We start from the raw sequence: 144179 nt of genomic DNA, 5'->3' as shown, positions 1-144179 counted from the left end.
ATGGCATAGCCTTGGGCTTTAAATAATACCGCGTGTGTAAACACAGACTGTGTCAAAAGAGAGAACAAAAATCAACAGTAAGTGGTTCTGTCATTCATTCAACAAACACAGCGCCTGCTCTGTGCCAGTGCTAGGTGCGGGGGGTATAAAAGTGAACAAAACAGGCAAATCGCTGCCCTCGTGGAACTGACCTTCTGGTGGGTGGATACAGGCAATAAATGAATTTTAAAAGGGAAGAGCGTATCTGATGGTCATAAGTGCTGTACGTAAAACACGCGAGGAAGAGGGACTGGGGAGAGTCAGCTGTCAGAGGGAGGTATGTCAATGACAGTGATCAGGGGTGTCCTCCCTGATAAGATGCAGCAGATCTCTGATGCCAGGGTGGCCGGGGAGCAAGTCCTGAAGACAGCAGAGAGGAGAGCATCCAAGTTGAGGGAACAACGTGTGCCAAGGCTGAGTGCGGGCTTGCCAGGTTCAAGGACTAGCAACCAAGCTGCTCTGGACAAAGGGGCATAAGCAAGGGCCAGTGCGGGAGAGGAGGGGTGGGGCAGGAAGCAGCCTGCAGGTCAAGGAGGGCCTTGGGAGCCGTATGAACAGCTCTGAATTTAACTCTGGTGCGATTCACAATCATGTTGTGATGTGAGCAGAGGAGCGGCACGCTCCAACGTGTTTTAACCTGCTCATGCTGGCTACTGTGTTAAGCATGGAGTGGAGGGAGAGAAGCGGGGATACCAGTCAGAAAAGCATTCCAATGATACAGGAAATGATGGTGGTTTAGACCAGAGTGGGAATAGTAAAAATAGTGAGAATAGCAGTCAGATTCTAGATATATTTTGAAGGTAGAGCCAAGAGAACTCGCTGACAGATGGGACAGAGGGTAAGAAGGAAAGAGAAGTCAAGGTTAAGCCCAGGTTTGGAAGCTGGGCAGCTAGAATGACAGGGCGGCCGCTTCCTGAATTGAGAAGACTGCGGGAGAAGCAGATTTAGGGGAGGAGATCAGAAACTTGAGTTAAATTAAGTTTAACATCCAAATGGCGATGTTGAGAAGGCTGCTGAATATTTGTGAGTCTAAATTTCAGAGAAGGCATCACCATCATCGGGAATGAAAGGCACCCAACTGTATCAGAACCGCTGCCTTCAACTGCTCAGGTTTTGCACAGCGTAGTTTCAGTCACATTGTAGAGGGTTTTTTTTTTTTTAACATTTTTAATGAATTTATGTAATTTAAAATTCAGATCTTTAACCTTACAAGTAAAATAACCCAAAGTGAAAGTATATTCCACCTAGTAGTAATAAGCATAATAGCTTGCATTTCTTTGATTCCTAAAAAGCACGACAAGGTCTTTGCTAAGTAGCAAGTTAATTTTTAGTTGTCAGTGTTTGCCAGAGTCCTGTAAAGGAGACATTATTATTTTTTTATTGAAGTATAGTCAGTTTACAATGTGTCGATTTCTGGTGTACAGCATTGTATTTCAGTCACACATACATACATTCATTTTCATTATAGGTTACTACAAGATATTGAATATAGTTCCCTGTGCTGTACAGTAGAAACTTGTTTATCTATTTTATATACAGTACTTAATATTTGCAAATCTCGAACTCCCAATTTGTCCCTTTCCACCCCCTTTCCCCATGGTAACCATAAGTTTGTTTACTGTATCTGTGAGTCCATTTCTGTTTTGTAGATAAGTTTATTAGTTTCTTCCTTTTTCTTTTTTTTTTAGATTTCATGTTTGAGTGATATCATATGGTATTTTTCTTTCTCTTTCTGGCTTACTTCGCTTAGAATGACGATCTCCAGGTCCATCCACACATGGTGGTTTTTGTAAACAGCATCCCCTGGAATTAGATCGTGCACACCCTGGTGCACATACAATTAATCCACCCATGGTGGCCCTAGGTAAAATCAACTAGAAAGTAAATATTGATAGAAAAGAGAAGAGCAGGCTCTGGGGGTCTTCAATATTCAGAAGCCAGAGAAATGAGTTGAAATGATGACTTTGAATAAGCAAGGAAGATTGAAAAAAAGTGGCTAAAAATATGGAAGAACAACCAGGAGACCAGGATCCCAGAGGTCAAGTGAAGAAAAGGTTGCAAGAAAGAAGTAATCAACTGTGACAAATTCCTCTAAAAAGTCAAAGAAGATGAGGGCTGAGGGCTGGTCATTGCAGCCCTACATTAGACTCAGATAAGTAGATCTCCTGCCCCAGGCCCCACACCTGAGTGGTTCCCATGCTTTGGGGTGTTTTCCTCAAACTTTTCTAAGTCTCCTGCCTGTGCTCGGGTCCACCCACGGCCATTTGTGCATCTAGGCAAAATGTCCCAAAGTCTGACCCTCGTGCCCGAGTAATCACCAGAATTGTTACCTTTGGCATTTTCTGAGTCTGCCTTTAATGCCTGGGACATTGGCTGTGGTCAGTAGTGCCATCTGGGCAGAAAGCCCCAAGCCTGGACAGGGACCAGCATAGAGTCTGGTCTCCATTCCTCCCCTTTGGGGCACTCACCATCACTCTACCCCACACATGGAGTCAATCGGCTGCTCCGAGAAGCTCCAGGATCTTTGCCTATGGCAGAATTCTGGGGACCCACGGCAGGGCCTCAGTTCCAGGAGAACAGCCTAATGCATGGATCCCTCCCACTCACAAAAGCACTATTGCTTTTACAGAACCGTGCAAGATGAGGCTACTGGAAGGGTGCAGACGTGCTGATTTGGGATGGTTCATGTAGGGTACAGGATGAACTCGGGGCTCTGGGCTGCCAGTGGTCTCCCACAGCTCCTGTGTATGCATGGGCCTGTGTGGCAGCTCTTACTCATCTGTGCTCTGACCGCAATGCCACCTCCGGTCCACAGCACGAGGTAGTGACAGGCATCCTTGTCCCTGTAACTGGCACCCAGGATAGCCATCCACTCCCTCAGAGGCCTCACTCCATGTGTCAGGCAGTCCCCAGAGGGACATGCTTACTTCCTCCAGGGGGTTTTGAGATAGTTGCTCTCCAGCACAAGTGGGTGTTTCCAACTGGTGTCCCCTCTAGTTTCAATCCACGTGGCAAAGGCCTGTTCTCCCAAGTTGCTCCGAAGTCACTTGAAAGGGGGAGTAGGGCGTTTCTGGGGTAAATGAAACCACCTTCCTCATTCCTCCCTCTCCTGTCCTTCCTCCTGGGTGACAGTGTTCGCAAGGCAGGGGTTGAGTCAACACTGAAGGAGATCACATCCTAGGAATGCAGTGATTACAGCCTCAAGGGGAAGAGAAGACTGCGTCATTCTACTTTCATTCAGTCAACTTCTGAGTGGCAAATTTGACATGACCAGAAAAGAAAGTATCATTCACATTTCCCTGCACACTCTGGGTGAGACCTGCCTTTGAGGTGGTCAACGATGAAGCACAGTGATAAGCCCTGACAGAGTCACTAGAAGCCACCACTGTATTATTACAGTTAGAAGCTAGCGTTGTAGCATTAGGGTGGTTTAATGGATGCTGCAGCTTCATGAGTGGTAAGATAACAAGCATTAAACAAATGGTATTAGGGAAATGAAGAGGTGAGAAGATTGACAGTTATACAAACAAGTTCTGAAGAGTCTTGGCAAAATAATTACCGCCTTGCTACATTTTCATAGGATAGGAGATGTGAAATTAGCCAGAAGCATCACATCTGACAATAGAGGACACAAAGAGATGGTCTCTGGATCTGAACAGGAGGAGAAAAGGTCTCTGGACACTATGAAGACTCTTCATTTCCACTGATGGGATGATAAACAAATACATAAGAACTTCTCTGTCTGTTATCCTAAATCTTCATCAGTAAATCACTATATGTCACATGGGCTGATATGAATTTTGTAATGCATCTTTTAATCAAAAATTTTATATAGACAGAGGACCCACCAAAAAAAAAAAAAAACTGCTATGTCCTTGAGTAGATGAGAGGGGATGGGAACTTGTGCTAAAGTGGAAATGCTGTTCATAGATTGAGCAGAGACAGTTCATCCGTGGAGGAGGACAGATGGAGTTTACAGACACAGATGCAATTAGGGGGGTAGATGTGGTGATGGAAACATGTGGAAGTCCTCTTCTAATTGCTTCTATTTTCTTAGTGAGCTAGGCACCAAGCTGCGAGTAAGGATTATAGAAAAGGCTTGAGAAGAGAGAGAAAGATATGAAATAGCCCACCCAGGGAGCCAGGAGCATAAATGGACTAGGAAGATGTAATGAGCAGCCAGGCAGCAATAAAGGCCCACTCGAGGTCAGGGGCCATAAATTGGAAGAGGCTCCAGTCAGCATGATCACGAACTTCACTCCAGCCACTCTCGGTTGAACATTCACAGAATCAGTAGAGAGTTGGATTAAAACAAAGTTTTGCCAAGACAATATGATAAAGGGAGAAAAAGAAAGGAAGAGTATATATGAGTGGGTGATATAATTTGGACCACGGACTCTCAGTATGGTAAGGAGGAAGATGAGGACATGAAGAGGCTGTGGAAGACGGTGAAAGGTGGTAGGACTGATGGACTGTTTGTGCCAGTGATGCTAAAGAAGGTATGTGACTGGGATACTAGAGGAGGGAGTGCAAAGGGAGAACAGCAGAGGGGTATGCGTAAAAGTGAGATGGAGACGTGGCACCGTCACTGCTAATGGGGAGGTCTGGGGCATGACCAGGAAGTGGAGGCTGAGACCAAGTAGAGGACAGGATCATTGGAGGAGAGGAAGTTAAGGAACTGAGAGGTGAGGGTACTGGAATAGTTATTTATGCAGATATTGAAAACCTCCAAGATTTATGGCAAGTGGTTCTAGTCCTCACAGAAAGCATGACATTGAACATGCTTCAGGGAATGAGGAACTGGACAGGGAGCTAGTGTTGGAAGATGGCTCCCATGGGAAAAATAGGGGTTACAATCTGTTTGAAATTCAAAGCTAGTGTTTTCAGGGAGCAGACAAGGAGAATGATCTGGAAGCAGTAAGAAGAATCAGGAGGACATCGAACCCATCTCCAGGCCCCATGGTATGAAGGGTTTACAAAAGAAAGTGGCCACTTTGTGAAAGGGAGGCAGAGAGGCCAGAGTGCAGTTGTGAGAGCAGAACAGTAAAGGGGAATTTCAGACAAGAGGCTGGAGATAGAAGGTTGATGACTGACCTTGAGTTCCAGAGGATACAGTAAAGCAGATTTGAAAATTTGGGTTGTGGGCACAAGGAGATTAGGTCAGAGAAAGGGAGGCACAGAGCCTGACAGGCACAAGAGCCCCGGGGGATGAGAAATGAGAAGGGAGATTGAGATAACTAACTCCAGGATGATTCATTCCTTGGGTCTCAAGGCAGCAGAGACAACAACGCTGTAAGAGTTGCAGGGGAGGCAGTGGAGGGGGGTTGGGAGTTCTGGGGACCCTGCTTCCCTTCTGCCCATAGAAGTGGAGACCGCAGGGAGGGGAGGTCTCACCTGCCACATGTGGACTTCATCACTCACTGAGCAGGGAAAATATTGATGATTTAAATGTCCTTTTTTTTGCTCACCTGATTCTATCATAAAAGCATATCTCATTTGTGATGAGAACATTTTTTCCAATCCCAGAACCCTCTGATTCTTTCACCTTTGAAATTAGTCATTTTTAAATGTATGACTTTGAATTAGTCATTTTTAAAATGTAGGGATTGTCTCCACATGTTCACCATATGGTAAACCAACTTCAATTTTTAAAAAATGAGAACAGAAGATTAAAGTATTTCCTACATATGCAATTATAGGAGCATGTTCATCACTCACATAGCAAAGCTTTCCCACACGTGTAAACCTACACTCCAGAGTCATTACCAACCAGCCTAGAATCTAGTCTTTGCCTGCTGTTACTAAAATATTTAACCCCTAGGAATGACACTGTTCTACCTACTTCCTAAGTGTTCTGTTTCTTTGTATTAACCCATGAAAGTCTAGACGATTAATCCTGAGGGAGATCACAGAAAACCTGTTTTAATTAAATCAACCTTAGGAAGGAGGCTACGCCAAGACTCCCAGGTACCTATTTCCAGACACTGGACGGAATTCATTCATTAGAAACCAACAAAATCAATCCAAATTATTTTTAATACATCATGAGGTAGATCACTATTCATACCAGGAGAAGCTATTCGCACAGACCTAGCTCCTGTTAAAACTAAAGACAGAATATTTCCTTCTTAGATAATGACAAGAAGGTAACTTGAGTTGTCCTGGCCCCTTATGAATTCCTTCCCACCAAGAAATTCCCATCAACACTCGCACAAAATCCATTCCTGTATAACCAACAGACTGTTCGACTCTCCAAAATGCAAGAAAGACTTCTAAATGGGTCTTTTAGAGGAAAAAAAAAATGTGTTTCCTGGAGAAGAAATTGGGACAGTCATTTGGAGCATTGAAAGCCTGTATTTATCCAAGGAACAAGAACTTCTTTTGGCATTACTTTCCCCTGTAATGTTCAATCTTGCTATTACATTTAAAAAAAAAAAAAAAAAGAAGAAGAAGAAGAAGAAAGAAAGAAAACCCTCTCAGCCCAGTATTTACCAGCTTGTCCGAGCATTTAGCAATGGCAGCAATGAGGTCTCTGCCTGGATTGGCCATCAGTTGCTGGAACAACCATTCCAGGCAGTGTACCATGTTTTAAAAGACCAACCTGACTTTACTCCAGTTCCTTTCTGACCCAAAGCCCATTAACCCAGACTCCTTGTCAGGTCTGTTTGTGCCTGATGTCTAGTTTTAAAGGAGAGTGTTCTGGGTCAAGAGATTATTGCTAACGTTTCCTCTTTTCAGTTATCTAAACTTCACAGGCTGATGTAATCAGACAGCAGGAAGATCGCTGGGGACCAGAGAGCTGCCCATCTGTCTAGTGAGATTTGGATGCTCAGCTTTATAGAACTGTTGATTCTAGCCCCTGTCCAGTTGGCCAGAGGTTATTTCCACAATATGCTTCTATTTTCTTCTAAATTTAAAAGTATGAAAGTAAGGGGGCCCCTAATGCTTCCTCAGGAGCAAGAGTGATGCAGATCTTATCAGGAAGGCTTTCTGGTCCCAACTTATGTTTTTCTTGGCTCAGCATTGATCCATTTTTTCCTAGATGTTTCCTCTTGGAGCTCATTAAACTGTTTACCCCAGTCCTGATACTTGTACTTCAAATACTTGCAGGTAATGTATAGACCCCCTCCACATTCCTGTTTGGCTGCATTGTAACATATTCATTTCTTCATCTTGAACACACTTACCCTGTCCATGCACATACATGATAAATCAGTGCTCAACTAATTGTGGCTTTTTCTGAATTTCCTGTCATTTCTCAATAGTTTCCCAGAATTTGGTGAAGTGTAGTTGTATTGGCTTGCTATTGCTGTGTAACAAAATGCCATGATATCTTAGTGTTTACTATTAGCCACTTATTTAGCTTAAATGTCTGTGAGTTGTCTGGGTCCGGTGAGGCTGGTTTAACTGGGATGGTTCATCTGGCTCTGCTCCACATGTCTTTTGTCCTAGGACCAGAGGGCTAATTTAGACATTCTCTCCTCAAAGCAATGGCAGAACACAAAAAGGAAAGTGGAAACACACAAGGAGGAGGAATGGATGCACTATCACTTCTACCTTTTTCTACAGATCAAATCAAATCACATGGCCCAACTCAAAGTCAAGTGACAGGGAAATATACTCCATCCCTTCAGTAGGAGGACTACAAAGTCACATGTCAAATGGCATGGATAAAGGAAAGAGTGAAGAGCTAGGGCTAACAGTGGCCAGTACGTCTGAGCCACAACACAAGCTTCAGTTTATGATCTGGTACTTTTCATTGCTCCCTTTAAGTACCACCAAATACTTGCACAGCACTGTTGACATTCATCAGAGATTCTGGAGACTTCAAGGGCTTATGGAAGGGCTTTACAAAGTGCCTGGCAGAATGGAGATGATGAGACCCTGAATTTCAAGCTGATGCCATGTTGCGGTGAGACTTGGGGGTCTTGGAGAAGGGGATGAGTGTATTTTGCGTGTGGGAGGCATACGAACTATTACGGCCACAGGGCAAATTATGGCAGATTGCATTTTCCAATCCCACATGTTCTTATAATACAATTTTGACACCCCTCCCATTTAAAATGATGGTTATGTTCCCTCCCCTTAAATATGGGGTGGGAGTGGGGTTTATAAATGACACCATGTGACTTCCAGAGCTTGGTTATAAAAAGCCATCCAGCTGCATCCCGGTTCTCTTTAGGATGGTTGCTCTTGAAACCCAGACACATGCTGTGAGGAAATTAAAGCGGCCACTTGGAGAGGCCACATGTGGGTGTTTTGGCTAACAGCCCCATCTGAGGCCCCAGCAGACAGCTAGCCTTGACCACGGGACATGTGATGTAAGTTGGCCTCCCAGGCCCCAGCCGCTGAGTCCTCCCAGCCTTTCAGTCGGCCCGGTTGAGGCCCAGACACCATAGGGCAGAGGCAAGACATTGCTGCTGTGCCCTTTATGGGTTCATGACCCACAGAAATCCACAAGCAATGAGCATAATAAAAATGGTTGTTGTTTTATGTGACTAAGATTGGAGTGTAGGTTACACAGCAATAAAACCAGAACACCTGTGAAGTCACCGCCAAGTGCAGTAATCAAGTCTTCGACTCGGGAGATACACTTAGATTTCAGTACTGGGATCATCCTTGGCCAGCTGTGTGACTGTGGGCAAGTCCCCTAGAAAATTATTACTGCCTCATGGGTTGATTATAAGGATTTAATGAGATAACACATATGAAGTATGAAGCAAAGTAAATGACAGCTGGTAACATGCACTAAATGCCTGTCGGCTCTGATTATTCCTCATGCACTCTAAGTGCCTTTATCACTGCACTTACCATTGAAATGATCCAGGTTTTTGTCTTTCTCTCCAGCTAGGCCGTAAGCTCTGTGGCACCAGGAACTACATCTTGTTCATCACATAGTTTCATGCCTAGTTCAGTTTGCTAAGCAGACTATTTTAAATCTGAAATAATAGAATGCGTCCAAAAGCATCTTGTAAGTGGTGTCACAAAAGTGTACAGTGTAATTGCATCTAATTAGCTTCGGTCTCAATTCACACCCTCACAGCACTCAACGTGTGGCCAAGCATTTTGACACATACTGTCGAAAGGCATCTTCTTAGCGGTATTATGAAATTTTATTTTCATTTTACAAGTGAAGAAACTGAGACTCATGGAAGTTAAGGACTAGCACCACAGCTAATGCTGCTGAATTCTCACATCCTCCTTGCTCAGAATCCTGCCCTTCAAATTTCCCCATCATGGACAGATTTCCATCCTTTGAAATGGTCAAAAATTATTTAAAGATTATACAAGTAAATAAAGAGGATATCTTTTTTTTTCTTCCAAAATCAGACATGACAACATAGTAATAAGCCTGGCTTTCTTGCAAGCTCTAGAAACTCTTCCAAAATAAAAGAGCAATGTTTCTAACAATTTTGGATTAAATACCCAAAGGTGAAGAGACATTTATTTCAATGTATTGCTTTACAGTTGAAGCTCCTATTTTCATTCTTCTAAGAGTTCCCTGTAACTATTCTGCATGGCATAAAGGGAATATGAAACTTTGGAAAGATGCTTTACAATCTATCCAAGCAGCTTCGAAGGAGGGTGGAAGGCATTGAGGAAAATGTGAGGAAAGTAATTTCAACTTGTTGACTCATTTCATATTCAATGAATGGCCCTGCTATTCCCTTAAGTGGTGAATCCATCAGGAAAAGGATATTCAAAATACATTCTAAACGGCATTTTATGAAGAAGGGAGGAGAGGGAGACTTCAAACAATTTAAGCAAGGGTTTTTTTTTTCCACACTGTATCCATCCTGATAACTATTTATACAAAAGAAAGCCTAGATATTTTCTCAGCACTTTGAAGAAAAATATTATGACTAAGTCTGAAAAGCCTGGGTTTCCAGCTTCCAAAAAAGCAATCCCTCCTCTCAGATACAGTGAATTTAATGAGACAATTTCCGTTCTTAAAGCATTAGGCTCCTGACGACTCTGAAACGCTAGAAATGAAATGTTTCAATAGAATTTACTCATTACTCATTGGTTTATTAAACACATAGTTAGAGCGTGGGTGCTGATGGCAGGTACAACCCTCGTTGTGGGAATGCAACGGTGAGTCCTAGAAAGAGCACCTCTGCCCTCAGACAGCTCACAGTCAGAGAGAAGAGACAGACCCTGCAGCAGCTGCCGCACGTGGTGAGTGCCATGAAGGGACAGCAGGGGTGGTGATGGACCATAAGGCAGGCGGGTGCTGGCTAGGCTGTGGGAGGATAGGCATGGTGCTTTAGCGTCCTGCTGCCATAACAAGACTTCACAAGCTGGCTGGCTTAACACAACAGAAACGTATTCTTTCACGGTGCCGGATGCTAGAAGTCCACAACTCAGGTGTCAGCGGGGCCCTGTTCCCTCTGAGACTCTTCCTAGCTCCTGGAGGTGGCCGTTAATGCTTGGCACAGCTCGGCCTGCAGCTGCCTCCCTGCAGACTCTGCCTCGAGCATCACATGGTGTTCTCCCTGTGTGTCCCTCCAGGCCTTCCTGTATGGACACCAGTCATAGTGGACCAAGGGCCCACCCTGCTCCAAGATGACTTCATCTCTGCTTAACTAATGACATCTGCAATGATCCTATTTCCAAACAAGATCACATTCTGAGGTAGTGGAGATCAGAACTTCCACTTACCTATTTGGGGACACCATTCAACCCACAACAGACGGTTAGGAGCTAACTAGGAGATGACAAGTGAGGCAGAGGGAAGTGAGTCAAAGGTCCTGTGGCAGGAAGGAGGGTAGCACTGGAGGAATAGCAAGAAGGCAAGGTGACAGTACCCCATGGTCATGCTTCTCGGCTTATCCTTGTGTGCTTACTTTTTCTCCTAATAGCTCATCAAAACTATGATGATGGTTACCTTGATCAGAATCCAGAGAGTAAGATATAAACCTGATATTCCTCTGACTATGTTTCTGAGATCCTCGTGAGAAAAAAATCCCAAAGGATGAGCACAAAAGTTTCCTGGACAATATTTCTCTCAGTAGCATGGACTGAAACATGATTTAAAATAGTTTCTCTTCACTCCTTTAGGGAAATCCTAGCGGATTTCACATATAGCTCGAAGTCTCCGAATAAATCACTAAGCCAAGTCTCATTAAAACCAAAATGAAACAAAACAAAGCAGGAAAAAAAAAAAAACCTTGATGGTCTCTTTCACGGTACAAAACAAGCTAGTTCCCAGAAGGCTGTATCTGAATGAACATCCACCCTTGTTTTTAAGACCAACCCACATCCTGATTTTGTGGTCATTCACTTCTTTGAATCCAGATCAACTCCAAAACCAATTATAAGACCACAAATCAAGATGCAATGCCTGGGTAGGCAATTTCCGCAAGCCCATCATCTGCTCACAGCATTTAAAGTGGCAACAGATCCCCAAGAGTAGGGACATTAGACAGTTCACGCTGGACTAATGAGCAGGGCTGGAGTATCAAAGAAATAGAGGGCCACAGAGTACCTAAGAGCTGGATCCAGTTCTGGGTTATTGTCCCTGGGGGAGTGGGCAGGTTCGTATGTGTGTAAGCATTTTGCTGTTCTCCAGACCACAGCTGACTTTGGAACAGGTTCCTCTAAGAAGTTATATGGGACTCTGAGAACATCATGTATTCTCAGGTCAGCCGTTCCTGGAATATTCCACACAAGTAGCTTGAAATCCATCCTGTAACTTACTTGTCTCCCATTCACAAACTTCATTCAACTGCCAGGAGCTCAGGCACAAAAGTAGCACAAATGTTTGTTGTTGACCCAAAGTCCAAAAGTAAATTCCTCCAGACTGTGTTGACTGAGGTCACATGACCTGACTGCTTGTAACTCAATTCTCCTTTCTTTAATTGGGCATAACGTGTGCCCTGTGTACTTCACCAGGTTCCTGAAAGGCCTGAACAGGTTAATTATGGGAAAACACTTTGAAAATGGTAAAGGGCCACACATACTTAAGGTCTAGCCATTGGTTCATCTCCAAGCATCTCTGTGAAATCAGTTCCTCCCTCCATCTCAGTCACCTGCAGACACATACACACATACACACACAGGGGGCCGAGCATCCCTGTGGGTCCCCACAGTCTTCTTCCTGCTCCCACACCCACTCTCTCCTGTCATCAGGTGTTCTCACCCACAGCTGCATATTTCAGCCCACTGGTTGCCAACATTAGAATTACTGAGGTAATTTTTTGAATTATCGGTGCCTGGGCTCCAGCCCAAAAGCTTTGATTTAATTGGTCTGCACTATCAGTAATTTATAGTTTTTAAAGCGCTCGCAGTGATGCTAGCAGACAGCCACGATTTTTTTTAAATCACTGTTTTAGAGGCTCACAAACAAAAATCGCAATAATAATAAATATTTACTGGGCACTTACAAGGTGCCTGGCACTGTGATAGGTGTTTAACTGCATCATCTCAGTCAACCCTCACAAGCACCCGCTGGAGTAAGTGCCTTTACTCTCCCTCTTCACAAGGAGAGGCTGAAGCTTGTGCAGCTCACCTGCCTCACTCGCCGACACACAGCTACTAAATGAGGGGGCAGGACTCAGACTCCGCTCTGTCTGACCCCCGAACCCGGACTAGGCCTGTCCACCAGGACCCTGTACTGCCCTCCACTGATGCCACGTAACTGGTAAATGAGCTTGGGAAAAAATCTGACTTTTGGGGAGGGATATGTATGAACTCTCTGTATTTTCTGCTCAATTCTGCTGTGAACCTGAAACTGCTCTAAAAAAATAAAATTCATTAATAAAAAAAAATCTGGCTTTAACTGGGGAAAAGAAAAAGGTGAAGAAACTTGTCACGCCAAACAAATCTTAAAACTCAAAAGCTTTCTGACACAGCATTGTTAGAACGCTTTTCTTTCTCATATTTCAAATGCACAGTTGACCCTGGGATATATTAAAATGTGGGGTTTCATTTCATTTTATATTGCATTCCATAAACCAGTGTTATCTCACTCTAAGATTTCACAGTCCAAGGAAAAGCAGAAATGATGAAGTTTGAGAGAGGGAAAGGGCTGGGGACCCCCAAATCTTTCCCAGTTCAGGGAAATACCCCTTTCTCTCTCTCTCCCCTCCCTCCCCAAAGCCATAGTGATATGTAATGTGTAATAAGTTTAGACCAACCATGAGCTGTAGAATCTTTTTTTTTCTGTGGTTGATTAGAACAAAGCCCATTCTCAGGAAAACGCTGAGGCTCTGTGGTTTTCTAACTGTGCTCACAGAGCACTGGGGGTGCTGAGGGTCCTCCTGAGTAAGTGGGTGGAACCTGGAGAAAAAGTAGGGCTGAGCTGGGGCTCTGGGAGGCTCTTCGTTACCACTTTACCAGAGCAACTCAACTTTTCTTTCCTTGACCTCTTAAACTTCACATGAGCTTGGGTTTGAAGAATGGGCTGTTGCTCTGTTGAAAAGAAAGTTTGGAAACCACTGTTCCAGTTAATAAGTTGTGATTCAGACTCTACCTGAATTACCAGTCTTCAAAGAATTGAATTACAATAAGACGTACTTCGTCGGGAACCTGTTCTGAGCTGATGTGGATGATTCTGAAAGTACCACAAGGTCTTACGATGGAAATGATGGTTAGAAATATTCTGGTTCACAGAAGGATGATAACAGCATTTGTCCCTCTTGGGTCTCCCAATACTTCATACACATACATAGGAGACCCTCAAAATCACTTAAAATTTTTTAATATATTTTTATTGACATATAGTCAGTTACAATGTTGTGTCAATGTCTGGTGTACAGCATAATGCTTCAGTCATACATGAAAAATTTCTTATTGAAGTATAATTGATTTAAATATTGTGTTAATTTCAGGTGTACAGCAAAATGATTTGGTTATACATATATATGTATATATCTCTATTTTTTAAAATTATTTTCTATTATAGTTTATTACAAGATCAAAGTTCTTTTCTTATTGAAGTATAGTCAGTTTACAATGTTGTGTCAATTTCTGGTGTACAGAATAATGTTTCAGTCATACATATACATATTCCTTTTCATATTCTTTTTTATTATAGGTTACCATAAGATATTGAATATAGTTCCCTGTGCTATACAGTATAAACTTGTTGTTTATTTTATATGTAGTAGTTAGTATCTGCAAATCCTGAACTCCCATTTTATCCCTTTCCACCCCCATTCCCCTGGTAACCATGAGTATGTTTTTCTATGTCTGTGAGTTTGTTTCTGTTTTGTAAATAAGTTCATTTGTGTCTTTTTTTTTTTTTTTTTTAGATTCCACATATAAGTGATATCATATGGTATTTTTCTTTCTCTTTCTGGCTTACTTCACTTAGTATGACAATCCCCAGGTCCATCCATGTTGCTGCAAATGGCATTATTTTATTCTTTTTATGGCTGAGTAGTATTCCATTGTATCAATGTACCACAGCTTCTTTGTCCAGTCATCTGTCAATGGGCATTTAGGTTTCTTCCATGTCTTGGCTATTGTAAATAGTGCTGTTATGAATAGTAGGGAGCATGTATCTTTTCGAATTAGAGTACCCTCCAGATATATGCCCGAGAGTGGAATTGCTAGATCATAGGGTAAGTCTATTTTAAGTTTTTTGAGGACTCTCCATACTGTTTTCCATAATAGTTGCACCAAACTACATTCCCACCAACAGTGTAGGAGGGTTTCCTTTTTCCACACCCTCTTCAACATTTGTCATTCATGGACTTTTTAATGATGGCCATTCTGACTGGTGTAAGGTGATACCTTATGGTAGTTTTGGTTTGCATTTCTCTGATAATTAGCGATATAGAGCATTTTTTCATGTGCCTATTGGCCATTTGTATGTTTCAATGGAGAATTGCTTGTTTAGGTCTTCTGTCCATTTTTGGATTGGGTTGTTTGTTTTTTTGTTATTAAGTTGTATGAGCTGTTTATATATTCTGGAAACTAAGCTTTTGTCAGTCATATCATTTGCAAATATTTTCTCCCATTCTGTATATTGTCATTTTGTTTTGCTTATGGTTTCCTTTGCTATGCAAAAGCTTCTAAGTTTAATTAGGTCCCATCTGTTAATTTTTGCTTTTATTTCTATTGCCTGGGTAGACTGCCCTAGGAGAACATTGCTAAGATTTATGCCAGAGAATGTTTTGCCTACATTTTCTTCTAGGAGGTTTATCATGTCTTTTCTTATGTTTAAGTCTTTAAGCCATTTTGAGTTTATTTTTGTGCATGGTGTGAGGGAGGGTTCTAACTTCACTGATTTATGTGCAGCTGTCCAGCTTTCCCAATACCACTTGTTGAAAAGACTGTCTTTACTCCATTGTATATTCTTGCCTCCTTTGTTGAAGATTAGCTTGACCATAGTGTGTGGGTTTATTTCTGGGCTATTCTGTTCCATTGATCCATAGGTCTGTTTTTGTGCCAATACCATGCTGTTTGGATTACTGTAGCTCTGTAGTATTGTCTGAAGTCTGGGAGGGTTATTGCTCTAACTTCATCCTTTTTCTTCAGTAATGCTTTGGCAATTCTGAGTCTTTTGTGATTCCGTATAAAATTTAGGATTATTTGTTCTACAAAATTCATCTTAATAGAAGTTGCAGTGCTGCTCAGAGACCACTGTGAAAGAATGAAGAAGATTCGTCCTTTCTCCAAGGTTCAGAAGCAAACGTAGCAGCAGCAGCTGACCACGGCCACTCAGCAGCAGCGGCTGACGTGGGTACCCTGGAATGGGCTGCAGGCACCATCTTGCCAAATGACATTGCATAATTTTTCCCCTGATGTTTAAAGTGGGAATGTTAATAGTATTTTTTAATAACATTTATGCCATTTTCTGATTCAAAAAGTAATATTTTGAAAGGTAACTGACTTCAGACTGTTTCTGTTTGCTGTTCAGATCTCTGAGGCCAAGAATGACAAAATCTGCCTTCTTATTTAAAATGGGGAAACAGAAAAATTATAGGGAGAAAAACAAATTACTATTTCAATGAATTAACATGCAACCAAAAAAAATTTTTTGTTTATGTGGATGGGATTAAGCTGTATGGAGGTCACAGATAGTTCCACTTCAGCAAAAACTTCTGAAGAACATTATTTTCATGGCTGCGTGCTATAGAGCTAGTAAGATATAGGAACGCTGTACTTTGTTTAATCATTCCCCTATTATTGACCTTCAAGATGATTTCCACGTGTGAGTTATGATAAATAACATCGTGATGAACATCTGTGAGCATAAATCGTGGCCTGCACCGAAGATTATTTCCTCTGCATAAGGGACAGTAAGTAGCAAGAGCTGAGTTTTTCACACTCTATTTTAATGAGACGCCCCTTGCCGGTCTCCCCCTCCCTTTAGCTATTCCATGTTCTTTTATTCTTTGTGACCTTTGTTTACTTGGTGCCTTTAGCAATTTCTGGCTATGCCTCTGGGCTTCTGTCCTATTTTATTTTCAAAGATTCTTCTGGGGATTCTCTTTTCATTCAGCTGTTTCAGGTGTCCTGGCCGTTAGATCTGAGCTCTTAATCAGGGACAGTGCCCTCGGTTCTGGTGCAATTTCTTACCTTCCTACATCCTATTATACCTTACAAGCTATTCCCCAGGATCTTTCAGTACATAACTTAGATCTTACATTCTCCTCTCCTTCTAATACCCCTGCATTTTCAAAGCATATATTAAAATGGGTAGAAAACAGGCTTTATAACACAAACCTGCACTTTCCAAACTCCCTCTCTTTCCCTGGGAAATCCCTTATGCTTAGAAAGTATGGCTTTGTATACTTCTTTTAAATCAGAGTTTCACTGGGGAACACTGCAGAGTCGCTGAAATTTGCCTCATTAGCATCCAAGCTGTAGTTAAACACCTTTCTATATTCAGTGCTTGAGCAAAATAGGCCCACAGATCTATACTAGCCATCTCCCTATGGCTAAAGTAAATGAAGCCAAATTTTAAAGTCTTTGGAAACACAAAGAGGTTTCAAATATATCCAAGTGTCTTCATTTCTTAATGATTTCACACTTTACTTTCGCACTTTTGGGCCCCCCAAAAAATTAGTTTGAGGGTCAGTTTGTTTCAAAACTGATTTAAAGGTCAGCATCCTTTGGAAAGCTCCAGGAGGCACAGCAGCCCCCAGCATTGCATGGCTGCCAACACTCTCACCACAGATCCCCACCCCACCTGCCTTCTGTCAAAGCATGGGACTTACTAGCCCCAACATCAGGACGGCGGTCAGTGGGGACCCCAGTGAAGCCCCACAGCCTGGAATTCAGTGGAGGGAGTTCTGGACAGAATCGATGTTTTTCTGCTCTGCTGTGGAAACTGAATAAAGAGTCTTCCCCATGCATAAACTTATCTGATGAGATTACACAGAGCATCCCAGCAGGGGAAACCAGGGCAATTTAAAATGCAGCCTTCTCTTCCTGCTTCAAACCCCACAGCGTCCATTTTAATGAGAAAAGGAAACTGATCAGGGCTGGAATGTGGCCAAATGCACCTGGGTGACTATGACAGTTGTTAAAATATTAAAATACCTCAGTATCAATTGATAAACAAACACCGTTCCATTATGTCCTCGCCCCAACATCAGGCTCCTCCCTAGGGGCTCCCCACCTCCCGAGAATCCAGCAACTAAAAGGTTAACATCTGGCACAGCCAGGATGCCAGCACCACCGGGCCAGGGTCTATTCTATCTGAGGATCTAGTTCTGGAGTAATAAATGTTTTGAATATCATTCTTGAACCAGAATAATATGCCAGCTGACCTCAAAAATCATGGAACATATGTTTACTACAGTTTTAGTGAAATGTTACTTTATTCTTACCTTCAGTTATTCAACAGGCACTGTCCTGCAGTGAGCAGAGCACAATCCTGCCTCCAGGATGCTCACAATCTAGTGACAAAGACATATAACTGAATAATTTCAATACTGTGTAATAAATGCTGTGACACGGCAGGTACAGTGGGCTCTCTTAGCCACAGAGGAAAAGGTCTGAGCAGGTTTATAGAATAAGGTGTTGGTAAAGATGAAACTTCAGGGGCAAGTCCAGATAAGCCAGGTCAGTGGGGGTGGGGCAGGTATTACACTGGGAAGGATGGTACAAGCCAAAGAAACAGCCCACCAAAGGGGCTAGGAGCTGAAGGGAAGCAGGCAAGTTCAGGGAGCTACAGATAGTCCCCTGCAGGGTAGAGAGAGGGAAGTGCTGAGAAATGGAGCTGCAAAGTTAAGCTGAAGAATGATTTGCTTTTCATATCTCACACTTGCATTTAAGCTGAGGATGAACTGTAGTTGGCAATGTTCATTCCTGGGTATCTCAGAGTGTTCAGGGTCCCAAGCTGTATTCAGACTTGCCAAGGCTCTGCTGACTGTTTCATTCCCAAGACTGCTCTGGAAGCCCACCAAGACCCCCCTGCACAGTAAACCCATCATCTATGAACAGGGAGACGTGCAGGCAGGAGTTGACAGTCAGCTCCCAGTGGGGACAGTGTCCCGGCCAGGGCTCCTCCAGGTGCCTGGCACTCAGTGAATAGCTGTTGGATGAATAAATGAGTGAATGAATGGGGAACAAGTTACAAGGACAGATTTGGAGACGGAGCACTCACTAAGTGCTTCAGAAGTCCTTGACTAGGTGATTGTGACAATAGTCATTGCTTCCAGGCTAGAGAGGTACTTTCAATATACACGTTTTAATGGGTAATTGTCTCGTTAATTGTTAACTGTCTCCATCTCAAAACTGTTCTCATTTATTGTTTCTCAAACCCTGAACTACATGATGAATTTTGAAGCTTGAGGGAAAGGGGTTCATGAGAGCTTTGTCACCACCTCACCTTTCCCTCACCTGCTGCTCCTTGCCTCCCAACCCCTCATTGGCTCTCCTACCTCCTTATTCTTAAGTGTGCTAGGATTGCCAGATCATGCCAGTTTCCCTTCGTAGGGTTAGCACTGAAATTCCCATGTCTCCGGACTCTCTTCCTGCAACCCAGACCCTGGCGAATGGGGACAGTTGGTCATCCTCCTGATGAAGAGCTTCTTTTACATACTAATGGCCAATAGGCACATGAAAAAACGCTCAATATCGCTGATTATCAGAGAAATCTATACCAAAACTACAGAGGTATCACCCCACCCAGGTCAGAATGGCCACCATTAAAGAGTCCACAAACAACAAATGCTTGAGAGAGTGTGGAGAAAAGGAACCTTTCTACACTGCTGGTGGGAATGCAGTTTGGTGCAGCCACTTTGGAAAACGTATGGAGATTCCTAGAGAAACTAAAAATAGACTTACTATATAATCCAGCAATCCCATTCTTGGGGATATATCCAGAGGAAATTCTAATTTGAAAAGTTACATGCACCCCAATGTTCATAGCAGCACTGTTTACAATAGCCAAGACATGGAAGTAACCTAAATGTCCATCGACAAATGACTGGATAAAGAAGTTGTGGTATATACACACAATGGAATGTTACTCAGCCATAAAAAAAATAAAATAATGCCATTTGCCATGGGTGGACCTGAGAGTGTCATACTAAGTGAAGTAAGCCAGAAAGAAAAAGAAAAATACTATATGATACCACTTGTATGTAGATTCTTAAATTTAAAAAGAAGGACACAAATGAACTTATTTACAAAACAGAGACAGACTTACAGACATAGAAAACAAACTCACATTCATCAGGGCAGGAAGGGGATGGAGAGGGATAAATTGGGAGTTTTGGATTTGTAGATAACAACTACCATATATAAAACAGATAAAGAGCAGGGTCCTGCTGTATGGCACAGGGAACTATATTTCAATACCTTGTAATGGCCAATAGTGGAAAAGAATATGAATATATCTATATAAAAATATATAGATATATATAAACATATATCTCACTCTGCTGTACACCAGAAATCAACACAATATTATAAATCGACTATACTTAATAAAACACACACACACACACACACAATGAGATAGCACTTCACACCCATTAGGATGACTACAATAACAAAAACAAAAACAAAAGAAACAAACAAACAAAAAAGAACTTCTTTTTAAGCTGGAGACATTCTGAAGACAATAGAACCCTTTAGTCACTTCAATGGCAGGGAATCATTAGCCGGGGAGAATTTCCAGGGCCTTGATCTAATCTAGAAAGAGGCACAAGAATTTGCCAGGTGAACAAGACATGAAAGGGCATTCTAAGAAGGAACACCACTGTACAGAGGCAGGACGTTACTCCATCTAAGTGAAACAGATGTCCAAAGAGCAGCAGGAGGGCAGAAGAGGGGAAACGGAGAGACTTCTAATGCTGGAGACAGATTTTTTGGTAACAAAATAACAGGTAACACATATTCATATGCAAGTCATAGCTGCTGAAAAGAAACCCTTTTGACTGCCAGTGTAGATTAGCTGTGCTCTTGCTTTCACCCACTGCTGTGAATAATCAAGAATTTGCAGAATGTCCCACTCTTCCCAAGGGAGAGTGTGGTCTGGATCCGGTCCTACCTATTTTCACTCATCCTGTTAGTTCCTACTGTTAACGTGAATAAAGAAGAAATCCGATGTGACTGAACACCACCATGGGCTGCATGACGCAGCAAAAGGCTAGTTTATTTTTGACTTACTACTTATGTGTAAACATCTGACTCACAGCGTCTTGCCTTCTCTCCAGGGGCTCAAGCAGCCAAGTTGATGGAACACCTGAATATTATGCAGCAGAACTTGGATTCATTTCTTCCCTCTTCTAACTCTTTGCTCTAAACATCTGTTTTCCTCTGCAGAGGCCTGGATTCATCAGCAGAATATCAACATAGCAATCCTGTATAGACCCATATTCTTGACTGTGAAGTTTCAATGCCTATGTAGCGTTTGCCTGCTCACTATGGCTTTCTTAACTACCCTGATAATCAAGAAACTAGCACTCATGTTTCTTTGTGTTACCACAGTCCACCAAAATAACTGCCCATCACCTGCACTACATTGAATTGTGCTGGCTTTGTGGAGAAGGCACTGTTGGTTGCCTGCCTGATATCCATTCTCTTTTCTTTCTTCCTAACAGAACTATAATTTTGCTCAGGTGTAACACAGCTGAGTGCCTCAGGGGACGGTGACTCCCACTAAAGGCAATCCCACCAAGGGTAATGCCTCTTTTTTGGAGTGATTGGTTCAGGGATGGGCTAATGATCGAGTGATGGCTAATGAGATGCAAGAAAAAATCTGCCAAGGGCACTCCCTCCTTCTCAATAAGGAGCCACCGAAAGACTCTGTGCATTGTCCTGTGTGGAGGGCTGCTGGAAATTGCTGCCAACACTGGGGGGAAGGGTATAGCTCAGTGGTAGAGCACACGCTTAGCATGCATGGGGTCCTGGGTTCAATCCCCAGTACCTCCATAAAAAAAAAAAGTTAAATAAATAGCCTACTTACCTTCCCCTCTACAAAGAAAAAATTAAATAAATAAATAACAAAAAAAATTTTTAAAGGTGTAGTCAACATTGAAGATGGCAGAACAGAGCCACAAAGAATCAGACACCAGATCGCGCACTTCTGGCCAGTGCTCTGATCCTGAAACATACTACTCCTAGACACTGAAAGATGATGGTTTAGGTGTTGGAGCGCTGACGTAAAGATCCTAGACTTACTTCCACTCAGCTAATTCAGTACTAATCCAAAAATCATTTCCATTCATTCACAATAGCTAAAATCATGGTTGACGCTGACATTCTTAGGCAATATTCATCATTGGTGGCAATAGGATATTCAAAGTGAAAAATGTGAAAGGAAATAACATCATTGATAAAGACAAAAAGAGAATAGGAGCTTAAAGGGAAAAGGAAAATTGTAGCAGGTAAAGGCCTCTGAAACTCTTCTCTCCCACTGACAGGAGAATCCTGTCATTTGAAACATATACCACCACTTAAACACTCCTGGGGTGAAGGCAGAAGTTAACTTGCACAGGAAAGATGGAGAGCAGACAGGATCCAGATAGTGACACCTGGCCAAATGGCAGAATTGGAGAAATAAGGAAATTGGACCAAAATTATGATAAATTGACCACAGATATTAAAAGCCATGAGATATCCTTTGTGTGTGAGATGATACTGTTAGTTCACAATCAATAAGACAGTTCTTTCAGACACTTTTTCATTATAGTGAAGGATTAGCACTGGGCTGGATACAATGCCTCTTTGAAGACAGTTGGCCAAGGTGAGATGTGCAAGTTCCTGAATATCTCTGAGCCTCCGTTTCCTTGCTTGTAATTAGAGATAATGCATAATTCAAAGGTCTGTGAAGAGGATGAAATAAGATGTTATACGTGAAGCCCTGAGCAGATGTTTTGTACACTGTAAAGTCCCAGTTGTGAAGTTCCTTCTCCTTTCTCCTCCCATTCCTGACATGACTGAAAGGGTCACTGTTCCCTTGGAGTGGATGTGAGGTCTACTTTCTGATGGGTAATTACAGCCACAATTGTAGAGACCTCTTTGATCTGGGGCAGCCATTTCCCATGGCTGTAGATAGAACTGAAAGTCAGCTCAAATCCCATCAGCTGCTCAGAGTCAAATGCGCCCCCAGAGGACTCCCACTGTATGGCCAGAGAAAGTACTTAGCACTGAGAGTGTAATAATTTGTTTCTATGAATTTCTTTACCACTGGACTCAAAGTTGCTAGAAAGAACCCAGAGCCTAGAACAGAACCAGAACATAGGAGAGGCTCAGTAAGGGAGGGAGGCATGGAAGGAAAGGAAGAGGGAGGAAAGGAGAGAAGGAGGTGGAGGAAACAACCAGGTAAGTGATGTTTAACTTCTAGATCAGTGCTGTCTGCTGTAAATGTAACGCTAATGCTAATGCTAAAAGTGAGCCACATATGTAATTTGACATTTTCTACTAGCCACGTTTAAAATGTAAAAAGAAACTGATGAGGTAAAGGTTAATAATACATTTTACTTAGCACAATATATCCAGAATACTGTCATGTCAACATGGAACCAATATGAAAAATGATTATGGGATTTTTAATTTTTGTGTTGTCTTCAAAATCTATTGTGCAGTTCACACCTACTGAACATCTCAATTCAGACTAGACACATTTCAAGTGTTCAGTGGACACGTGTGGCTAGAGGCCACCACACTGGACAGCACAGCTCCAATCTCTTCCCACCTTCTCTCAGTGCCTTTCCCATTTCAGAAGCCCTGCCTCCCCTGCAGGGGGCTCACCTACTACAGGGTGCCCAGCTCCTCCCCACTACCTGCTATAAATATCACTCCAGGTCAAGAATATTCCATACTTATGAAATATATTCATCCCAAATCCCAGATTCTTGTGCTAAAATTTTTATTTAATCTGGAGTTGTTGAATAATAATTAAAGTAGACAACACTCCCAGGTAACAGCCTGAATGTTAATAGATGCAGGGAAGGGAGATGCTCTCTTCCCACTAAAGGATTTAGATGCAGTCTATACTGGGAAAAAAACAGAAATAGGAACTTTAGCTGTCCCTCGGTATGAAGGCACCTAATCCAGTCCCCTGGGACACCTGAAGATGTCGATGAGCTAGAGCATTTTGGTGCAGGACTCAGAACACAGACACTAGCAGCTCTCTTCACATCCCTATACACTGTGTCCGGCATACAAAGAGTGCAAGAAATACTGGCATTAAATGTGATTGAAATTAGTTGAGAATCACAAGTGAGAGCTCCATCAGAGCTACTTAGGGAATTCATGGGGTATGACTAACAGACTTCTTGGGGTTTTAAGTGAGTCAGTCTTTTATTAGAAAGTGGGAAAAACAAAATGACATAGTGGGAAAGAAATAAGATGGCAGAAATCCTTTCAGTTTTATGGGTCAGAGAGCAGAGGGTGTATGATTAATATTCAGGGGTTGTGGGAAAAGGATATTTATGCATTCGTTCAACAACTATTTCTTAAGCTCCAATGCTGTGCCAGGCTCTGTGCTCGGTATGGCCACATAAATGTGTGTAAGACACTGTTCCTCCTGCCGTAAGGGAATTCTAGACTAGAGAGGAGACAGACATGGAAACAAAATGCTTCCTACCCTGTGATTGATTAAAAATACATATGTGCTGTAATGGAGGTATTTACAAGGTAGAACGGGGTCAAAGAGGAAGGAGTGACGATTTCGGGAGTTCTGCGATGGCTTCACAAAGAAAGGGAAGTACGACCTTGAAGGATAAGTGGTTGTCTGCCAGGCAAATTTAACAACAAGTACAAAGGCACAGAGGCAAGAAAGTACATGGAATGTTGTAGAAATGAGAATAATTCAGTGTAATTAGAACAGGGCCTTGACTGAAAAGTAGTGAGTGCCTGGAGATGATGTCGAAAATGTAGACAGAGTCCAAATCACAAAGGACCTTGTGCACTCTGATTTAGCCTAAAAGCAATGTGGAACCAGTCAAAGTTTTGAGCAGGTACATGACAGGATAATTTCCCTACCCACATGAAGTTAGATGTGATCGTATGACTTGTTTTGGCGAATGAAGCATGAAGAGAAGTGATATGGATCCCTTCCGCATGGAAGTTTGAGCGTCATGTATACTCTGCCACTCCTCTTTCACCTCTAGCCAGGGACCAGCAATCCTAAGACACTGGCTTTTCTGTCAGCCTCAGTTCCTGAGTGACTGCAGTGAACAACAGTGGACTTGTAGCAGGAGTAAGAAATAAACCTTTATTGTCTTAGCCACTTTGATTTGGAGGTTGTTTATGACTGCAGCAAAACTTCAGGATATCTGACTGATATAGCAGTGGAATAATATGATCAGATTTATATTTTTAAAAGGTAGTGGTTACCAGTGGGGAGAGGGAATGGGGAGGGGCAAGATGGATGTGGAGCAGTATGAAGTGCAAACAATCAGGTATAAAATAAGTTACAAGGATATATTGTACCACATGGGGAAAACAGCCAATATTTTATAATAGCTATAAATGGAGTATAACCTTTAAAAATTGTGAATCACTATATTGTATACATGTAACGTATAATATTGTACATCAACTACACTTCAATTTTTAAAATATGATATTGTAAAATAAATACATAAATAAAGGTTTTTTGAAAAGGTAATTGATGGTAATACAGAGAATGAATTAGAGGTCGGGGAGGAGGTTAATTACAGGCAAGGTAACCAATAGGGAAATAATGCAATAGTCTAGGAAAGAGATGATAAAGACCTAAAATTAGATTAATGGTGGAGATGAAGATGAGATACACTTAAGAAATATTCAGAGAGCGGTATCCACAAGAATTCAGTGATTAATAAAGTGTGGTTCACAAGTACTTTAGTCATCTGTTCCTTTACAACAAATTACTCCAAAGTGCAACAGCTTAAAATGATGGTAAATGTACATTATCTCACAGTTTTCTGTGGGTCAAGAAATTCAAGGTCAGCTCAGCCGGTTGTTCTGGCCCAGGGTCTCTCCTGAGCTTGCAGTCAAGATGCCATCCAGGGCTGCATCACCTGAGGGTTTGACTGGGGCTAGAGGACCCACTGCCAAGATGGTTCGCTCGTAGGGCGGGCAAGTTGATGCTTACTGTTGCCAAGAGGCTCCAGGTGCTTCCCGTATGGACCTCCCCATAGGGCTGCTTGAGTGTCTCTAGGATGTGGCAGCTGGCTTCCCCCAGAGCACGTGACATAAAAGAGGATACAGTGATGTGGCACTTTCTCTCATGACCTAACCTGAGAAGTCACAGACCATCACTTCCAGTATAGTCTTTGGTCACACAAACCGACCATGATACATTGTTGAAGGGACCGTAAAAAGATTCAGATACAGGAGGGGAGGATAATTAGGGGCCATCTCGGAGCCTGATGACCACAATGAACAAGATGGAAGTAAAAAAGCTGACTCTGATTTGTGTCCCACCTGGGGTACCAAAAGAAACAAACAAACAAAAAGCTAATTCTGAGACTTCTAGTTTGAACGATGTAATAATGGGATTAAGCAAGATACAGAATACAAGAAAAAATGCTCCATTTGGTGGGGGGGGAGATCATTTGTTCAATTTTGGATCTGCCATGTGGAAGACATACAAACAGAAATGCCTAATTATCATTTGAAAATATGAAGCTTCTTAACAGATACACATTACTATATACAAAATAGATAAACAACAAGGACCTACTGTATAGCACAGGGAACTACATTCAATTTCTTACAATGAGCTGCACTGGAAGAGAAAGTGAAAAAAATCTATATATGTATGTATATGTATAACTGAATTGCTTTACTGTATACCTGAAACTAACATTGTAAATCAACTACGCTTCAATTTAAAAATTTTTAATAAAAATGAATTTTAAAATTAAAAAAAAAAGAAAATACGCAGCTCCTAAGAGAGGTCAGAGTTGAGGATTTAGGAATCGAGGTTATCTAAGTGATGGAGGAAGCCAAGGCAGAAAATAATATGGTCCAGGAAGGGCGTGCAGAAAGAAAAGGAAAGAAACACAAAACCAGAAATAGAACCTTATGAGAAGAGTCCTTTTTTCAAGGAATGGGGAGAAAGAGGAAAAGTCAGCAAACGACCGTGACAGAGGAGAGAAAGAATCAGGGAAGCAAGCAGAGGATGTGGGTTGTCTGGACACGGAAGGCAATGAAGGAAGCAGCTCAATGAGAGCGTCAGCATCAACACCAAGTGACATGCAGCCATCAAGTAATATGACACTGAGGCGAGCCCACTGGATTTCACAGCCAAGGTGGGCGGCCATGTAGTAAATGTGCCCAGTAGAGGTGGGATGTGGTGCTCGCCTAAATGCATGATTTCACCCTTGAAATTAAAACTTTTGTGCAATAAAGGTGACTTCCTTCATAACAGGTCCACAGGATGACATCTTAAGTACAACAACCACAACACACCCATCATATAAGAACTAGAATGTGCATTAATGGAAAACTCTCTTCATCATGGATACATCATACTCCATCTGTTAGTGATGGAGGGTGAATGAATGGGTCAAACAAAGCACTAACTCCTCTGCCCAAAAACCACAGCTTCAGGAAAAGCATAGGATATGGATACCTTTCTTAGGGCAACCAGGAAGCTACTATGTAAGGGCCTAGAGTTGTAGGGGAGAAACACCACAAACCAGAATCACAGGATTGAAAATAATACAAAGAGATCATCTTAATGAACTTTTTCATTTTAAAGATAAAATAAGACCTTAGAAGACTGTTACATGCATAAGGGCACATAGTTTTTTTTTCCCCCTACAGCAGGGTCCAGGCTTCTGGACATTCCGTCCAGTGCTCTTTTAACACAATCTCATTTCTTCATACTATTTTACATACACGCACGCACTCACACACATATCTATTACTCTGACCTCAGGAGAAAATGATGTTCAGAAGTCTAATAGGCATGCCCAATTTTATGTGGCTAAAATGATCTTGACTTTGTTCTTCAAAATGTGTCTCTCGCTGTATCCCCTATACTGCAGAGGGTACACCCACTCACACCCTGGAGCTGTGCCCTGACATCTCTCACACCTTCCCATCCCACACTCTATCCATTAGCAAGTCCCATTGGCTCTACCTTCAGAACGTGCCCAGGAAAAGACCACCCTGGTCCGAGCACCTACATTTTTTTCCTGAGTTGCTGCAATGGCCTCCTCGCTGAGCTCCCTGCTTCCAACCCCCTCAGTTACAGTCATAGCCTCCTGGGGGATTTTTATTTTTCAAAATATAAGCCAGATCATGCCATGCCTCTGCTCAAAACCCTCCAATACCCTCCTGATCACATTCAGAATAAAATCCAGACTCTCTGCTATGCTCCATAGGCCCCCGTGTTCGCTTCAACCTCATCTCCTTAAGCTCTCTGCCTGACTCCCTCCACTCTAGCCTCACTGGCCTTTCAGCTTCTCTTCAAACACTGTGAGTTCATTCCGAGCTCAAGGTCTTCACAGGTGCTGTTCCCTCTACCTAAATGTTCTTCCCAGAGATTTTCCCACAATTCACTCCCTCACTTCATTTAAGTCTCTGCTGAAATGTTACCTCTTCAGAGAAGCCATCCCTGCCACGTTGTCTAAAATAGAGACCCTGCCTCCCTGACATTCTCCATCCCCTTGTTCCGCGGTCCTCATTCATGGCATGACCAACACCTGACATCATTTTGCAACTTTATTATTACACTTTCCCTATTGGATGTTAGGCTCCATGGAGGCATTTTGTTCACTAAAAAATCTTCAATGCCTCAAAAGAACCCAGAACATCCCCAAAATATTTCTTGACAAAATCAAGGGTTTAGGATTGAATCCTAAGGTCAAGAAATACTCAAATGGCAATATTATTTGTAGCCAAATAGAAACTTAATCTAGGGACTTACAAGAAACCGGGAACAGAAATCTCAAGGTCGTTGCTTCATTCACCATAGTTGCCCTTGGTTCTGAAGACAGCGCTCCACAGCAGCCCTGAAATCTCTGTCCAGGATCAAATTCCAGCCCAGTAATATGCTCAGGAGCCAGTGACCCTGAAAAGACAGGAGGTGACATAGGAAAATCAAAACTCATTACTATTCAAAATTAACAGCTCTGGCCATGTACTATCAGTATTTTCCTGAGCCTCCCTCACTCCTAGACACCCTGGTGGGAAATTACAGAAATAAACTCAGTCAAAAAGCAATAAAGGGCACTGCTAGAGGGGATCCAATTCCTCTCATTCATTCATTCATTCATTCACTCATGTTTTTATTCATCCAGCAAACTTTCACTGAGTGGATACTGTGTGCCAGACACACGCTAGGCTAAAAGCCTTCCTGGAGGAAGCAGTGTGTGCTGTGGGTTTTGTTCCAAGGATGACAGTTATGGTTGTCCCTGTGACCACCGTCTTCATCATCATTCGAGCTGTGCTGGAGGCATGTGAAGGCCACCATGGAAACCCAAGGAGAGCCATCCCAGTGCCTGCTGGGGGGCCTCTCCTACCGCGGGGAGAGAGGATGGCATCTACCACCGGCCCCTCCGAGACCTCCCAGCAGGCATTTTGCTCTGAGAACTGATGTATCTACCTTGAACATAAAACTAAGTTACCCGAGTCATGGGGATGAGGGGGAACATTTGGGCTTATTTCAGAGAAAAAAATCCATTCCCCTACTTTGGCAATACTTTCCCAGCCATAATTTAATCCTCAGAATCCTGTAAGAACCTTAGTTAGGATGATCACAGATAAATGAATGGCTGCAGTACATTAAATTCTTATTTTCCTTCTAGGAGTTTGATCTAGGAGGGTACCAGTTTTTAGCTTTTCACATTATCTTTTCAAATGTATCGTGATACAGCAGAAACAACCTAGGAGATAATGAGATACCAACACTGGTGCGAGCATTAAGAAATAATTCGTGGATGACACAGAAGAAAGTTACTGTTCACTTTTGCAATGTTTTTCAAAGACCTTCAGCAAGGCCCAACATCTTCGAAAATAAATGAAGGGAAAAGAAGGATTTGCCTGTGCTAAAATTTCGGCGAAGAAACAACTGAACGCTATCTTTGAACCCATCAAACGACCCACTTCTGTCTGCTCCTCACCAAGAACTCCTTGTATCTCCTTGGAATTTTGACTTCCTTCCAAACCTCCCCTCCGCAGGACTTCCCTTCACTCCCAGGTGGGCCTGTGGTCACTAAGAGTCCCGAACACGATGCATCTGTTTCCTGGGGCTGCTGTAACAAACGACCTCGAATGGGGTGGCTCAAAACAGTGGAAACGTATTCTGTTCCAGCTTTAAAGGCTGGAAGTCTGAAATGAAGGTGTCAGCAGGGCCAGGCTCTCTTTGAAGTTTCCAGGGACGAATCCTTCCTTGCCTCTTCCAGATGCTGGTGGTAGCCGGCAACCTGTGGCACTACTTGGCTTGTAGCTGCACCCCTCCAATTTCTGCCTCGTCATCACAGGGCCATCCTCCCTCTGTGTGTGTCTCTGTGACCAAATATCCTTTTCCTTACAGTCACTGGGTTTAGGGCCCATTCTAATCCGTTATGACCTCATTAACTTGATTACATCTGCAAAGACCCTACTTCCAAATAAGGTCACATTTACAGACACCAGGACATTAGGACTTCAATGTATTATTTTGGAGGACACCATTCAGCCCACAAAAATGCCCAAACTCCAAGTCTTCTGCTCGGAGAAAACTCTACCAAATGGCATTATAAATGGCCCTCCCATTCTCCCTCCTCTTTCCTTCTTTTCTTCCTTTTTCTTTTTTTAAACAAATATTTATAAGTATTCACTACATGATAACCCAGTGTTGTGCTATGGAGAGAAGAAAGATGAAGGGAGATTCCCACATTTAGAGGACTTCGCCCTAGTAGGAAGATACAGCTGTACCTACAAATCATAGTATAAGGCAGAAGGTGGTAATGAGGCCATGAGAGTCACAAACATAGTGACATAAAAATACAGAGAAAATAAATCGACTCCTGCTGGGGAGAATCAAGCAAGACATTTGCGCTTGACCTTGAAGAATATCTTGGAATTGGATTTTCAGAGATTAGAAAGAGAGTCTGCAGTTGAGCTGGATGAGCAAAGGCACAGAGACAAGAACCACGGGGTGTTTACACATCTCTCAGTGTGTCAAGGACTCATCATGTGTCATCACTACAAACACATTTCAGCAGTGTTAATAGAAAAGAGATTAGAAGCACCAAAAAACGAGCTAACAGTGATCGTCTCTGGGAGGTGAAAATTCCCTTTCTGCTTTGTGTTTTTTCTAATCCTCTGCAATGCTTATGCATCGTTAATTAGGAAAAAAAATTTTTTTAATTTTTCAAGAAAGCTTTTCAAATCATCTCAAAAGAGTTTTCACAAAAAAAAAAGGTAGGAGGAGAAAGCAAGTCTTCCCTGATACAGAATCGTAACTGCGTGAGGTGACTTTAATCATGTCACTTATGACATGGAGGAAGAAAATGACTAGGAGAGGTGACTGATCCATCAGCCGGTTCCTGCAGGCACTGGCATTTCAGCCTGCACTGAATGCAGACGGAAAACTAGAATTCTCCTTTAGGTAGGCAATGCTTGCCCTCTGCTGGTGATTCAGAAGTTACCAACAGCAAGGGTTCTCCTTTCCCATCTTCCTAAAACAAACTGATGAAGAGAAAAGAAATAGAAACTCATCATTCTGATTGTAAAGCCATTTGTTTTGTTACTTTGACCGGGTTTTCAATTTCTTTAAGCACAGGAGAGAAAAGTCTGTTGATTCATTTTCCTTTTTTGGGCCAGAAGCACAGCCAATCCTCAGGCTGGAACTTCAAAACATCTCGTCCTCAAGTCAGAGGAATTCCTTCATTTGGCAGGAAGGAGGGCAGTTTGGTGAGTAAGGTGTCAGGGAGCAGGGGAGGGTGAGTTCCCACCTGGTGCCTGGGGGCGGGTAAAGGGTTTGCACAAAGAGGTGCGGAGAAGCCCTGATACCAACAAGAATGAGATGCTCTCCTAACTCAAGAGGTTTGAGTAGGGCTTTTTCTGAATTGAGCTTAATTGGGTGATACCTTTAGACCAGTTTCTCGACCTCAGCGCTATTAACTTTCAGGACTGGTTGATTTTTTTTTTTAATTAAAGTATAGGGTTTGTTTTTTGTTTTGTTTTGTATTTTAGTGAAAACCCTGAATTTAATGTGACATTGGGGGGAGCCCCATCGCTCCCTTTTTACCACCGACCCATCTGCCTGCTGTGAGTTGGGTGAGGGCTGCCCCCAGCCTCCACCCTGCAGCACTGGGTACCATCCTGCACTCAGTCCGCCTCCTGGGCCTGCCTCTCTGTGAATCCCCTGTAGGATGCAAGGAGAAGAACCTGAACGGGCTTTGCTCCCTGCATATTCATACAGCGCCCGCTCGCCCTCCTGTAGACTCTCCTGCCGGGCCCAGGAGGACTTGGCAAATGTTAGGGCTGTGGGCTGAGGGGTCACCAGGCCAGAGCTGGGGAGCATGGGGTGGAGGCTGTGGGAAGGGAGCAGGTCCCCTCAGTGATGTCTTCAGGCATGAAAACTATAGCTCCCTCAAGCAAAATCAGTGGTGGTCAAGTCTGCACAGCCAGCCCTGGCCAGGTCTCCCTGGATGATGCCCAGTGGCACATGGGGTAAAACCTCCTTCACTCTCTGAGCCACAGCTGCCAGCTGCACATCAGGAGAAGGGCCAGGGGCGGGAGGGAAAGAAGACCGGGCTGGCTGGGTGCAACCTGGGGTGTCTCTGCGGCTTCATGAGCTCTGCTGTGTCGGCTGGAGTGAGTCATGATCCTGGCTGGCCCAATTCTTTGGCCACCAGCTGTTGTACACGGAGGGCAAACTCCTCATCTCCCTCGCCCAGCGGGCGATGAACTAGACGGAGCCACCATACTTGACAAACTGTGAAAGGGACGAAAAGGGACCACAGCAGTTCTGAGACCCAGGAGGCACCTGACAGTGTCACAGAGACGAGGGGTCTCTGGACTCACAGGGCAAGAGGCTGTACCGCCCACTGGATAGAGAATGGCCAGGAAGGTCCTACACCTGGTAAGCAGGTTGACTTTGTTGTGGTCAAAAGGTGTCACACAGTTGGAAATGAGGACCCTGAGGCGGTGATCCCAGGCCCAGCGTCCTCCTGCTGGCCACAAGGCCACGATGTACCTGAGCAGGACCCTGGGGGGGCCTTCCAAGTTCAGACCCCTCTCCCACATCCTCTGTTGCAGCCCCTCTCTGAAGCAGCCAGATAATAGTATCTCATGCGTATTTCCTGAGTTTTTCAGATGCTAAAAACCACCACCAAAGGGAAGAAGTTATCTCCTTGCCCATGGAGAGCACTCAGCCCCCAGACTTTCTGGTGCCTGGGGGGGCAGTGCTGACCTCCCTGTTACGGCCACGTCAACCAATCAGGGCACTGCGCCCGAGCTGCTCGCACACCCTGGGACGCCCTCCCTCACCTGGCCTTTAGCTGTGCTCCGCTGAAACCCCTTGAGGAGCTCTGGGTCTTCTCGGGCCTAAGCCGCCCCGTCCTCCTTGCTCAGCTGGGCGATAAACCTTTCTCTGCTCCAGACTCCGACGTTTTGGTTTCTTTGGCCTCATGGTGCCTCCAGCTCGCGAGCTTACCTTTGGTAACGAGCCCCAGCACCGCGCGTGGGGTCCGCACCACAACCTGCGAAGGTCGCCGTGTGGTAGCGCCCAGTGACCAGGAAGACGTGGGCCCCAAGAAAGAGGCGCGGGACGAGGAGGTAAAACCCGACCGGCGGGGAGACCAGCAGGGCGGGGAGCAGGAAGCCGGCACTCAGGAGCCGGTGAGAACCGAAGAGCCGCTCCACCCGGCACCTGGAAAGGCTCCACAGCTGCTGCTTTAGGCTCCGGACCGCAGCCCTCGCCATCTTGGCGCCCCGCCGCAGGGCCTCCTGGGAAGGCGGAGTCTTTTAAAGTGTAGTCGGTTTACAATGCTGTGTTAGTTTCTGGTGTACAGCATAGTGATTCAGTTAGACGTACATAAATATTTCTTTCCATGGTTTTTTTCATTATAAGCCATTGCAAGGTATTGACTATAGTTCCAGTTCCCCGTGCTATACAGTAGGACCCTGTTGTTTATCTATTTTATATATAGTAGTATGTATCTGCAAATCCCTAACTCACAATTTCTCGCTCTTCACCCCCTTTCCCCCTCTGGTAATCATAAGTTTGTTTCCTATGTCTGTGAGTCTGTCCCTGTTTTTCTGTTTTATAAATAAGTTCATTTGTGTCCTTTTTTTTTTTTTTTTAAGATTTCACGTATGAGTGGTAGCATATGGTATTTTTCTTTCTCTTTCTGGCTTACTTCACTTAGAATGACATTCTCCAGGAACACCCATGTTGCTGCAAATGGTATTATTTCCTTCTTTATGGCTGAGTAGTATTCCATTGTATAAATAAACCACATCTTCTTTATCTATTTATCCGTTGATGGACACTTAGGTTGTTTCCATGTCTTGGCTATTGTAAGTAGTGCTGCTATGAACATTGGGGTGCATGTGTCTTATCAAATTACAGTTTTCTCCAGATATATGCCCAGGAGTGGGATTGCTGGATCATATGGTAACTATGTTTAGTTTTTTGAAGAATCTCCATACTGTTTTCCATAGTGGCTGCACCAAACTGCATTCCCACCAACAGTGTAGGAGGATTCCCTTTTCTCCACACCCTCTCCAGCATTTATCATTCGTGGACTTTTGAATGATGGTGAGGTAGTACCTCATTGTAGTTTTGATTTGCATTTCTCTGATAATTAGCGATATTGAGCATTTTTTCATGTGCCTATTGGCCATCTGTATCTCTTCATTGGAGAAATGTCTGCTTAGGTCTTCTGCCCACTTTTGAATTGGGTTGTTTGTTTTTTTGTTACTGAGTTGTATGAGCTGTTGGTATATTCTGGAAGGTAAGGCCTTGTCAAGGACTGGCTGATCCATGGACAGGGTGTCCTGTGCATTGTAGGATTCTGAGCTGTTCCCTCACCTCCACTCACTAGATGCCAAAATCTCTCCTAGCAAGTAGAGACAACCAAAAACACCTCCAGATATTGCTAAATCACTCTTCTCATAACTTTTAAATTGCAAAACTGTTGGTTGCTTAATTAACAAGAACTCAGTAAGCACCGATTATGTGTTATACTGTGTGGTGAGGACACGTCCACGGAACAAACGCGTCAGAACATGAAATTATCATGAAGAGCACAAAGCACCATGTGGATGTGCTTCTGTGGTGACATTAATACTGAGTCTTTGGAAGGTGGCAGTTTTAAGGCCCACAACCTTCTTCACATTTATGAAATCCAAAAACTCTGAAAATTTTCTTTTTTCCTTTTTTTTTTTTTTTCACACATTTGATATCAAAATCCCTTTGGTGACAAAACCTGACCTGACAATGAATGAGGCTTTATGCATTCTTTCCCGATCCTGCTGAGTGTGAATATTCATATTTTTTGGCAAATATTAATGTGTTTGGTCACAGGGTACTTCCCCAGACTGTGCTGAGGGCTTTGAATTATACATAACATGTGCACTGCATTACCTTTCTTGAACCCACAGTATTCTGAAGGCCAGTTTGCAGACAGCCCAAGGGTTTTGAATAAGGGACTCTGGACCTGGTCTTTGTAAATTATCAGGGAAATGAGCAACACAGAAGCTACACCCTCACCCCAGAATCAATGACCCCAAAGTCATTGATCCTCATCTGCACCTGGTACAGGCCAGGAAAACTGAGCTTATTGTAAGAGAGCAATGTGGAAAGACGGGTGTGTGAGTTTGCATGTGGGTCACGTGAACTGTGTCTCTGACTCAGCACACGTAGCCCCTGTCCAAAGACCACCAGTGACTGTTTGCACCCACCGCACTGGGAGAGGGGCAAACCTTTTCTCCAAAGGGCTTCTGGTCACAGCTGTGACCCAGTCTCTCTCTGCAGCCCCTGCAGAAAGTGGTGTTTCCCTCCAGCACCCCCAGCAGGGACCCGGCACCACTCACCAAGCTCACTGGCTCTATTCTCACACTTCCTTCATGCCCATCCAGCCCAGTACCTTGGATGGAGATGACCATCCATCCCCTCCATTGCTGGGTCTGGGTTCTCCCCTCAGTATGTGTGAGAAGCAGGGGAATTGAAAGAGGAGGGTTTTACCCTGTTGTTTAATGTGCAGAAGGTTTTATAGAAGACACGCATTCATCTGCTCAGAAAGTAAGAAGAGGTATTTGTGGTACATTCAGGTTTCACAACCACTCAAGCAGCTTTCGCTTAAAAGGATTTTCGTTTAAACCAGAGCTCTTCGCCGCCACAACCTCTCAGCCTTCAAAGGACTCATCACCTCCTTGACTTGGTTCTTTACTCTCATTTATTTATTTGAAAATATTTACTGAGCTCGTTATTATGTGCCAGATGCTGTGCTAGGTGAGGAGAATAAACACATGAATTAGACACGGTCCCTTCCTTGGAAATGTCATGGTCCAAGAGGGGAGACCCTTGAACAATAGGCTGACATTTTTTGTTGCTGTTGTTCACTTTGTGAACAAAAGCTATTTTTCCCTTCCCCGAGGTTTGTGGACTAAAGAAGGGTCTGCTAACAAGGGCCTGCAGGCCAGCTGCACATTCTTATAAATAAAGTTTTCCTGGAACACAGCTACACACATTGTTTTCATGATGTCACGACAGCTCTTGCACCAGACAGAGCTCAGTTCCATCTGTGTGCACAACAGATACCAGATTACTCGCAAAGCCTAAAATATTTCCTAAAGATCTGTAAAGAAAAAGTTCCCCAATTCCTGGGTTTTAGGATAGCTGGAAGGGCTGCAGCAAGGGAAGCTTCGAAAGGAGATAAAAGGCAGGAAATTACTGACTCAAGCCCCTGAGAAGAACAGCAAAATGGCTGTGTATAAATTAGCACTTGGTTCAGCTGCATATAACAGAAGACCCCATCTTAGGCTCAAACAAAATAAAGGTTTCATTTCTCCTACAGGAAAGAAAAGTCGAGAGGTTGACAGTCCAAGGTTGGTTTGGCAGCTCCATGATCACCAGGGACCTAGTTTCCTCTGTCTTTCTACATCCCATCATCCTTAGCATCCTTTTCTTCCTCCAGGTTGTCTCATGGCCCAGCATGGCTGCTGGAGCTCCAGTAATTATATATGTGTTCCAGACAAACAAAGAAAGGGTAGGGCAAAAGAATCTAAGTTCCACCTGAGTCAACTCCCTGTAAGAAAATGACCTGGAATCCCCACTCTACACTTCCATTTCCAACTCACTGGGCACTCCAAGCTATGAGGAAGATGGCACTGTGATCTGCCACAGCATCTGGCTCATGAACCTCAATTTTTTTCCCACTGAATCATAGAAGGGTGTATAGATATTAACATGTGCATAGCTAGGATACTCACATAAGAAATTGGTAAATCCCTTCCCCTATCTTGCTATTAATGTATTTGTTCATTTCTCAAATATTTATTGAGCCAGACACTGTTTTTGCCACTAAAACATTCAGTTTTTCTTCTGTTCTTTCTTCCTTCCTTTCTTTTTCTTTCATATGTCATCATTCTTTTTTGTTGTTGTTGTTATTTCAGAAAATGACAGGATAGAAGAAAATTTTAAGGTACCATCTAAACCAATGAGTCTTTCCATGATTGACAGATGTGAGTTTCTTTTCCTTTATATGGTATATATGTGTAATTGTTACCAAGTGGTATGTGTCTTTAGACAATATGTCCTAACTGCATGGGTTAAGCTGGTTTGTGTTATAGTTAATGTAAAAGGACTTGTCTTACAAAAGCACTCATCCACTGTGACTATTTCCAGAAGTTTCTCTCTCCCCACTAGACTGTCTACCCTTTAAGAATGTCTTTGTGTTTGCTAACTGCAGGTGCTTAATAAATGTTTGAAGAGGGAATGAAAGAAAGATCTTCCAACCTTCTGGCTGAGGATTCTCTGCCTTTATAACAGAGCTCAATGACTGTTTCCTGTTCTCTCGAGACAGATGACAGAGATGCAGATAAGACTTATATACGTGGAGAACTTTACAATTTTCCAAGTATTCTCCCGTACCTTAAAATATAATTTTAAAATTAATCCAAAAAATACACCTTGCCCACAGGAGCATTAGGAAGTTCACCTTTTACACTGACTGAGGTTAGGAGAAGCTGTCTCCTTCCTTCCAATTGGTCCACCAAATTGGGTCTTTAAATGCAGAATTTGAAAGTGTGCATTTCGGGTGCAAGGAAAAGCATCACTAACTGAAGAAATATCAAGTAAAGAACTTAAACAGTGAAGAGGAATGTGTTTAGGTACATGTATGACTGAAATATTATGCTGTGCAACAGAAATGGACGCAACATTGTAAACTGAGTATACTTCAATATAAAAAAAAAGAATTTAAGCAGCATCAAAGGTAATCCAGGTTGAGACGTAGTAAAATTTTGTTGAACATAAAATGTGTGAAGCAGTAGAATGCTTTCCTAAAAGAGGTACAGAAACGCCAGAAAAATGGTGGTTCCTAAATTACTCCACTCATACTGGGTTTTGTTTCGTTTTGTTTTCCTGCGGGAAAGCCTGCAGGAAAATATTTGGCCACCAGAGGGTGGTCTACCAAAATCCAAAGGAACTCCCTCAGTAAGGTCCCTATAAAACGCTCAGATACTGAAGACCTACCGGGGGCAGTCTCAAGGCTTTCATGGCTGTTTTTTCCAACCAATTCTCCATAAACTGAGCTCCATGGAAAAGCACTGTATCTTCAGCTCTGGATTTTCAGATCAGGACACCATTTCTTAGAGGCAGAGGGTCACACAGGCTCAGCGCTGCCCTAGGCTGGAGGGAGTTCTGTGTCAGTGACCCTTTTCCACTCGTGGGACCTGTCCTATTCTTGCATCTGCTCATGAATATAGAAACTTACATGTGGTTAGTTTATGTTTTCCACTTCTCTTCTGTACAGTGATGATGAGTAAATCAGAACAATATGAGAACATATGAGGCTGGCACATTTAATTTAGCAATTAATAATTAAGATAACTGTTTGTCATTTAGAAACACCAGGATTAATCCTTTTAATTACCATCTGGATTTCTTGTAAATTACTTGATTTGTTTAATTCTTGTTTACCTTCACTCAGAAGGCTTCAAATTTCACTAATTTGGCACACCAGACAGTCAGCTAATCGCCTTAGAAAACAAAACAAAAGATAAAGGAACTTATTATACTGGGACCACTTTGACGGTGGGAAAACCTGAGGGGTGGGAGAGACCCACCTTCCAGTCCCCATTAGCCATCAGTTACCTGTGGGATCCTGGGCAAGTCACTTCCTGTCCCTGAACCTCATCCTCTTCCCTCGTAAAATGAGAAAGGGCTGGGCTGGAGCAGAGGATTTTACTTTTAAGGGAACCCGTTCTTCTGCAATAGAAGGGGAATATTCTATCAATGTCCTGGCTCTAGGGAGATAGCAGATACGTTCCACTTGGATTCACCCCAGTACAGGAGGTTTTCCCTTCCACATTGCACCCTCTCTCCAGGTCTCCAGAACCACATCCCCCTTCAGTCATGGGGGTGAGGCTTATGCATGTAGGACAGGTGTTCCCACTGTAGTTGTCCGCATGAAGAGTCATGGGGCGCAAGAGTGCTCAGTTATGTGTTTCAGAAGCTAAGTAGCAGATTAAGGGAGGGGTTTATTTCTCTCACATAACAAGGAAACCAAGAGGCAGGGAGCCAGCCCTCATGTGGCCACTCCAGGACCAGGCTCCTACGTTTCTGCTCAGCCATCCTCAGCAAGTGGTCACAAGGTGTGGGCAGCATCTCTGGACATCCTGTCTCCATTTCAGGCAGGAACAGAAGGGACAGAAGGAACAGAATAGGGCCAGGAGCCCACACGAGCTGAGTCTGTCCATTCTTCTTAGGAAAGCAGTAACTTTCCTAGAATCCTCACCCAGTGGAAGATGGAAGACTTTCATTCACATCTCATTGGCCACAACCATCTGCATGACCTTGAGGGAAGCCTAGGAATTTCTTGATGGGCATGTTGCCCCCTGAACCAAACTGGAGAGAGAGAGGCAAGAGGTGAGTGGAGCGTGACAGGGCTGCTAGCTGCAGATGCCACAGGAATGAGAAGGTAATGGGGCACAGATGGAGGCCCTCACGCCAGTCATTGGATGACATGCAGATGTCTGTCTAAAAGGGAGTTCTTGCCAAACACCAAGAAATCCATTACCAGAGCTCCTCCTTGTAGTGGATATAGTGTTCACTCCACTGGAGACTTGGTTCTTTTGACACTCAACACAGGTGAGCCATTTCTCAATGGCTTATGCGCCAGGGAGGCCTGGCGGTCGCTAGGTGCTAACTCTGCCCCTATCAGAGTCTGGTCCCTCCCCTGGCCCCACGGACCTCCCTACTATGCACGTGCCCCGTCTTCCCCTCCCTCCCAGTAAAGTCCTTCCTAAGGCAGGAGTCTTTGCCCTTCCTCAGTTCCCAAGTCTCCGTTCCACACACAGGAATCTGCCCTTTTGGAAGTCCAGCTTTTGAAATTTGCAACCCAAGAATGCTTTCCTTCCTTCGTCCCTCTGTTTCCTCTGAGTTACCTTCTCCTAAGACAGTGAGCACAGAGAGCCATGCTCATGGAATGGGTCAGAGACCCCGGGGGATGAGGAAACACTGGGAACAAACAAAAAAGTTAGACTTTAAAATATCATCCCTCTGGGTGAAATCTTACCCACAAACCCAAAATGGAAGACATGAAAACCAAGCAATGCAGGGCCCTCCCTGTGAGGTCTGAGAGAAGTCGGCCAAGGAAAGTCGGAGAATTCACCAAACTGGACAGTCTGTACAGCGTCTTCCCGCCTGAAAGCTCTGTGGTTCAACATGAAAGAGCAGACTTGCAGTCTGTTTTCTCCAAACTTGGAAATAGCCCCACATAATAAGTGTGACCAATGAAAGAAAGGACGACTGATGTGGGCATGTTCCCAGCCTTTCCTTAATCCTGACCCTACTCTTTGGCCCGTTTCAGGTTTTTCCACTTCCCCACACTCGGCGTAGGCTTTTGTGCTGAGGGATCAGCATGGAAAATGAGAAACAAGAAGAAACACCAGGTCAAAAAGTTAAACATAGAAATAATACATGACACAGCAATGCCACTCCCAGGTCCGTAGCCAAAAGATGTGCAAACAGACACTCAGAGGAACCTTATCCATTGGTCTTCATAGCAGCACTAACCCCAATAGCCCAAGGTTAAAAACAGCCTAAATGTCCATCAGCAGCTGAATGGATTGAATACACTGTGGTACCAACTTGCAAGGGAGTGTTATTCAGCCATCAGAAAGATCCGGTGCTGGAGGTGCTGGGTGAACCTCAGAAGCAGCACGCTAGCCGAAAGAAATCAGACACAAACTGGTCACCTTGTAAGATTCCGTGTGTGTGGAACACCTAGAACAGGTGAGTCTATGGAGACAGAAAGCAGGCTGGTGAGGGCGGGGCTGGAGGAGGCGTGATCGGGGAGTGGCTGCCTCCCGGGGACCGGGTTTTTGGAGGAGAAACGTTCCAGAACTAGACAGAAGTAGTGGTGACACCGTATTACAAATTTATTAAATGCCACTGCATTCACTTTAAAATTAATTTTATGTTTTGTGAAATTCATCTCAATTAAAAAAAAAAAACAGTTGAAGAGTAAGAAAAGAAGAGGCACCATCAGGGGACGTTTGCAGGGAGAGTCTGAGGGCAGCAGCCGAGGAGGGAACATCCGTGGGTCTGAGGGAAGAGGACAGCAGAGGGCACTGCTGGTGGTTCTATGTCCCTTCCCCGTCCCCGAAGTCCAGGTAAAGGACTCCAGCACTGTCACAGTTACGAGCACGAGCTTTGGACCCAGGCTGCTGGGTTCTATATCCCAGTCTTGTTACTTAACCTCTCTGCACCTCAGTTTCCCCATCTGTAACACAGAGACAATGACGATACCTAACTCAGAGGAGTTGTTAACAGGGTAGATGAATTAATCCACATAAAGCACTTAGAGGAGTGTGGGCCATCACAAGCCTTCCGTGATGTCACCTCGTGTTCCTTATCATTTTATCTCACGGATCTTCTCTTTGACCAACTCTTTCTAGAAATGAGCTGTCAGTTGTGCTTCATAAGTCTTATATCAGTGTTTACCTATTCTGAGTTTTTAATGCAAACTTTGAGACAATTACAAATAACATCACCTCCAAAAAAAAAAAAAGCTGTTTAGCTTCCTAGGGCTGATGTAACAAGGTACCGCCATGTGGGTGGCTCAGAACAACAGAAACGTATCCTCTCACAATTTTGGAGGCTAGACATCTGAAATCAAAGTGTCAGCAGGACCACATTCCCTCCAAATCCTCCAGGGAAGGAGCCTTTCTGGCTTCCTGCACAAGCTGGTAGCCCGAGACGTTCCCTGGCCATGGCTGCATCACTCCGATCTCTGCCTCCATCTTCACATGACGTCTTCCCAAGTGTCTTCATGTCACCTTCCCTCTCTGCATGTCTGTATCTAAATTCTCCTCTTCTTATGAGGACACCAGTCATGTTGGATTAGGGGCCACCCTCCTGTGGATGACCTCATCTCAATGTAACTAATTACACCTGTAGTGACCTTATTTCCAAATGTCATTCTGAAGTTCTAGAGTGTTAGAGCTTCAACATACATTAAAAATTCATTATGTTCCTGTGTTACTTTTCTGGGATTTGTTATGGGCATTTGTGGTTTCTATTTGTGGAAGGATATTACCAGTCACCACGGCGAAGGGAGATTCGAAGCAGTATTAAGGGATGACCCTATAAAATGTCGGTAGGCTTCCTGAAACATGTCGCTAGTTAGGCAACACACTTACTGATTCATTCAAGGTGCTCTTCCTAGCAGTAGGGATAAAGTAATAAACAAAATACATTAAATGTCTTCTCATCTTGGAGTTTGTATGCTGGTGGGGAGAAACAGACATGAAAAAATGAAGAAGAAATTCACATAATAAGATGGATGGTGATGAGCACTGGAGAGAAAAGTACACGGGGATAGAAAGAGGAATTTCTAGATGGGGGCTGGGGGAGGGGCCTGTAATTTAAAATAGGACGGTCAAGATGGTCTCAGTAAAGACCTTAAGGACATGAGAAAGCAAAGAATATGGACATTTGGGGGAAGGGCATTCTGGGAAGAGGAAATAGCAGGGGCAACGTCCCGGGGCCAGGCGTGCCTGGCGCATTGGAGGGCCGGTAAGAAAGTCCGTGGGGGAGGTGGGAGGAGGGAGGGAATACAGTGGGGAGAGGAGGGAGTGGGAGGACAGATCAGGTAGGGATCTGGGTAAAGGACTGATACGATCCACTGATGTCTTACCAGGATCACCCCGGCTGCTAGACTGAGATCATCCTGGAGGAGTGTCAGGGCCAGAGCAGGAGGAGGAGTTAAGAGCTGTTGCCCCACTGAATGGAAGCCACCCTTCCCAACAGCCTGCCCCCCGCCGCCCGCAAAGGTCCGGCCACTGGGAAGTGTGCCCAGCCGTCATCTTGCAGTCATCAGACGTCATCCCTGCTCTGTAAGCAAATCAGAAAAGAAAAGAGAAAATGGGGCTGGACGTGAGGCTTACAGTTTCCCAGGAAATAAGAAACAAGAGATAAAATTGCAATTTGCGTTTTTGACAGTCAGGGAAATTGAGTGGACTCAAGTCTCCTTAGGAAGAAAAAAAAAGCTAATGTTAGTATGTTAAAAATAACAACGCAATACAGAGTGTGCAGAACAATTAGCCTGGAAAAGGGGTTGCCCCAGTGATCTCATTGCATTTCCTCCGATGACTTTCCCAAACAGTGGCAGGTGAGTAATGGGAAACCACTGGACAGCTAGGCACAATGGTCTAGTTTTAAAAACCTGTAATTTAATGTTGAAATAAATGGTGGTGCCCCAAACATCCAGATCAATTAGATGATAGTTAAAGAAAATGACATGCTCTGGTGTCCTATAAATAGCTCTCTTGGGGTGTGCTATGACCCTGTCCTCCACGACCAGTCAAGACCGTGAGCGGCTGGTACCCTTGGACCCCTGCCAACTGCATGTCGGCAGAGGCTCCTGCACATTTAAATTGTACAGCACACATCCAGCTTAGATGCAGGAGGTCTGTAGAGCTGTTTCCTGCACTGCACTCGGGAAAACCAAGACCTACTGCTTGGAAGGCTAATGGTTTGCTGCAGGTCAGCCCTTTTTTTCACCCTGCCTGCTGACTTGTGTGAACTGAAACAAAAAACAAGTACTCTCCAAGATCAAAATCTTCAGATGCCTCAAGAGCAGTTTTAATTTCATTTTAGAATCATGGGCTAGCTTTCTCCCTCACCTCTTGGTGTCGGATATAGCCAACTTAAAAACATTGCCAAGTAATGGAAAGTTACTTAAATCTTTCTCTTACGACTGTTTACAACATTACGATCATTTTCTGGCTGGCCACAGACACATTTCGTTTAAAATGGAATGCCCTTTGGCTTATTTTGAGCTATTTTTCTCACCCCTTCTTTTGACCTCTATCCCTTTATCTCATTCCCTTGGAAGCCTGAACCTCAATTCTATAAATACATTAAAAATAAAAACTGATCCCATTTGGAATGAGGTCTTACGGTTGAATTTATCCTCAGATCACATCATGATAAAAGACAATTCTTGTTTGCTCTATAATATGCTTAGAATCCAAGTGTGACCAGGTTCAACCTCTCGACATCCATGGTGGTCAAAGGGGAGCACTCAAGTCCTGCTATTCCTTCCCCACCCCAGCTGATCCCCGCTTTGGCCCTGGCTGTGCCCCAGGACTGACTGTCTTGCCATCTCTGGGACACCCAGTGGGTGCTGAATTCCACCCACTTAGTGGCTACAAGCAGTCACCAAATAGGACACTAATGTCCCCTGCCTGTAGCTTTAACTCAGCATCTCAGAAACCAGTCCCTGCAGAGTGGTGGTCTCCAACCTCAACCAACACCTCAATATAATCACCTTATAAGAGGGAGGCAGGAGGATCAGAGAGAGAGAATGGAAGATGCTACACTGCTCGCTTTGAAGGAGGAAGATGGAATCAAGCCAAAGGTAGAGATGGCCCCTGGAAGTTAGAAAAGGCAAAGAAATGGAGTCTCACCTGGAGCCTCCAGAAAGAATGCAGCTCTACCAACATCTTGATTTGGGGACTTCCTGACCTCCAGAGAATAGATATGTGTTGTTTAGGCTGCTGAAGTTGGTGGTCATTTGTTAACAGCAGCAGCAGGAAACTAACACGAGCAGTGTAAACAAGAAGAGCGTGAAAGACGAGGTCCCAGAGTTTGTTAACGGCTAGATTATGCTGGCCCTTGAGGTCACGATAGACTTCAGGTTTATTCTGGCTGCTGTGCGAAGCCATGGGGGGTATTAAATGGAGGAGTGGTATTTTCTAACTTACGTTTCAAAAAAATTACTCTGCTGTGTAGAGAGAATGGAGACCAGAAAAGCAGTTGGAAGTCTGCTGCAATAGTCCAGGTGTCTTGAACTAGGGTTACAACATTGGAAAGAGTGAAAAGTGGGCAGATTTAGGACCTATTTTAGAGGCAAAGATCAGAGTACTGAAGGATGGTTAGAAAGCAGAATTAAGGACTCCAGAGTTTTTAGCCAGAGCTACCAGACTAAAACTGGTGGATGGTACTTTTAACTCAAATGAGGAAGGCTCTGTGGAGGGAGAGCACGGGTAGGCGGCGAGGCAGAGATCAGTAGTTCTATAGTTGTCATGCTTCTAGGTAGCCTAGTGGAGAAATTAATTCAAAATATGGATATAGAAGTTTGGAGATGAAGGGAGAGGGTTAGGCTGGCAATCACAACTTGAATGCCATGAACAGAGAGATGGTACATAAAGCCATGAGCTGGAGGATGCCAGCCAGCAGGAGGTGCAGATGGACCAGAGGAATGAGGACTGACCCCGGGAAGCTCTCACCTTTAAACATCAGCTGGAGGAGGAGGCGTCAGCAAAAGAAACGAAGACCTACTGACCAGTGAAGAAGGAAGGCCATCAGGACAGTGGGTGTGTCGGACACCTAGAGCATAAAGTATTCCCGGGTGGAAATCGTCTATCAAGGAATTCTACATAACAAAGAACTCCTTTTCAGCCCCTGCCTCAGACTCATCATGTCTGATGCGTGAAAGAGGTCTGAGAGCTACCCAGTCTCACAAACTTAAAAAAAGGGAAAGGTACACAATTGTCTGTAACCGATCTTGGCCACTTTGAGGATTTAGTTCCGACAGTGTTGAGTATGAATAAAGGGTTTAGCTTTTTTATGGTCACTTGATTATGCTGCAAATTACATTAATACATGTCATGAAATGTACATTTACATTTATTGGGGAAATGCTGGCTCCCTCCTGTCAGGACTCGTTTTGATTTCTTACAAGTGAAAGCAATACTTTTGTCATTTGTCTCACTTTTGAAGAAAATAAATATCTGAACAGTTCTTTCATGAATGAGTTTTGGACTCAGCAAGTTTTTTAAAACAACAGTCTTCACAGGTAGTTATAATGGATATTTGGAACCTGATCCTTTCAAACCTTCTATAAGATTAGGTTCTAGAGTTGGAATGCTTTAATACATCAAAAGAATTCAGTGACAAAAACAAATTTCCCAAGGTGCGTATGAGATAGAAATAGAGAAAGATCAAGAGAGAGAGAATGTCAGTCTCGGATGCTTTCTGGTGATGAGATCTGGGTTTGACACCATTTGGCAGGAATGTCACAGACGTGATGCCGAGTTGTTGTCACTGCAGCCCATCAGGACCTATCGCTGGTGATAACTGCCTTTCATCACTAGGTTAAGGTGGTGTCTGCCAGGCTCGTCCACTGCGAGGCTACGCCCTTCCCCTTTGTAATGACTGCCTGTTTTGTAACACCTTGAGACTATGTAGAGATCTTGTTCCTCATTAATATTTCAATTTATTCACTTATTTATATGATATTGATTCATGGTTTTATTTTATTCAATGGACCTTAATCCATTATTATCAAGCTGGCGTTGAATTCTTTGGCACAAGAAGGCATTTGGGGCTCATCTTGTATTTTTCCTTCCTCTACTCTGGAATCAGCCTTTTCTCCAAGTGGTCCTGGATCCTTTTAGTGGAGATTACACTAAATATAATCAGTGTACTACACTCAGGCCCTCTCAGGTGACAGGGCCAGGGGATTATGTATGTACAAACACACACACACACATACACACACACATATACATACACATGCATGCACACACATATATACATACACACACATACACACACACATAGACATACACGTACACACACGCACACACGTACACACACAAATACACACATACACTCACACCTATATTTATTTCTATCCATCTATTTTTTTTTCCTTTTGTCAATGAAGTGTAGTCAGTTTACAATGTTGTGCTGATGTCTGGTGTACAGCACAATACGTCAGCCATACAGGAACACACATATATTCATTTTCCTATTCTTTCCCACCATAGGTTACTACAAGATATTGAATATAGTTCCCTGTGCTAGACAGTATGAACTTGTTGTTTATCGGATTTTGTGAGAATCCTCCTGTATTTTGAAACGAGAGACACTCTGCCAGTGTTCAGTAGGTGTTCTGTGTGGTTCAGTGGGTTTGTAGACGTAATTCTTGGTGTATTTGTGGGAGAGGGCGAGCTCTGGGTCTCTCTACTCCGCCATCTTGGCTCTGCCCCCCCAGAAATTCTCTATCCGTCTGTGTGTAATGAACACCATGAACTCACAGCGATATCTCTAATTCCAAACTAACAACAGAAGCTCAGCCGTTTTCTCCCTTTCCGTATTTGTAACCCCCTTCTCTGACAATGAGAAATTTTGCTCTCATGATCTTCAATGTATTTTACTTCTCCCCCTCTCAGGCCCTGGCTCCCCCACCAGGTCGCCTCACATGTGAATATCCCTCTTACCCAACTGGGATCCAGCACACAGTGCCAGGGTGGGTCTGCCTCACACAGATGCCCTGTTCATCTCATGCGGACTCTGATAGCAAGTACTGGGCTACATGGCCCCATTACACAGGATGTGTCCCACTTAGCTTGGGATCTTACACCCCATGTGGCCCCGCCCCCCATGTATGCCCGCCTCCTTCTGCTTGGGCTCCGACACCTCAGACTGGCCTGCCTCCCTGCCTGCACATCCACCTGGACTTGCTCAGGTGCTGAGGTCCTTCCAATGATTCTCCGCCCAGGACTCAGGGTCCCCTCGCCTTTTGCTGTGGCAGGCCCCAGGGCAACTCTCCTGGCTCTCGATTCAGCAGAAATGGGAAGATGGGGCCACAAAGGAAACAGGGGTGGCTTGTACTAGACCCTTGGCTTAAGGGACATAGCTCTTAGCCAGCAGTTCTTTCAAACTTGGCTGGTAGTTTTGTGATGGTAATTCACTACTTAGTAAAGCCCAATGTTCCCTTTCAGCCCAAAATATGTTCATCTCCTTTTCTGAATGGCATGGAGTTAGATATCCCCAGGTTTACTTACCAGGTGAGAGATTTAATATTCATGAAATTTTTGGCTTATTAGACCTGAAGAGATTTATACGGTTCAAAGTGATACTTTAGCCCCAATTTCTATCTGAGGAGTGTCCCAGGTGCTATTTATACACAGAATACAGACACAGAAGTGAGGATCACCGTGGGACCTCTGGGGACAAAGCCTTGAAGGGGTGGCAACAATAAAAACAATCAGATAAGCCCTCTGAGCCCACTTGGACTGTCCTCCCCAGCACTGGTTTTATGAGTCATGGGTTGTGGCACCCACTTCATCTCCTTCTCCACTTTCTCTGGCCTGGATCACATTCTTCCAGGCTTTTCAGCCCTCGAGGCATCCTTCATCCCCCACCTGGCCATTTTAGATTATTCTGAGCACCCTGACCTGGGGTGCTTACGGCAGATTTGTAGTGTATACCGTCTACATTCCTGTCGGCATTTATTCCCGAGCTAGCCTCGAAACAGCACATGTCCACAGCCATGGTTCCCAGGGATGTCGAGTGCTCGGTTACGTGACCGGGGATCTGCAGGACAAACTTCTGTCTGACCTCAGTCCTTTTCCTGATGCCCTGGGAGACTGTGGTTATACCATGGGGAGAGGGACCCCAGCAGAGGACCGAGCTGACAGTGGAGCAAAGGGCTGCCCCAACTTATGTCCTTCACCAGCAAATCCAACCTTTGGGCTACAGGGAGCAAAGATCGATTCCGGGTTTGAATATATGGGTGAGTGTGAGGAAAGGCTCAGGGTGCAAAGGAATTGGTAGATAATCATCATAAAATGGCCAGATGGGGGATGGAGGATGCCTCAAGGGCTGAAAAGACAGAAGAACGTGATCCAGGCCAGAGAAAGTGGAGAAGGTGGTGAAGTGCGAATGAGGCCATGGGAATGATGGTTGGGGTGACAGATGGCTGGGTGAAAGAACAGGAAAGAAGGTGAAACTTTAGTGGTTGTTCCCATTGACAGCACAACTGAAGATGCGGTCCAGGAAGCACGGGGTTGTAAAGAATTACAAGTGAAATGTCAGAGGACGTTCAAGAGCAGCAAGGCCAAGTTCTGGGCTGGGAGCTTCACAAGATACCAAAACACCTAGAGTGTGGGAGGCTTCTTCAGTGGGAAGAGGACCTCGATCTCAGGGTCTTCAGTGAACGAGGGGCATGAGCCTCGGTGGCCAGTGGGGACTCGGAGAAGGAGCAGGAGGTCCACCTAGACACCTGATCCTCAAAGGAAGATGTTCTTTTACGTGAAACTAGAGAATCACAACCAAGTCGTGGCTGCGGGGAGCCAGGAGGAAGCAGACATCTCTACCTACCCCTCCTCCACCGACGGTCCGTGGGTGGGAGACTGAGAACTGCAGAAGTAGTGTCTTTGAGGATTTAGCGAGACTTTCAATTTGGGTCAGGAGGGGGAAGAAAGGCATCTGAGAATACGGATGTCGTCCAGGTGTTTGCTAACAAGGGAATCAATGCTGCAATGTGCGCACTGTGCAGAGGACAAAAGTAGGAGGACCCAGGATGAGAAAATACAGAACAGGAAGACAGGAGAGGTGCAGAGAGCTCAGGAGAGCAGAGGCGAGGGGCGAGGGGAGAAGGTGGCCCTCGCTTTTTGGTGATGAAGGACCGCAGAGAGGAGAGACCCAGGTGGAAGTGACTGACAGGCTGGGATGAGGATGAAGCAAGTGAAGCTCTTGCCCAAGGCACAAACTTAAAGGCGATGCCCCTGCAAAGCTCATTATAAATCAACATAAATAACATTTTAATGCAAAATTTTAAAGACCAAAATTAATGCCCAAAACACCATGGTGAGCAAAATAGCAAACATGTTAATAAAGACAGGCTGTTTGCTTTATGACTTTGCATCACTGTGCAATGCGAACAGTCATTCCCCATCAGTCCTCTCTTCCCATGTCCCTCCTGTAGTGTCCCCTGCCGGGTGGGTTTATGAGAGTTGACAATGACACACCCACAGATGGAGCAACATGTATGCGTATGTATATCGTCATGTCTGGGGACTATTCCAAATATGGGAGGACATTTTGGTAAGTGTATGTGGGAACCCACATTTCTCCTTTGCCTCGGGCCCCAGTACAGCTCAGCAGGGCACTGGTGACTGACCTCAGATGCACTGGCTCTAGCCCAAGTTGCTCTGTGCCGGAGTGATGGAGGGTACAGGGAGACCTCACCTGCTCTCAGTCAGGTGGGGAGGATTTCTGAGACTGTGGGAGTCACAAAGTCCAGAGCCGTGGCAGAGCCATGGCAGAGCCATGGTTGGTGCCCAGGGTCCTTCACGCCTGGGGGGCAGATGTAAGGTATCCACAGATCCTGGAGAAGGGATCCTGAGCAGCTACACTCAAAGACAAGGCGTGAGAAACACAGGAAACATCAAAACCCAGCAGATCAATGTGTCAGGAGCAGAGACAGCCATGAAGGAGGTGGGTAGTTGACAAAAAAATGGACCCAACTGCTAAAAATCAGGGTCCCAAGACTGGGTTACCTAGGACCAAAACCTGCCCTCAAATACAGGGCCACCAGGGTCAGGGCAGAGCCACCAGCAGGTGACTTGATGCCGAGGCCAAGAACTCAGGGCTCAAGAGTGCCCGTCCTGCTCCCCATAGTGAGGAACTGGACTCACGCTCGGCAGAGAGGCCGAGACTCTGGGCACCAAGTGAGAACAGGTAAGAAGCTACAGCAGGAGGAGAAGAAGTGTGGGTCACACCTAATCTCAGGACGGTAGACCACCAAGTGCTTTGTAAGCCTTGTTTCAAGCAGGGTTGGAATTTCAGAATCCAAGTGTTGGTGTCCCATTTGCATAAAGCAGCTTCATGGTGGTGGCAGGGCCTCCCATTAGGATTCGGGAGACTCACTACTTTCTCGGAGGACGACCTGGAGTGAGTGATCGGGTTTCAACTGCCTCTGCTGTAAAATGGGGTTCGTGATGTCCACTGGGCCGCTCACTAAACAGGTGTCAGGATCACGGGGCGTAAGTCAGTGAAAGCACTTGGTAAAAAAGCACCTTGTTCTTAAAATGCACAGTGTAGTCAGGGAACTATATTCAATATCTTATAATAACCTATAATGGAAAAGAATCTGAAAAAGAATATATATATGTATGTGTGTAACTGAATCACTTTGCTGTACACCAGAAACTAACACAACACTGTAAATTAACTATACTTCTATTTTTTTTTTTAATTTTTAAGGCTTAAAATAATGTCATTATTTTTCTCTAACACAGATTTGTGTCTGTTCCTGCCTAAGTCAGCCCTTAGCCCTCCCCAACCCCATTCATTCATCCAGGAAGTAACTAAGAGCTGACCATAGGCAGAAAGGACTATGCCAGGTGCTTTGATATTTGTCAGCTGATCTTTTGGCTTGCAGAAGTAGGAAATGAGAACCCTTACAGCCCTGGGCCTCTGGTAACCTCAGTAGCTCTGTGAACAGAAAACCAGGCTCTGCTGTGATCACATTCGGGTGGACACAACTATGTCTTTCAAAGACGGTGATCAGTCAATCATCATACACTCTACTTAAACTAACATTTATAAAAATCCAGCTCCTCTTTGCCAAAGAAATCAATAGATAATTCCCTGCACTCTCAAATCCAGATGTCTGAACCCTTGGAAATAATACAGGCAAGGAGTTCTAAGCAGAACAGATGAAAGGGAGACCCTTATGGCATGAATTCTCTTTTAACTGATAATATAAATTGCATGTGCTGCTTATGGTTTTGTTCTAAATCTCATGAAAGTAAAACATGTCCCTATGATTTTTTCCAGCATCCTTCCACACCCCCCGTCTACTTGAACTGCGATAAAAATGTCAGTTCTCCTTTCAGAAGCTCCTCCTACTTTAGCTTATTGACTCCAGCAGCTAACAAGAGGCAAGAAATTACTGTTCAGCTGATAAAATTCCAACCAAGCGGTTATAATTCAGAAATACAGTTGCCCTTTAGGCATCAAATAAAATTTATGCCCAGAGATTGCTAAGGTGCAATGATGCTGCTCAGCGGCCAGCGTTTACTGAGCACTCACTATGTCCCAGGCGCTGTGCGAAGTGCTCTGCATGTCTTACTGCCTTTATTCAGCACAGCAGCCCATTATAGGCACTGTTACTGACATTTTACGGATGAGGATAAGAGACGTGGGAACATTCAGTAACTTGTCACGGTCGTCCAAGGAGTCACCCCCAAGCTTATGAGAGTGATGAGAGCTTCGGGTTTCTCTGCCTTTCCCCACTGGGCTGCAAGCTGCTCAGAGACAGGAACTGTGCTCCTTTCACTGTTGCCTCCCTGAGCTTTAACCCTTGCCTGACATAACGCAGACTCCCATCAAGTAACTCTCTCCGTCCTTTCTTCCTCTTTCACATCCCGCATCGCAGCCATTAGCAAATCCCATTAGCTCTACCTTTAAATAGATGCAGAATCTGACCACTTCTTATCCCTTCCTCCATCACGATCCTGGTCTGAGCCACCATCACCTCTCCTGAATTGTTGCAACAGCCTTCTTCTAGTCTCTGCGCTTTCAGACCTTGTCCCTCTACTGATCCTGCAAACACTTAAAGCAGATATTGTCATTTGCAGCACCAGAAAGCCCTCCAGGAACATCCCATCTTACTCAAAGTAAAAGCCCAATGCCCTAAAAGCCCTTCAGGAACTGACCCCTGTAACCAGTCTGTCATCCCTTACCTATCTCTACCTCACTCCTCTGTTCCAGCCACTGGCCTCCTTGGTGTTGCTTACATGCCAGGTCTGCTCCTGCCTCAGGGCCTTTGCACTGCTCCCTTTGCCTGGAATATCTGGCCTCAGATGTCTGCCCTGCTCACTCTCTCAACTTCACTCTAGTCTTTAATCAAACGTCACCTTCTCCATGAGGCCCTCCCTGGCCACCCTAGCCATTATTACAACCCATTCCCAACAGCTCTCCATGTACCCCTTTCCTACTTCCTTTGTTCCCCAAATTCACCATCACCATATGTTACATAATGTACTCTTTTACTTTGGTTGCTATCTATTCTTTCCCTCCTCTCTACTAGAACGTAAGCTTCATTAGAGTAAAACCTTCTGTCTTTTTTTTTTTCCTAAAGCATCCTGGCACATACATAAGCACTCAGGAAATATTTACTAAATGACTGAACAAATAATTGAACAAAGGACTGAACCGAATAGCTTCCCAGCTCTACCAAAGTCTGATACCACTGGGTGAATGATTCACACTCACCCGCTAACAGGGTTCACCCTGGGAGCGGCCCAGGGAAGAGATGCCTGCTGGAGTCTGGCTCCCTGGCCAGATTCTGGCACAGAGGTGAAGTGGTGGGCCCCTCCTGACAGCGACATTCACAGGAGGCTTTCAGGGAGGGCTCCTGCCTGTCCCGGGTGACCCTGAGCCTCCAAGGTCTTCCCGTTAATGATGTGCTGAAGGCAGGGCCAGTCCCTGCTGCGTATCCTACAGCACCGACAAAAGCTCTTTAAGTGGCGATCCCCAAAGGTAGGGGGAGCAGAGAAACGCCATAACCCCCATTTATTAACTGAACGTTTGACTGGTTTAGAATCATACTCATAGGCTGTTAAGAGTGGAAAGACCCTACAGACCAGGGATTTTTAACCCTTTTTGTGCCCCAGAGCCCTTTAGAAGACTGGTGAAGCTAATACACTTAATATACCCCTTCTGAGATGAATGCCTTTCAGTGTATAAACAAATGGAATCACAAGGAAACCTATTACATTAAATGATAGCTATCAAAATATTTTTAAAACCTGGTGATAGTTGTACAACAATGTGGATGCAATCAATGCCGTTGAAGTATACATTTTTAAATGGCAGATTATATGTGTTTTATGACAGTAACAAAATATTTAAAATGTGTGCTATAAAAATATATATTAAAAACAGGATCCAGCCGTGAGTCTCATCACGACTGTAAATCTAAAGCAGGGAGAGAATAAACGATATTTAGAGATACATACAACAATCAGAGTATGAGATGAAAAATACCTGTGATTTGTAGTGATGAGCAAGCCTCAGATACTGCTAATAAACTGGTTTGTTGCCTGGATTTGTGACTGAAGGAAATGCTAGATTTCAGCTAGAAAAGATGTGGTCATGCTCTCCCATTACAGACCATCTTGTTGTACCTGTTCCTTTTACAGATGGGACGTCTCGGATGGGGCAATCTGAGAAGTCTAAGACGAGAGGTCTAGGAAGCGTGGCCCCCAGGCCCCTGACTCCCAGGCAGGGCACATAATGTCAGAGGAAACCCAACGGCCAGAATAGGACTTCGAAGGCTTGAATAAGTCATTTTGTTTATGGCTAGGAATGAATCGAGTAAATGGGAATTTAGCTATTTCTGTGTTTCCTTTAAGGGCCACTTTCAAAAAACTCTCTGCATATTGATTCTACCATTGAGAAATAATACATAGCTTTAATCTCTGTATTTGAGTTTCCTCATCTGTAAAAGGAGACCAGGAACTATGTACCACCCTGGGTGTAAGGATTATATGAAATAATACATTTAAAGCTCTTATCACAGCACCTGGCATGTTGTTTAAGATAAATAAATAATACTTAGTAAGTTACCTCGTGGAACCTTACCCTTCATGCCCACATGTAATCTGTCAATTCCACTATGAGAGCTGAATGTCTGGGATTCCGTTAAAGATGACTGACTACATTTAGAGATTATGTTTTATGTCTTTCCAGGCCTCCTTTCACTTCCAGATTGCTGCCCCCAGCCACCACGGCCTCACTCCCTCTGCAGAGCCAGCTGCCACTAACTCTTGGAAGGATGCCTTTGGGTACTCTCCAGCTTTCCTGTGTCTGGAAGACAAAAGAACACCTGAGCAGGTAGGAGAGGCCACGCGGCCCCCAGCCGAGGCCCACACACTTGATTTTTTCTGAATTCCCGATTCTTCAGTGTCGGGCAAGGTAGACATAAGCCTATAAGTCAAAATATTTAGTGTATTAAGGTGAAAATTTGCTGAATTCACAAGGAAAAAAAACCTGGCTACTCTCAATGAAGGCTCCCTAATAATAATTTTCTGTGAAGGGGAGAACGGTATTACTGGGAAGTATGGGTAATTGGGGGCTCTGGGGGACATGAAGGAGGCTGATAGGGACCCCAGGATTCAGGTGATGGGTGGAGCATTTGGAGGGAGACGTCAGGGACTCAACACCTGGGCGGCAGCCACTAGGTAGGAGGTACCACGCCCCTTCCTTCTCACATTCTGCTCTTCCTCCCTTCAATGCCATGTCCGTCTTGTCTTCTGTCTCCCCACCTCCATCCTGTTCCCTGCCCCGGTCCACCTATATAATTTGTGGAACCCATAGCAAAATGAAAATGTGAGGTCCCTTGCTCAACAATTATTAAAAATTTTCAAGATGACCAAAGCAGAACTTAAGTTAAACCAATGATGGCGGGGGCCTGTGCCACAGCGGGGGTCACACCCATGCCGCCAGCCCTGCCCCTCCCTTGCCCTGCTGGTGCCTCATTCCTCACCCATCTGCCTCTGTGTTCAAGACAACACTCATCCCCCCCTCCCCCACACAGACATTAGGATCAGAGACTCCCACACTCTTCAGGCTGCAAAGGACCCCAGAGGCCACCCCTTTCCTTTCACACCCCAGGAAGCCAAGGGGTTGGTTAAGGGGCAACCACGAGGACATACTGGTTGAACCCCCAGCCCGGGGCTCTCCCCACTGAGTCACCAGGCTGCCCTCTTCTCTCTCACAGCAAGTTTTCTAATTACACTCATCTGGGAGTTCCTTTTGTCTCTCACGCCACCTGACTACAGAAAGCAGTAAGAGAAAAGGAGGAGGAGGTGGGAGAACAGAGAAAAGGATAGCCTAAAATAATCAGCAAACGAAAACATTCAAACTATTTCCCCTTAAGGTGGGATCAAGAGTTGCATAGCCTGGAAGACATAACCTCATAAAAATGGGGAGGGAAAAAGTGGAAAGAAAAAGACACACACTAATTACAGCTCTTGCAAAACTTGCTTGGTCAACCAGTATGTTCCGAGCACTGTTGTAGGTGTTAATAACACAACAGTAAATAAGGCAAAGTTCTTGCTCTTAAGGGCCCCAAGAGGAAGACAGATCACTAAGATATAACCACCACCCCCCAAAAAATAACCTTAAAAAAAAGGCAGGCTATGAAAGTGTATGTACCTATAATACTAATTTTGTTTTTAAAAATATTAAAATAAAATTTACCTGAATGCTCCCTAAAAAGTGGTTTTGCTAGCTGATGAAATGACAGCTTGCTTTATTTTTTCTTATAATTTAACGTAATTTTCATTATTTATTATATTTATAATACATATTACATTTATAAGACCAAAAATTAATGTTTATACCTTTTGACAATGTATAGAATTTCTATGACTCTATTCCCTAAGGAAGCGATTTTAAACATGAATAAAATTTAATCATTACCGTATTATTTAAAATAGTGAAAAACTGAGGACATTTTTCTCAACAGCCTTCCCTGAAGCTTTCTTGAGTGATCTCAGGCTGATGCCACTGCAATTTAGAGATACTGCCACTGGGTGGCAACAGGGAGTCTCTGACATGTGAGTCCAACTTCAGGGTTCCCATGCAAAGCCTGCAGAACTCAAAGCTGGTGGAATGTTCATTGAAATTCTTTCTCAAAATGATTTCACAATGTTACCAAAACAAAATTAACCTATAAATACCACTTTTAGGACTAAATTACTAAAATAATAGAATAAATGAACAAAGATGTATCTATACAATAGCAAAAAATGTGAAACCACCAAAACTGTCCATCAGTGAAGGATTGAGTACATACAACATAGTACCTGATTAGTGATGAAGTTCTGTATTGACATGGAAGGATATCCAGTTTATGTTTTTTTAAGTGAAAACAAAGCAGATTACCCAATACTGTTATGGAAGATAATTTGTTATAATTAAAAGCCTCTGGAGTCAGATAGATGGTCAGTGGTCAAATACCAACAATTAACTGTGTGACTTTAAGCAAGTTTCTTAACCTCTCTGGGCATCATTTACAAAATAGGAATGATATTACTACCTCATCAGGATTGGGGAAGGTAATAAGGATTAAATGCAGTGGTACCAGGAAAGCTCTGCCAACAGTGCTTAGCATATACTAAGCTCTCAGCAGGTATTAGCTACCATTATTACATACAATGTGATACCATTTTTTTTAACATACAATATATCTGTATGTGGACACATGCATTTTCCAGAACAAAGCATATCAAAATGTATCAATGAGTCTAATGTTGGGGTGATGAGATTGCAGACAGTATTTTAATTAAAGTTCTTAGTAATTTCAGGAAAAAATTCTGACAATGGCTCTACATGCTCAGATACATGGAGATCTGTAACTCTAACCTTCCAAACCAGATTTCTAGGAAAAAAAATAATTTTTTCAATTTTTATTTCATAACAAAAAAAATTGCTTTTTTAAAATACAGTCTATAATGTACCTCTCTAATAACTTTCCTTTCTTTTAAAGGAACTTGAGTCCATCTCTCACCTCACCAGTACTTGTTTTGAACACTTCTTCATATCCACCCTTCCTTTTTTTTTTTTCCAAAGAGAGGTACCCAGGACATCATGCATGCTAAGCAGGCACTCCACCACTGAGCTATAACCACCTTCTGAACCTGCCCTTAATTCTTGATTATTGCCAGGCTCCCCCCAAGCACAGGCTGGTCCAGAGCGGCAGCCAGCACTGCTTCCTGCTCTGGCTGGGCTGTGCTGTTTCCCCCAAGCCGGCCTCCACCACCTCCACCCCCACCCACTGCCCCCACCAGCCCTCCAGGACTAAGAAGGCTTCCTCCAGTCCTGTGCCTGCTTCCTCTTCCTGCAAAGCCCAAGGACTCCTTGTTCACAAAACTTAGGTTCCCTCCAGTCACAGTGTGACTGGCATAATGTGAGCGTTAAGCCACTCTCTGTGTTTTGTTGGTTGGTCGGTTGGTTGGTTTTAGGGTTTTGGGTTTTTTAATACCACCCTTTCCCTTTTCGTTCCTTTTAGAGAAAAGAGCTCCTCTCCTGTTCCACCCACCCACCTAACCCTAAGACCCCTCCTCCTTTTTTCTTTGTTTGCTCTGTACCCCGCATCCCAGCAATGAAACATTCCTCAGCCGCCTCCCCTCAGATTCTTTCTTTACAACTCTACCAGCTCCTTCAGAAACCAAGATTAAAGTGTCAAAAATCCTGACATTCACCAGAACGTTTTGTAGAGAGAATTAACAGCAAATTAAACTGCTTTCATTACTGTTACTCATGGCATTAGCTTTAACTGCACCTCAATTACCAACATAAACTTACTACTGCTTATGACGTTATCTCAGTTAGCTTTTTCACTTCTGTCCTCATCCTTGATGCTAAGAACAAATAAATGGCCTTCAGATGGTAGCCTCTACATTTATAGCTTTGGAAGGAGAAGTCAGCCAATTCTCCGCAGAGAGAAATCAAAACTGAAGTTGGCTCCCTCTGCTGATTCAAAAAGGTCCAAGCATTGCTGACGCTGAGAGGATGACAGGCAGACACTGATTTCCACATGAGGCAATTTCTTGCATTGGCTCAGTGATTAAAGTGATTGGAACCAGCTGTTACTACAATGTCTTTAGTGAAGCAAGAAGCAGCTACCAAATTTAACTAACATAAATATATATTGCAGGTAAGATAATGGTACAACCGTGTAAGGAGAAGACACTGTACATGAAAATAACGTCTGCTCACACAAAGAACTCACAACTTTACCCAACTTTTATAAATATGTTAAATAATTGTTCGTAAGTTCATTGGTAACAATCTCAGAATGTAGATCATTAAAAATAAATAATAGTAATAATAATAATTTCTGATTTTATTCTAAATCAACCTTAGAAATTTAGATTGGCTTAAAAATACTTTTCAAGTTGGTTTTATAGTACTTTTATGTTTAAATCAAAAGATTTCTCTCTTTAATCAAAAACACAGCTCACTTTGAGGATTTATTCATTCACCAAACATTAGCTCAGAAGTGATGACCAGCACAGGGGGAAGAAGGGAGTGGAGAAGTGAGCTCCAAACAGAAGACACAGTTTTCACCTTCAAGGATTCTGTAATCTACTTAGAGATAAAAACATACACATAAAGTAACTCAAGGAAAATTTTGAAAGCAAGCAAATTTTGAAAGCAATAATCAAGTGTAACAATGTTTGGAGATTGTTTTTCAAGACCTTCACACTTGAGTTGCCAGATAAAATTGCAAGACCCCCTCCCTGAGTTAAAATTTTAATTTTATAAATAACAAATCGTTTTTCATATAAGCATGTCCCATGCTAAAAAGAGGAGGGAAAAAGTATTCATTATTTATCTGAAATTCAAGTTAACTGGGCATCCTGTGTTATTATTTTCTAAATCTAGCAATCCTAAATTTAAGGCATGTGGGGTACAGAAAGGATGCTAATAGTTGGTCAGATAAGCTCCCTGGAGAACGTGAGTGCTAAGCCACGTTCTGAGTGCTAAGCCTGACGACAGCAGTGGACGGAAACAGAAGACATTCCAAATGCGGGAAGTGAGTGTCTGCAGCCCTGAAATTGAGACGAGCAAGTAATTCATAGTGAGGCTGGCAAGCAGGCTAGCTCAGCCCGAGGGAGCTTCCCAAGAGGGCTCAGCGCTGAGACCTGCTGATGTGGGTGGTCACTCTCAACTGGGTTTCTTTCTATGGAGTTTGTTTAAAGGACCATATTCTTACTTCCCAATCAACTAGACTTTTTTTTACAAATAACTTTTTCTCTGTATAAGCCAAGGCCGCAGATGTCAATGGGCTGAACACAGAAGATTTAAACGGGAGAGGGGTTTATCTCTCTCCACCTGGTATTTACATGAGTCTTACAATTTGAGTTTTGCGGTTGTACATCTTAAAGATCAAAAATGTGTTTGAAATATATGATATATCCTGTTGAAATATATATTTTTTGTTTGTTTACTTATTGATTGATTGATTTTCCCAGTGGCTTCCAATGGTAGTGTCCTGATACCCTAGTCTTTGCTGAGTTGGGGGGTTGAGGGGGTCAGGAGTGTTAGAGGGAGGAGGGGGTGACCCCTAGAGAGCTCTGTATGATAAAAAGAGCACATGTAGAGGGGGGAGCCTGGAGACTGTTGGTGTAGAGAAAGGTACCAGAGAGAAGAGAAATAATGAAGGGGATAATGAAATAAAACCTCTTGTCTTCTGCTTATCAATCTATATTTCCTATATCTAGCAGCCCTATTTCTAGAAATCTGTCATAAGCTCTGGGATATATATATTTAGGCTTACATGAGAATCCAGTATAAAAATACATTTGCTTACATTTTTAAAATACATGTGATTATAGTTTAAAACAACACAAGGATAACCATAAAATAAAAATAATAATACCTACCTATGAGAGAGGGAGGAGATGAGGTAGAGAAGAAACGAACACAAACTAGGCTTCTTTAGATGTGCCTGGTTTGGTAGATTTCACTTTGGGGTCCTATAAATATTTAAATAATTTATACTTAAATTAAGAAAAAGCAATCCTTAAAAAAATGAAAGGAAACAGATGAACATAAATGTATGTCTAGATGGTGGCATAACCACCAGAGAGGAACTACTCTAACTGACTTAAAACACAGTAGTTTGACTGACATCCCACGTGGGACACAGTCTAGGGGTAGAAGGAACTGTTAAAAACAAAAACTAATAAGAAAATCTCTGAAGTCTCGGGTTATGAAATCTCAGTATCTGAGGTCGTTGTGTGTATAACTTGGGGTTAAGCAAATGGGTTAATATGTGATGTTCAAATTCTCTTATATCCAGCCTTGTTGAGAACTGGAATTCTTGGCATGGACAGAAGGAAGGAAATCAATAAATTAGATAGACGAGATTAAATAAAAATCCTATAGTCATGAATTTGAATATAAAGTATCAATATGAACAAAGAATTAGTCCTTAGAAAGGATCTTAGAAAGGACTAATTCTAGGGCCAGAGAAATAAAAGAGGAGCTTGGAACATCTTGTCATACCAGACAACAGAGAAGTCGTCAAAGACTAGAGTCATGTCAGTGGGGCTCAGGCCTCAACTTGACCAAAGTTGGAACCACTGAGCATCAATACGAATCATAATGGCAAAGGATTTAAATACATCAGATATGTTACTTCATGAGTCTGTAAAGATAGTAAAGCAAAATAAAATGTGTTGGTCGCTATTGGAAGATACTGGTGAACTGGCTCATTATTTTGAATCCTGATAAAGAGAGAGAATCGGCATTTGTCCTGACCTTCCTGTGTAAGCTGTACCACTGTGTAACCAAACAGTGTTCCAATTAAGAAATGAAGAATGAATGACAGAAATAGAACATCACCATTCTGCAACTCCAAGTGAACTAAGGGACCTAGGGACTCACCGTCAGTATCACCCCAAAGAAAGGCAACAAGACATCTGTACTTCCGGATGGAGGGGCCGTAAGACCTGTGAAGTGGTCCTGCTGAAAACTCTAACCTAAACCTGACAAAGCCTCAAAATCTAACTACCACTGTGGCCCCCAAGGCTGCACAGACAGCCACGCAGGGACCCAGGCCTGCCTTCCAGCAGGTCGGCGCCAGCCCCAAGCCCTCCCAGGGCCGCACAGACAGCTGCCCAGGACCCTGTCCTGCCCACCAACAGGCCAGCAGCAGCCCTATGCCCCACTCCAGAACCAGGGCTGTGCCGCCAAACATGCAGGAAGACAACCCTGCTCTCCAGTGGGCCCGCAGCCACCCGACAGGGCACAGCCTCACAGCCAGCTGGGCTGGGGCTGGCCCTGCCTGCCAGTGCGCCCACAGTAGTTGGTCCCACCACAACAGAAGGGTGCACGCAGCTCACACAGAGGGCACCCCGCGGGCATACAGCTCTGGTGATCAGAGGGGAACCTGCTGCTGGGCCCCACAGGATTTCTCGTACATAAGGCCGCTTCTCCAAGATTGGGAAATGTGGCCAAATGTAACACGCACAAATAAACAAAGATAATTGGGCAAAATGAGGAGACAATGAAGGGCAAAATGGACTTTGTTCCAAACAAAAAAAAACAAAACAATACTCCAGAAGAATTAAGTGAAGTGGAGATAAGCAATACCCAATAAAGAGTTCAAGGGATGGCCATAAAGATGCTTACTGAACTGGGGAGAACGGATGGACACGGTGAGAATTTCAACAAGTTAGAAAATAAACAAAAAGAAGCAGATAGAGCTGAAGAATACAATAAACTGAAATTAAAAATACCCTAGAAGGAATCAACAGTAGATCCTGTGATACAGAGGAAAGGAGCAGCAATCAAAGAAGTAATAGCTGAAACTTCCCCAACCTGGGGAAGGAAGCAGACAGCCAGGCCCAGGAAGCACAGAGGGTCCCAAACAAGATGAACCCAAAGAGAGCCATACTAAGATACACTGTAATTTAAATGTCAAAAATTAAAGATAAAGAGAGAATCTTAATAGCAGAAACAGAAAAGCAACTAGTTCTGTACAAAGGAACTCCCAATAGACTCTCAGCTGACTTTTGTCAGACTTTTTAGCTGAAAATTTGCAGGCCAGAAGGGCGTGGCATAATATATCTAAAATGATGAAAGGTAAAAACCTACGACCAAGGATACTCTACCTAGCAAGTTCATCATTCAGATTCGAAGAAGAGATAGAGAGTTTTACAGACAAGCAAAAGCTAAGAGTTCGGCACCACTAAACCGGCTTTACCAGAGATGATAAAGAGGCTTCTCTAAGCAGCAGAGAAAAGGCCACAACTAGAGATATGAAAATTATGAAAGGAAAAGTCTCACCAGTAAAAGCAAGCATACAGTGAAGGCAGATCAACCACTTATAAAGCTGGAAGGAGGCTTGAAAGACGAAAGTAGTAAAATTATCAACATCCACAATAAGCAGTTAAGGGCTACACAAAACAGAAAGATGTGAAATATGATGTCAAAACGAGTAAACGTGCGGTGGGGGTAGTAAAAATGCAGGACAGCTAGAATGTATTTACATTTAAGAGATCAACTTAAAATAATCATATATATGTATATATACACATATGTAGTTTTATATAACTCTCATAGTAGCCACCAACCAAAACCATATAAACACACAAAAAAGAGAAAGGAATCCAATTATAACACTTAAGATAGTCATCAAATCATAAGAGGAGAGAGGAAAAGAAGAAGAAAAGAAAAAAAAGAACTACAAAAACAATTAATAAAATGACAATTAGTACTTACCTATAAATAATCACTTTAACTGTAACTGGACTAAATGCTTCAATCAAAAGACACTGAGTGGCTGAATGGATTTAAAAAAAATTAAAGATGCATCTGTATGCTGCCTACAGTAGATTCACTTCAGATCTAAAGACACACACAGAACTGACAGTGAGGAGATGGGGAAAGGTAGTCCATATGAATGGAAGCAAAAAGAAAACTGAGGTAGAAACGTTTATATCAAAGTAGACTTTAAAACAAAGACTATCATAAGAGGCCAAAAAAGGTCATTACTTAATCATAAAGGGATTAAATCAAAAAGGTAAAAACAATTATTAATACATGTGCACCCAACATAGGAGCACCTAAATACATGAAGTAAATATTAACAAACAGAAAGGAAGAAGCTGATAATAATACAATAATTCTAGGAGGGGGTTAAAACCCCACTTACATCAATGGACAGATCATCCAGACAGAATATCAATAAGAAAATAGTGACCTTTAACAACACATTAGAACAGATGGACTTAATATATTAAAAAAATCCCATTCCAGAACAGCAGAATACAGGTTCTTTTCAAGTGCACATGGAACATTCTCCAGGACAGATTACATGCTAGGTGACAAAACAAGTCTCAATAAATTTAAGAAGACTGAAGTCAGATCAAGCCTATTTTCCAACCACAATGGTTAGAAAAAGTATGACATGAAACTAGAAGTGTATGGTATGAAACTACACATCAACTACAAGGAAAAAAATGTAAAAAACACAAACGTGGAGTCTAAACAATAGCTTATCAAAAACCAATGGGTGACTGAAGAAATCAAGAGAAAATCAAAAAGTACCTGCAGACAATCTGTGTGATGCAGCAAAAGCACTTCTAAGAGGGAAGTTGACAGCAACACAAGTCTACCTCAAGAAAGAAGGAAAATCCCAAACAATCTAAACTTAAACCTGAAGGAACTAGAAAAAGAAGAACAAACAAAATGCAGGTAGTAGAAAGAAAGAAGTCATAAAGATAAGAATAGAAATCCATGAAATAAAGATTTTTTAAATCCCTGAAAAGATCAATGAAACTAAGCTGGTTCTTTGAAAAAAACAAAGTTGATAAACCTTTAGCCATACTCATCAAGAAGAAAAGAAAGAGGGCACATATAAATCAAATCAGAAATGAAAGAGAAGTTACAACCAACACCACAGAAATATAAAGGGTCGTAAGAGATTACTATGAAATAGCAAATGCCAATAAGATGGACAACTCAGAAGAAATGGGTAAATTTCTAGAAGCATACAATCTTCCAAGACTGAATCAGAAAGAAATAGAAAACATGAATAGGCCAATTATCAGTAATGAAACTGAATCAGTAATTTTTAAAAAAAAATCCAAAAAACAAAATCAATGACCAGACAGCTTCACAGGTGAATTCTACAAAACATTTAAGAGGAGTTAACATTTATTCTTCTCAAACTATTCTAAAAAATTAAAGAGGAAGGAACCCTTCTAAATTTATCATCCGAAGCCAGCATCTCCCTGATACCGAAACCAAAGACACTACACACACACACACACACACACACACACACACAACACACGTTATACACTATGGGTGAGCAGTTAGCAAAACTTAGAAGACCAGATTCTTCAACAATTAAATTGCAAGGGGAAAAACAAAGGGAGGGTGAGGAATACCAGGGACTAAAAGGACTTAGGAGACATACCAACAATAACAATGTGTAGACTTTAATTGGATACAGATTCAAACAAGTAAACAGGTTTTTTTCAAAAATTATGACTTCAAATTAGAAATTTGAACAGTGGATTAATCGATGGTGACATTGAAATTTTTATTAATTTAATGAGATTTTAAAATTTATAAATTTTGACCAATATTAATAATGGTATTGTGGTTTTTATTTTAAACAGAAAATAGATTTTCTATTTCATCCATTTTTTTCTGCTGAAGAGAACATGTCAATATTTTGCATGCAGAGAGAAAATAGGTGTTGAGCTGCTAAAAGAATGACAGCTGGCAATCAAGCTCCCCATCACCTTATGAGGGCACCGATAATATTTTAAAACTTGAGGCTTTTCTTTATCTTTTAGAAACATATACTAAAATATTTAGAGGTAAAAAGGAATGATATCTGAGATCTGCTTCAGATGAATACTGGGGAAAGGAATGGGAAATAAGATGAAATCAGATTGGCCACAAGGTAAACATCACCAAACCTAGGAAATAAGTACAAGAGGGTACATTGTACTTTTCTCTCTACTTTTATACGTTTCAAATTTTCTTTAATAAAAAATTTCTAAACTCTATACTGCCCACTAATAGACACCCGCAATTTATTAGACACTTGACATGAATTTTTTAATTTGATGTTGACAACAACACTGTGAGCTAGATACTATTGCCATCATCTCCATTTTTGCGGTAAGGAGAATGGGAGGGTAATTAACATACTGAAGGTCCCACAGCCAGAACAAAGATTGAGTTCACTTTATTAACCACCATCCTATTGTGGATTTTCTAAAGACTGTATAATGGTGCTGAGTCCTGTGTCTAGGTTTGCATGAAGTGAGAACAGAAGCAGTCCCTGGGGACAGTTGGCATCTGGGTTTCAGTCATTTAAAAACTTTGAAATCTCCAAAATACATAACAAAAAACAATTGGGAAAACAATAGCATGTCCAAGCCATGCCAAGGAAAATGTATCACTACTTCTCTTCACAGTAAAAAGCCTATTTAAGCCAACACACTATCCCCTCAAAAGTATTACCCAGCCTTTCAGGGAATGAAAAAGCAGGCATAATACTTGTAGACAGGCAAAAGGACATATGGTCCTTAAGGGAATATGAATTTGAATAGAAAAACTTGAACAATGGAGAACAGTCTGCTTCTTAGATCTCCTGATGTATGATGAAGTTTGGTCCACTTCCAACAGCAATCAGGGGATGCTGGCAGTGGTCCAGCTGGCCCGCCTGTGAGACCATCTGGAAGAAAGAGTAGTGTCGGCCACACACTGGTCAGGCTGACACCAGCACTGGATTGTTTGTCCGTCTTTATAGTACCTGGGGAACAACTAGTAAGCTTAACGTGGAGCGACATCAACTCCAAATCACCCACAGCTTCAAAGGAATTAAAGTGTCTCGTTGGATAGTAAAGAGGGTTTTCAGAAACAGAATGAATCAAGCTTAGAATGACTTATTACCAAGTTTTTAAAAATTGGTCTGGAGTTTATCCTTGGTCTAATTTAAAGCCAATATTATCTTTTCCCCTGAATGTAACTCAGGAAAGTTATCTTTATGATTCTGCTTGTATCTAACAACCCAGACATTAAGTCTCTGACTTGAACATACAGCTTTGAGGATGAAAACTGTTATCTCTCCTAAACATTCTGTTCTGGGTGGAAATCGCTTTTTATACAGCAAGAAACCAGCCTAATTCTCTACTCATTTCAAAGAAACAAAGATACAGTATTCACAAGGATTCCTCAGACACCAGAGATAAAATACTTGATCATTTAAAAAGGTAATTTTTAAATCTTGTTAGATTCATGGAGAAATCCTTTGCAGTATAGATTTTCAATAGCCCTTTCTCCATCATGAAAGATAACAACCAAAGTTGTTTTATCAAAGTTTTACTGAATTCCAAACCTATTACATGGTAATAAAGGTAAAAAAATTAAAAGAGTAGAGAAAATTCAGAATCAATCACTGTTTAATTCAAATACTCTTTGTAAAAAATAAAAATCTTGAGAAGAAAAAACCCCACATAGATTCTCTAATAATACCCAAAGGGGTTAAAAAAAAAAAGAAAGAATAATGAAAACTGAGAAAATATATATAGTAACATAAATGTAGGTAAATTAGGACATCTAAAATTGTTATTGTAGATTTTCTGTTTTATCAATGTTTTCCACCGAAGGAGAATGTGTCACTGTTTTGTATGCAATCAGAGGAATAATAAACATCAAATTGTTAACAGAAAAGCAAACAACAAATCAAGCAAATCAAGTCCACCATCACTCCATGGGATTACTGATAATGTGGATGCTGTCATCCTTATTTGCAATTTTTAAAAGCACGTACTCATCACGCTCTTACATAACTCTCTTCCCTACTATAGGAAATGTAGATTATGTATATTTCCTTTAGTAAGGTAGATTATGTATTTACTCATTCATGTAACAAATACAGCAGTAAATTTGACAAACTACCATATTATATGCCATGCACTGTGTTAGGCACTGGGAATACAACCATGAATAAAGCAGATGGTACCTGCCGACATGAAGACAAGTAACTAAACAGATAATTTGACCATAATAAGAAAGTAGGAACTAATGTAACTACAATTCTGAAGACTCCTAGAAAGGAAACTATAGGGTGCTATGAGAGAATATAAAAGTGGAACCTAAATTTGAATATTTATTTTATTTATTTATTTACCAGGAAACTCCCTGAGATATCTAGTATTGATAGAATATCCATGTTGTCTCCCAAATTTTCCAACCTACCTTACAATTAGACAGGGTCATATGATTGGTTCTGGCCAATGGGCTGGGAAGAGAAAAGTGTTACTTCCAGGAGGAAGCATGTAAGAGACAGTGCCACCATCCACCTCTTTCCTTCCCTGCCTTGAAAGTCACGGAAGTCACGTGTTGACAAGATGGTTCACAAGGTAGGGGCAGCCTGGAGTGGTAGGTCATGACAAGGAGGACAGGTACCCTGGAAAGTCACCCAACTTTCATCAAACTGCCTGTGAGCAAAAGGTTGACCACATTGTGCTAAGCCACTGAGATTCAGAGGTTCATTCAACACTTCAACAAGCCTAGTCTTCCTCTGCCACCTCCTCACAGAAATTATGCTTAATCTCATGACCTCTTTCCACTTTATCAATGGAGAAATGAAGATATGGAACAGTTAGTGAGTTGTCTAAAATTAGTCATGAAACAGGACATCCTGCCTTCTGGGTGAGAGCTATCTTCAAAGACAGGTGTTTTTTCAAAAACAGGCTGAGACCCACTAATTCCAAAATCAATCTGTTGGGGCACAACTAGAAATTTTCAAAAAATAAAATAGAACAGACTACTCCAGGGTAGAAAATATCAGAGTGCATTCCATGTATTAAGTATTAGGAAACGTTTATTTAAATACACACACATAAAATAGATAAAAAACAAATACTTCAATTGTTTAAAAGTTTACAAAATAAATACACATACACAAATATATTGCATTAGGCATACAAATACAAATGTGTACATATGCATTAGAGAGTTGCCATCTAAATTTATTTCTTACCGTGTCTTACAGACAAAATGTTTGCATTATGCTGCCTTACATTGCACAATGAGTTATTTACAGAGTCATTTAGATAAAACAATATGAAAATACTAATGAAGTGGATGCATTAAATAATTGATTTTTTACCATTTATTTTTAATTTGTACTTTTTTTTTTTCAATTTTTTTAATAGAAGTACTGGGGATTGAGCCTAGGACCCTGTGTATGCTAAGAACATGCTCTACCACTGAGCTATACCTACCTCCCTCCTAAATGATACCATTTAATCAGACTTCGTTATCAGAAAAAAAAAACAGTATTAGCAGCATCACTGGATTAATTTTTAGATGCCAAAAAAATTGCAAAAACTGCCATGAAAATAGTGCTAAATGTAAGAGAATATATAATGGACTCTCGGGCAGCAGGAAAATGAAAGTTAGGATTTGGATTCACTGATTCATCCATCCATTCATTCAGGAAATATTTGTTGAGTATCTACCACACGCCAGACACTGGGCTAGGCTCTGAGAAAACAGCTATGGATAAGCTAGAGGTGTTCTTGCCTTTATGTAGTTTTATAGTTTGATCAGGGAAGATGGACATTAGATTTTAAAAGTACATCTTTCGTTCTTGAGCTATGACTGCAAAGCTATTTGTGTATATATGGGCACATACATTTGTTATAAATTACTGACATAAGGATGTGTAACACAATTTACAAATAATAATAAATATACAATATTCTCTACTGAAAATTCAATAAATTTGAATTTATTCAAATAAATTACAATAAATAAATTACAATATTACTTATTAAAAACTCCATGTGGGCAACTGATTCCTACAGAATGTTTTTGCTGGCATTTTGGTGAACTCGTATCTGTAACCCAGGTATGGTTGCAACGGAGGAAAGACTGTACTTCCAGTATGAATGTTGGCGGATATTTTCATTTATGAAGCATGAAAGTGAAACAACGAAGACATGTCAGAATTTGATCCACTCATCAATGGCGTCAATCAGTCCTTTGCTAAATAAGATCATAGTTTTTGAATACTAGAAAAATAGTTCCTCCATTTTTTGTGCTAGTCACAGTGTAACCATTACAGTCACAACAATTTTAAGTTTGATCTGCGTTATTAATCATTTCTCCATCCCTGGAAGTCAAAACAATCAGTCAGGCCCTAATTGGTAGCATTTGCAGATTTTGCAGTCTAAATTTCCATGGGAGCACCATGGCCAGTTTCAAGCTACCAATGTGACCTCCTGGTACACGGAGGCTAGAGTTGAGTTGGAAAGAGACACGCAGTAGTAGTGCCATTTCTTTATCCGTAAACTGAAGATCATAACGGCAGCTACCATATAGTTCTTGAGTGTTCAAAATGAGACAATGCATACGAAGTGCTCACCACAGTGACTAGCACGTAGTAGGTGCCCAAGATATATTAGCTACTGTCATCATCTTGATTGATCTTCCCTTCCAGGGTCACCCTTCAGGGTTTCCATAGATCAGCAGGACACCACCTTTGCCGTCTGCACAGCCCCACAGTTGTCACAGGCAACCCCACCCTACCTCACTTACTGTACAAATATTTGCCTAAGCATTAGCAGACCCAAACCCTGTTATGTTTTTGTTACTCCAGAACCAAGAGACATTAAATCTTAGTCTCATTTCAGTGGATGAGAAGACTTAGACTCCAGGGGATTAAATAACTTGCCTGAGGCCACACAGCCAGGATTCTTCCAGCTGACCCTGAAGCCGCTCTGCCCTGTACCATGTTATTAACATCCACTTCCAGTGGCCAAACGACAGGCTAAAGCACCAGCAGAATGCACTAGCTGCCACAACGTGTGAGCAGAAAATGTGTTAGACAATTAACGGTACATTTCGCCTGCATGTAACAGGAACTCAATTACAGCATCTTAAAGAAGGATTCTTTTTCTGGTGTAACAAGTCCAAAAGCAGGTAGACCAGGCCTCATGCATTTATTCGCAGATGTCATCAAGGCCTCGGCGTCCTTTAGCCTCCTGCTCAGTCTTCAGCATGTGGTTCTCTTCTTTCTTCATGGTCATAGAGGGTTACTCCATCTCCAGGTATTACATCTACATTCCAGATAGGGAGAAGTCAAAACACACATATTTTCTAAGTGTGCTCTTCTTATACATATATATAAAATACTTTTATATATTTATATCTTATATAATGTGTATTATATAATATACTTTTATATTATATTATGTATTATATATTATATTATATTTATATATATATAAACATATTTTTATATATGTATGAGAAATACTCACTTTCCCAGAACCCCCACCTCTGGACTTCTGCTTATACCTCTTGGCCAGAATCAGGCACAAGGCCATCCCTCGTGACCAAAAGTTCCTGGGTATTGTGTCTTTTTAACTGGACACAGGACACTAACACAGTTGGGTTTCTGTGACAAAGAGAAAAGAAGAGACTGAGTATCAGGAAAGCGAACAGACAGCTTGACCTCGAGTGGTCCTCAGAGCAGTCTGCAGGTTTTCAGGGTTGAGAGGAAAAAGAGCAGCAGCGTAGACTCTCTGAATGAAAAGAGAACTTTGAGCTCGGCGGGCTTGTCCAATCCCCTGTCTAATGAGGGAGTTACTTCTACAGTTTCTCTAACACACGATCGTCCAGCTTCTGCTGATTACAGACAGCACAGTGGTGCTTGGAGGCTTGACTGCTATAGGCAACAGAATAGGACTTTAGGCCCTAGCAGTAAATTGACTACAGAATTATGGTCAAGAGCTGGAAAAGAAAAATGTGAAAACAAGGCACAGTCCAACTAGACGGCAGAGCAAAGCGTTACAACCTAGATGAGAGACTGCAGGGTCCAGTGAATCCTAATCATGCAGTCAAAAGAGTCCCATCCTCCTAAATCAACTGATGAAAAGTTGAAAAAAAATTAAGGATGAAAATTAAAAGACGCGGAGGGGACGCATGATGAAAGGCATGGACTGGCCCCTGTTGGCACAGCAGACAAGTCTGCTGTGAGAGGAAGCTCTGCGTGTTAACCTGGGGCCTGGGTAGAATTATCCCGGCACGTAGCACCCAGCTCCCGGCCTGACCATTTAACTCATTATTCTCTGACTCAGTGGTTCTCAAAGTGTGGTCCAGGGGTGTCTGAGTCCCTTTCAGGGGGGTTTATGACGTCAAAACTTTTTATAATAAAACTAGTACATTCTTGCCTTTTTCTCTCTCAATCTCTCACTAGAATACAGTGAAATATTCCAGAGGCTACATGACCTGGGATATCGCTGTTGAAGCAGGTATGAGAATCCAATTTTCATTATTAAAGCAGATATTTAAAAGATTTACAAAAATGTAAAACAATGCCACTTTTCACACTAGTTTTTTAAAGAAATTTTTTTATGATTTGGAGAAAATAGCTTTATCTATAAAAACGTATGATTTATGTTAATATGTAATGGGTTTATGACTATTATTTTTAAATTAGTTAGTAACACTTAAAATTTTCTCACATTTAATTTCTGTTACAGTGAATATTAATAGTTATAAACACATAAACAAAATCTCTTTGGGGTTCTCAATAATTTTTAAGAGTATAAAAGCGTCTTGACACCAAAAAGTTTAAGACCCACTGATCTAATTTACAGTCCAGTGGAGGGGTGTCTAGGAACTAGTGACCCCAGCCCAAATGAGATGGTAAGTATGCTCATTGGATAAGTGATTCAGTAACACTAAGAAGGCATTGAAATAAGAATAATGATGATGAAGTAACCAAACCCATTATTAATTCTTTTGTGTTAAGTTTAGGAATAAGTTTTATAACTATCAAGAAAATATTGGTCCATTTGCAACCTTAGGTGTTCGAAATGTTTAAGAGAATCTGACATATTACAGAAACTGACCCATGAGCCCTATGAGTTACTGAAATTTTCCATCTCATTTTTTAATTATTTTAGAAAGTATAACTGAATTTGTCTACATTTATAAACAGTATTTAAACACTTGAGACAGACTACATTTAGAAATCTGTACTGTCTTAATCTGTTCACGCTACTATAACAAAAATACCACTCTGGGTGGCTCATATACAACAGACACAGTTCTCACAGTTCTGCAGGTTGGAAAGCCCACGACCAAGGTGCCAGCGAATTTATTGTCTGGTAAAAGACCACTTCCTGGTTCACAGATGACCGTCTTTTTGCTGAGTCCTCACAGGGGGAAGGGATAAGGGAACTCTCAGGCTTCCGTTACACGGGCACTAATCCTGTTCATAAGGGCTCAGCCTTCATGACCTCATCACCTCCTAAAAGCCCACCACCTAATATCATCACCTTGGGAGTTAGGATTCCAACATCTGAATAATAAGGAGGGGATAACAAATATTCAGGCCATAGCATGTATATTAATCTAATGTATTTAGATTTACAAGAGTGGCTTAAATGCTTAGAAGGATTTTGTCTGGTTCAAACCTAACACACAAAATGCCCTGCATTTGCACTACTTAAGATATTCAGATATACAATAGTTTTTCAAGTCCAAGATGCATTTTTCTTCTCATTTTAACAAATCTGCCACCTGAGAGTGACTTACGATCAATGTGGTAAGATAGCATTGGCAGTATTTTTCCTTTCATGACACTACATGAAATAATGGTGCATCTTACAATTGATGGTATCTTAGATGTGATGCTATGGTATTAAACTTGTAATAGCACTTTGAAATGTTTCAGGAAACTCAATAAACTAGTTTTAGCTAGGGGAATTTAATCTGTTGAATTTGTAAGTTAATGGAACATTGATTTAAAAAGCAAGAGAAAGCAATTTTGCTTAACTTCTACAAAAATTCACAAGATTTATTAACAAAATAACAAATTGGACCTAGGAGCTTAAGAAAAATAAATTTTCCCCATTTACAATTATAATAAATTGGACATTAATTAAATACAAGCAAATGTGGATAGTACTGTCTATGCACATTATCACCCTCAGATATGAACTGAAAGGATGTCATTGCATGGCATGCAGAATGGGGGAATTTTTTCCATTGAGATTTCTTCTCAGGATCTAAACAGTTAAAAAAAAAATCCCTCATTGCCTATATATGCCTGAAATATTGTAGTAGGATGCAGTTTACCTTTCTCAGGGCTGAACTTTGAAGTTAATCAGTAGGTTACTGGTGATAAGCTTTACACAAATTCATGAACTTTTTTTCCTTAACAGAATTGTTATATACAAGAAGCCCATCTGCGCTAGATAACTTGTCATGGTGCTTTCATCCTAAAAGACTTGTCATTGTAAGCACTGCTAAGACAGAGGAAATTCATCTCATTAGAGGAAACGCTCCGATTATAATGGTATTACCTGCAAAAGCAGTAAGTATGCAAGTGAGAATACATCGTGTTTAAAGCCCTCAACGTGCCCATGGTTAATATTATCTGCCATTCAAGTGGTCAAGCTAGATTCCTTCTCTGTTCCCATATCCAATCAGGAAACAAACTTTGGTTCTTCCTTTGATATAAAATGCGTCTTTCACATGGTATGAGCCTTTGGTTCTTCCTTTCACATGTTATTACTGTATGATGAAGGCAGTGAGAGCGGGGTGGGGCTCAAACCTACCCCCCCTTTCTCACAGCCACCACTACAGCCCCAGCCTTCCCTCCTTCCCATCAATGCCTTCTAAATATGGAAACATTCAGCAGCAACATGGATGGACCTGGAGATCGTCATACTAAGTGAAGTAAGCCAGAAAGAAAGACAAATACCATATGATATCACCCATATGTGGAATCTAAAAAAAAAAAAAAAAAAAAAAAAAAGACACAAAAGAACTTATTTACAGAACAGAAACAGACTCACAGACATAGAAAATAAATTTATGGTTGCCAAGGGGGAAAGTGGGTGGGAAGGGATAAACTAGGAGTTTGGGATTAATGGATACACACTACTACATATAAAATAAACAAGTTTCTACTGTATAGTGCAGAGAACTATATTCAATATCTTGTAGTAACCTATAACGAAAAGGAATATATGTATGTATATGTATGACTGAAACATTATGCTGTACGCCAGAAATTGACACATTGTAAACACTATACTTCAATTAAAAAATAAATTAAATGAATGAACTTAGGAAAAAATACGGAAATATTTAGAAGTTCAAAACCTAAGTATGGGAGGCCTCTCTCTCGATTACTGCCGGATTTAATTTCAATAAAAGGCTAGTTTTGCTTTTCAAAAGTAGTATCTTTGACAGATTGCTGTGGAGCTACTACATTGCCTGTATGTGGAAATTCTAACTTGAGAATTCTGCAGTTCTTTTTCAGCGCCTAATCGCTGGTCTCCTGCTGGAGTACCAGTCTTTCCAGAGTCCATCAGACGTCCCTCCTAAATCCGTCAGAGTAGACCGTGGGGCTGCCCACGCCGTTTTCCTTACAATGACCAGCTCAGCCTTTAAGGCCAGCGCCAGAACCTTCCACGGGGGCCTTCACAGCCAATCAGCTGTTTCTTCTGGCTCTGTTTCAGTCTCAATCCGAACTCTATTTAAAGGACTGAAAGTTAAAACTAAGCCAAAGAAATAGCTAGGAGGTGATAGCAGCTAAGCCCCCACGGCTTTAAACAGAGTGAGGCACCGCATAAGGAGACGTTTCCCTGGAGTGTTCCTACATGCTGGAAGGGACCTTTCACCAAAGTCACTCCTGTGTATCACTCGTGATTGCACTGGAGTCCAAGGTGTGGTCACAGCCCAGTTAAGGAAAAAGTGGGACAGCAGTGTCTCCATTTGCCAGGAGACAGATTTCTGTCATTATAAAGTAGGGAAAATACCATTTGTTATGCCAGAGGAAAATATGTTTACAAAGCAATTGAGAGGAATGTCTCTATTGGTCAATTATTATTTCATCTTACTCTAGGAATTACTGAACTTCAGATAAATGATTCTTCACCAAGAGTCCTCCAACAGGAGTCTCCAGGCAGGCCTCTAAACGTGTAAAAGAAGAAGGTGGAAAATAAGGGTTAACTGGCAAGTTTACCCCCTCCTAAAGATACTCAGATTTTAAAATATTTTAAAACATTGAACTGGCCTTAAAAAGCCAAAATACAGCCACAGGTGACTATGTCACACATATACAGGCTTGTCTCACTGGCCCTCAGGTTATAAAAATCACCAAAGGTTTAGAAACACTTTTTTTTTTAACTACGAGGTTAAATTTTAGATAGTATGAATTGACTCTCTGCTGTTAAAGATGAAGTGATACACTCTTGTTATTTCTCCTGCTTACACTTTCCCTCGTTCCCTTTTTCAATGGTTATATTACATTTTACTTTGCCAGGTTATAAACCATCATGTTGTATTCTGTAAGAGTGTTAGTCCTAGTAATTTAGTCTCTGTTCTTTTTTAAAATGGATCCAGTGCTTGTTTCCGGTTCTTTTACCAATTTTAAATTCTTGATCTCTATTCGTTTCTTTGGCTGAATTTTAATGTCAAGTGTTTCTTTTTTTTCCCCCAAGAAGGGCTCACAAGTTTTATAACTTACACAGTAGATTCTAAACACTATTTTCCCTGTGTTTTTTCATGTTTGAGAAAATCTACGTACTGACTTTATAAGCAAACAATTACATGGCAGGGTCACACTTTCTTTTCCTTGGAAGTTTATAAATATTTCTCAGTTGCATTCTGGTCTTGGATATGGTAATCTAAGGCAAACCTAATTTTCCCTATAGGTGACTTACTTTTTCTTCTTGAACAGCTAAAAATTTTTCTTATCTTTGAATGTCAATAGCTTAATCAAAGTATGCCTTGATGTTTATGGTGCTGCACCAATTTTTTCTAGCATACATTGTGTTGTGCCCTTATAGCTAAGGATTCAGGTTGTGAATTTCAGAGAAAGTTCATTTTATTATGCATCTAGTTACTTTTCCTCTTCCATTTGTTGTCTATCTTGGATGGTTTCTGTCCCCCCTGTTGTTGTCTTCTACATATTTTAATCTCTGTCCTTTTTCTCTGCACTCACTGATTATTGCAAGCATTTCCTCCATGTCATCGATTTTCTTTCCCACCATTGTCCATTCTGTTCCTTGCTCTTCCTAAATTATTTATTAACTCTATAATGGTGCTCTTTGGGGTCTCAGTTTCCTTAGCTTAGAAATTTCTGTGTTCATTTCATTCTGTTGTTTTAAAAAAATAATAGTATCATAAAATTAAAACACTCACAGGAAATCTTTTTTGTGAGGAGAGGGTATATTTTCCTTATTTTAAAACCCATTCCCCATCACCCTTAAAACATCTGTTTTTTTATACCATCTTCTGTTCTTTTTCTTCTTCTCATTCTTGTCTTCCTTCTTTTTCTTGCTCTAATGTGTTTGCTTATTGGCCATGCCATTTCTTTTCATTTTTCATTGGCTCTGTCCTGACTTCCTATTTGGTCTGTTATAATGCTTCCATTATAACAGCCTGCCCCATTTGGGGTTAATGTAATGTGCTTTCAATCCACTTACTTTAGTCTGAGGACATGGTGGGAGGTATGTGAGGGGAGACCCACACTGGATCGCGGGAGCCTGATTTCCCCTGTAAAGCCCAGTGAAACATCCTGCACCAGCGCCCACCCCACCCAGCTGGGGGTACATTTCCCTCACTCATCCAGCTCTCCACGGGGACCTGGAAGTGCGGAAGCCTGCGGAGGCCCTTCATGCCTCTGTCAAGGCCCCCGAGGAGTAAGTAGGGTTGGCTACCCTTGAGGCATTTTCCTTTACTTTTCCCAGGGCTACCTACGCACTCCCTCACACTGTGTGTGTCCAAAGCCAAGCAGAAAGCATTAAGAAAAATTATCAGAGTTCTCAATACTATTCCTGGGGGTGGGCGTGAAGAAAGAAGCTACCCCAAAACGTCTCTCAATCTCCTTGGCCATCACTTTCTGAAGCTTGTGATGTAAAATTGTTCGCCTTCATTTGGATGCTGTTCATGCATTGTTGCCTTTTTTTTTTTTTCACTACTTCTGTTCATTTCATTTGATTTAGAGGAAGATTGTTTAATCTGGATCTACTTTGCCATTGTATTCAGAGGTCAATTTACCCTTTCTGTTTTCAAATCTTAAAAACTTATAATAATATATGGAGAGAAAATATCTAGAAAAATATTGCTGTTAAAATAATTTACTAAAAAGTAAAACTTCTTGCAGGGAGGGTATAGCTCAGTGCATGAGGTCCTGGGTTCAATCCCCAGTACCTCCGTTAAATAAATAAACAAACAAACAAACCTAATTATCTCCCCCACTCCCCCCCTCAAAAAAGTAAAAATTTTTGGTCATACCATTTGAGTGCTCTTGGGTAGTTAAACATTCCTTAGAACTGCTACTGTATGATAGTTAACAGGCATAGATTCCAGTCCCCAAACTCTGGAGTCCCACAAAACTGTGTTCAAATCTCTACTCTGCCGCTCACTAGCTGTAGGACACTGAGCAAGTTATGTAACACCTGTAAAGTTTCAGTTTCTTTATCTGTAAAAGGGGGATGACAATAATACCTACTTCATAAATTTCAAGGATTAAATAAAATAATGCACATTAAGCACTTGCCACAGTGCCTGGTACTGAACAATCTACTGCCTAAGTTCTATGTGGGGCTTCTCCTTTCCATGATGCAGAACATACAATAGGAGTTTTAAGAATTGAAAGGAACCTTATAGGTTATCTTAGCTAGACCTCTAATGTTACAAAAACTGAGTTAAGATCATGAGAAATTACATCAGAAATAGTATCATACTTATTCCCAAATACCCTGATTAGACTCTTGGTCAACAGATCTGAATGTCCTGAAGGTGCATTTCTCATTGTAAATTATTAACTAGGTATACTATTGATTAACAAACACAACGAGCACAACGAAATCATTTCACCAAGACCTTTGACAACAACTGGGAACTCTGAAGCTAGGTCCAGGGAGCTTTCCCTTGATTGACAGCTTCTCTCACATTATTAAACTATCTTTTATCCTGTGAAGGCTTATAAAAGTATTTATACATAAATAAATGTAGTTGGGGTTTTTAAACTTGTTTAGTTTGTATAAAGAGACATATTAAAGATCTGTACTATTCATAAGACACAGGTCTCTCATACAGACACACTAAACTCATCAAAGGCTTGCTCTTGTCCACTGTAAAAGTTTTACCCAAATTCATATCTTTTATATTAAAAAAAGATCTTAAAGATCATGGTACTGAAAATGCAGTGATGTCACTAGCTAAAAGAAATTATGAATCCTTAGAGAAAAAAATATTTAGTATATTAAGCCACAGTGACTCAGACTATCATGATAATGTATGCTGCTTCCAGCCCAGACATTCTAAGCCTAGAAGAAGTCAGAGCAGGAGCAGCCTTGGAGAATCTGTTTCACTGGACAAAACCACTCCTGCTTCTCTGGTGCACAGTCACCAGGTACTCACCTTTAAACCCTACCCTCATTAGCTTAACATCCTCAAGAGAGCCCTGGTCATTCAGACTGTAGAGCTGCTGACATATTTATTCAAACTTCTCTTACTCCTGATGTAGCAAGCAGTTAATGAGATTAACAGGTCAGTTATAAATGGTTATGAGCTAAAGAAGACCAGAGATACAACATCCCACTTCCTTGCCTTCCCAGAGAACATATGAGAATGTGGCTTTCAGAGACCACATCCTCAGCTCTATTGCTTAACCTAAAGGAATGCCTTCAGTGATAGAAAATTCATGGAGCCAGAAGGAATCTATAGCATCTCGGATTTCTCAGAGGTCCATAAGGGCTGTGGTAGACTAAGTGAAATTGTCTGAGGAAGACTTGGAGGACTCTGCAAAGAAGCCCAAGCGTATGGCTACTTAGTTCCTGTCTGGCCATCGTGACTTGGTGTTCCCGGAGATGGCCAGCCCTGGTCATCCTCTCACCACCTGCTGAGCTTTTGATGCTCCCAAATGGACCAGAGCAAAGAGCTATCATGTGACTCTTCTCCCTACTGAGGTGGGACCACTGACCTTTGCAATCATCTTTTTCTCTGGTCTACTTGGACCCTAGGCTGCGGCAGTAGCCCCGTGTTTCCTGGCTTTTCACTTGCTCTGAGGCTGTCTGCTTCCCCTTCCCAGGCAGACTCACAGGACCACGGCAGAGCACTGGCCAGTCTTCCCTGTGCACAGAGTCAAGGCACTTTCTCAGGTTCAGTAGAGAAGCCTCAGCTAGTAAAACCCACAACACTATATTCTTTAACTAAAACTTAGCTACTCAAAGCATTTGGCTTCCTCAGTAAGACAAATTCTACCACATTTCAGAACAAAGGACAAGCTAGAAATTTCCATACAGATGGGTTACTCATTGTTTCCATACAAAATATGTTACTCTAAGTAAATTCGAAGGCCAAGTCTTTGAAAGCCAAACAATAGGCTTGCAAGTTAGGACAGGTTCCATTGCTGAGACTCATAAAATATATAAAATAGCTAAATAAACTTCATTTTCTAGACTTGATTTTTGACAACATATTTTCAATATTTTGCTTATCATGTATGATTTTGCCTTTCCTTTTTTCCCTCATAGTTGAATCCGCAGTCAACCAGCTTAGTCCAGTGAGCATTCACTTGAGACTGAAGTGTCACAACTTTTGGCACGCCAGCTTCATCTTCTCATGTTCCCTCAAGAAGTAAAACCCTGGAGAGGAAAGGGTATAGCTCAGTGGTAGAGTGCATGCTTAGCTTGCTTGAGGTCCTGGAAGACCTCAGGAAGAACATTACCACCATCTGTTAGGGGAAGTTCAATCCCCAGTACCATCATTTTAAAAAAAATTTTTAATAAATAAACCTAATCCCCGTCCCTCAAAAAAAGAAGTAAAACCCTGAGTTTTAGCTCGTAAAACTTGTAGCTAAGTGTGGCCATATGACTAAGTTCTGGCCAACAGAATGTGAACAGAAGTGACATATGCAGTTTCTGGGTTGTGCCCCTTAAATGGAAGATGTGTCTTTTTATTCTACTCCTTCTTCTCGCATCTTAGTGCCTAGAAGTTAGACATGGTGACAAGCCATCTGGGACTAAGCAGATGAGGCGAATATTTTAGGGCCACTGGTAGAGCTGCAGGATGGAAGGCACCAACATGTCAATATTCTATATGAAATTAGTCAGACTGTTAAACTCTATATTGTTCTATGTTGTTTAAAACCCTGTAAGTCTTTGTTAAAGCCCCTTACTCTGTATCCTAAGTGAAACCTGTTACAATTTCAGTTGTATTACATTTAGAATTTATGCTTTTGGCTCCTAATTGCTATTTTATTTTATCTAGCTGTTGCAGAGTATTTAAATCCAGGAGCAATAAAACATTGAAAGAATTATACACATGTATGTACAAAGAGGGATGGAAAATCAACTATACTTCAGTAAAAATTAATTATTTAAAAAGAGGGATGGTGACTTTGCTAAAGATGGTGGATGTTAACATCATGCAGTAGTTCAAAATGCTCATTTTATCAGCTAATTATAAAAATCCAAATTTAGTGAACAAACCCTGTTCTCAAGGTGATGGACAGTGCGGTCTACCCATAAAGAACATTGACATCATCTGATAGGGAAAGTGTGCCTGGATATTGAGCCTGGTTCTTTTTGGAGCAAATTCTACTACAAGCTAGAATAAAGTATTCCATTCACTCAAGATAAATGATTTCCTGTTGCTAAATCCATCTTAGCAGGTATAAACAAATTACTCTAAATCTATATTTAACAACCTTTTAAGTTTCAGTTTTAAAGTTGTCCAAGAATAGTTTGTTCAGAAGAGATAACGGCCATGTTCAAAAAGTTTCAGATATAAACTCAGATTGTTGTAACTACAAGCAAATTTCAGAAAGTAGGTTGCTATTAGATGCAAATTTGCACTCATAAATAACTCAGAGAACTAAGTGAGAAAGAAAGTTTTGAGAATTACAAAGACAAGGAAGGAAGCAGTCAGGAAAAGAGAAACAATTTTGATATAAAGAGCACTTGTGCTAGAAGTTTTATTTCACTGTGATGCCCAATATGACCATTATTTATGTTTCTGCTATGGCTACCACAAATAAAAGACAGGAAAGATAGAAGAAATATTAGGAGAGAAGAAACGTGTGTTTCTAGTCTTCCTAATTCTCCTTGGGCTACCAAAATTAGGTGAGAGATTAAGTCAGAGAATAGAAGCCCTAACTATTGATGGATAAGAAAGAAATCACATGCCTTCAGAGAAGCCTTTTGGAGTGTCTGGGAAAAGCTATGAGGACTTTCAGTTTTACAAGCTATGAATAAGTCTTAAGAGATATCTCATCTCAAAATGAGGATTTGTGGTAATAAGTTAACGTCTCTCAAATTCTCCATTTTCACGAATGGAATAGTGCCCACCATGCTGTTCAAAACCAGAACATCAGTCATCCATGATTCTTCCTCCCCTTTATCCCATCCTCTTATTTTCACTGCTCTTGTCACTCATTGTCACACTATCACCCTCCATTTCCACCACTACTGTGTTTAGGCACTTGGTACCTCACATCTCAGACCACTGAAACAGCCTCCAGGCCACCCCACTCTTCAATCACCATATTTGTTATTCATTAGTTGAACAAATATTGATATTAAAAGGCACTGCAGTAAGTGCCAGGGGTACCACAATACACAAATCAGACACTCCTCCTGCCCCCATGGAGCTTATGTTCCATCAAGGGATACCAGCAAATCAATTTTATGGTATTCTTGTCTTTAAAGAGTACAGAACGAGCCCAGATCTTATCCTGCGGTATGGACTAAACTGTGTCCCCTCTAAAACTCAGATGTTGAACCCCTAACCCCCCCCCCCGTGTGATTGCATTTGGAGATATGGCCTTTAAGGAGGTAACTGGGGTCAAATAAGGTCATAAGGGTGGAGCCCTAATCCAGTAGGACTGTCATCTTTATAAGAAGAGGAAGAAATGCCAGAGATTTTTCTCTCCCCTACACACCCAGGCAAAAGGCCATGTGAAGACACAGCAAGATGGCAGCTGTCTACAAGCCAAGGAGGGAGGCCTCAGGAGACACCAACTCTGCTGGCACCTTGATCTTAGACTTTCAGTCACAAGATCTAGGAGAAAATACATTTCTGTTGTTTAAGCCACCCGGTCTGTGGTTTTCTCTTACAGAGCAGTGCAAGCTGACTAAGACATCCTGTTACTCTTATTCCCACCAGACAGGCACTATTCTCAGCTCCCACGAAGGACAGTTCTCTAAAGACACACCTCGTCTTGTCTATTTTAAACCTTTGCCCATGTAACTCCTCCTCATCAATATTCCTGACTATTTTAATAAAGAACTCCATTCTTTCTTAAAGCATAACTATAGACAAAGTTTATTCTTCTCTCTTTAGATCCTCCTACCTATGATGGAAATCTATCTGGAAGAGGAAGCTACACCTAAAGCACTAGTGGGGCTTTTCTTCCTTTGACAGCAGACAAAGTACACACCGGGAACTAAGCAGCCTCGTAAGAACAGGAATCATAAATATAAAGTGATTGCCTGCTTCCTAAGTGAGCATCTGCTTAGCACTTTCACGTGCCTAGACTTCATCTGACGCTCACAGGAGAGTACAAAGCTGACAATTATCTTGACCAGAAACTCATCAAATTTATGATTTATTAGATGCAGCAAAGCCACACTGGAGCAATAAACTTAGTATCTGCCAAGTTCCCCTTTTAGATTACAGCATCAGTTCTCCAGTCAGCTTTTCAGTATCTGAGGCTACTGATTTACATAAGCACTTTGGTCTTTCCCAGCAAGGACACCTGTGTCTTTCCTTTCTGCTCAGTCACCAGACTAGCTACTCATTTTTACAGACATTAGGTCTTAAATGAGTTTTGAAGTATTTTTTTTCCTCTCATCCAGCAGAGGCGACTTATCACCTTCTAAAGAAGTTCTCCTTTTACTAATAAAGGTTTCACAGGTTCAGAAATGCATCTTAAAATATAACTGAAACCTTAGAAGCCACTGGCTATGACACAGATTGGCATATCTTAAAATTTAGTGGTGGCATTATCCAGCAAAATGGGCCTCAGTGAAACAGAACACTTAAAGAAATATTACAGCCCTTAGGAAGCATTTCCCAGGGAGGCATTCAAATTTAAATTATACTAATTAAAATATATTACTACAAAAATGATTATCCTCCTAGGAGAAAATTTTTTATGGGTCAATAATAATCTACTTTCCAATTTTTGAAAGAGGAATAAAAATTTCTTTTAGGAAGAAGGAAGCTGTCTGGACAGATTCCTTCAATAACCCTGCTCACATGTGAAGCCCATACATATACCACACAAAATACTTCCCACTGCTTCAGATTTACCGGGTACAGAGACAGTTAATGACATTGTATGCTTCAGAGTTTATATCCCACTTGCACCATTAGTCACTGTTCAGAATTAAAATGTCACCAAAACTCAGTAGCTTCTCTGGGCACATGAACACAGCTGTGCCATTCTGTTTCTTTGATTTTTGAGGTTGTTTATATGATGTGCTACACAATCACCCTGTAGGTAAAGTTTCAACAAAGTAAACAAAAATGAAATGAAAACAAAAGCTTTATTTTATTCTGATTAAAAGAATAATATATATTCATATAAAATATTCAAGCAATTCAGAAGATTGTATAGAAAAAAAGTTAAAAAAACCAAACAAAACAAAATCCCAAAATCTGGAGAAAACTCTAATTCAAAAAGATGCATGCATCCCAATGTTCATAGCAGCACTCTTTACAATAATCAAGACATGGAAGCATCCTAAATGTTCATCAACAGATGACTGGATAAAGAACTTGTGGTATATATCCAATGGACTAGTACTCAGCCATAAAAAATAATGTTATTTGCAGCAACATGGATGGACCTAGAGATCATCATAAGTGAAGTAAGGCAGACAAAGACAAATAATATATGATATCACTTATATTTGGAATCTAAACAAAAATTATACAAATGAATTTATTTACAAACCAGAAATAGACTCACAGACATAGAAAACAAACTATGGTTACCAAATAGGAAGGTAGTGGGTGATAAATTAAGAGTCTGGGATTAACAGATACATAGTACTATATGTAAAAGTTAAACTATAAACAACAAAGACCTACTGTATAGCACAGGGAACAATCTTCAATATCTTGTGATAACCTAGAATGGAAAAGTATCTGAAAAAGAATATATATATATATATTTATGTATGTATATACACACACACACACACACATATATATAAATAACTGAATCACTTTGCTGTACACCTGAAATTACACAACATTGTAAATCAACTATACTTCAATTTTAAAATGCAGATTTTTAAAAAAAGAATAATATATATTCATATAAAACATTCAAGCAATTCAGAAGAGTATATAGAAAAAAATTAAAAAATAAAAACACCTCAAAATCCTAGTTCCCATTTGTGGCTATTACAACCTATTGTAGAGATTTGGGGGAATATCTTTCCAGATTCTTATCTCTGTATACACATATACATATTCTAAAATTTTAGTGATCTAATACTCAGCATGTTATTTTGTAACCTGGTTTTTTCCCTTCACAGTGTGGCTTTAGGAATAACTGAAATACACAGATATATGACACATTTTTAATGACTTCATAATATTCCTATCCTTGTATATGTCATACTGTATTCAAACGATCACCTCATTAGGTTGCTTCCAATTTTTTCAGATTGTAAACTACAACGTAAGGACTATGTGATTTCACTTTTGCGCATTTGTCCAATTATTTCCTTTGGACAATTTCTTAGCTGTGAACTTGGCTGGTTCAAATAATTATTAGCCTTTTGAGCTTTTGATTTAAAAAAAAAATCTATATTGCCAAACTGCCTTCGGAATGTTATGTCCCTATTTATTCTCATCAACACTGTATGAGAATGTCTGTTCCCCCACAGACTTGCAAACCATATTTTGCCCAACTTTCCCAACTTTGATATTATAAATGTATTAGTTCTATTGCTATATAACAAACTACCATAAACTTAGCAACTTAAAATACATGTGTTATCTCAGTTTCTGGGTCAGGAATATGGACACAGCTTAACTAGTTGCTCTCTTTCAGGGTCTCTCAGAAGGTGTTGGCCAGAATTGTTTAATGCTCAACCAGGGAAAGACCTGTTTCCAAACTCTTGCGGCTGTTGGCAGGATTCAGTTCTGTCTGGGTTGTCAGACTGAGGGTCTTGCTTTCTTGTGGCTGCTGGTGGCAAGCCACCCTCAATTCCTCGCCACATGGGCCTCTCCTTAGGGAAGCTTACTTTGCCAAAACCAGCAAAGGAAAGAGAAAATAGTGTCTACTAGCAAAATGGAAGCTACAAACTTATGTAACGTAATCATGGAAGGGACATCCCATGACACTGTGCCAGAGTCTATTGGTTAGAAGCAAGTCACAGGTCTCTCAGGAGGCAGGATAATCTGGTGGAGCAGGAGGTGGCAGGAACATCTTAGAGTCTCTCCTCCACAAAATACTGATGCCTTCATCCTATCTGATGATCCCATTTTAGGGATACATCTCTGTTGTCACCATGTGTAAATAGCTATTGGGATTTTTTTAAATTCACATTAATATCAAATATTCTTTTAAATATGCTCTGAGCATCTACCATGTACTAGGCATTATGCTAGGTGCAATGATGAGCAAAAGTAGACACAGTTCCTGTTCTCATGGAAATTATCATCAGAGTGAGAAAGAAAACAATTACATGAATAAATGTGAAATAACAATTTTGACAAATACTATGAAAATTTGTAGTGCCATAAAAATACGTAACATGAAGAAGTGACCTGATCGAGTGGCCAGCACAGCCTCTGGAAGAAAACAACATTTCATTTGAGATGTGAAGAATGAGCAGGAATTAACTAGGAAAAGCAAGCAAATGAATTCTATGCACTGGGAAGAGCCAGTGAAAGGAGATTGTGAGAGTAGAAAGTAGAAAATGATACAGAACTAAAAGTGTGATCAGAGCAAGGAAACCAAGGGGTACCAGCAACTCTCATCTCTCCTCTGGAGTCCACATCCATGTATACCTGCCTATCTGATATCTTCATTTGGATAGTTTGAACTCCTCAAAACCAATGTGTGTAAAACCAAGCTACTAATCCTGACTTGCCAAACTTAGTGCTTTCCCAATATTCCCCATTTCAACAAATAGCACCACCATCTGTCCAATTGGAAGTGAGAAACCAAGGAGTCACTGTTGACAATTCTCTCATCTTCAATTACCAAAATCTTAAGGACTTTATCACTAGTTACAGAACAGTGCTCACCATAATCCAAACATGTTCTCTCATGTCACAAAGCCTTCACTTTTGCTGGTCCCCATGCTTGAAAATTCCTCTCTCCCTTCTCTTCTTAGCAACATCTTACTCATCCTTCCAAACTTAATCTAAACATACATATTTGAAGTGTTCCACTGCCCCTATGCAGAAATAACCTTTCCCTATTTGGTGATGTCAAAAACTTTGTAATTCCTCATCATCCGTGCTACAGATTGGGTCCTCTGGGAAGCAAACTTTGAGATAGATCAGCATATGAGGAAGTGCTCTTGGAACCAATGCCAGTAGGAGGAAAAAGAAGTGGGACTGAGCAGAGGGAGAACTGGACTGAGATACAGCACCAACAGTCCTCAGCCAAACAGTATTCTGGAGCTGGGATGGTCTTTCAAAATCATCCCAAGATGGGGCAAGAAGGCCAGGAATTTGTAACCCCAGGCTGAGTCACTGGACATAGTGGGGAAAATACTCTCTTGTACTAAGGCTATTTAAGAAAGGGTCCATTGTCCTTACTAATTGAGGATTTTTGAGGACAGATAGCATGCATTTAAATCAAAGAGTTGGGATTTAATAAAAGTCCAGGGAAGAAATGACTGAATAAATAACCCAAGGAAATATTAATTGAAAACACAGGAGGCTAACTGATGAAACAGAGTGCCAATTTCTTCCTTTGTACCAGCGTTTCTCAACCATTTTTCATTATCACCCCTTTAAGGGCCTTTTTAGGTATTTTTTTCCTATGAAATTTTAATGCCACAGAACATTATATATCTGTAAATGTAGTGTATTATATCTGTACTTCATACATTAAAAAGGGGGCTTTGCCTCCAAAACCAGTAATTTTCACCCTCATGGGAGCAATATTGCCCAACTGAGTGCATGATTTATAATAATAAATGTAACTGCTAAGAAGGTCAGATTACTTAAGTCAGCTTTTCAACCCATTCTATCTTACGTAGAGAAGTCTACAGGAGATGCTCATCACAAGGTGGGTATGGTGTGCTGAGCATGAAATCAGAGCAGAGGGGGTTAAATGACCTTAAGGGATATCTTACTGTTATGGTCCAATATATTTTTCCCCACCATAAGACCATAACAACCTCAGAATTGTATAGTCAGGGAAGCCTCCATTATTTGGCCTAGCTTCAGTGAAAACTATTGCTTTTGTCATTTAATTTTTGTCACTTAAATTTAATTACAAAGTATTTCAGGCATAGAAAAACCAGAAAGAAATAATATAAGGAGTACTCTTGTACCCATAACCTAGTCTAATAGATAAAAAGTGTGGATACAGTTGTAGCCCCCTCCATACTTTCCCCTAATCCCCTCTGTCCCTCCCCTGCAAATAAGCACTGTCCTGAACTTGGTGTTCATTATTCTCATGCATGGTTTTACATTTTTATCTATAAACTAATTTTTTAAACTTTACATGCATGGTATGGGAATGAGTATCCTTGACACATCCGTACACGTTCCATACAGGTTCTTAGCGTATCTTCCAACCTTTTAAAGAGGCACAGAAGTATCCTGGCCCTTTCAACAACACATTTATAAACTATCTTTCAGCTTAGGATACGTCTGCAGAGAATTTTATTTACTAATTCTGACTAGATTTATTCTGAGGATAACTCTTTCCTTTCCATATCTCCAAGTTCTAAGCACACTCAACTGTTGTTCATTGCTTTACTGTGAAATCATCCTTCTAGGTGTATAATCCTGTAATCCAGGAGTTTATGTCAATAGTCTACATTTTGAAGACCAAAGTCAACATTTTTCTTTCATCAGCCCTCAAAGATAAGCTATTTGAGTGGAAGCTTCCTGCATTGTTATGGACTGACTGTTTGTGTTCCTCCTCCAAATCCATATGCTGAAGCCCTGACCCCACTATGACTGTATTTGGAGACAGGGCCTTCAAGGAAGTAATTAAGGTTAAATGAGGTCATAGGCGTGGGACTCTGATCTGATAGGATTAATATCCTTTTAAGAGATGCCAGACAGCTCACTGGCTTGCTCTCCACCATGTGAGGCCACGGCAAGAAAGTGGCCATCTGTAAGCCAGGAAGAGAGCCCTTACCAGAACCCAACCATGCTGGTCCCCTGATCTTGGACTTCCAGCCTTCAGAATTAGAAAATAACTTTCAGTTGTTTAAGCTACTCACTCTGTGGAATTTTGTTATGGCAATCTGAGTGAATAAATGCACACAGTAATCCCAAGAATTGATCACAGAGCACACTGAAAAAGAGGAGGAACCAAGGGATCCAGAGCAGAGAAGATTGGGTTCTATTATGAGCTCAGCTGCTCTAACCCTTTGAAGCTTCTTTTCTCTTCTATGACAGGAGAGGCTTTAGGTAGAACTTCTTCGGGTCCCTTGACACTTCCAAACTAAAAGCATTCTATCACATACTGGGGGCTATGGCTCAGGTAAAAACAGTGACAGGATTCTATCCTCAAGAAGTTATCGGGGATATTCACAAAGCTACTTAGTTACAAGTATGTTCATGATAGAATTGCATTTAACGGCAAAAAGCAAAGTAACCTGTAAATAACCTGACTGTCCAACAATAAACTATGTTAAAGTACAGCAGAGCCAGACAAGAGGTGAATATTTGCAAACCTGTAAGTTAAAAAAATTTTTTGTTAATTATCAAGGATATAGTGTTGAGAAACTTTGTTTTTTAAAATCATAGAAAGGCAAAAACTTTGTTAGAAATCCTATCAATGAGAATGGAGCATGCCACTTCTATAAACATCTGAGCCACGTGGGTCACTTTTTTAAAAACTCCTGTGAACTGTTTTATAGAGGTATATTTAACAAACAACAAGCATACAATTTGGCAAGTTTTGACATACATATAGACTCATAAAACCATAACAATGAAGATAACATATCTATCATTCCCCAAAGTTTCCTGGTGTCCCTTTGTAATTCCTTGCTCCCACCTCTCCTTGCTCCCCCGCCAACCGCCCCCCATAACCACTGATTTGCTGTCACCACAGACTAGTTGGCATTTTCTACTTTTATACAAATGGAATCATACAGTACATACTCTTTTTTGTCTGGCTTCTTTCAGTGTAATTGAGAGTCACCTATGTTGTTGCGTATGTATTTATAGTCCATTCCTTTTTATTTCCTAATGGCATCTCATCATATGGGTCACTTTGACTCTCACAATAAGTAGTATTCATTTTCAATCCAGTTGCTTCAAGGAAAGAGGTTTCAGAAACGACATTTCACATTTCTCTTAACGTTGCCATTTTCAAGGAATTAGGATTCTGAGTCCATTTACGCCAGACCTAATATTAACTCTTTTAGACAGTGTTCTTTGAGCTTTTCAAAGCATTGCTTCATTTAAATTTCACCTAAACTTCATTCTGCTGCAAGTTAATGAACCCAACTTTGTTAGCTACAGGTATGTTCCTGGTGAGCTTTATCAATTGACACGAATGTTCATGATCGCATTAAATGCAAAACAGTAAACAGTGTATGACTCCATTTTTGTTTTTAAAATAAAAATACTTGAAAAGATGACTACAAAGTTACATACGAAAAATGATTTTATCTGTATTACCAAATACAGTAAACAATTTTTTAAGCTTAAAGAGTCACAGAAAAAAAAGAAGGTAATAGGATTTTACATAATCAATACTTGCTAGGCTGCAAAAGGAACAGGCAAACCCAGCTACTATTACTACATGTGTAATAGCTTAATTCATAAATCCATAGGTATTAACCTAGAATAGGCAGTGGAATTTCTTAGGAAAAATCATCACCCTTCATGTCTCTGGAACCAAAACATAAATGTAGAATTATAAATCTACTTTCATAAATATAAGTGGAATTTGGAACCTTTAAGAGATGAAGTAGTTCCAATGACATCTTCTAAATTTTTGGCCTTGTAATTTACAGTGTCTTTAATTATAAGTCTGTATAAAGCTTAGCAAGAGTAGCAGTTTATTATTATTTACAAAACTCCCTTCCACCCATTAATCACAACATGCTTTACAACACAGTTGCAAAGTAGGTCAAAATACTCCTAAATACATTTTTGACATTCGGTACTTATTAACGTTACCCCCTTTCTATTCTTTTGAGAAAGCCTGTATTTAGTTCACTTAAGACACTTGCTTACATATTAATTATCACTTAATGATAAAACAGTTTCCTTATAGGGAAATACAACTTCAAAACCCTAAGGCAGCCTCCAAATATCATCTTTGTAACTTAAATTTAAAAATTCATTTCTTCCTAACGCTACCCAGATACGGTCAACACAGGATATAAAAATAGAATCTTTGGAAAGTCCTTGTGGTCTTGCATAAAACTTAAAACGCAAAGACGAAACTACCTCTACGTGTAAAACACAACCTAATGTGCCTCTCTTCTCATTTCTTATTAAAGCTACAAATGAGTAGGAGAATAATGCTGCCCACGGGCTTTCCAACTTTTGAATTCTGGGAAGGTGCGAAACCACGCGAAAGCGCCCCAGCCAGGCAGGTAAACGGTCGGTGCGCAACGGGTAAGCGGCCCTGAACAGAGACCCAGTTTGTGAGCTAAACTAGGCCCTGGACGAAGAGTGCCGGCTTAGACTTAGCTGAGCCCACTCTGGAAGCATCTAGCAGACCCAGGGAGAAAAAGCCGCTTCCACCCCAACACCACTCCCAGAAAAAAAAAAAAAAAAAAAGAAGAAGAAAAAAACCAGACACCTACTAGGGCGACTCTGACCTCGACCCCAAGACTCGGTTCCCCGCTCTTTGCCCTCTTCCACACCCCCTCCCAGCTCCCAGGCTTCCTCGAGAGCCCCTCCCCGGGACTCATTCAAAGTGCCACGTCTCCCAGCTCCGGGCCACCAGCCACCCGGCAAAGGTTTCCTCCAGTTAACCCCTCCCAGCTTCCCGTCCACAGTCACCGGCCCCCAAGCCTCAGCGCCTCCACCAGGCCCAAGAGGGTCACCGCCAACCGCCACCGCCGCGCTCTCGCCTTAACGGCTCCGGCCCAACGGCTCCCGCCCCGCCCGGCTTCGCCCGCACCCACGTGACCCTAGCCCCGCCCACGGGCGCACACGTGACCCGCGGCCCAGTCGTCGTCTGCGCGCGCGGCGTGGATCGCGGCCGGAGCCGCCATTGTTCCGCCGAGGGAGGACAGCGGGGCCTGGCACTGGCGCCGAGACGCCGCTTAGCGGCCGCCACTGGAGACACTCCCTCCCGCCGCCCCCCTCCTCCTGGCGGCGGCGGAGTGAGGCTGACAAGGGGGAACTGAGAGCCCCTTATCCTGGCGGCGGCAGCGGCCGATCCCCGGCTCCGGCGCGAGGGGCGGCCGCGATGCGCTCGGCCTGAGGCGGTCCGGCCGGCCCTCCCTTGCTTCCCTTGACTCTTCCACGGCGTCTCTGCGCCCCAGCGTCATCCTGCGAGTCCCCCTGACGGGAGGGAAGATGGCTGCACCGAGCTGGCTGGACAAGCTGGCCCAGCAGGCCGAGGAGGGCTCGGCCCGGCTGCAGGAAATGCTCTCGGTCGGCCTAGGCTTCCTGCGCACCGAGCTGGGCCTCGACCTGGGGCTGGAGCCTAAGCGGTACCCGGGCTGGGTGATCCTGGTGGGCACGGGCGCGCTCGGGCTGCTGCTGATCTTCCTGCTCGGCTACAGCTGGGCCGCGGCTTGCGCCGGCGCCCGCAAGAAGCGGAGGAACCCGCCCCGCAAACGGGAGGAGGCGGCGGCCGCTTCGGCCCCGGCCGCTGACGACCTAGCTCTGCTGAAGAATCTCAGGAGCGAGGAGCAGAAGAAGAAGAGCCGGAAGAAATTGCCCGAGAAGCCCAAAGTGAGTAGGGGTTGGAGCGGCGGGATGTATGGGCGAGGGGCCGGCGTGGAGTCCCCCGAGCGAGCGGGCGGCCGAGCCCAGCCGCCCCAGCCGCCCCAGCCGCCCCAGCCGGGCATGGAAAAGGAAAAGAGCGAGGTTAGTCGAGAGCCGGAACGCAGTTCTCCCCAGGGGAAGGAGGTGATCGGGGGACACGTTACTTGAAGAATGGTGGAAAGTCAGGAAGTGTAAGACGGGTGGGGGGAGATCAGTTTCGAGGAAGGAAGTTAGAAGGTATGAGGCATGTTTAAATAAAAGCGCTCAGAGGTCAAGCCGTTTTCGGGAACCTTGACCCCAGAATGACATGCCAACCCTCCTTGAGGCCTACGGGGTAGGCTGCGATGTGTGGAGGGTAATGGGACCTTAATGTGGTGGTGGGAAGTTGTGGCAAGACCGCGGCTGGAAGACAGAGCCTACTAGTTCAGTCCCATTGAAGTGGCAGGTAGTGAAGGCGATATACGGTGACCTAGAAACTCTGGGGCTTACTTAAGGATTAAAGGTACGCAGGTCTAGACGTGCTTCCATTTTAGTTGGGACTGTTGAAGGGAAATGGTTGCCCACTCTCATTCTTATGAATGTGGCCAATGGAGGCCGGAAGAGGAGAAAGGCAAGAGGGAGTCTTTTTTTGATACGCTTTGGGATACTTGGCCCTCTGAGAGAGCGCTAAAGCAAGTTCAGCGAAGTGGTGCGGGAGGTTTTGAAATCGAGTAAAGGGATGACAGAGCAGAATGGTGCAGGCTGAGAACGGGATTCAGGCACGCTTTACCGGACCACGTGTGGAAATGCAGAGAGCATCACATCCGTTGTATCACGCCTTTCTGTTTTATTTCTACATTGTTTATTGCTGTTTCCCCCTGGTTCTTCTCTTATAGCTTTCATAGTTTCTATCTTTTAAAAATACTTTACAGTTGAGCAGAGTATAGAGGGCGTGCGGAATTAGAAACCGCTCCTCACCTATTTTTATATCCACTGAATTAAGCTCTTCACCTTTCTAGTAGGATAAAGTACTATGTGAAATGCCCTCTGGTGTTTGCTGGGCAGTGGGAGATACACACATAGGAGTTAGTCGTGGAAACTAATGTAGGAGACAGATTCATAAATAATTCTATTTTATAGACTGGTAGCTGCTGTAGAGGTGTGAGCAGTGTAATGAGGTCTGGAGAGTGGAGACTAGTTCTGTTGGAGGGATTTAGGAAAGTTATTGGAGAAAGTGGGATTTTGAGAGTATTGCTGGTAGTAGAAAGAATAAGGCTATATTAGAGACGTGACAGGTTACAGTTACTGCATTGTTAGGCCTAGGTTAGACTCGCTGATGAAGAAGATGTGAGATACAAGGCCTAGAAAAGGATACAGTTTTGTCAGTATGAATACTACCTTAAGTTAGGAGAAGATAGAACTGATTTGGGACATGCGTAATTATGTTTAAATTTGTAGAGAGCATCAAGGATTACCAGAAAATAATGTTATGGTGGAAATAAAGAACCTGGCTCCAAGATAGGAAAAAAAAAAAGTGGTCTTAAAAACTACAGAAGTTAATAAGCCTAGGCTCTGTGTGGATGAAGCAGGTTGTGAAAATTTCAAAGCCCTGTTTGGGACGTCTGGAAGTTCAGATAGACTTGAGTCAAGAGGCAAGTGCTCCAAGAGCCCATCTGAAGTGCATCGCAACACTTACATGACCCATCAGAAGAAGGAACTCAGGCAGACTCCGACGGACTTGTACTGTGAAAAATGCTCGTCAAACTTAGGACTTATGCCTTCTCCATTTCATTTGAGTAAAGGACCAGGGAAATAAATAAATAAATCTAGTATCTAGTGGAGAATGGGAAGACTGATGGAGTGGTTGAATGTTAATTGTGTGAAAGAAAGTATTTGTCTGTCTAAAGGTAAAGATATGTTGGAGAAGTTTATCAACATTTGCAAAATTGTGGCTTTCAAACGTCTTTGACTGCACCCTAGAGTAAAAAGTACATTTTCCATTACAATACCCCCACACACACATATCAAACTATTCTGTTTGTTTTTCTTTAACAATACTTATGACTCACTAAATTGGTTTCACATTTGATTGCAAAGAGTGACCAGCACTTAGAAAAACATTGTTTTCTAGGGCTAAGAAGTATAAACTGCCATTTATTTGGGACTCATATGCTTTGCACTGTGCTAAGTATTTACTTGGAGAAAAGCAGGATACTGCTTGTAAATTGAAGGCAGTAAAAAGGAATACAATATTCATATGTCTCACAGTGAAAGGAATAAAAAACTAAAAGCTCAGTTTCTCCCCAGGGAGTTCTTCATTCCAGTTGTGGAAAGAGATATCAAAAAATTAACAATGCAATCCTAGTGTGGGCCCAGGTGACTGTAAAAGACCTTATCACAGGATTCAGCTATGAAAGTGGGTAGGAGTAGGATAGTGGGAGAGGCTGAAGAAAGCAAAGGCGCTGAATACGATTGGCAGGGGAAAGCCTTAACTCCCATCAACCTGGCAGGAATTGGGAACTCTAAACTTGAGTAAAGCATTTAACCTTGCTCCACTTAGCTTATCTTGTTTATAAATTGAGTATCTTAGTTGGGTTAAAACACTGCGGGATTTGTCAGTGTTAACCCTATTTGCAGTAGTTACTTTGAATGTGTGTTAAAATGTGAATTCCTGAGTCCCACTGCACATCTTATAAATTCAGAATCTTTGGAACTGAGTCCAGGGAAATCTGCATTTTTAACAAGCTCCTGTAGTAAATCCTTGCTTATCTGTTTGAAAAATCACTCACTGCAGTAGGGCCGTAAGATCCATTGTATAAGAAATTTCGAACTGGGGTTGTGTTCAATCTATAATCCATCTCTACATCATCCTGATAAACATTTTGGGATATACTTAATTCTGATGCACGTGAGTTAAGTGATGTAAACTGCTGTAGTTTTTTTGAAACTATATTTGCTTAAATACTTTATTTTCATCCTTTTAGTCCATTCTTTTTAGTTTTCTCTTAAATCATTGCCAATTTCACAAGTTGAATTTTCAAAATTTGTTTCTAGTTTCTTGTATTTATTTGTAGAGTAGGTGCTATTTAGCTTTTTAAAATCTATTCATAAGCATTTTTTAAAAATTCTTTTGTCAGTTTGGTTTTTATCCCCTAATATCTTAGCTATAGGTCTTCAAGGGCATAAATTGCAGTTCGCTCCCCTGTTAAAAGTGAAGGGGGTGGCACTTTTCACTGGGCTTAGTTACTAGCCTTTTTGGAAATCATTGTTCTCTTATATGTATTTCTTAAGACTTCTAGTTCATTGTGAGTATTAAATAGGCACTTGGTAAGTATTTTTCACTTCATCTGTGCAATGATTTAGATGGATGTGAGATGTCAGGTAACTGGTCTTCAGCAATTGTTGCTTTCAATTTCAGCTGGAAGCACATGACCAAGATCATTGTCAAAGAAATTTCATTTTAGTGAACAGGTGGTTTTTATATTAGTGTAAGAATTTTTCTTAAAGATTTCGCCCTAGTGCAATTCTTAATGTCTATAATCTCAGTAAATAAAAGAGTAGTGTCTTGTCTTGTTTGCTGCTGTATAACCTTGCACAGTACTTGGCACTCAATAATTATTAAATGCATAATATAGTAAGAAGTTCCACTGAAGTATTTATGCAACTCATTTCTATTTTTCATGCCTAGTTGACAGCCATATGAGCCACCTTTTTATTTTTACAGTGGAAAATGGCTGTTTGCCTCATCTGGCTAAAATTTTGTAAGGTCCATCTTTCTACAGCCAACAAACCATTCTACTAGTACACAGTGTCTTCTGAGTTCATTACTACTTTTCCAGTTTCACTGCCACTGCCCTACTTTTGGACTCTATTACCTTTTGCTTAGGCTGTTCTAACAGCATCCTAACTGGTTTTCCTGCTTCCCAGTCCCTTTGTTGCCAATCCTTTCGACCCACTCATGCCAGTTAAATCTTTTAAAGCCCAACTCTGATTGAGTGACTTTCATGTTCACATCTTTTCAGTAGTTTCCCCATCACCTATTGAATAAAATTCAGTCTGTGACATGACACTCAAGGCTTTTCATGATCTAACCCCATCTTAGATTTATCTCTTATCATTACTCCTAAGATGTTACCATTAGCTAGACTTCTGTGTCTCTTTATTCATATTGTTTTCTTCTATTCATGTTATTTCTTCTAAGAAGCCCTTCTTTCTGTATTTCTACCAATATCTACTTATCATTCAACACCCAGCTACCTATGTTGCTACCTTCACTGTAAATCCTTCTCTAGTTTCCTAGCTGGAGTTAGTCTCTCATTTTATTTTATTTTATTTTATTTTTTAATGGAGGTACTGGAGATGGAACCCAGGACCTTGTGCATGCTAAGCATGCACTCCATCACTGTGCTGTACCATCCCACCTAGTCTCTATTTTTCATATGTTTATTTTATATTTTTTATGAGAGCTAAAACAAGAAGGCAGAACATGGCCTGGAAATGCGCCTTTAGGATGACTCAGATTTTTTCACAGCTCTGTGCATGTCCGAGAATGACAAGTATTGATTTTGGCATTAGAAATAAATTTTAGTGAGTAAGTGAATTGGCTGATGTGGAATTCCCCAAATAATGGGAATAACTTTATATTAGCCTGTGGTAACTGGACCATTCCTCTCATCTCCAAAACCTCATGTCTAGGCGTATACTTGACTTTTACAGTTGGAAATCTGATGTTTGTCTCAAAAACTGTAATATCTTTAGAGCACCATTTGTAATTCCCTGCCCTCTCCCAGTCTTCCCCATTTCTGTAAGTGGTAAAATGACCCTGCCATTCTTTCAGTTATTCAATCCAGACATCTAAGAATCATTCTTGGTTTTTCCCTTTTCCTTACCTCTTCATCTTCTTCATCTCACATTTAAGCTATCAGCAAGTACCATCGATTTTTATCTCCAGAATATATATTCAGTCCAGCCACTCTCATTCTGCTGTCACCTTAACTCACTTGTACAGCAGTAGCTTCTGTTGACGGCCTCCAGTCCTTTCTCAACATCCTAAGGCTAAGTCTTTTTATGAACAAATCACCATCTTGTCTAAAACCAACACTTCAGTAGCTTTTCCACTTAAAATCTAAACTTCTTTCCTTATATGGCCCAGCACCTGCTTTTCTTTCTCAGCGATTTTGAGGTAGTTTCCTCTCATTTGTTACCTCCAGCTACAGTGATCGTTTTTTCAGTTCTTCAAACTCTTTCACAACCCAGTGGCTTTATATGGGCTGTTATTAACACTTCTGGCACATTCTTGTCCCCACTGTTTTAATTAGCCTTTAGATCTCACTTTAAAACTCACCTTCCCAGAAAATGTTTTCCTGATCACCCTATTGGAAATGGGCATCCTCTTCTATTTTCTCTCTCAACTTCTTGTGTGTGTGTTTCCTTTATTATCGTTATCATTGTTTGTAAATTTTGTATTTACTTTCTCCCTCCACTATATTGTAAGCCTTGATACACACCAGTAAACAGTGACTGGTGTATAAGCGCCTTTGATAATCATTTGTTAAACTAAATGCTGAATGAAGTGACTAAAATGACATCTCACAGTTTAATTGGATAATATTATTGAGTTAAATAAATTTATATTTTAAAATAATCTCAATAGAATTACCTTTTATTCGTAGGTAGTGGTTTTGCCATATTATCCCAGGTACTACTAAAGATAAATTGTATCATATGCCACCTACACGATTTTCTTTTTCCCTTTAAGTCACTAGTCCCCATAGTTTTAAGTTCTAAAAGAATACTCATTTGATTAAAAAATCCTGAGCAATAGGTAAAACAAGTATTGCTGATTTTACAGAAAAGGAATCTTGAGATTAAGTGACTTATTCAAGGTCATAGATTAAAGTCATTTCAAAGGTAAAACAATATCCTGATTTCTAGCCTAAGAATTCACTGTTATTTCCACTGTACCTCTCTGGCTTTGATAGCACGTTCCAGGATATTACATTGCATTCAGAGAACAAATCCAATTTTCTCAGTGAGTTACAGCTTTATTGCTTTTAAAATGTACTTTTAAGAAGCAGAATCAGAGGTTTCTGCTGAAAATTATAATTACTTTTACAAAAGCTCCAGAATTTTTACTCCATTTGTTTGGTTATATGACAGGAACTTTTTCATCCTGTCATTTTTTTCTGCCAGAGGCCTAGCAGAGAAGACCTTTATTAGTTCCGACAGAAGAGGTCTCTAATAGTTGTGTTCATCTTAGGTACCAGTAGTGGCAGTAAACCCTCTGAATGCTTGTTTTTGTTGCACTTTTGGCATTACTGAGTCCTGTATTACTTCTCAAGATTGTGAAAGCCTTGAAAGTATTGTTAAATTATTATAATTATTATTCAAACAAAATCAAGAGATCTAAGTGAGGAATTGGTGTTATTTGTCCAGTTTTTAAATTTGCTGTTTTCTCTCCAACTACGCTAGCAGTTTTAAAGTGTTCCACAGAACGCCATGATCCAGAAGGCATCCATCAGGATCCGGAGAAAGAAGTACATGGATGTGTGTCTGCTGTATCACCTGTAATCCTTTTCTCAAAACCCATCAGATATGAAACCTTGAAAACTAATGCTGTATTTAGTTTTTCAAAAGTCATCTTTAGCATAATTTGGCCATGTGATAGGTATTGAGTGTCATCTCTCTATCCTATAAAAGTAGCCCTGACCATCCTTGATGCAGTCAACAAAAAAGTATTTTGGAATCCCTGAAGAGGGGTTAATTTTGACTAGCTATTTAGAAGGCACAAGGATCTTTATCCTAAAGGAAATATCTCAGGATATATAGCAAGATTTTGCAAATGTGATTTATAGGCCATATTTGTAAGATTATTCTCTTTAGTTATTAAGAGTTTAAAATTGGGGTTGAATTTTAAATAAGTTGGCAAATTACTATGACTGAAGCTATAGTTTGTGTGTATGTTTAGTTTATGTAATTGATATGTGCAGAACACTTGGCAGAGAAAAAATGCATAGTTTGCGTTTTCAGATAAATGACAGGAAATTATTCTGTCTTGAATTTGTATCAGCACTCTTCAAAACTAAAACTAATAAACTGACCAAGACTGTAAATCTGATGCATTAAATGAGATAATGCATGTGCTTGGCCCATGGCAAATACTTGGATGTTATTCGTTATTGTCAGGCTGTCTTATAGTCTAATCTGTCATCTAAAGATAATAGCTCTTGAATTTCCGTGATGCCTTGTCTTGCCTTTTATCTTTTTTTATCATGGATGGTGAAACTATAAGCAGTTTTTTAAAAAGAAAGATTGCATTACATTGCTGTCTGTAGAGCAAGCCTGGACTATTTCTAGCCTCTGAGAGGATGTATTTATTCATAATTAGTATTCTGTTAAAAACACTTCCCAAAAGAATTTGTGTCTGGAGCATTGGACTGGGCAGATGCGTGTACAGTTTGTTGGCCTTCTTGACCACCAGGACTTAACATTTACTTTGAGCTTGCTAGTATGAAAAATGACTGCTGAAACATGGGGATGAGGATATGGGCCGTCATAGCTTTGGAGAGGAAAGAATACTGAAAGGAAGAAACAGTTTCTTGAGCAAGTAAAGTATGCTTTCATATGTTTTCTCATTTACTGTCATTTTGACAAGAAACTGTTTTAATACAGGTTACATATTTTCTTCATATTTACAGTTGATAAAATTGAGGGTTAAGTCAAGGAAAATGCTTAAAATCACAGTGATTAAATATAGAAGTTGGGCCTTAATCCCAGGTTTGTCCAACTCCAAAGCCCATAGTCTTTTCATATTTCACTTTTTTGGTAGGTAGAGTGGACTGTCCTTCTAGTTTCTAAACTTAAGGCGTTTCCAAGTAATTTGAAGTCATGGTTTTTACATTTTCTGGCTGAAAATAAAATTTGCATAGCTAAGTCAGAATAGGATTTTAAATGGTTTAATTTTAGAAGTCAAATGTTAAACCTTATATATGGTTACCTTAGATATAGGTAATTTTGCAATTTTGAATCAGTTTAACAAATGTATAAAAGCTGCTCAAATAGAGTAGAAATCTACTTTCTTATTCTGAACTTTAAAACTCCCGGAGGGCAGATTCCTTTCATGTGTCCTTGTTCCTGAGGTCCCTAGCCCTGTGCCTTGTACTTAAGTACTTAGTACACGTTTATGGAATTAATATTTGAAGATTGACTAACATGAAGAATTTTATTTCCTTGAAATCAGTATGAATTACTAAATAAGACCATGCTCCTGTTGTGTGGCCTCCTCCTCCATTTTATTTTCCTAGTTCTCAGCTAGGTATCTTTATTCTGCCTTATCACCACTCTTCCCAGCACACAAACACACACAGTTCTTTTGTGAATGCATTTTAAAAAAGGATCTGGGATAGGAGTTGGGGATGTATAATAAGGCAGACATGGCATTGTCTACAAGTTTATCCATAATAAGTGATTTTATCATTCTTCCATTACTCATTGATTTTCACCAAATTTGAAGGACATTTTGGGGTGGTCTAATTTAAAATATAGATTGCAAGCTATATTCATAATTAACTTAATTTGGCCCTGGAGGGGAACACCTCAGAATTTTCCAGAGAATTTTAAACTGGGGCATAATGAGAGGCCCATGTATTTCTAATCTGTGGAAACAACACAGGTATATTAAGGCTCTGTATTGTAATAAGAGAAAATACTTTCATGTGAAACCCAGCTTGGAAGTCACATAGAATTTAAAATGTTGGTTTGCAGTTATTACTTTTTATGTGAGCAGATCTACATAATATGCTCGAATTTGGAGATTCGCTGATTTAAATATGGTTAATGCTTAGTCCAGGGCAAGGTCTTCTTAACCAGCTAGTAGCAGAATAAGAGGGCAGTTGTGTGCTGTTGATGGGTAGGAGAGGCACAGCCACTATAGTGTGTTCTTTTTTTCCTGCTACCAAAGAATTCTGTTATCTTCACCCCTAGGATAGGAGGCTCTTATTTCATGGTGTCAGGCATTTGTGAAGTCTTATTGATGCCTTATGGAATCCTAATAGTTATGAGACATAAATAAAGCCCAAGAGTTAGTGAAAAATTGGAAGATCTGCATAGATCAGGGGGAACAGCTACAGTTCTAGCCATTACATAAGTAGATGTTGCAAAGAAGGAAGTGAATTGGCACAGGTTGAAGCATGGGACCCCCTTTGGCTTGCTGATCATTGCAGTCTATGAAATGGAACCTGAGCGTTCCTGTGTTGTTAGTCACTGATTGAGGACTTTAGACTTTGTATTTGATTAGAAGGAAAGATTGTTTCTCTTTCATTTGGTGGGCTCTATCAATATTTGCAGTTGTCTTTAAGGAATTGCATTGAACTTTTAGTAGGTTTTAGTTTTTAACCACTTAATTTCTTACCTTTTTACAGTTAATATATAAATTTAAATGATTCAATTTAGTTATTTATATGAGTAAAATGGAGGTGTTATGTAAGTGACTATGATGGAGAGTTTCCTGAAGGGATTAGTTAAATGCAATTTCACAGATGTAAGCCTTGGGAGCTGCCAGTATGGGAAACTGTGTAGACTTGTAGCTGCAAGATCATTCACTTGGAGTAAAACTTACATAGGAAGGTGAGACTGACCCCAGGAAGTCAGAAAAAGTTTGACTAGAGAGAGAGAGTCTGAAATAAGAAATGGCATATAAGAGTTGACAAGTAAGATGGGGGTACTGGAAAGTAGAATTAATCAAAGTTTTATATTCCTGATGTGAACATGGCTCTGAGTCCGAATTCCTTTCTGGCTGTTCTTACCTTTCTTTGTGCACTGCCTCCTCCCTGCACTGCCCCCCCCCCCCCCAGTATCCATAAACCCAGCAAGAGATGAAAAGAGGCAGCGTTAAAATGGCAAAATAGCACTGAAGGGAAAAAACCAAACCAAAAGTGAGGAGACCTGGTTTCGACATTAGCTGTCTGATTTAAACAAGTTGCTTAAGACCCAGCAGATTAATTTTGGATTAATTAGGAATTTAATCAGCTTAAAGACAGCTTTTGTTTTGATTTTTCTGCCATAAATCTTTGGGAAGCCTGCAAATTGGGTTTTAAAATATTAATGGTCTCTTTTTCCAGCTTCATATCCACGATAATTTTACACAAATGTAGGTTAAGTCACATTAGGACAACTTTGAACATTCATGTTGTTTTCTTGAGTATAGCTCTTCTATAATAAGTAATATGATAAACTAGAAATAAAGCAATTGAAACTATGTATTGATTGACTAGCTTACTGTGGTGAGTATGAGGAGAAATGGGCAAGTGAAAAGAAGTAGTAGTATCCAGAAAGAAGAGGTTGCAGTGCAGACACCTGGGGCCCTTTTTTCAAACGCTTAATCCAGATACATCTCTGGTGATGGGGCTCAGAAATGTTTAACTTTTTAAAAAAATCCCCAAACTAGTGATTCTGATTAAAAGCCAGATTTCAGGTTCACAGACTTAATTCTACTCTTGAACACCTCTAAGTGCTATCATTTTATTCTGGGGAATGTTAGGGAAGCTGAGGTAGCCTTTTTAAACTGTGGCAGTGGGTTAGTCAAACTTCTTAATCTCAGAACAGTAGAGCTGTAAACTACAGAATTACAGGAGATATTAGAGATTATCCAGTGCAGAGGTCAACAGGCTGTGGCCCATGGGCCGAATCTGGCCCTGCACCTGCTGTGTTCGGAACACAGGCGCACGGCTGCGTTCACATGTCGTCTGTGGCTGCTGTTGTGCCCCCACAGCAGAGCTTTGCAGTTGCAGCAGAGGCTGTATGGTTGACAGAGCCTAAAATATTTTCTGTGTGGCCCTTACTGAAAAAGTTTGTGGATTTTTGAATAGATCAGATTCATCATTTTGTAGATGTAGACGTAAGACTCAAAGATAACGAGTGAAATATTCTATGATTACACAGCTAATTGGTGGTCAGGGTGCAAATACAATTCAGTTCTCTTTTTTTCTGCTTCCATTCCACCATTTTTTGTTGGAGGGACTGATGCCTGGGTAAATCAGAAAATAAATTTGTAGTGCAGATATTTGCTTATAAGTTCATTCTTTATTATAAAACATAGTTCCTAGGGACAGTAGTCCATCTAGTCTTAGATAACACTGCTGTGTTGGGTCGGGGGTAGAATTTGATTGTTGTGTATTCTGTCTCCCGAGTATAAATTTTTGGTTTGATCTGCCAAGCTTTTTGATAACAGAATCCATTTTTGTTGCTGTGTAGCCAAATGGACGGACTGTTGAAGTGGCTGAGGAGGAAGTTGTCCGAACATCTCGAAGTGTAACAGCAAAGCAGCCATTAGAGACAGACAAGAAAAATGAAAAGGTAAGTTTGGCAGCATATGAAATTATATGCAATGCTCTTAATAAAGAGAGTGACATAAAGTTGTACGTATTATCCCTATTTAAGAAAAACTAAAAATCAGAATTTATCATAGCAGATGGATCAATGGGTGGTGAAGGTTCAAATAAGTTATTTTTGTTTATTTGTTCATTTTTTAAGGAAGGATGTACCACCAAGTATTTTAAACATTGCTGTGGCATTATAAGTACTCACTTTGCCAAAAACAGTTTATTCATGACTTGAACATCTTTTATATGAGTAAGGTTCCAGATATGTAACATACCTCTTATTTGAAAATAGAATTGTGTTACCTTTGTTAATATGCACTTCTGGCATAAAAAGCTTGGCAAAATTGTCTTGTGGTGTTATGTGTTAAAATAGATTTCTGTTATGATGGAAACATAATCATCTATTTATTAGATACAGTTTGTTTAACTAAAGAAAATGTTCTATATTCAGGTCATTATTAAAAGTTTGGGTGTACACTCTTAAGTTTTCAAATAAAACAATCTGTTATATCCCATAAATGTTGCATTCCTGGGATTTTATTCACTTTCCAGTTGCCAGGGTTAGAACTGACCCATTTTTATTTGACTTAATTTAGTTTGTAAGTATAGCAAAATGTGCAAGAAACTGTAAACAGTGGTTTCTCCTGCTGTGGGTGAGAGACTTCATTCTGGTACATTACAAACTACGCCTCCTCCACTTCTTTAACCCCATGCATGCTTAACTCCTTTTTTAGGGGAAACAGACAAAAAACAACCACAGGTAGGTAAGTGATTTCAAGGAACCAGTGTGCCACAGCTCCAGCCCCGCAGAACAGTGGCATGAAATGGTCGGTACAGTTTCTTAGCGCTTGTAACTTCAAAATGTCTTTGAAGAACTGGTGAGATCAATTCTGCCCGTGTAACCCAGTGAAATTGGTCTAGGACCAAGACAGTTACAGGTAGCGTGTCTTAAAATAAAGGATGGTTGTGGGAGAGAATTAAATTTATGTCTGATTTTGCCTATGGCAGAAAAATAAATAGTAAATACTTGTGTGAATAAATAAGCATATAATTTCGGGATTGTGAATTTACATTGTGAATAGTTTATATGCTTAATATAGATTTCTACTTCTCCCATCTAGTGTTTCTTTTTCTGGGCTTCCTACTAGTGAGCATTGTATACTTCTGCTTCTACTCCCTGAATTATCCTGAAAAATATGTGGTCGGAGTAATTTATTAACTACCATTCATCTCTGATTGATTAATCATGTATAGATTAGATTAATCATGTATAGATAGGATGTATCAGGATGTAAAACCACAGTTTACAGTTTAAAATCATTCTGAAATTTCTTGTATTAGAAAATGTAATAGTTGACATTTGTTAAGTATCTACAGTATGGCAGGCTCCGTGCACAGTGAGGTATGTGTATGTATATGAATATATTTGCCTATATAAGAGACAATTTATTGAGCACTCACTGGGTGTACGTTTAAGACTTTACAGAATATTTATACATTATTTTAATTATCCTCACAAGAACGCTAAGGAGGTGGTGTTATACCTGTCTTACAAATAAACCTGAAGCTTAAGTTATCTAAGCCATGGAAAGTATAGTCAGTTCTAACCGAGACCCATCTGACTTCAAAGTCTGTGCTTTTTACTGTTCCATATTACTTCTGACCCTTTTAAAAACTCTTCCAGGCAAATAGTAATAGCCCCATTTATAGATAAGGGCTCTGAAGCATAGAGGGATCTTGTGATTTCTCTATTTTATGTGTAGTTTCTGAGCTAGGACTTGAACCCAACTCATTCTGATGCCATGCCAAAACTCATGTACTTTTTAATTTCTTGACAGAATTGCGTCCTTTCAGTTGCTGTTGCTTTTTTAGTACAAGGCTTCTGCCTTTGGTTAATTGCCTACGTGATTTGACTTTCTGCATAATAGTAAATGCTACGACTCATGGCCCGTATTACTTTTTGTCATCCTACATCTTGTATTTATCCTTTTTAACTTGGTTCAGTCCAGGTGACTCATTTTAGTTAATTTTTTATGCTATTGTGCTGTGTGCTTTTGTGTGTTTTAAATATGTGACAGATTGTTAGACTTCTGTCTTTTTTTTGTAAATAAACATCTTAGATCTACTTATGCACCTCAGTATGTATTATTTTATATTTGTTTTCCTCTCAGAGCCACATCTTAGGTGCTTTGAGAAATACAATTTGCTGGTAGAGCAATTGTACTCCATGCAGTGATATCGAATACCTTGTTACTTGTGTAAGTCTTACAGATAAAACTTTGTCTAAAAACAATTTATGGTTAAGAGCTATGGGTTTGGGTCTGTGAAGCAAGTTAAGCTACCAGGTTTTCATTTGGATATGAAGGTCAGTGCTTCATTGATGCTAGCCTCTAGCAGAGTATACATTGGACCCTTAGCCAGGCTGAGTGCTTTGTGCTACTAAATGCCAAATGGGATAAAGAGAAATGAAACATGTACTTACCCTCAGAGAGATTACAATCTAGTTAAGGAAAGACCAAGGATAAGAGAAGATACCAGGTAACCTAAGGCCTTGATGGCCAGGTATTTGAGGAGTAAGATTATCCTATTTGGGTATCCAGAAAAAATTGATTTAATTGGACTCATAAGGATAGGGATGATATTTCAGTAAGTAGAAGTGGGGAGGCCAAGTTTAGAAGGAGAGAGAAACAAATGAACTCAGTCCTTTTTCAGCTGAAACAAAAACATACTCAGACATACTCAAAGGAAAACCCTAGACAAGTTTGACTGGTCAGGGATGGGTGGCGATATGATAAAAACTTAGATATGTTCAGCTGGCAGCAACATTTACAAATCAGCATTGTGTCTATGATTGTAAAGGTCTGATTTAAGATAGAAGTGCAATGATTGTTAATAAGAGAAACAAAAAAAGCAAAAAAAGTGTGAAATTTGTTCACCAAGTTGTTTAAGATGAAGTCAGTGGTGTCCTACTAAAATACTCATATCATTACAAATATTAATAAGCTCTTAGATTTTTATGATGCTATACAGTATACAAAATATTTTCATATCTCTTAATCCTACCTAGTATACAACTCTGGAGGAGGGGGCGGATTACCATTTTTTATACAATTTATTAAAAACAGTGTAATGAATTGCCCAGGATCACAAAGCTAGTTAAGTAATGCTCTCAATTTCTCTGAGGCAGCAGTTCTCAAAGTGTGGTCCATGGACCCCTGTGAAGGGGTCCTAGGGACCCTTTTGTTAGGTCTCAGAAGACAGAGCTATTTTCATTATAATTAAGACATTGCCTTTTTCACTGTGTTGATATTTGCATTAATGGTGCAAAAGCAGCAGTGGGTAAAACTGCTGGCTCCTGAGTACAAATTAAGGCAGTGGCATCAAACTACTAGTAGTTGAATTCTTTACTGCAATCTATTCACAGTTAAAAAAAAAAAAAAACCTAGTTCCACTTAAGAGTATCCTTGATGAATCTGTAAAAATGGTAATTATTAATTTTATTAACTCAACCCATGCTTTTTAATTATTCCATATGATGAAATGGGAAGTATGCTGTGTACTGAAGAACAGTGGTGGTTTTGAGGAAAAACACTTGTACGATTGAGGTGTAGACTGGACCAGCCACTTATTTCATGTTACTCCGGGTTACTGGAGAGAACAACTGATAGACAGGCCGGGGTTATTTAGACTTGGGTAGTTGCAGGCATTTCCTAAAAAATAATCAAGACAGTTCAAGGAAAACAATTGACAGGATTCATTGCAAATGATAAAATGATTTGTTGCCAAGTGAAAATTAGAAATTTGGAAAATTTGTGTCTACCACCATGAACTTGACAGTGATCCCAGTACTTAAAGAATTTCTGATGAAACCAGTGGTAACATTAACAAACATGATTTTTTTTTTAAATATTGTATATAATGGAATGTTCTAACATTTTGGAAGATGTGTATAACCAGTGAATCTGTTTTCTAAATGACCAATGCTTGCATGTTACAAAATCAGGCAAGTATAAAAGATTCATTTAAAGCGCAGGTCAGACCAATGGATTTTAATGTAGTAGAGCATAGAAAGTTCACTCAGGTAGTTTCAGATTCCCCATTGCAGCAATTTTTAAGAAACTACCACCTAACAAGGTTTGGTGTAATGTTTTTTCCTTCCTCTACCTAAAGTCCTTCATGGCTTCCTGTTGCTCTTACTCCACAGTCTTGAACAGAATCTAAAGGCACTGTGACTCAAGTCTGCTCTCCTGCCTCTTACCTGCTCTGGGCTCTAGACACATTGATTTTCTTTATTTTTTGTTAACCAGCTTTATTTTGATAATATACCATGGAATTCACTTCCTTGAAGTGTACGATTTTAGTGTATTTACAGAGTTGTACAGCTATTACCACAATCTGATTTTTAAACATTTTCCTCTTCCCAAGAAGAAATGTTGTGCCGATTGGCAGTGTCTCTCTGTTTTCCCCTCCCCTCAGCAACCACTAATCTTTAGTGGACTATTAAAGAATATCACAATTATCTGAAAAAACTATAAACTCCTCCCTTTTCCAGTTACATATCTGTGTGTATGTAGCCAGATTTTCTTTATATGCTTCAATCAAATAATGTATCACAGTAAATTAATGCTAAAACAGGTATACAAATCCAGTTGTCTTTTATGAAGCTGAACATGAAGAATATTTGCACAGTGTAAAACATACTCTTCTCACTGAAATGTTTGTTTTGGAAAATACAGTTATTTATATAAATATACTTATACAATATATAATTAGTTTATTATTACTTTCAAATAAATTAATACATATTTAAATAATTTCTTAGTTTAAATTTATAGTATGATAGATATCAGTAGATATAACCCACATAAACAAAGGCTTCTTTGATATCCTCGATACGTTTTAAGAGTATCCTATGACCAAGAAGTTTGAGAACCAGTGCTCTAGGAGTGATCAGTTTTTTAAAGACCAAAGACAGAATTATTCTGAGGCAGCATAGATTTTATACAAGCATAAGCTGTAGCAGCTCTTAGTGAAAAGAGAATACCAGCATGTCCAGAAAGTTTACATACATTTGTTTTATCTTCCATAATACAGCTTGGAAACTACAGTTTAAAGCTGGGGATTGGCAAACCATGGCTTGCTGGCCACATCATGTTCTCTGCCTATCTTTGAAAATTTTACTGGAACACAGGCATACTCACTCATTTATTTATTGTCTATGCCTGCTTTTGCAATACAACAGCAAAGTTGAGTGGTTGCGAAAGGGACCTTATAGTTTGCAAAGCCTAAAATATTTACTGTTTGGTCTTTTTTTTTTTTTTTTTTTTTTGGCTGAACCCCTGTTTTAGACTCCTAATACAGTCTTTTGAGTTCATTAAAATGTAACATTTTCTGGAGTGCTTTAGTATGGTCTTACTCTCTAGGTCTTGGGCTCTTGACTTTCTAGGCTCCCTCGTGCCATAGTCTATGGTTGTGATTTCTTGGCTTCCACCCAGAGAATTAGTTTTCAAGGTCTCCTTTAAGGGAAGCCAAGTAGTTTTTTAATAAAAAAGGGAGTGTCTTACCAGAGGAACCTCATTTCTGCCCCTAGACTTTTTTGTCTAAACTCCTAACAGCGGAACTGAGACCGGAAGCAGTACTTCTGACCAAGCCCATCGTTTTTACACGATTCTGTGGTTGTATCAGGCAGGAAGTGGCAAGAGGGGGATAGAACACAGTGAAATGGTCAGTTTGTTTTTGAAAATGCTGAGTGAAGTGCGAACGGGATCTCCAAGTGGAATTAGTTTATTAGACTATTGGAAATGTGAGAACCAGATCTCGGAAGGAGTTCAGGGCTAGATAAAAGGCGTTCTTAAGAAAGGTTTCTTGTAAATTTTTTAAGATTATGAGTTGATAGCCGAGCTGTTTATGCGGTATACCATAACTTATGAGCCTACACCAAACACATTTAAATAATTTAATGGCTTGCATGATGGATCAAGTATACAAATGTAATAGCTCAGAGGTTTTATTTAGGAAGACAGTGAGAGTTGGGCAGACAGGGCTATGTGTAATGCATTCTAGTTTTAGACTGTTTCATTGATAAACCATATATTAATGGAATGCCTTCCATGTGCAAGATACACTATTCTAGGCACTAGGAATATAATGGTTGATAAAAATAGTTGGTAGAGTCACTATTCTTATGAAGTCACTATTCTTATGAAGCAAATATAATCTCTAAAGTCAGGTGGTGATAGGTGCTGTGAAAGAAAATAACTAACAGGGTGAAGAGAAAGAGGCAAAGTGCAAATTGTGGGCACTTCTCTGCACCTGCAACTCTGCTCCTTACTTTTATTCAAAAAAAAAAAAAAAAGGTATCAGAATAGCGGTGAGTAGAGTAACCCTCAGTCTAGTTTAAATCACACCCTCTCTCCCAAACAGGAAATCAGTTGCAAGCCTCTCTACTTTTATAAAGGTTTATGACACTTTTCATAATTAATCTCGTCCTGACATTGTGTCACCAAGTTACTAAGATTGAGAACTGATGGTTTATACAAAATAGAGAATTGGAATTAGTATACCCCTTGGACCATTTATCCTTTGCATTTAACTATGCCCAAGTCATCTGTGTGTTTGAGATAAGTGAGAAAAAGAAATAGTGCCAAAATGTGGAGCAGTATAAAATAGAGACCCTGCCTTACTTGTTTAGGCAGAAAGAGGATGAAATTGATCCTAAAACAGTGGTTTTCAGACTTTTCAAGTGGCAGTTGCTAAAACTTTTCAAAATAAATTTCACTGACTACCAACTTTTGATTTTGTCAAGTACATTTTTAAAACCACTGTCACCATTACAAAAAAAGAAAGGAATTTTGACACAGTGGAAATAAAAAGAACAAAAACCTCAGGAAAAAAGAACACCTTTTGCCATAAGTTAGTGAAAAACCTTATACACCAGCCACTAGTCCTCAGACCAAATCACTCTAGTATCCATGTCTAACCTTTAGAAGATACTCAGTATTCCCCTTTTTCATGCCTCATTTACTTTATCACTCCTGACATTACCAGCAGAGACTTTAGATGATTATAAGGCTTAATATTAGTGCTGTCATTTCATCATAATTTTAAGGATCAGTACTTTCCAGATTAGAGAATTCATAAATTGAGTAAGGATTACATTCAGAACCTGGCGACTTACCATGTGTGTAAATAGCTAATTGCAAAATAAAATATCACTGAAAATTATAAAGTATTCTTAATGATAGTTTTGATGCTGTACAAATATTAGATTATACTCCCTAAATTAGTCTTTTCAGCATTAAATTGCGCACTGCTCTGCCTTTCTTTATACTTTACAATTCTTTAAAGTAGCAAAATCTGTTAAGAGAGCCATTAGCCCTTTGAGTAGTTCTGCTTTTGCTCTTAACGTATACCTTTTCCACTTTACTAGATGATAGCACTTACTTATTGGGTATTGGCTAAAATTAGAAATATTCGTTTATGTTGAGATTAAAGAGCTTCGTTTTGGAAGTCATTCTTGTGTGTTTTCTTTGATAACTAGCTCATAATTTTTTTTTTATATGTAAGTTCTATGAATTTTAAGAGACTCTAGGACTCACAGTCCTAGAACTGCTTTTGCTTGTGCTTTTAAAGACCACAGTCTCCAAAGTGGAGTACGCAAGAAGATCCATTGGGATGAAAGAAGGAAATATTAGCCTTTCTACTTTATACTGAGTTTTTTATTTTAAAAAATAAGCTTTACTCATATTTTATATATGGCTGTCATTGGCACTCCCATTTGGGATGGTAGAGGGTATTAAGACACTATATGGGAGAGATCTGGTGAAGAATGGGAAGCTACAGTTGGAAAAAGTACCCTCGTTGGTTCTTTGCTCATAGCATATTCTGACAGGTTTATGTGTGCTCAATTCCATAAGTTAATTAATTGTATTACTCAGTTTAAAGTAAAATAACCTGTTAGTATACTAAGTCTGCTAGTAAACAGACAGCAAAGAAGCTACAGATTGCAGATGATAATAATGCAAGTAAACAACTAGAAAAAGAGACTGGTGGACACTGTTTCTAGTTAGAACTCTGTCAACTGCATCATCATGGGGTTAAGATGATTAAATCAGATCTGACAAGAAATTGGTCCCCCAAAATTGAAATCATCAAGAAAAAAGATTTTTGAAGCAGGAATATATTTCTACTTTAGCTAAGAAACCTTGCCCACTCATGCTGTGTTTTGAGACCTTAGCTAAGGATATTATGAAACTATGTGAAGACTGACTTCCACAGGGTTTTTTTTGAGATATTTGTTTATGAAGTACTCAATATGACAGAATTTTACTAAATATAGTTATAAATGCTTAGAAGCGTCTCTTGAAGTTTCTTGTTTAAAAGGAAAGACATACTGTGAGGAAATACTTGTGCTTTCTGCCATGGTAAAATTAGCAAAAGCAATATGACAATCAACCAAAACACATTCGTTTGTCAGCATATACTGTTGGGCACAACATAAAAACATTGCAGATGATTTAAGTAAATTAGTAGCAGAGCAAATTGCAAATTGGGAGAAAGTACAGATGTTTCTAACATTACAACTTGGGGAACTTGCTAGATTCTGCTTCAGTAACGAAGTACACGAAGAGCTACTTTTGTGAGCAACTAAATATGAATACCCATAAAGATATATTCTCAACATTAGACAGCTTAATTTAAAATTTTGGAGGCAAAAAACTGAATCAAAATCACTGATAGAGGCACCATTTGGACTAGAATTAAACCAAAAAAGAAAATTGGAGGGTAGAGAGATACAGTTATAGAGATAGCACCATGCATGAAATTCATTCACTGCATTATTTCTAGAAAACTACGGTGGCAAAAGAGGTTGAAGCCAGACTGCAGATTGGAAAAATAAACCTTTAAATTATAGTAAGCGAGGTAGTAGTCATCATCTTTTATTCTACAAAGATTTATTGATTATGTTGTGGCAAAATACTTTTATAAACCTGATCAACTTAGAAAGTGAGCCATACATTTTTCTTTTGGTAAAAATCAAGTGTTTTCAAATATGTTGATCTACTTTGTAATGGCAAGTGGTTGTCTACTTAACAGATACTTTGGGGAAAAGTTTATTACCTCCTCTGTCCCTTCAGTGTTGAGGAAAATTCAACAAGATATTAGAAAGTAGCTGTTTTTTTTTTTTAATGGCAGTGCTGAGGATTGAACTCGGACCCTGTGCATGCTAGGCACACACTCTTACCACTGAGCTATACCCTCCCCACAAAAGTAGCTGATTTTTTATTTGTCTGATACTTGTGAAAATCCTCTTATCTGCACAGTTTTAACAGCTTGGAAACAGTTTTCTAACAGAAAAAATAGCGTAGCAGCCCAGAATCTGGAGCATGCTTATATGAGATCAAATCCCTGCTCCAACACTTACTAATTATGTGATCTTGGGGTTGGTTAGTTAATCACTCTGCGACTCCCTTTTCTCATCTGTAAAGTAGAAACAGTAGCATCTGCCTCATAGGGTTAGTTTGGGACTTAAATGGGTTAATCATTAGGTTCTATTTAAGTAATAGCAATACAATCAGTTTATTTTTTTAAGTTTTTTTAATGAATCCATTTGTTAAAAATAACCCCTAAAATAGAACCTTCAGATTCAGTTGCAGAAACAACTGATGTTAAGGAAGGTTAAATTTTACTACTTAAATTTCCACAAAAACCTTTGCATACTTCGAGGGATGAGATTGAAAAGTTAGTGTCACGGTTTGGTAAGCATGGCTAATGGTGTATGTCCTCCATTTGGATCTCTCTTTGTCAGATATGATAGTTCTTAATTGAATTTAGAAGATTACTGTAAAATAATGGAGCATATTCAATCATGCTTGCTCTTACTAACATAGTTATGTTTTACGAATGTATCAGTAGTAGGATATGTATAAAATATACAAATAAACATTGTGTAGTATGTGCTTCATTTTTTCTCATAGATGTATAAGAACAACAAGCTTAATAATTTAACCTACTTCTTTTAAGAGTGAACAGCAAACTCTCCTACCCGGCATACTTAGGTATTCTGTTTAAGTGAGTTATCATATATTCCATACGTGGGTTGCCAGCTGGGTATTGAGACTGCTTATTTACTTATTTGGGTAACTCCTAATGAGATTTTAGAATCCTCTGAACTCATCTCATAGGCCTCACAATTTCCTAAGGAGTTACCAATCTATAGTATTTTGTATATATTCTTTAGCAGTTTTAAAAAGTCGTGATCAGTTTCCTTATCTGTAAGGTGACAGGTAGGTCTGCACTGTCTAGTGTGTTAGCCATTTGCCACATGTGGCTAGTCAGCATTCTTTTTCTTTCATACTATCTTTTTAATAGTTTTTTGTATTGATTACATTTTGAAGTGATAGTATTTTGGATGTGCTGGGTTAAATATGTTATTTTTTTTAACCTTTTATTTATTATTTATTATTTTGGCTGGGGGGTAATTAGGTTTATTTATTTTTAGAGGAGGTACTGGGAATTGAACCCAGGACCTCACATGCTATAAGCATGCTAAGCATGGGCTTTACCACTTGAGCTATATCCTCCCCTAAATACGTTATTAAAATTAATGTTAACCTGGAGGCTGGGGATATAGCTTAGTGGTAGAGCATGTGCTTAGCATGCATGGGACCTAGGTTCAATCCCCAGTACCTCCATTTAAAAAAATTTAATGTTAACCTATTTTAACTTTTTAATATCTGCTAGAAAATTATAAATTATATGTGTGGCTTTCATTTGTTTTCTACTGGACAGTGCTGCTCTTCATCAGGGGTTGGCAAACTCTGACCCCCCAAATTCATCCAGATGCCTATTTTTATGAATAAAATTTTATTAAACACAGTTATACCTATTTAAATACATACAGTAAATGATTATTTTTATGCTACAGCAGCAGAATTGTTTGGTTGTTACATCTAGAACCATACAGCCTGCAAAACCTAAAATATATACTATTTGATCCTTTATAGAAAAAGTTTGCTGACCCCTGCACTATATTATAATTGATAGATGCTCAATGTGTTATATATATTCACTTAAAGTGGATATGAGGGACAGACAGAAGGTAGATTAGTAGTGGGTACAGTAGGGAAAGGTGGTGGGAGTGACTGCTAATGGGTGCCAGCTTTCTTTCCGGGGATGATGAACATGTTCTGAAGTTAGATGGATAGTTGTTCAACTTCGAAGACACTGAAAACTACTGAATTATGCACTTAAAAAGATAGTATCTCAATTTTTTTCAGTGGATATGAGCCTGTTTTGGTAGATGTAATAAAGCAGTACACTAACCATGATACATGTTAATGATAATGAGAACATGCAAAGAAACAAACATGCAAATCAATTAATGGGAATTTAAGGAAAAATTTTAATAGTTATTATATATTCCCATTGTCAAAGACAATTTTTAATCGCCTTTTAAGAGGTCATGCCACTTGAGAATATTTGTAAGTAATTTATTGATAAGAAAAGCAATTAGCTGTCATTTATTGTTTAATCAGACTGTCATTTACTGCTTATCCTATGTCTCTTTAATTGTAAACTTTAAGATGGTGCACAATAATACATAAATAGGCAATCTCAGTAAATAAATGAGTGAATACAAAGTATAAATAAAATCACTATTTTTGAATATTAGTTCTCTTCTAGAAGCACTTATCTAAATATGGAAATCATGGCTTTATGAAATGTTTAGCAAGCTTTTGAGAAGAGAAAATTTACCAGAAGGGAATTGTAAGGCGATTCCAAAGTGTCCATATTTTATATGTGTAGGTGTTTTTCTTTAATGAATTACTTAACATCTACCATATACAAATCCTAGGTATTTTCACACTGCTTTGAAACTGACAAAATATTATCTCCTTTGTACAGTTGACTCATTCTTTTGTTACACATAGGGTATGCCAACAATCTGCTTTATGAAATCCAAAAGCCAATAATCAGTACATCATTTTCCTTCTGAACATTCACAGTGGGTTTTTACTTTATTGCTCTGAAAACACCATATTATGGCACCTGATTTGTGATGTAAGTTAGGATAGCGTGATGTCTAAGGGCACAGACTTTGGAGCCAGATAGACCTATTTCCTCCTGATTTACTAACTTAATGTGGCCCAGAACAACCTATGTAATATTTAACATCTCTTAAGTCTTCATTTTCTCATCTCTAAAATGGGAATAATACCTTCTCCAGTGAGTTTTTTAAAGGAATAAAGAATGAGTATAAAGTACTTAGCATATCGTAACCACTCAATAAATGGTAACTCATACTATTGCCATTTAAAATGTTAAGTTTTTTAATCAAAGATTAAATTTTTTTGGTTGTCAGCATTATACATTTCATTATGTATTTTACTGACTCCTATCTTTTCAAAAACGTAATGAAATATTAAGTAACATTCTATTTTACTTTCAGTCAAAGAAAAATAAGAAGAAATCAAAGTCAGATGCTAAAGCAGTGCAAAACAGTTCACGCCATGATGGAAAGGAAGTTGATGAAGGTATTTGAGCAAGTGAAAGGACTATAGAAAAAATTTTAACCCTTTTTTACCAAGGTGCATTATATAAAAGCTGCATTTATTTTGCTTAATCTTGTTTCTAGCTCTTCTTTTTAATAACTAGATTTTAATGGACACATCTGTCACATTGTGAGAAGACGCTTTTTTCCCTTGAATTATTTAAGGATCTAATAGTGCTTTCCTTGAAGGGAACTGCCTTGAAATTTAAGGTCTAGCTTAATATCTTGAGCAGTTGAAAAGCTGTTAATTTTTGTCGTTGTTTCCTAGAAGCATGGTTTGGGGTTTTTCTCTATTGTTCTTAAATATACCATCCCTAGAAGTCTGTGTACAAAATTCTTGAGTAAGCCATTTATTATCCTCACCTAATAAACCCATTTATTAGTAAGTATATGTAACACCCTCCTTTATTAGTAAGTATATATAACACTCCAGCAAGATAAAAAGAGACACAAGAAGACATATCAATTTCTTCTAAACCATAGATGACAGATCTGATAAAAATGACCAGAATAAATAATGGTAGTTAGCTGCCTAAAACAACATAATGAGACCAGAATAAATTATTAGGATAAATGAATATAATAAGCACTCTTGGTTTTTAGTTTAATATCTAAATTTATCATGATACTTTGTGTGCCCTGCCCCATTTTCCCCCCAAAACTTCAACTTTTTTGTCTTCCCCTTACTGAATAACATTTTTTTTTCTGGGGCTATGTCAGGAGCCTGGGAAACTAAAATTAGTCACAGAGAGAAACGACAGCAACGTAAACGTGATAAGGTGCAGACTGATTCTGGTTCATTGGATTCAACTATCCCTGGGATAGAAAATACCATCACAGTTACCACCGAGCAAGTTACAACCACATCATTTCCTGTTGGTTCCAAGAAGAATAAAGGTATATTAGTGGAACTTAAGAGTAATACATCAAATCCAACTCCTTTTAATCAGATGTACAAAATATCATTACTGTCAAAATCTGACTATTTCGAACTGCTTACATCATTGTGCTGATATACCCTTCTTCGTGAGAGCATTGTGGACCACCTATTGGTTTACCTGATACCAGCAGTGTTACTTGTTACATACTGCCCAATGAATGGCCTATTAAATTAAAGTTGCCTTTCTGCCTTGAGTCACATGAGAAAGTGATTGCTGCTTTTTTCTCATGTGTATTGCTTTGCCCCAACTCTCTTACATCTCCATTTCTTATAGTGGACATTTATTAAATGGAATTATTTGTCAGCATTCTGCATGTTGGGTGCTTTCATTCCAAGATGAAACAAGCATGTTCTGGATAGTGCAGATTCTACCTGGATCTCTTATCATTAGGTGTTTGATCAAGCTAGACTAGAACTTCAAACATTTTTGGGCTAATGTTCTTCCCAGGTATTTCAGATGTTCAGACTATCCAATACTGATGGCTTCTCAGTGTCTCTTTTCTTTGCCATCATTTTTACCCTGGAGACATCAGTCTGCAGAGTGATGCTGTTCATCTTGCTTCCGGGCATTGACTTTTCTTCCTTCACCTTTTTATAAATTGCCTCCACCTCCCACTTATCTCCAGACCACTGTCTTAGCCTTGGTACCTTTTATTTTCTGTTTGATGATTTGGAATTTATTGCTTTGGTACAGCAATTACTTCTGCTTATCCATTTTCATTGTCGCATAGTAGCCATGCTTTAGTGTTTCTGTTGGTAGCCCTTTTTCACTGTCCTGTGCATGCTTTCCTTGCTAGCACAATTCTGTGTCTTGCTGGCTTTTGATACATTGTGACCATTATGCTTCTTAGTATCAGAGAAATAGTATCTTTGTTATAACATGTATTCTCGCCTCTTGCCATATTTCCTAAGTCCTGGTACAAATATAGGCAAATTCTTTTAAGTTGATGTGTTTGCTTCCAGGATTGTTGACAAGGCAGCTGGTATTGTTGGGAGGTGGCAAAGTTGAATCCAATTACAGAGCCCAGTTCTCCAGTTCCTACTTTAAAGAATCTTGATAACCATTGTAGAACAGCAGACTATAAATACGTGGGCTATTTTCCAGGTCCTTTATTGGCATTTTAGTTGACTAAAAATATGGTAACTAGAGAACTCAGTTCCTTAAGGACATATGAAATATGTTGTGAGTAAAACTGATTCTCTTCTGGTGTAAGAATTTAGTACTTAAAGGAGCAATTTATTATAAATAATTAGTAAAAATTAATTTGTATGTTACTCCTAATATAATGTGCATAGTGGCCTATTTAGTATTAAATACATTTTATTTCTATTTCAACCAGGTGATTCTCATCTAAATGTTCAAGTTAGCAACTTTAAGTCTGGAAAAGGAGATTCTACACTTCAGGGTGAGAGAAATTACGTGTAACTTAAGTTGAAGGCCCATCAAAATAGAAACATATGTATGTCTCTTTCCTCACGTGAATGATGCAGAAAGGGAAAAAAAGACTTAGAAATGATTTTTAATTACCAAAGTAACATAATAACGGTCCAGAGATTTTGGAAAATAAGTAAAAAGAAAAATCACTCCTACTTGTAATAGTCTTTGGTATATTCTAGTTGTTACTCCCTCTCTCCCATATGTAAAAACATTCTTTTAGTAATAGTTTATATGCAGTTTTTATTCTTACTTGCATTGTTTAAGCCAATAGAGAATAGAAGGAATTTTTCTTTGGACTTGGATTTAATAATAGGCATAAATGGGATTTTTAAAAACCTTTACCCCTATTTATTAAATAAAAAGCCTTAATACCCATACTCTTTTACTTACTTGTTTATGATAAAGATTGGGTCAAGTAGAGTGGTATACCTAACCTAAAAGCTAAAGTGTTTGTAGTAAAACATAAATACAGAAATGAAAAGGCACTTTCTTGTTTCAAGCTTGTTCTTAATACTGTCAGCTTCCTTCATTCCCATGGGTCTCAGTCCTGACTACACGTTAGTATTTTCTAGGCTTCCTAGATACTGCATCTAGGAAGCTTAGAAAAATGACACAAATGCATATAAAAAGAAACATGTACTTATATACACACACCTATGTGTATATTTGTGTGTGTGTACACGGAGATACATGCATACACATATGTACATATACCTGCATATGGGTATATGTAGGTACATATGTATATGTATATGTATATACACGTACATACTGATGCCTCAGCCCTACCCTTAGAGATTCTGATTTGATTGGTCTGGGCTGAGGCTCCAGTGTCTACTTCTAAGAAATTTTTCATTTGATTTTAATGTGCAGCCAAGTTTTAGAATCACTGCCTTACACATTATACATGTATGTGCATATATGTGTAAATATTTAAGGAAAGAGCATGTAACTAAGGAGAAGTCTTTATGCTCTTAGTGGGTGAGTGTACTGAGTATACCAGAACATGTGATTTCCTGTTTGCTCTGTTGTACTTCTCTTGAGCAAGTTATTCTGCTTTTGAAAACATTATTAGTAATATAAAATTCAAACCAGAACTTGTAGTTTTTAAATTAAAAGTCATCCATGGTGGTCATGTCACTTTTTAAATTCTTTATTTTCATTTTATCTTTAAAGCTCAAGCCATTTAGAGGACAGTAGAGGGGGGAAATAAGTGATAAATATAAATCAAGCAATTATAGAAACTTGAAAATATCCCAGTTTTAACACGGAGTCATGTATCAGTTTTTTAATCTTTATTTTCTCTTCTTTAAGTTTCTTCAGGATTGAATGAAAACCTCACTGTAAATGGAGGAGGCTGGAATGAAAAGTCTATAAAACTCTCCTCACAGATCAGTGCAGGTGAGGAGAAGTGGAACTCTATTTCATCTGCTTCTGCAGGCAAGAGGAAAACTGAGCCGTCTGCTTGGGGTCAAGACACTGGAGATGCTAACGCAAATGGAAAAGACTGGGGGAGGAGTTGGAATGATCGTTCAATATTTTCTGGCATTGGTAAGAACTGTTAGAAAATTTTAAGTTAGTTTAAAATGCTTAAGCTGGTACATTTAAATTTTCCAAGAATGGAAAGCAGATCCATGAGTAGAAAAATTGGTGATGCTGTACAGAAATGATACATTTAACTCATCTCAGATCCTTTGCATGGAGCAAAGTGGAACTAAATAAGTGAACGATAGCACTTATTATGTACTCTTAATGCTTTTACATACTTTTATCACATTTGATTATCAGTATAACTCATTGTTAACAATTGTGTATTTTTAGTGATGTAATGTGTAATGTATGAGTAGACTTTTTGATTAATTTCAACAGTCCTATTGAATTTAAATAAAAAGAGTAAATGGAAGTATAGTTTATAGCATCCATTTATCTACTATTTTACAGTCTACAAAATACCTGTTTATAATTAATTTTCCCCTGGATTCTAAAAATAAAGACCAGTAGTTGAGAAACGTATTTCTGTTGAGAGCCATTGAGTTGAAAGCAACTTAATTTCAGGGGTGTGTGTGTTATAGAAGAGAAATCCATATTTAATATGGAAAACTGCAAAAAGAGAAGGAAAAACACACTTACCACATCACTCAATGGCAACCACTGTTTTTTACATTTCCTTACGGTCTTTTTTTTTTTCCTGTGTACAATTTTATTTCTTTTGTTTTGTTTTTTTACATAGTCCAAATTATATGTATTTTTTTTTATTCCCCTTCCCTCACTTAATATTGTAACGTAAATGTTTACTTTCTATAATTATTTTTATTTAATGGCTCTATAGTATATTGTATAAACATAGCGTAAATTATTTAACTCTTCCCATATTTTCAGAGAAATAATTTTTCTCTTTTTAACTTGTAAAATGACATTGCATTGAATATATTTATTTTGGGATTATTTCTTTAGGATAGATTCTTAGGAGTGATATTATTGGGTTAAAGGGAATGTGAACATTTACACTCTATGACATGTTGTCAGACAATTTTCTAAGAGAGTTGTTCTCTATTAGTCAGCATTAGTATAAGTGCCATTTATCATATGCCTACCAAGGTTGGATATTCTTGTTTTTTTTAATCTTTCTAATTTGATAAACAAAAAGTACGTAAATTGTTTTGGTTAACTTTTTTAAAAATCACTAATGAGACTGAATATTTTTCACAACTTTCTTGATCATTTCTATTTCTTTTACAAATTGTCTATTCATGTTCTTCGCCCATTTGTCTAATGGCCTTTGCTGGTTTTTGTGCCTTTTTTAAGTTGTAATTCCTTGAGCATTAAATATATATAATCTTTTCTATTGTGATTGTTGTGGATATGTTTTGTTAGTTTAGTTTGGGGGAGCAATAGTCTTCAAATTCTTAGTGTTTAAATATAAAAAACTGTTTTTCCTATGTTACCTGATTTTCCCATCACCTTAAGCTTAGAAAGGCTCATGTTAACTAACATCCCCAAGAAACAAACTCATTTACTAATATTGTTCATAAACTTGTTCTCTCCTCTTCCCCTGCAGTGTCCAAAAATTGTGTAGAAATACAAAAATTTGGAAGAAGAGGCAGTCCCTAAATTCCCAGCCTTGTTTCAGCAGTGATGAAAGCATAAATTTCTGTGCTGTAGACCATCCTTTGACATCTAATAAAAGAAATGGTCAAGTTTTATCAGATAATCTTAAGAATTGTGACCTTTTGAGATACTTGCAGTTTACTTATGAAAACTATGTAGCATTTTCATAATTAGGACATAAATTAGATGGTAGTACTTGCTTAATGTTGCTATAGATAAAATTAAGCAGCAGATTAGAGTTCCTGCCCAGATGGATTGGGACCTTTGTTGAAATTGAAAGGAAACTACATTAATTGAGATTTGCAGTGAGTCACTGAGAAGAGACAGGTGTGACTGGTCTCACAGATGTATGTGGATATAAATACTCATATGTAAGTAAAATGCTTGAAAATGTTGAGATGATATTATGGCATAGTAGCATGAGCATGCTCATAGTGCAGACAGGCCTGTTCGGTATGAATCCCTTTTCTTCCACATATTAGCTTTTATGGATATTAGGCTAGTTATTTAGCCTGTGTGAACCTCATTTTTAAGTAGTTGTAAGGATTGACTATAATGAATGTCAAGTACCAAGTTTAGAGTTTGCCACAAAGCAGTAGCTTAATTATGGTAGATGATATGGTAGCTTGATATAGTAGAGAAAGAACATGGGCTTTGGAAATAGGCTTAAGTTCCAGTCATGGCTTAGCTATTTTCTAACCATCAGCAAGTCACGTCACTGCTCTGAAACTTTGCCTAGCAGGGTTGCCCTAAGGGTTAGAAGTGGTTGGCATAAAGAGGCCACTACATAATAGACATTCAATAAATAGTAGCAATTGCTGTGTTATGTGGTTCTGATTTCTAAGGTTGTCTTTAAATATTGTTATCATAGTTTTAAATCTTTACATATCTTTCAAGTTTCATTGCAAATTGAAGGTTCCAAGTGACGTTCTTTATTTTAACAGCTGCTTGGTCTAGTGTGGATAGGGGAATGAATACCTCTGAACAGAATTCTGCTTCTTTTGCATCTCTCACACTTAACTCTGCTGTTTCTGGTATGTGAAAACAGTCTTTCATTTAGTTAACAAAAAAATTTCTGTTTAAATTAATGTTAGCACTTGCTATTTGAAAAAAGAATCAGTCAAATACTGCTATCAACAAAAATAATAGATATACAGTATGAAGTAGCAGAGGCCTTAATAAAAGGGGAAGAAAGAAAGAGCTAATTTCTTATCTGCAAGTGGCTTATTTCATTTCTGTTGTGGAGATGGGAAGATTCTGTGGCCTTAACGACATAACTGAAAGTGTTGGCATACAGACAAATGCAAATTGAAGGCCTTCCCTTCAAGGTCATGATGCTCTTTTGTAACTGATGTACTCCTGCCATACTTCTACTTGCAGTTTGGCGTTTTATTTCTGTTTGCCTGTATTCATCATGAGTTTATAGCTAAGCCTTTCAGGTTAGGTGGACCCTCACATCGTAACTCTGCTTTGACGATCTGTTGAGTTCGAAAATTCATCATTACTAACAAACTACTTTCAATTTACATTACTTATATGAATATGCCTTTTATTAATTATATGGAAGCTATATGTTCTTAACAAACACCACATAAACACGGGTCACATTTAGTTTTGTGATGCTTAGTTCACGCTGGGATTCATGGACCCAGTGTACTCTTTATGTGATTCCAGAGTCTGGAGTCACTAGTTTACAGGTCAGCAAAGTTTTTGTGTTAAGGGCCCAATAGTAAATATTTTAGGCTTTTTGGGTGATACTGTGTCACTGTTACTTAATTCTGTCATTGTATCAGGAAAGCAGCCAGAGGCAATACATAAACCAGATGAGTGTATCTGGATTTGAAATACTGTTCTTTTGATTTTTTTTTTTCAACCATTTAAAAATATAAAAACTGTTCTTGACTCGTGGGCTATACAAAAAGGGGGTGGCTGGATATGGCCTGTGAGCTAGTTTGCCAGCCCCTGGTCTCACAGACTACGGTTCAGTTCCAGGGGTACCGGTGAATTTCTTCCTTCATTTGGTGACATCATACAACACAGGTGCTGTTCCCTTCATATATTCAGAGAAGGCAGCATGGACTGCTAAAGAAATAGCAACAGTGTTACCACAGTACTTCTAAGCAGCTACTGTGTTATTTATATATGAATTTTACAGGGTTAAATTTTATATTAAAAATTTATAACTATTTCTAGTGTATATTAAGCATATTAGTGGAAGGCTAGTAAGATCATCTGTAACCAAGTGAAAACATATAAGCTAGTAAGAACTTTAAATGAGAGGAAGTGATTATACGTAAGTCTTTTACGCTATCCAATATTCTTAATCATTTCCTTATATCACTGGCTCTGAATCCAAAGTGAATATCAGAGTCACCTAAAGGACTCCAAAACGTATGCAAATTCTTATTCAGAAGGTCTGGGGTGTACAAAGCCCTGGTGAAGAGCCACTGCTTTATAGTTACATCCTAAAATTAATTTATGGCTGTAGAGCCAATGATTTTCAACATGGCATCCTTGAATTTATATGCCCCCAAAACTATATGCAGTTTTATGTAAGTTCTAGACATTAGTTCACCATAGCTTTTCATCAGAATTGCTAAAGGACTTTGTGACCTCTAGTTACCCCACCTATTCCCCACATCCCCGAAAAATAAAAACAGAAAAAACTTAGAAGATAATATTCTCTTCTCTTTAAGTGTACTTGAACTTAACTTGGTCTCTAAACCACCAGTGAAACTGTCTTATCTCTTTGGCTTCTTTCTGCCTCTCCTTTGTAGAGAATCATCTATGTGTTTTATTTTTCCTTAGGCAGAAGTTTCTAGCAAACTCAGACATTTTCTAGTTCTCTCCTTCTAAGGGTATAGGCATACCCTGAAACATCCAGGATTTCTTTTGTGCTTTATTATTTTTCATTAAGAAAAATAAAAAACTTTTTTTGACTAATTGAAATTTGTAGATAACCAGTGTGAAGTATATAGTATGAAAGACAAAATCTAATAGATTGGTACTAGGGAAAAAATACATTTCTGATCAGTGAATTCAATCAAGTGATTATCATGCTTAATCTAAAATTACCCTCAATTCTACTTTTACTTTATCTTAACTTTTTTCCTAATGCCTGAATTTTTCCTTTTAGGAGAAATAAAAAATAATTAAGTCTTCGTGTGCAAAGTATAGAACTATTGTTATGAAACATCATTAGAAAATTCCATTTTTAATTTTATTGCATTCGTTTTCATTTAAGGGTCTACTGCTGAGCCAGTTTCTCAGTCTACCACTTCTGATTATCAGTGGGATGTTAGCCGTAATCAACCCTATATCGATGATGAATGGTCTGGGTTAAGTATGTCCTTTTAAAAATTATCAGTTTGTTTTTGTTTTTGTTTTCAGAACTTTGTTTCTAGCACCCTGAATTCATGCTTATGTTTTAATTTTAATCCTGCTTTTTCACCTTTTAGGTCATAGTAATATAGTTTAATACCAAATGTGTACTACTTATAAACTGAGCATTGGAATACTTGTAGAAGTAAAACTAAATTAACTTTTCATGATTGAGGCAGTATTTAAACCTGAAATTTTCTTTTGGTTGCTCTGTAGTTTCTCTAGTTTTTAAATTTTTCGTTTTAAATGAATGTTCTGTTTCTCTTCCTGGTTTTAGTATAGTAGTATAATAATAGTATAATAAAAGTAAATAGAATATACAGAAATGACTTTGAATCTGTGAGGTGTGCAAGTTTTTGTATTGCTAGAAATTGTTTTCTTAGCCTAATTTCCAGTAGATGGGTAGGAAAGTTAAAGTTAAGTCACAAAAAAGAGAAAGAGAAAAAGCATATGCATTTTATGTTCAGAAAGCTCATACTATCTTCATTTTAAAAAAAAAAAATCAGATTTATTTTTTCCTCCCACAACATTAAACCTTAGAATTTAAAACCTGAAGATGGGGGCTTTCCTGTATCCTTAGCACCTAGTATAGTGCTTTATACACAGGTTTCCAATAGTAATAATGATAATAAAAGCAAACATCTGACTGTACTAGGCACTGGTCTGAATGGTTCAAGTCTTATGCATATTGTTAGCTTGTTTAATACAATTCTGTGAGGCAGGTTTTTTTTTTACACATGAAGAGACTGATGCAAAGAAAAGTTATCAAATTTTTCCCAGCCACACAGCTAGTTAAATGGAGGAACTGGTATCAAGCTTTGATAGTCTGACTCCAGTGTTAATTCTCTTAACCATTACATGATACAGCCATGGTGATGGTTGTGATCATGAAGGTAAGCTTGCAACACAATCCAAAGATTAGTCTTAGACTAATTAGTTTCTTAGATTAGTTGAAGCACAATTCTTCGAGACTGACGGAGATGAGATTGGAAAGATAGATGAGGAAGGACCATATTGTGAAAAGCCTTGAACTGCTGGCTAAAGATTAGGGAGGTAAGGGTTGGAATACTGGTTTAGAAGGTAGAACCTAGTTCTAGTCTTGATTTTAAAATGTAATACCTCATATGAGTTGAACTTTGTCACTTCTCTGGGAATCCAGATGAACTGAGCTATAAAATAGAGCAAATTACCTCCCCTACTTCCATAGGTTGTTGTGAGGTTTTAATGGGATCTTGAATGAACATGAAAGTTCTTGGTAAATTATAAAGTACCAGATAAATCCAGAATATTACAAGGATAGGGCAGCACTGTTTGGGGAGAAAAAGTCTGTTTGTGCTTTGGGAAGAATGATCAGCTATGTGCAAAATAGAATTGAGGAGTGATTATAGGACTAAAAGGAGTGATTGTAAGAAAATAGCATTTAAGTGTCTTGCGCAGCTGTGGGTTGAAGCTGAGGGAAACTGAGCAAATGGGGCTCTAGGCTTCCCTGCTTGGACAGAATAGCTCCACTTTTGTCTAAAAATTATTGTGATGCAAAAAACATGATTTGCTGTTAAATGAAAGACTGAAATAAACATGTACCCACAGGACTCTATACTTAAAGTAAAAAGTATCAGGAGCACCTTCTTTCTCAAATTTGTTACGGCTTTATTGGCAGTCTTTTAAGTCCAAAGTTTCTCTTTAACCTCATTTTTTCCATGAATTTTATTTTTTCTGTTATCTTCTTTAATATCGCTAATTTTGATATTCAGTGAATTTAGTTATTCCTTCTAAATTTGTAAAATGCATGATGTGTTTGAGATTACTCATCTACAGAGTATATATATATATATACACACACATTTAGCAATGTGATATGATTAATAAATTGACCCTCTGGTTTGAGGCATGGACATTGTTACCTGGCAGAAAGGCATTGAATTTACCCCAAACACTTGAATATGAAGTTAAGATGCTGAAGTACAAAGGTAACGTTTTTTGAAGGCAGTTGTTAATCTGTCAGTTATCTTGACCATAAAGGAACAAGAGCGGATAATCTCTTAAAAAGAGTCAGATTCAGATTTTGAATAGAACTTTGTTTTTGCTGGCACACGAAAGTGAATAAACTAACCATAGCATAGTGAAGGAGTTAAGAGCATGAATTTTGAGGACAGACTACCTGGGTTTGAATCTTAGCTTCCCTGTTTTCTATGCCTCAGTTTCATCATCTGTAAATAGAGTATTTCTTATCTCACAGTTGTTGAGAAGATTAAATGACATAATGCATATAAAGCACTTAGAACACTGCGTCCTACATGGTAAATATTCAGTAAGTGCTGTAGTACTGTTGATGATACTCTTCTAGGGGCAAAATGAGTCTACTCAGTGGGGTTAATTTGTATCGTCTGTTTCAACACTGGGGAATGTCTTTTTAACATAATTATTTTGTTTTATTAAAGTTAATTCTGAATTAAGTTCTGACCAGAAACAGCGACAACCATTTTGTTACTGAGATAAAATAGAGAAGAGCTCTGAGATGCTTAAACCTAAAACATTATTTCACCAGCAAATTAATGGAGAGGCAAATTCCTTACCATTTTGAAAGGACAGCTAATATGACTCTTAGAAAAGACTTTGGTAAACTAATGGGACAATTTTAAGAAATGAGAAATTATTTATAAATGGAGAAAACTATACTATGAATGAAGCTATACTACATAGTTTCAAAGGAAACTGTCTAATAAATTTATTAGTATTAAAAAAATTTTAATAAAATAAATACTAAAGAAAAAAAGGTTTAATGGGGGGAGGGTTATAGCTCAATGGTAGAGTGCACGCCTAGCATGCACCAGGTCCTCGGTTCAATTTCCAGTACCTCCATCAAAAAAATAAAGAAGTAAACCTAATTACTTGCCCCCGACAAAAAAAAAATTTTTAAGAAAAAAAATTTATTAGTACATTAGGCCCATGAACCTTAGAATTATGCACTGAGAAGTCTCCTGGTGAGAGTTTTTAGGCTTAGGTGATTGATCTGTTTTTTTAAAGTAATTTTATTTAATACCAGTTAATTTAAAAATATATGAAAACCAACCTGAAATCAATAAACATGGAAAAATCACCTTAAAGCTTTATAAAGCCAATAGAGATTTATGCTTCTGTTAATGTTCTGATAGAAGGCTACAATTATTCTTCAAATTTTTTTACCATCTGAGCCTTTATTAAGAAATAATTTTACTAAGATCTTTACTAAATTTTTATCCCTCACTCCCCCACTACCATATTTATTAAGAAAATAGTTTATATATTTATTGCACCTATTCACTTGGCAAAATTTTTTTCTTCTTGACAAAATAAAGTTTCTTTCCCAACACAAGGCCTTAAGAGACCTGGGTTATAGACAGCAATTTTCCAAATCTGGGTTTCTTATTTGTGAGGTTTTAGCAAAACCACTGACAACGTTGGCATTCAAATCTCCTAAGAATATTGTTAATGAATGCTTGGTGTAAGGTGAACAATTGGTTGCAGACATCTATTAGATCCATTTTTACTTATAAAAATGACTTCTGCATTTAGACATAACCAAGTGTATCTTATTGAGAAGGAATTTTTGTTTTGTTTTGTTTTTTGGTGGAGGGAGGTAATTAGGTTTATTTATTCTTGGAGGAGGTACTGGGGATTGAACCAGGACCTCATGCATGCTAACCATGCACTCTACCACTTGAGCTATACCCTCCCTCCCTTACTGAGAGATTTATCAGGATTGTGAGAAATAAATTCTTAATTGTGTATGCTTGATAGGTTAGAAACTGACTTTATTGTTAGTGTCATCAGTCACTTAAAAAACAGTGGGTACCATTTACTGAGCACTTACTGCATTGCTCTGAACTCCTTTTCATGTATCTCATACAATCCTCTCAGCAATTCTGTGAAGTTGGTATATAGCCCATTAAGATTAAGAAATTTGACCAAGATCACAGTTACTAAGTAGTAGAGCAATATTCAGGTGAGGTCTGTATGACTCGAAGGTCCATGCTTTTAACCTCTATGCTAATACTATGTAGTACTGGCTCCGGGTACTTGCTCATAATAGTACATTTAGAAATACAGGAAGAGACTTCGTTTTTTGTAACACTTCACACTTGTTCCATGTTTTTCCTCTACTAGACCATCAATTCTTACGTTTTCAGTCTCTCTCGATCCTCTACTGGTTTAGCCTCTCTTCTCCCTTTCCACACTTCCCATGACAGAATCTGTCGCTCTGTTCTTAATTCTCTGTTGTACTTACTTATCTTCATCCCTGAATAGACAGACTGTGAGCTCCATGTGGGGAAGGATTGTATCATACTTGTTTTTGTAATTCTGGTACCTAGCTCAAGTTCCAGTACTTAGTGCTTAATGAGATGAAGTTCCTGTAACTCCATTGTTAAGATATATCTATTATTAATGTATTATTTTTTTTATCTCTTCATAAGAATTTGGGATCATGTTGCACGGACAGTTTTGTCTGTCATTTTTTTTTTTTCTATAAGCATTTTCCCAGCTCATTACATATTTTCCAAAATACAGGTTTTAAAGGCTCATGAGGATGTATCATAATACCTACTCTCTAGACAAAATTAATAGAATTCATGTGGAAAAATAAGCATAATGAAGAAAATAAGAGGAATGTAGGCAGATTCATTGTTCTAGATATTAAAATGTATTACAAAGTTATATTAATAAATATGGCATTATCCCAGGAATAGATCAGTGGAATAGAACAGAAATTCCGGAAACAAGGCTCAAATATATATGAAACAAATTAATATTTGTTAAAAGTAGCATTTGGCATTAACGGAAAATGTTGGATTTTTTTATTTTAATAAAGCAATGTTAGAATGACTTGTTAACCATTTAGAAATAAAGCCTAACCCTGTTATCTTGGCTATAAGTAGTCATCACAGGAGTACATATGGACATGTGAATGATGTCCAGGAAGAGGAGAAAAGAATTCATTCGGGAACTACTTATTTAACCAGGGTAAAGACAAAGATTATTTTTCTCTTTTAGAATAAGCCAGTGATAGCTTCCCAAAGGAGGTAAAAATTCAGTGACTCCTAGAGAGAAAGAATTTGAAAGTATGGAATAAAAATCTATTCTTAAGAATAAGGTGCTAGAAACCCTGAAAGGGACTCACATATTTTAGAAAGATAGAAGTATCATTGAATAATCTGAAAAAATGTAAGAAGGTACAAGTTAAGTACTTAGAAAAGAGGAGAAAAAGAAGAGGTTGAATATTTTCAGTGACTGGGTGGATTTGAAGAAGAACCTAATCTTGAAAAGCTCATAAGGAAGGGAGGAGCATAATTCTGGCACTACTGTTAAAGATTCCCCGACACATTCTGTAGCCTAGGGGAATAATCAATTACCAAAATGTTACAATAATCAGGACAGAAAAAATGACCAAGGTCATAGATGAAGTTAGACATAAACAGTGAAAAGAGAGCAGATTAGGAGACAAACTTCCTTTGATAACAAAATTCCTTTGATAACAAAGGAAGTAGGGAGAATGGAATAAATGATTAATTTATAAGTTTTCTAGAGTTCCTTAGACCTTCCATTTAATTCATCTTATGATGTGCCCAGCAGAAGTTGGGTAAAGGTTTTTATCATTATGTTACCGTTTTTTTCCGGACTCTTAAAATGTGCTTGGGAGAAAGAAGAGCAATAGTTTAAAATTACAGCTTAGTTCATTGTAAGGAATTTGGGGTTTTGCATTTTAGTTTTGGCAGAAACGATAGATACCTAATTAACATTGTTAAATTTTAGATGGTCTGTCTTCTGCTGATCCCAGCTCTGATTGGAATGCGCCAGCAGAAGAGTGGGGGAATTGGGTAGACGAAGAAAGAGCTTCACTTCTAAAGTCCCAAGAACCAATTCCTGATGATCAGAAAGTGAGTAAAGGGGTTGGTGGGTATGTTTATTTCTCTGTGCACCCAACTGTATTAAAATTATTAAGGGTTACATTCCTTTTCTAAATATATCCGAAGGGTAGAATTGCTTCAGAGAGGCATTCTAGTCATATTTGCTTCAATTATCATATGTCCACATGTCTTCTCCATATCACTGTTTCCACAAATTATTGAGGATTCTACTATGTGGAGGCACAATTAGACACTGATCAGAAAACAAAATGCACAATTTCCTGTCCTCTAATCGGCCTACCAATTTAGTGTATTTAGAGAAGTGTAGATTGGTTCTCAGTGAAAGATTAAGGAAAGCTTCATTGCAGCAGAGAAGGCTGAGACCATCATGAAAGAGGGACCAAGGTAGGAAAGTAAGTAACACCTGTGGTGGAGAGGTGTAACACACGTGTGCAATCGGGGGGAGGGTCGATTGTATCTGTGTCAATCTTCCCCTCCCAAGTTGTGTTCCTTAAAGAAAGGGACCATGAAGTTTTTATTTTTGTAGCTCTAGCAACATGCTTAGTATTCAGTAAATGAATAAATAGATGAAATGAATGATACATGCCTTGCCACATTTTTTATGAAATTCTGTAAGTAATGAGAACCTGTTGACAACTTTTTTAAACTAGTGATAACCTCGTAATTTTTAGGGTTAGAAAAATTAGGCTGGATAAAGCAGAAAGATGAGAAGACAGGTTTGGGAGACTGTTTTGTACCATTTTGAGTAAGTGTTAAATAGGCCATTACAGGAGTCAAGAGAGGAAATGATGAACTAAGCTGATAGCTTTGAAAAATAAACGGAATTGATATTTACAAGAGACGTGAAACTACTGACTGAACTTTTCTACTGGTTGGTTGTAGAAATCAGGGAGAAAAGTCAAAGAGGCTCTGAAGATAATAGGGCTATTAACAGTCAACAGACGTTAATTGAGCACCTGCCATGGATCAGGTATTGTGCTAGTGGAGAAACAAGATAAACAAGACACAATTCTGCCTTCAAGGAGCCTGCAGTCTAGTTAGGGAGGAGGGGAAGGAGAAGGGCACATTGGAGATTAAAATAATGTTACAGTGTGTTAGGCATTATGGAAGCATTTAAGAGTTTTTTTGCAAAGGCACCCCAGAAGTAAAAGCAGAATGTGAAGCAAAGAGTGGTCAGAAATGAGACTGGAGAAGGAAGCAGGAACCAGATTCTAGAGGTCCTTGAATGTCATGTTTAAAACCTTGGATTTTATCCTATAAATAATGGAAGGATTTTAAGCTGAAGTGGAGGTTTCCTTTTGGCTACTCTGGCAACCCATGTAGAAAAAGGAGTGGAGGAGTATGTGAATTGAGGCAGTATGTGAATTGTAAAATGAACCCCATTAAGAGGTTGTTTAGTAATCAAGTACAGTAGTGGTAAGAATGGTATGCAGAGTAGAGGACAGATTGGAGAAATCAATTGAAGTAAAATCAACAGAATATGTTTAGAGTTGACTGAAGAAAGAACCATCAAAAATGACTCCCAGGATTGTAGCTTAGGTAACTGAGAACGTGGAAATGGTGCTCCCAACAGAGAATATAGGAGCAAAAGCTAGTTAAGTGAGGGGAAATGGTTGGTTCAATTTGATTAAGTTAAAGTGCAGGATGTTTTGTAGATATGTCTAAGAAAAGTTGGTTGTACTAGGTTAGAGCTTAGGGAAAAGATCTGTGTTTAGAAGTTACTAGTAGATGGTTGTTAAAACTTTAAGGGTAAGTGAAATACGTGGGAAAATCTATGGAGTCAAGAAGAGAAGTGTAATGAGCATAGAAATCTGGGGAACTCCCAACTAAGGAGAAACAAAAGCCCATGAAAGAGACAGGAGAGTTCTGGGTCACAGAAGCTGAGGCATTTGCTCTCTGGTATACAGAGCAGTTTCGTCAGAAATTTTGGAATGGTAGCCATATTGGCGTAAGTTGAGTAAATGATGGTTAAAAAATAGTAATAAGAAGTATAAGATTTTTTTCATAAGCAAGTTTGGGTAGGGATGGAGGAAAGGTAGTGGATAACAGCAAATTATAGTATCAGGAAGGGTTTTGTTGGGGTTGTTTGTATTTTAATGATAGGAGAGATTTTAGTGCAGGGGTCAGCAAACTTTATTAAAGGGACGTGTAGTAGTGCAAAAACAGCCATAGACAACATGGAGATGAACTTCTTTCTACAAAAACTGGCATTGGGTGAGATTTGTAGTTTGTCAACCCCTGCTTTAACAAAGAGAGAAAGGATCTAGAATAAAGTAAAAATTAAGCACTCGAGAGAGATTTGGCTAGGAGAGTAAGATCCTGGCAGTAGGGGTGGGGTAATCGTAGGTACAAGTAGATTGTGGGTTGACCTCTCATAGGATATAGTACCTTTTATCTTTAGAGACCAAAGAAAGAGAGGTACTAATGGGATTCGTTACTAAGGGTGTAAATAAATAGAGAGGGACGGCTAACAGGTTATATGAAAGTCAAAGGGGAAAAATGAGCTTTGGATTTGATCTACAAAAGCTTCCTAGAGTTGGCAGGGGCTGTGGAGTAGGGAGGGATGAACGGTCAGAGCGCAGAGGGGTTTTAAGGTAATGAAACCGCTCTGTACAATACTGTACTGGTGGAAACACGTCATTATACATTTGTTCAGACCCAAATAATATACAATACCAAGAGTGAACTCGAAACTGTGGGCTTTGAGTGAGAATAATGTGTCAGTGTAGCAGTGTATGCTCATCACTTGTAACAAATGCACCACTGTGGTGGAGCTGCTGATGATGGGGGAGGCTGCGTGTGTGGGGGCAGGGAGTACGTGGAAATCTGTGCCTTCTGCTCAATTTTGCTGTAACCTAAAACTATTCTAAAAAGAAAAGCTTCCCAGAACACGACCTTAACACATAGTAATCATTCTGTTATTTATTGAATGTTGAATGAATGTACAATCGAAAATCTATTTTTCTAGCTGAAACTTCCCTGTTGCCTGATCATCAGAATTAAACAGTAGAACCACTGAATGGAGTAAAGACTACCACATATCGTAGGTCTTTTTCTGCGTATATTCAGAGATCACTTTACGTTTCTAAGCAGAAATGGGGCCCCATTTAATGCCCATCATTTGGAGAACAGAGATATAAAATGTGACTTGTTTACAGTGGCAAATTAGACAGATGTTAAAAATAAAGGAAATACAGCTACATTAATATCAGTCTAAATAGAATCTCAAAAACTTGCTGAATGATGAAGAGCAGGTTAGAAAAAGACACAGTATGATACAATTTATATAAATTTGTGTATGAATACACATAAATTTACAGAAAAATTGGATGGGCACAAAAGGAAATCATCACACTGGTTTACTCCTAGGGAGGTAGTGTGGGAATAGGATAGGGAGGAGAGGGGAATATAAAGGAATTTTTAAGTTTAAAAAATCCAAAATAAATTTGTCAGAATGTCACTTCTTTTATACAAGTTATAAGATTGGGATTTCAGCCTTTTTTTTCCATGAATAAAAATAGTGTTTTGCCATGATGAACCACATTTCTCTTATGGTTGGATTATAAATTGGCTGTGAAGCCGACTGACCAGAGTCCCCGTGATCTAAAAATCCTTCATAGGATGCATCTTTTCATACAGTATTTTAATCATTGTGAGCCTATGGTGAAATTTTCTGTGGAAGTTTTCCAAAACTTGCAACCCACTTGGACTGAAAATCTCTTAGCTAAGTTTGTGCATGATTTAGTTTTTGGGTTTTTTTTTCCATCTGCTAGTAATTTCTGTAAACTATTTGGTAGTTCTTGAGACCTCCAAAGTCATCCTAATGAATATAGTGCTGAGCAGAGAAATAGCAGTTACCCATATCATCTCACCCTTTAAATAGAGTCTAGGAATCTTGGCTGTCATCTGTACATAAACAAAAAGAATAAACAAAAAGCACTTTTCCATGGAACACTCGACTATATGGTATGTGTGAAGAAATATGAATACTAATTTAACAATCCTAATTCACTATTTTTGTCGTGCAGAATATTCTCAGTGACGTTCCTTCTCAAATTCAATTTTTTAATTAAGCCCTTTATTTTGAGATGATTACAGAGTCATATGTACTTGTAAGAAATAATAGAGAGACCCTGTGTGCCTTTTACCCAGTGTCCCCCAAAAGTAGCGTCTTATAAAACTGTGGTGCAGTATCACAGCCAGCATGCTGACATTGAGACAGGCAGGATACAGAACGCTTCCATCATTGCAAGGATCCCTCATGTCGCATTTTTTATAGCCGTACTTGCTACCCTCTGGTCTCCTCCCACTTCTTAACTCCTGGCCACCAGTAATCTGTTCTCCATCTCTATGATTTTGTCATTTCAAGAGTGTTCTATGAATAGAATTATATAGCATGTAGCTTTTTGGTACTGTTTTTTTCAGTTAGCATAATTCTCTAGAGGTTCATCCAGACTGTTGTGTGTATCACTAGTTGGTCCTTTTTTACTTCTGAGTAGTAGCCCATGGCCTGGGTACACCTCAGTTTACTTAACCATTCTCCTGTTGAAGAACATCTGGGTTGTTTTTAGTTTGGGGCTGTTATGAATAAAGCTGCTATGCGTATTCGTGTACAGGTTTTTGTGTGAACATAAATTTTCATTTCTCTGGAAATAATGCCCAGGAGTACAATCCCTGGGTTGTACAGTAGTTGCATGTTTAATACTTTAAGAAACTACCAAACTATTTTCCAGAGTGGCTATACATTTTACATTTTCACTGGCAATGTATGAGTGATCTAATTTCTCTGCATCCTTGTCAGCACTTGCTGTTGTCACTATTTTTTATTTTAGCCATTTTGGTAGGTGTATGATGATTAGTAACTATGGTTTTAATTTGCATTCTGATAGCAAGTGATGTTGAACATCTTTTCATGTGCTTCTTTGCCATTTGTCTATTTTCTTTCTTGAAATCTCTGTTCATATCTTTTTCACATTTTCTAATTGTTCAGTTTGTTTACCGTTGAATTTTGAGTATTCTTTATATAATCTAGATACAAGTCCTTCGTTGGATATATGGTTTGCAAATATTTTCTCCTACTCTGTAGCTTGTCATTGTCTTAATAGAGTCAAATTCAATTTTAATGCAAATAATTCTGCATTTAAATTCTAAAATAAAACAATTTCCTATGAAATGAGTTTAAATTTAAAATCCAAAGTTTGCGTAGCTCTCTAATCGCATAGTGAATGATGAAAGATGTGAGAAAAGGGGGTCTATCATAGATAATAGAAAAATTAAGTTCCATGCACTTTTGTTATTTTTTAAATATGTGATTTCAGATCGGTTTTATTGTTACTAATTCTTATTTAGAATTTGAGAGAAAAAGACAACCAAATGAATGAAATTATTTCATAATAATTTTCTGAATAATGAAAACTTAACCAGTCGGTTCACTTCAATACTTTTGCTTTTAACATCAGGTTTCAGATGATGACAAAGAAAAGGGAGAGGGAGCTCTTCCAACCGGGAAATCTAAAAAGAAAAAAAAGAAAAAGAAGAAGCAAGGTGAAGATAACTCTCCTGCACAGGTAGAATATCAAAACAACAAACATCATTCATCAAGCACAGCCTGCTGAATTGTGAAAAGATAGTATACAGATAACCAAGAAAATGTAGAGATAAAGACAATGTGAAACATTAAATTTACTTGAAAAGTATTTGAAAAGTTATAGAATGTTTTAAAGATTGTATGTATCATACTGTAATAAAAGAATTATTGCTCTAAAAATGATATCAAAGATGTAAACCCTAAAGTAAATGACTAAAATTGTAAATAAGATGCATTTTGGTTTGTATTACGGTGAAATGGAAAGGAGGTGTAGTATTTCACACATACAGAAATTCTTTGAGTAATGGAATTTAGAAAATTGGAACTTTAGCAAAATTACAAAAACCCATGTGCCTAACAGGCGGAGTGTTGCCCGTGACTCTGAGTTTGCTGGCTGTTCCACTTCATTGTCTTTCCTGCTCTTTCTGCTTCTAACAGGAATTTTCTATTTATATCACTCCTACATTCACCTTTTTTTTCCTTTGGCTTTTCCTATCTGGGAAAATATCTTTAGATCATATTATAGATGAAAACAAGATATTTTCATTTCAAACATACTAGATTACTAGAAATATGAGTGGACTTTTGAAAGCGCTATCACCATTACATGACAACTCAGGAAAATCTTAACTCCTTACTTATGACCACGTGGCTCGCTGTTTTCTTTCCTTTCAGTGCAGTAGGTAGCCAAACTTTCTGGAGGGTACGCTACTTAATTAGTAAAAATGAGTGATTTATATCATCTAACACACTACTTTCCTCTTAGGACACAGAAGAATTAGAAAAAGAGATTAGAGAAGAGCCTCCAGTGAATACCTCTAAAGTCCGTCCAAAACAGGAAAAAGCTTTTCCTCTGAAGACCATAAGCACTAGTGATACAGCTGAAGCACTTATCAAAAATAGCCAGGTAACTTTGTGATATTTAAGAAATAAAATTTCGATGACTTGAGATTGTATTATTGCTAATATTTTATTGAAGCATCATGCTAAACATTTTAAATACACCAAATTGGCCTCAAAGCAACCCCACAGGAAAAGTGAGGCCCATCATATAAATGAGGATAGAGAAGTTAATAACTTGGCCCAAGTCATGTAACTATCAGGCAAAACCAGAGCCACTAGACTGTATTTTTTCTTGTTGAATATCTAGGCAGACAAGGGATAGATGGCTTGCAGAAGATGTGACTGGTTGCATTTTCCCAAAAGCGTGCACATAATAGGACTGTGATCCTACCTTTTGAAATGTAGCATTTGTTTAAAATTTGGCAACAGTATGAAATATGTACCATCTGTGGAAAATTTTGATATGTCAGAAGGGACCATTTTATAAAAGGTCTAGGCCAGTGACACAAAGACCTCTTTAAAATCTGATTTCTAATTAGGTAAAGTGTATCGTATGGAAATATATGAAATATGAGTAACCATGAAATTCTGCATGATTCATGTATGTACTCATTCCAAAAAAATGTGTTGAGAACCTAGCACCTGCCGCACACTAAGGCCCTGGGGATACACCAGAGAGCAAAGCAGACAAGGTCTCTGCCTTTGGCAGCTCACATGTTGAATAAAACAGCTTCACACAGGAACCTGAGTCACTGCTCAGAGAAAGGATTCTAAAACTCGGAGCCATACTTCCTGTTTGGATTTAATGCTTTTAATTCCCTGAGAGTGTTTTGAGATAAAAGGATATAGTCTCAGTACATACATAGGTCTAGTAGTAATACTGTGAAGGGTCCTTTGACATTTTGATATTTCACTTAATAAGTCTTTTTCAGAAGCCATCCTATAAAGGGTATTTGAGTCCTTCTGTGATTTAATATAGATAAGTGAGAGAAGGTGGGGGAAGGAGATTTAAAATGAGTACTAAAATTTGGGGGTATGAAATAAATATAGGGAACATTAAGAGAGCTGAACTGAGCAACATAAATGCAGCTTCCGTGACCTGAAGTAGGAGGAAGGAGCCCTAGCAGTTCCCTAAGTACACATATCGGCCTCTTGTTCCCTTCCAGTTGTGCTCTCTTGAAGCCTGGAAGAACAAGGGGCGAGAGAAGCATTACTTGCCCTTATTTCAATACTCAAAATAATCACCACAGCTAAAGCTCACGTGCTCGTCTGTTACAGCCTCATGGCACTCCAGGTACCAGAATCTGTGTCACCACCTGTCCTGGCCATTCGGTACAGCTAGGCCTCAGTCCAGCAAGTCTCTGCCCTCGGGTTAAAGAGGAGAAGCCAGCCTAGGGGTCTAGGCTCTGGGCATCATGAGCTCACTGTCAGGCTGGATAAAACTCTGAAGATTTGGACCTGAGTTTTACTAGTTGGCTTTAATCGCTAGAACTAGTCACCTAGCCTGCTTTTTCTGAGACCATCTTTTTCCTTGGAGAGGAAACTGGAGCTACTGCTGCTACTATTTGAAATATCCTTAACTCTGGAGAAGGGGAAAGGCAGGTAGCACCTGCTGGTAGTTCAGAGATTAGCTGTTTTCTTTTTGCCTTTCACATGAGAAGGTTCTGAGTTGAGAGTTTGTGGCAAGTGGACAGAACCATTGAACCAATAACACATATAAAATCCTGCTATTTGCAGTGACAAGGGAAAATGTAAAAGTTAATGAAAATGGAATTATTCACTCCTATTTGAGATTCAGCAAACATCTTTAATTTTGTGTATTCATTTTTATCTCAGCCTGTGTTTGTGGGTATTATAGGTAAAGGTTTATTTGGTTATACGTCACTAGAGGGCGGGCATGAGTTGTGGTGCTTCTGCTGGTAAATTACTTAGAAACCATCTTTGTATTTACTTGCTCTTAAGCAGCTTCTTGGTGTCACCATGATACTTAGTTTTATTTGAAATTTTTTATGAAAATCTAAGGCAATTTTATTTCAAAATAGCCTATCAAGACTCTTCCACCTGCTCTTTCTACCGAGCCATCTGTTATTTTATCAAAAAGTGATTCTGACAAGAGCTCTTCCCAAGTGCCACCGATGCTACAAGAAACAGATAAATCCAAGTCAAATACTAAGCAAAATAGTGTGCCTCCTTCACAGAGTAAGTAATCCTCATTTCGGGAGCTTTTGTGTGTTCTCTGCAGTGTTTATAAGTGTTGACATCTGAGAAGTCTGATGGATTAGTAGGGCAGCCCTTCAAAGCCTAGACTCCTGGAACCTTGTGGACCTCAGTTGTGAGGGCCAAGGGGCTCAGGAGGCCAAGGCAAGGGTAGGTGACCACGGACATACACAGCGGGGGCCTTGGTACCTGCCCTTGTTTGCCTCGGCCCTCCTTTTTTCTGTGCACATGTCCTTGAGACTACAAATTGTTCTGTGCCCTTTTTCCTCCCTTTTCTCCCTTCAGCTACCTGTACTGTTCATTTTACCTCTTTTCACTTTTATTACTTAGGTTGAGTCATATTAAATGATAGTTTTTCTAGATCAAAACTGATGAAATATGTGTATGGTTAAACCAAGTAATTGGGATTGAAAGGGAAAGAGGAAGGCAGCCAGAGGATAACCTAAAAACATGTAACTAGAGCTTGAAAACATAATCATAAATTTGAGGCGTTACTGGTGGATTTCGAGGCATATTTTTTAGTTGATACTACTTTTATATTTTCGAAACAACAGTAATTACTATCCTCCTAACTTTCTTCTCTTTTTTTCTTTTTTTTTTTCCTTCTTTTTAGCCAAGTCTGAAACTAGTTGGGAATCTCCCAAACAAATAAAAAAGAAGAAAAAAGCCAGACGGGAAACGTGAATTTTTTTTTTTCTGAATTGGACATGTGTTTGCAAACACTGTCTTGAAATTATGCTGTTTATGCAATAATTTGTGAACATGTACAGAGTTTTATATAAATTTAAACCAATTTTTAAAACAAAACTGTGAATACAACCACCATAAAAATGGAATCAAAGGAAAGTTAATTTATGAAATTAAGAGGTCAGCAGAATATACTACAGTGCTGGAAGACACTTGGGGAAAGTCTTTTCAATTTAACAAGAACGATCTCAATTTAAGAATATTATCCTGGTTTTACAGCAGTGCCCTGTTTACAACAGATTGTGCCCTGTCTCATCTGCAGCTGAGGAATAAAGGATTCTGATGAGAGAGGGGCGCCTACAAAACAGTGGGCAGCTTCTTGGATCTTATGCACGGAACTCTAACCATTTGAATCTGTTTTATGCTTAAATCAAAGTGCTTTGATCAAATGCATAATCTGCCATATCTTTACATATTTGTTGGTAGCAATTTGTATTAAAGGAATCACAAGTGCAAATAAAAAGTCATTTATCATTTGTTTAACTAAACTGTCATGGTTTAGTTTACAGTTTTTTAAAAGTTCTTAAAACATTCAAAATGCAGTTGACACTTTTATGGCTTATGAAGTTATTTTTGATAGTCTTACTTTACTTGAAGTGTTCAAAGTACAGTATATTTTAAGTTAAGAAAGATAAACTATATGTATTTGTTTTATACTTTTAAAGCTCAGACTCACAAATAATGCTTTCGTTTATGATTTGAAAACTTTGAGGCAAAATCCAACTTACATTTTTCCTTTCCCTAGCAATTACTTTTTTCCAGCGTCAACTCTTCTTCATTACTAATACTTTTTTGGCTTCAAAAATGAAATCTTTCACAAACTAGTTATACAGAACTTTGAGTATATGATGAAGAATGAAAAACTAGAGTCAGACAGCTTTAATTGACATTGTCAAGACCTCCAGTTATCAGGAATACATTTTTTTACTGCCTTAACCTGTAGTGCGTAGAATATGCATCAATTTCTTGAAGGGGATTCGTGTTTTTATAAGAATTTTCATGTAATTATTGCAATTGTGATCAAATAAGGAACGTTTTCTGCTTGAAACCGTATTGATTTAAATGATGTGTGAGATGTTTCACCATTTTCAGGCACTGTGTAATTCTATTGTAATAAACTGGCAGGTATCTTTGTAACTATAAATAGTGCATGCTCAGCCATGTACACTGTAAATAGCCTCTACCAAACGTGTTTGACAAGGACCATAATTAACATCACTTAGTGAATTGTGATAAAGAAAAAAGCCATGATTTATTTGATGTGATTGGCTTAATTGTTCTTCTGTGGCGCCAAGAATGCAACTGTTTAACAGCTGTAACCAATGGTACTGATCTACCCATCCAATCCTGTCTTCATTATATTTGATTGTGGTTTGATAGTATTGCATTGTCACGCTAGGAAAGCTCAAGAAACAAAATGGTTTTAGTTTTGCTGAAGACTGGCCTTATTAATGGACAGCTTTCCTAACAAGCGATTATTAACTTTTATCAGGTGTTAACATCTGTTTCAGGAACATGGCAGTATGTTTACATGTCAGAAGTTTTGTTTAATTCTATGATATTTCTAAATTGATTTGTTTAAATAAATTCAGCAAATGGATAGCATTGTTTTTATTGCTTCAATATTGGGGTAAGTAAGCTGAAGTGCCAGGAGTGAACTTCTTCAAATGACTGTACTGTTAGCTTTATACAGATGCTTCCTAAAGAGATCCAAGGATTCCTACGTTGCAGCACTTTGGAAAGGCATCACAAAGGAGGATTGAATAGTCATTTTAGAATGTGCCAAAAGACCGACGCTCAGAAAATTTAATTGAACTCTCTCAACTCTACCTCACCATTTCTTTCTCTTAGAATTGTGTTGGCTCTGTCAAATCTCAGACTTTCTTTCTCCAGCCTAGTATCTCTCATTCAGCCACCAGCGCCAGGTGTTAGAGACACCACGCTGTCTTCTGACGGGAGATTTGGTGTGAAGGTGGAGAAGTGCACTGCTAAATTGGGTGGATCCAGGATGGAGATACCTGTCCCTTCTCTCTGGCTCTAGAGCCAGGGCATGGATTTTATGTTTTAAGAGATGGCAGCTATGAGTGATAAAATTAAGAAATTCATTCTCTTACACATGCATGAGGTGCAGACTCTTGCACAATTAAAGTATCATTGTTCATTGCTCTTCACTTGTTCATAAGTGTTTCATGTGACATGAAAGCAGTTTCTAGCATCTGAACAGGAGAACTGTTTTCCAACATCAACTCAGAAGGCACTAAAATCAAGATAGTGATTCCGGAGGGGAGGACCTGTGGTCCTTCAGAGGCTTGGATTAGATGCTCCCCAAACCCCCAGTAGGGAGATGAGTGATCCCTTCAGGCTTTGTCAGGCCTGGAGAGGACCCTTGTTCTGATTAGCAAACAAGGCCTCCTGGAGAAACTGCTTTAAACTCTCCCTATCCTGACCTGTCTCCACACGACTTACTGAAAATCCTTCCCTGTTCTGGTGCAGGGAGTAGTGGGTTAGGATTTCCCCGGACTGGAATCCTACCTCTCTGTATTCTGAATTGAACAAAACAACAGTTGAGAGAGTCCAAAAACAAGTATTGAAATAAACTGTCATTACTGTAATTGACTGTGTTTACTTTATGCATGCGTTTTACTGGGTGGGTGGTGGGAATAACTCATCTGAATCTAACGGTATTATTTCATAGGCTAATCCAGTTTGTACTTGGGTTAAAGATATTGAAGGGCAATATTTAACTACAGAGTTTAGTTTTTCTTAATTAAAAACAGTCCTCTATGAATATAGTATGAAGTATCTTTCAAAATTCAGAATTTAGATTTAAGATGTCTAATAGATATCTTAAGATTTTCCTGTAAACTCATTGCACAAACTGGAATTACTTTCCAAAAGACTTAGGGAATGCAAATATGTTATTTGTAAAATGCATTGAGTATTGTAAATAAAACAAACCATTTTCGTTTTGTTTAAATTGCTCGTGATAGTTCTCTTATGGGAGGGGACTTCACAGTCATTTTGCATCCTAAGCTAGTCTAAAGGCAGTTTCTTTTTGATGTTCTTGATGTTTCTAAACCATAGGTTCTAGATGTTTCAATTGTTCTTGATGCTCTGAAACCATAGGCACTTGTAGGCTTTGCCACTGGGAAGTCAGATTTTTAGAATGAAGCATCTCTTGAAATGTCCCAGTTTGTGACACTGTTCTCTCTGGGAAACAGCTGCCATCTGACATCATCTTAGCATCAGTAGGTGTAACTGCCACCAGGTGCAGTATGTCACTTGTATCGACCTTTGAAGTTAAGGAAATTAAACTCAAGCTTAGCATTATGTATTAGTACTGGCTGTGTCCCTAAACAGTAATGTCTTAAAATAGAAGTTTATTTGTCTCGCGTGGAAAAGCCTGGGAAGGCAGCACAGGGCTACTCTGACACTCTGCAGGGCCAGGCGTCAGGGTCCTTCCATGTTGCACTTCCCCATTCTCAGCGCGCGGCGTTCATGGCACAGCTGCAGACAGCTGCGCCAGT

At 39.8% G+C, this 144179-nt stretch overlaps 1 protein-coding gene, 1 long non-coding RNA gene and 1 pseudogene across 6 annotated transcripts; 1 reads left to right on the top strand and 2 right to left on the bottom strand.

Annotated features, from left to right (window-relative positions):
* Window positions 1-31573: 31573 nt before the first annotated feature.
* Window positions 31574-32712, bottom strand: LOC102518230 (annotated as a pseudogene).
* A 36475-nt stretch (window positions 32713-69187) lies between these two features.
* LOC116659873 lies at window positions 69188-91688 on the bottom strand. Its single transcript, XR_004315240.1, has 3 exons — window positions 91444-91688; window positions 70744-70880; window positions 69188-70539 (listed from the first exon to the last, which is right to left on the bottom strand). It is a non-coding gene; the product is annotated as an uncharacterized LOC116659873 (long non-coding RNA).
* Window positions 91689-91819: 131 nt separating this feature from the next.
* Window positions 91820-143629, top strand: MTDH (metadherin). Of its 5 annotated transcripts, none has more exons than XM_032468045.1 (13): window positions 91820-92545; window positions 103808-103909; window positions 116387-116471; window positions 117209-117385; window positions 118769-118834; window positions 120181-120417; window positions 122919-123008; window positions 125219-125317; window positions 131143-131267; window positions 136718-136825; window positions 137612-137752; window positions 139731-139887; window positions 140519-143629. In XM_032468045.1, the coding sequence occupies exons 1-13, from the start codon at window positions 92165-92167 to the stop codon at window positions 140587-140589; spliced, it is 1839 nt and encodes a 612-aa protein (XP_032323936.1). In that variant the 5' UTR covers window positions 91820-92164; the 3' UTR covers window positions 140590-143629. The 5 variants fall into 5 exon arrangements, with proteins under 5 accessions (XP_032323936.1, XP_032323938.1, XP_032323939.1 ...); XM_032468047.1 differs by having other exon boundaries at window positions 91821-92545; window positions 120181-120267; XM_032468049.1 differs by lacking the exon at window positions 122919-123008 and having other exon boundaries at window positions 91822-92545; window positions 120181-120267.
* The last annotated feature ends 550 nt before the right edge of the window (window positions 143630-144179 follow it).

Source organism: Camelus ferus, chromosome 25 (genome assembly GCF_009834535.1).
Source record: "Camelus ferus isolate YT-003-E chromosome 25, BCGSAC_Cfer_1.0, whole genome shotgun sequence".
Taxonomy (NCBI): Eukaryota; Metazoa; Chordata; class Mammalia; order Artiodactyla; family Camelidae; genus Camelus; species Camelus ferus.
The sequence above is the reverse complement of the archived record's forward strand: the minus strand, read 5'-3'. Positions and strand labels throughout refer to the sequence as shown.

Excerpts from the sequence above, each read along its gene's own strand:
- MTDH (XM_032468045.1), top strand. The coding sequence starts at position 92,165 with ATGGCTGCACCGAGCTGGCTGGACAAGCTGGCCCAGCAGGCCGAGGAG. Across the intron at positions 103,910-116,386 it reads CAGACAAGAAAAATGAAAAG|TCAAAGAAAAATAAGAAGAA; the intron begins GTAAGTTTGGCA and ends TTTTACTTTCAG. Across the intron at positions 131,268-136,717 it reads CAATTCCTGATGATCAGAAA|GTTTCAGATGATGACAAAGA; the intron begins GTGAGTAAAGGG and ends TTTTAACATCAG.